This window comes from Rhamphochromis longiceps, linkage group LG1, assembly GCF_057381845.1.
Source record: "Rhamphochromis longiceps isolate RC_006_pf linkage group LG1, R_longiceps_female_GT1.1, whole genome shotgun sequence".
Classification (NCBI taxonomy): domain Eukaryota; kingdom Metazoa; phylum Chordata; class Actinopteri; order Cichliformes; family Cichlidae; genus Rhamphochromis; species Rhamphochromis longiceps.
The window spans coordinates 774,481-918,659 of record NC_140557.1 but is presented as its reverse complement, the minus strand read 5'-3'; the positions used below and the strand labels follow the sequence as shown (position 1 = coordinate 918,659).

Here is a 144,179-nt window from a genome sequence, read left to right as displayed (position 1 = left end):
GTTTAGGTCTTGACAAACTTCACTGATGGTTCAAATGTTTAGCAACTTTCAGTGTGTTGATTCAGCAGTCTGTATTTAAACTTCTAGTTTATTATATTTGTGTATGTTTTATTTCCAGGTGAATGCAGAGTTCCTGCAGATCACTACAAAACCCCTGCAGGCGAAGTTCTTGGCTCAGCTGGACAATTTAACAGACAAGCTGATGCAAATTTTTCAGGGGAGCAAAGGAGCAAAGGGCCAAAAGATCAAGGATATCATGGCGATCAGTAGTTTGGTCAGTACTAATGATAAACCCATCAATTAAATGCAATCAATCAATTCCATTTTTTTCACCCTTTTTTTTCCACCCTTGCATTAGTATGATGACATCGACATAAAGAGGGAGCATACTCTTAAAAGCCTGGTGATCTACTTTAATGAAGATCCAGACCTACTGTTCAAGGAGTATCTGGTACGCTTATCACACCTTCTTTTCTAGATTCAATTTGAGTTAGGTTCATCGCACACAAAATCCTCATATATTCAAAAGAGACAATATAATTGTGAAATATGTATTATTCTTAATAGTCATTGTTGAAACTTGCACTGGAGAGCACTTTTTAAGGGGACGGTTTCAGCAAAAATTCAATTGTTCATTCTTTTGGTGCTGCCATGTAGGTATCTACTGCCTCTATAAACACAGTAAATGTGGACAAAACATTCATCCATTTTCTGTCAGTGTTTCAATTCAGTTTATTTATATAGCGGTATATCACAACAACAGTCATCTCAAGGCACTTCAGAAAGTAAACACTCCAATGGAGTTCAGTTTATTATGCCAATTAGTAAAAAGTCTTCATTATAAGGAACACAGCAGATTGCATCAAGACACTAACTAGTGTCACTGCCATTACAGCAATCTCCTGGTTTCAGGAATAATGTGCATAAAACAAGCTGTTTCAAAAGGTTCCCAATTGTGATGAAATAAGGGAAATTGACCCAGCCCACACACACACACTGATAGACACTGGAGGAGCTCCTGCTCTATATCAAGCCCCTCCCAAAGGTAGGTACATAATACCTGAACCCAAACTATTGATAGGAAACAGATTGACGGGTTTTATTTATGTTTGGAGTGTTTATAGAGGCGGTAGAGACCTATGTTTCAGCACAAAATGATACAAAAGCTGAGTTTTGCATAATATGTCCCCTTCCAAGTGACAGAGCCCTTCAACCTGAAACAACCTGTTTTTCAGACCTCCTCCACTGAGGATGAACGGTTGAGGTCCACTGCAGCAACTGTCATGGGTATTTACACCATCAGAAGAGAAGGGATTCAGGAGCCAGAGGATGTTGGAGTTGTCATTGAAGGTACTACAGTTATGAACAACCTCGGTAGTGTCATCATGGCATTCATCGTCCTCTTTGGACTGATTTATGCACTTGATCTGAGCTATCCAAATGACCACAAGTATACGTTTGAGTTCTGTCAGAAGATTTTGATGAATCTGGATGGACAAAGGCTCAGTACAAAGATGCAGCAAATGAAAATGAAGATGTTTGCTTAGGCAAACAAGACCCAGCACAAAAGTTGATTTTGGCCTTTTTATATCTTTTGTTCAAACTGTGACCTTTTTTTCTTTCTTTTTTTTGGCCAAATGGAAGTTGTCTATTTTTGTCTGCTGTTCTGTTGTGAGTGATGTGACCTTTAATCTGTACTACTATAGATGGATGAAAGGACTGGGGATTTAGCTCAGAAAAAGTTTCATGGTTGTAACCACCATTTTCTTTTTGATTGCTTTTGGGATTTGCAAAGGTAATAGAAAAATGTTGACAAGTTTTGTGTCTTCCAGTGTTTTAAAGTTGGTCTTCCCGTTCTTATAAGCTTGTAAATGTTTACATGTAATTGGTTTTGGAGAAGTATAGTTGAAAGATTTTTTTTTATTAAAATACCTCCCCCCTTGGTAACAGAAAAATGTTCTTCATGAAAACACACACACACACACACACATATATATGTCTACATACATATATGTATATATATATATATATATATATATATATATATATATATATATATGTGTGTGTGTATATATATATATATATATATATATATATGTGTATATATATGTATATGTGTGTATATATATATATATGTGTATTGTAGAATAAGGAGGGGATGTTTTTTTCATTATCATTTAATATTTTAATATGTCTTTATTAGTTCATTAGAAGTATATAACCAGCTTTGCATTAAGCATGAATTGAAGTTTTTGATCTTACATTATTCTTTGCATTACAGTGATGGTGATAACTTTAATTTGATCTTTCTTACAGGTACCAGAATAATAACATGATTTTCCATTGCAGATGTAACCATGATCATTCCATACACATTGCAGTTTGTTGCTCATTCTAGAGTTGTGCTCAAGGTAATTAAAGGTTAAAAGCTACAGCCAGCGCGAGTCTGGCTGATCTATGGAGGGCAAAGGCTTTGAGCTTGGAAGGCCGCACGCGCTTACACAGCACTTATAAGATGTCATTCTTGGTGATTTTGTGCTTAGTCATGTTTTAATATGTTTTAAGTAGAAGTAGCTGATCCAGCAATATTCATTTAATATTATATACTTGATTTAGAGCAATACACACTGATGGTCTTAATAAATGAAAGAGTCCTTGTAGTTGCCATGTTGTGTCTCAGCAGGGTACAGACGGTTCCAGGAGAAGGGGGGCAGTTAGCGTCTGCCCTCGGGAAGGAGACAATGTTATTCTTTGTGTTAAATAAAATTGTCAACATTGATTGTATTACACCTGTCACTACGCATGAGGGGGCGTTCTAATACCCTGATTTCATAAAACTATGGAGATGTGTTTTTTGAGATGAGATCTGAGACTGTCTGCATACAGTGTCCATCTCCCACGTGTGTGTGATCATTAAATCATCGTTTGACTCAACCCGACCGGACCAGTGTTGTTATTGTGGGTTTTTCCTCTGGTGTCCATCTCCAATATTTTTGAACCATAACAGTATATATATGTGTATATGTATATATATGTGTATATATATATATATGTGTATATATATGTATATATGTGTATATATATGTATATATGTGTATATATATGTATATGTGTATATATATGTATATGTGTATATATATGTATATATGTATATATATATATATATGTGCATATATATGTGCATATATATACACACACATATATATATATATATATCAGAATCAGAATACTTTATTGATCCCTGGGGGAAATTATTTTTTGTTACAGTGCTCCATTTTAAACCAACATTAAGACAAGACAGACAATACACTAACTAAGAATAGTACAATATATACATATATATACATACATACATACATAAGTCACTTATAAATAAATATTTGGAAAAGAAACATGTGTAGCTGTAGCAGCAAACATATATATACAGTGGGGCAAAAAAGTATTTAGTCAGCCACCGATTGTGCAAGTTCCCCCACTTAAAATGATGACAGAGGTCAGTAATTTGCACCAGAGGTACACTTCAACTGTGAGAGACAGAATGTGAAAAAAAAATCCATGAATCCACATGGTAGGATTTGTAAAGAATTTATTCGTAAATCAGGGTGGAAAATAAGTATTTGGTCAATAACAAAAATACAACTCAATACTTTGTAACATAACCTTTGTTGGCAATAACAGAGGTCAAACGTTTACTATAGGTCTTTACCAGGTTTGCACACACAGTAGCTGGTATTTTGGCCCATTCCTCCATGCAGATCTTCTCGAGAGCAGTGATGTTTTGGGGCTGTCGCCGAGCAACACGGACTTTCAACTCCCGCCACAGATTTTCTATGGGATTGAGGTCTGGAGACTGGCTAGGCCACTCCAGGACTTTCAAATGCTTCTTACGGAGCCACTCCTTTGTTTCCCGGGCGGTGTGTTTTGGATCATTGTCATGTTGGAAGACCCAGCCTCGTTTCATCTTCAAAGTTCTCACTGATGGAAGGAGGTTTTGGCTCAAAATCTCACGATACATGGCCCCATTCATTCTGTCCTTAACACGGATCAGTCGTCCTGTCCCCTTGGCAGAAAAACAGCCCCATAGCATGATGTTTCCACCCCCATGCTTCACAGTAGGTATGGTGTTCTTGGGATGCAACTCAGTATTCTTCTTCCTCCAAACACGACGAGTTGAGTTTATACCAAAAGGTTCTACTTTGGTTTCATCTGACCACATGACATTCTCCCAATCCTCTGCTGTATCATCCATGTGCTCTCTGGCAAACTTCAGACGGGCCTGGACATGCACTGGCTTCAGCAGCGGAACACGTCTGGCACTGCGGGATTTGATTCCCTGCCGTTGTAGTGTGTTACTGATGGTGACCTTTGTTACTTTGGTCCCAGCTCTCTGCAGGTCATTCACCAGGTCCCCCCGTGTGGTTCTGGGATCTTTGCTCACCGTTCTCATGATCATTTTGACCCCACGGGATGAGATCTTGCGTGGAGCCCCAGATCGAGGGAGATTATCAGTGGTCTTGTATGTCTTCCATTTTCTGATGATTGCTCCCACAGTTGATTTTTTCACACCAAGCTGCTTGCCTATTGTAGATTCACTCTTCCCAGTCTGGTGCAGGTCTACAATACTTTTCCTGGTGTCCTTCGAAAGCTCTTTGGTCTTGGCCATGGCGGAGTTTGGAGTCTGACTGTTTGAGGCTGTGGACAGGTGTCTTTTATACAGATGATGAGTTCAAACAGGTGCCATTCATACAGGTAACGAGTGGGGGACAGAAAAGCTTCTTACAGAAGACGTTACAGGTCTGTGAGACCCAGAGATTTTCCATGTTTGAGGTGACCAAATACTTATTTTCCACCCTGATTTACGAATAAATTCTTTACAAATCCTACCATGTGGATTCATGGATTTTTTTTTCACATTCTGTCTCTCACAGTTGAAGTGTACCTCTGGTGCAAATTACTGACCTCTGTCATCATTTTAAGTGGGGGAACTTGCACAATCAGTGGCTGACTAAATACTTTTTTGCCCCACTGTATATATATATACAAATATATATATATATATATATATATATATGCATATATATATATATATATGCATATATATATATATGCATATATATATATATATGCATATATATATATATGCGTATATATATGCATATATATATATATGCATATATATATATATATATGCATATATATGCATATATATATATATATGTATATATATATATATATATATATATATATATGTGTATATATGTATATATATATATATATATATATATATATATATATATATATATATATATATATATATATATATATATATCAGGACATTAGGCAGGGCATTAGTGGTGCCTGCCTAATAACTCTAAAACTGGAAGCAGTGCTTTCCTTGCCTCCTTTTGAGTGTTAGTCAATGTAAATTTATTAGTGAGAAGGGAATGCTTCACTTGTGTTGTGAAACTTGTCTTTGACTTGACACTTGACACGTCTTTTTACCCCCCAACTTGATCTTTGCTTTAGTTTTGATTCGCTGACTTAGCTAAAGTACACAAAGAGCCACAGTTTGAATAGCTGAACAGGACTGATAGCACTGAATAAGGCTAAAATCCACAAATTTGGTAACTGTAGCTAATAATTAAAGTCTGTATGAGTGTGGAGCACAATATTTTTACTGCTGTGTTTGGGGTGGGGGTTGGTTGGTCGTCCTCAAAATGTGTTTATTTTGTACATGTGTGGTTATGTTGAGGAAAACACTGTAGTTTAATTTAAACACCGTCCCTTAACAACAGGAACCTGGTTGCTGATGGCAGATCCGTCTCCCAGATGCTGATAAAAGGACAGCGGTCGAGTAGCTTTAACCAAATGACCTTTATTGATGCCCTGATAAGGAGAACAGGATCCAAGCACTGACAAATTAACAGGATATTTTGATGGAAAAATGATTCATCTGAGCAAATGCACACTGACTTGTAGCTTGGTGTTTAGCGCAATGCGGCGTCTCTGATAAAGTTCGAGATGTTGTTTCTCTCCATTTGCTGATTCTGTGATTCTGGCTGCATGTTTGATTTCTGCAAAGACATCAGGGACACAATGTAATTTATGGTTTCCATCTAGCTGCAGATGAAAAATAATCAAACCAAATAAAATGCAAAGAGGAGGAAGTGATTATCTAAATGATGGCTGCCGGGTTTGGGGAGTTTCATCTGACAGCTGAGTGCACTGTCTTTATGGACAACTGGAGGATAGAGGGAGGAGGAGGAGGAACGCCGGCACAAAGGGGCGGTTTGGGGTAAAATGGTGAGGGGAGCAGGGGTGGGGCGCACTCACATTTGGGCACTTTACAAGAGGAAATGATCAATTCCACACACACACATACATACAGCGTTCTGACAGCTCAAGACAGAGCATGACATTTAAAAGGAAAAAGCTGACATTGACTCCATCACTGTCACCCCGACTGCCATAAAGCAGCTGCAAATATTAAAACATTTTTCATCTGTGCCGCTCGGGGTTATTGGCACCAGAAATTGTTTTGCTCTCCGTCTGTTGCTGGCCTGCTCTGCCGCAGCCCTCCCCTGAGACCCTGCCTGTTACCGCCGCCTCACAACATATTGGCAGTTGATGTGAAGCTATCCATGTACACTTGCCACTCACAGAGTCTTTATCGCCTTCCACTCTCCCTCTGCGGCAAAACCCTCCTCCCACACACACACACACACACACACACACACACACACACACACACACACACACACACACACACACACACACACACACACACACACAGCTGCACGCAGCTGCACGCCCTGGAATAACAAGTCAGACAATGAAAGTGTCATTAAATCACTCACACAGGAAGCCATCTTTGTGTGTGTGTTGTTACATGTATGTTTGCCACTTTTTCTACCACGTTCTGAACAATCTGCCTGATTACTTTTGCTCCCAGCAAACATATTTCCTTCATTTTCTGTTCACTGGTTTTCAGACTGGATGTGGTCTGACCAGCATCAGCTTTCAATTGAATATGTTTGCAAATTTTTGTTGCTCTTATTTGTTTTTTCCTGACACCTAAAATAGCCTTTGATAAAGGCTTATTGGTTGTCAGATGAGGTGAGTATTCTCTATTATTCCAAATCTATTCAAATGGCTTGGATTGCTCTGTAAATAAAAGAGCATTGTGTGTGTTTCCTTGGGAATCTATTTTCCTTCTTCACAGGATATCTCACGTGACCATGTCTCATCTGTTTCTGTGACAGGTTTGTATTGTGGTGGTCAGCCTAACGGCGTTATGTCGTCCTGCATGTATGTATTTTACTTACAGGTTTTTGTCCAGATACCAACATTTGTACCATACCTCTGAGACCAGCTTAGCCAATCAGAGCTGCTGTTTATGCCAGATTTAAAAACATAGATATATTAGTTTACTGTCTGCTATAGCAGCTCTATCAGTGATTTTCCTCTTTGGAAATGGGATACAAGCATGAGTTAGGCTGTTGCCAAGTATCGTCCAACTAACCTGAAGTTCCTCTACTATCCAGCAGGGGTACAAGCAGTGCGTCAGTCCCCATGTTAAAAATGTAGCAGAAACATGTTTACAGCCTGATACAGACACTGTTCTGATTTCTATGGATCATTTACTTCTTCATAACACCTGTACAGGGGGACAACGTTCTTGTAAGTCACCTGTTTAAATTGTATTAAGGCTTAAAGTTTGCATTATTAGGGGCATGGCCTATTTGACGGACAGGTGGATGGTGACACAGGTGACTGTAGCTGCTAGCTGTCTGCTAGCTTCACCTCAGCTAACTGGAACTGGACCTCGGGACTGTTCTTTTTTTGTTTTTTAATGACATCATGTGACCAAAATTGTGGCTGCAGTGAGGTTACAGTAACAGACCGTCCTATTGAAATCTGAAAGCAACGTGAACGATAAATACAGTAGGTATTCATATATGTAAGCTGCCTAACACCCTGTCTTTTTTCCTAAAACAAGCTCAACTGTAGTTTGCCTATAACTGCTGTAATTGTCACGATGAGAGGTCACTGAGCTCAGAGATCACGTGAGCAGGGGGCTCATAGACTTCTATAAACTGAGGAGTCCTTCCCTGCTGGACATTTGAAAGAATGTAGGTTTAAAGAGCTTCAGCACTGGCTTCACTTTCCAGGCTCTGGAGCCTCATTCATCAAAAAGCAGCATGTCATGGGAAAATTTAAAATAGTTCATTAGCCAAGTTTTTCATTGCAATCAGCACAAAATCCTAAATGTTTCTGACTGAAGGAACCAGGGTGATGCTAACTTCTAGATTGGATGGATGGATGGATGGATGGATGGATGGATGGATGGATGGATGGACGGACAGACAGACAGATGGATGGACAGACAAATGGATGGATGGATGGATGGATGGACGGACAGACGGACGGACGGATGGATGGATGGATGGACAGATAGACGGATGGATGGATGGATGGATGGAAGGACGGACGGACGGACGGACGGACGGATGGATGGATGGACAGACAGACGGACGGACGGACGGACGGACGGATGGATGGACGGACGGACGGACGGATGGATGGATGGATGGACGGACGGACGGACGGACGGACGGACGGATGGATGGATGGATGGACGGACGGATGGACAGACGGATGGATGGATGGATGGATGGATGGATGGATGGATGGACGGACGGACGGATGGATGGATGGATGGATGGACAGACGGATGGATGGATGGATGGACAGACGGATGGATGGACGGACGGATGGACAGACGGATGGATGGATGGATGGACAGACGGATGGATGGATGGATGGACAGACGGATGGATGGATGGACAGACAAATGGATGGATGGATGGACAGACGGATGGATGGACGGACGGATGGACAGACGGATGGATGGATGGATGGATGGACGGATGGATGGATGGACAGACGGATGGATGGATGGATGGACAGACGGATGGATGGATGGATGAACAGACAGACGGATGGATGGACAGACAAATGGATGGATGGATGGACAGACGGATGGATGGATGGATGGATGGATGGATGGATGGATGGACAGACGGATGGATGGATGGATGGATGGATGGACAGATGGATGGATGGACGGACGGATGGAGGGATGGGCGGATGGATGGATGGATGGATGGATGAACGGACAGACAGATGGATGGACAGACAAATGGATGGACGGATGGATGGACGGATGGACGGATGGATGGATGGACAGACGGACAGACGGATGGACGGACGGATAGATGGATGGACGGACGGATGGACAGACGGATGGATGGACGGATAGATGGATGGACGGACGGATGGACAGATGGATGGATGGATGGACGAACAGATGGACAGACGGATGGACGGACGGATAGATGGATGGACGGATGGACAGACGGATGGATGGACGGATAGATGGATGGACGGACGGATGGACAGACGGATGGATGGATGGATGGATGGACGGACAGATGGACAGACGGATGGACGGACGGATAGATGGATGGACGGACGGATGGACAGACGGATGGATGGATGGATGGATGGACGGACGGATGGATGGGCAGACAGTCCTGTTGTTGCCACAGCTGACTTTGTTTCTCTTGTTCAGGATCTCTAACATCACCGATTGGCCGAGGTAGTGAAAATTTGGATCACTCACCTTCGTAGTTCTTGGTAAAAGTTTGTGTTATGTGACAACTGAGAATCTTTGTATTAATTTAATGGGCTGTGACATGCAGTATATAACAATGCATTGTTAAACTAGTACAGACTATTTTTATAACAAAGAAAATCCAGTTGCATGATGCGTAAATATTAATGGATGCTTTGAAGCTGGCCTATCACAGCTCAGCTCAGCCTAGACCAAACGAGTAGCTCAGCTAACACGGCTCATTGTTCAGCCCCGCAGGCTGTCTTTAGGCCTGTAGAAGATATTTGCTACTAATGCTCACCAATGAGAGGCCCAAATGGTCTTATTACAGCAGCTCCCAGCGCTCACGCTATACATCAGGTAGAAACACACGGCAAAATGGTGACCCTGATTGTTCTGGGAGCAACAGCGCTCATTACTCAACACGCCTCGCCCTCCCTCTCTACATGCAGGGCTCTCTGCTTTTCACCCCCCCCCCCCCCCCCCCCTTTCTGTGTCTCTTTTCTTTACCTTCCCTACATATTTAATTTATAGAAAGATGAGACCTACTGAGCAGCAGACATGCACAGACGTTGTGTTCAGGTTTTAAGTCTTTAAAAAATATATCTTTTTTATCTAAATTTGGTCTCTTGCGGCTGTTAAGGCAACTTAAATTCAGCCTTATTGCAGACATCACTTCCTGTTTCACTGATGAACAGTTTCCTGTTGATTAGATCTTATTTTACTATATTGCTTTATTGATCAAGTTTATAGTATAACATTCTGTTTTTACGCATTTTATTAGATTTTACTTAATGACTGTATTTTACTGTCGTCTTTTCTATTTAAATGAGCTCATTTTATTTTGACTGATTTTTACCAGTTTTGTTGTTTTGTCATATTTCATAGTATTGAGCTCCTATATTGTTATTGGTCATTAATACATATCGACAGGTTTAAATATCGTTTTTCTTATTTTGAATCAGTCAAGAGTTATTTTTTACAAATATGTCTTTAATGCATCTACATTTGTCCTGGGTTAATGTGTGTGTGTGTGTGTGTGTGTGTGTGTTGGTCTTTAGCCTGCTGAACTCTGGTTGACCTGTGAGCAGGGAACAGCTGGGCCAGTTGTCTATTGGTCAAGACAGATAGCAGCCAGCACCAATCACATTACAGGCATCCCTTGCAGCCAGGAGCCTCGTTAGTGCAGTAATCAGTCATTGTTAGAGACCTTGGGCCCAACTCAATCTCCCCTTTAACACTGTCTGTCCATCCACCCATCAGTCTCTCCATCCATCCGTTCCTTTTGTTAAACATGGCGCACAGTCGCATTTACATGTTCACACAAATGCTCGTGCTGTCAGCCATATCTTGGGTTACATGACTGTGCAAGGCTGTAAATGAGTCAGCCAATAGGAACGAGGCTTAGAGAGAATCCAGACATGCACATAACTCATCAGCGTGAGGAAAGACACATGCAGGAGGTCACATGACATGATGGATAGCATTTAAACTTTAAACTTAAAACAAAGGAAAACACAGGAAATGTGAGATATGAGAGCAAAACACACACACACACACAAACAAATGTCTGAAACTCAATCACCAGAGGTCGTATTAGTGAGTTGGGGAACAGATTCGATTAGCATGCTGTACTAGATATGGGAAATGATTTCTGTCAAAGCCATCTTTACTGCAATTATGATATGATAATTACGTATTTCATTATTTATGTGGGAAAGACATGAAATCAGCGCTGGATACACAACAGTGAGAACATGAAGGTAGTTTTCATTTATGTTTGTCGCAGTGCAGAGTCAGAGTTAGTGTGATGTTACAGCAAAAATCAAGGCATCTGCAGAAAGTCTGAGAACTACTTCACAGCTTTCTTCATCACAGGCGCCGAGCAGGAGAAGCTGTCAACAGCATGACACTGTGCTTTCTTCTCACTCATCTGACTTTACCTGTTAACCTGTTCAATCAATTTGATCCAAATCCATAAAAATCCTTTTTGATTGTTAGAGGAAATGAGCCCTTTCTGATATATTTTTCATGCATTTTTCTATCATCTCACCCACCAACTGACCAGGCCCCATTTAGAAAGAACTGACTTCTCTCATGATGAAATAGACTCAAAAGACTGTGTATTTCAAAATCTGTCATTTCTGTGTTATTATCTGCACCTTCCAATAAGTAAGTAGATATCAGACGTTAAACAGAGGAATGTTTGAGGGAAGCTCTGGCTTCAGGTAAGGAACCAACCCAGGTTCCTTACCTGGTCACTGACAGATCTCGCTGAACATCATCCATCCAAGCATCCATCCATTTTGCCCAGACGTCTCCTTCAGCTCATTCAGGAGGACACTGAGGCATTCCCAAATCAGCCAAGAGCTGTAATCTATCCAGCATGTCTTGGATCTGCCCCAGGGACTCCACCTGCTAGGATACGTTTTAGGACACCTCACCTTGGAGGCACCCATGAAATGGGTCCTAGTCAGATGCCCAAGCCAACGCAAGTGCCTGTGAAGGAGTATTGGCTGAGTTGGTCACAAAGTGCAGCCCTGGGACTGGATGGCCATTTTGCCAGTGCCCAGAAACACCCCAACAGGAACCCACAGGGAACACAGTCAAATATCCAAGTCCATAAAACACTGGCTGGGCACTCTGGCTGAGAAACCCCCCAACCAGTCTGCATGAAAGAAATTATTTTAACCTGCGTCGAGACAGAAAGTTCACCGTTTATTTTAATTCTCATAAATCCACCATGGATAACGTGTCTGAACTGGAAAAACAAACTCAAACTGTTCTGACCACGGGTTTTTCTCACAGTAACGCTAAAACACAAGCACTGCCTAGTAGCTCAGCACTGCTGCTGCTATTGCTAATGGCCAGTTAAGGGTTTAGGACAGAATATGAAATCATAGCAGATGCTAGCACTGTAGTTAAACTTCATGTGTGTAGTAGAAGCGGATGTTGTGGAGGTGGAAGGTGATGCTATCAGAAGGCTGCAGCTCACTTTACATCCCAAAACAATCCCAAAAAGCTGTTGGAGGTCGACAACGTATGCTACTACAGACACCTGGAAACATCTAAATGCATCACCATTCCTATTTTCTTGAGTGTTTACCTCGAACTTTATCATTTCCTCTTCTGCTTCACGTTATATTAGAAGTCCTCTGGTTGTGTGCCTGTATGTGGGGCCTGCAAATGGGGAACACTGCAATATATTTCCTCAAATATCGGCGTATCCGGTATATCATCGCTCTAATCATCCTCTAATTCAAGCCTCAGCTTGAACCTTATCGTATGAGATCCTTAGCTAAACCTGTGGTGTTCTGACAGCCAGGCTCTCTGTGGAGTTCAGCGTCAGTTTAGGGAGCTGTATATTCCAATTAGCTGGCAGGATCCCCAAGCTATGGATAGTATACAGAGGAGTCACATTCAATTACAGCCCGTGTCCACAGTGGGCCCGTGTGTTTTTTACCTGTCCTCATGCATAAAGCAAATACTGATGTTCCCATGTGCACCGGTGTCACAGTGTGGATAATGTGTGCGCGCTCTTTTTTATGTACATGCTTTAACGGTGACATCATTTACATTAAAAACAACGCCAGTTATGTACGTGAGATCGCTGCCTGACAGACGATGTGCAGAAACACCAGCAGCTTGTGAATGATGGCCAGCAAGCTGTCCTACATAACTCCAGTTTCAGGCCATTAAAAACACGGGAAATATGCTAATGTATTCAAGTAGAGAAAAAATACAATAAGTGCCATATTTGCACCCATATATCATTATATGACTTCCCTTTTGATTTGCTCATTTTCTCTGACTTATTATCATATTAAAATAAAAAGGAATTTCTATTTAAGCGGCTGCATATTCTTTACATATCAAAAATCGTTTGATGTCCTTTTTAAAATGCATTCCTTGAAGAAAACAAAGGCGTGCATAAATTAGCAGCTAGCGCTGCAATTAGACAGTCACAGTGATTGGAAAGGAATAATTATCCAGAGGCTGGCCTGCTTTGGGCCTCTTCCACCGCTCATCCCTCCGTACAAATAAGGAGAAACAGAGAAATACAGATCAAACTGAACCTAAAAAAGCACATTATTCTGACCAGCAGGGATAGAAATGAAAATCATTACAAGTTATAAACATCACATTGTTTCACAGCTTATTAAAGAAGCAGATCGAGTTGATGATCCGTATCTGCAGCCTTGTTCAGATTCTTTCTGTTTTTGTTCCAGTTCCATAAACAAACGTTCTGATTTTGCTTTGAATGTTCTGGTTCTGTGACTTTACTGGAAAACAAACACGAGTCCAGTCTGCAAGAACCTGCAAACACTTCTTTGCTGGCGAGCCTCATTTGCTCATTTTATTCCAGGATTGTACCAGACCAGCTTTGCATGATTCAAGTTCAAAATAATCCTTCTTTGTCCCATCCTGGGTCCTGGTGCAGCCATATTGTAGCTCCTCTCCTTGTTCTGTTTAGCTGCCCCTCACAAACAGAAAGTGGGCTCCAAACTCCATTTAGAGGTTGGAGAGGTGGTGGTGGAAATTTGCTGTGGTTTGCATCCTGTTTGGGAGCTTGGTGTCTTACTTTGACTTCACTCAGGATTTTAGGAAAAGGACGTGGCCAGTGTTAAAATACTGTGTCTCTTAACCACATCCACCACGCATGTTCAAAAAAAGCTTACATTGTGCATTTAACTGTGATATCGAGGCACATTTCACTAGCATCCGTATGTGATTAGTAGTGGATCTGAACCCTGGTCCTCACGACCGAACAACCTGCAACATGAGAGGAAGCAGAAGAAGAGTGTGTTTTCATGGTGACTCTGCTCGGGGTCTGTGTGTCTGTGAAGGTTCTCAGTCATCCAGGTCATCGTAGTCAAAGGAGCTTGCTCCTCGAAAGAGTGACCTTTATCCTTGAGATGCAAATGGACTCCTGAGTCTTGTCCCATGGAGGAGCCACCTCCACACTCTTTCGAGAATGCCAATGTTCACATTTTGGACAGAGAGGACAGATGGTTTGAAAGAGGAGTGAAAGAAGCATCTATGTCCACTGTGAGCGACCATCTTTGAACAGAGGCGGGGTTTACGACACCAACTCTCTGCCATCTATAATCCAGTTTTGAGATCCTTCCCAGACGCCTTAACGCCCACTCACATCCTGGGCCATCTGACCTCAGGAAATCACATGATAGGGTGGGGCCAGGTTTCACGATGAGCTCACCCGAAACTCTGGCTGATTGTGACCCACACCCGCTTTCACACCTTGGCTCAGGCGATTAGAGGTTCATCAGGGGGTCCTTTTGTCCCTCTGTGGGGAGTTACACCCACTAGGTTTATATCTGGGACTCTCCACCATTTGACCTTAGAACTGAAGAAGCTTCTCGGATGAGAGGTGAAACGTCTTCAAGTAACTTAAAGAAGTCCAGACGCTTTTCTTTGCAAGCTCCTTTGACCTCAGGGTCTGTGCTAGTGTTAATGCCTGCACAGCTGTTGGCCTCCATGTTGAGCTGAAGTTATTACACAAGATATCTTCAGCAGCACAGTCTTTTTCAGACTGGATCTATTTTGATGAGCTTTCAGAATGTGTCTCAATATGTTTTCAGTTTCCATGGACTGCTTTTGACTGCTTCATCGTTGCTGAATAAAATGCCTGCTGGAAAAAGGAGGATAACAAGGATAACATTTTATTAAGCACTGAAAGCATGGACTCACTCACCGCAGCTGAGCCATGTTCAGTTTTTAACCAATCCCACGACTTCTGTGACGTTCATCCATCAAACCAGAAGAAAAACCTGGTCTGTCCTCGAGGTTACCGTCCGTCTTTTTCGTTTGCTTTAAATGTGGCCATTCCTCTTAGCCCGCTGCTGAACTCACAGCAAAAACAGTCTGATTCACAGGCCAAACTTTCCCTTCTCCGATATGTTGATTTGATATACTCCAATAGAGCCTTTCTCCCAGACACCATCAATTGTCTATAGATTTTTCTGAGCTCTCCTTGGAAGAGAAACAAAAGCAGACCCTGAGAAGCCTCGAGCCTACGAGGCTTTATTGATATCGATGTTGGGAGAATATCGCCCATTTTCAACAGGGGATCAATCACCCCGTCACTGCCGCTTTACGAGTTGCTGTGCTCGTGGGCTCTCAGTGTGTGCGTGTTCATGACATACAGATATACATGAGAATAAACAGATTCAATGTTAACGCAGTGAACAGACGGTTAATCAGCTCGTCACACAGCGCTGCTCCGTACTGAAACACGGGGATAATAGGATCTCTTTCAGTTCGGCACATTTCATAATTCAGAGCAAACCTGAGCAAATCATTTTTTCATTTGGTTAGCTGCCTCTTATCTGAGGATGGTTTCAATTAAAAATAGAATCTATTACAACAGGCTAAGTCAGGTTAAGCACTGAAGACGAACGGCTCGGACTCATAGGAATAAATTCAGAGTGAAATCACTCCTTCCTGTCAGGCAGCATGGTGGGCATTAGGGGCTGAACTGGAAGAGGAAAATCCCTCAGGTGCTGTGGCAAAGCTTTCACTGTTCACAGACACATTTCAGCCTGCATCCTCACCGAACGAGCAAAGAGATTTACCAAAGGTGGAAGAGCCTCAGCGCAGACATGTGTGGGAAGCATGAATTAAGTTCAGCTGTACGGATCCTTTTAAGGTCTGGAAGAATTTATGTTTTGCCGCAATCCTCAGAACAGAAAAAGCAGGAAAATGGAGGGGGTGGGTTGCAAAGCAGTTTGCAGAGGAAACAACCATTATCGATGAGGTGTGCTGATTGCAGCTCTCTTTCTGCTCATTTTCTTTTCTTCCTATTATTTCTACTTCTTTCTTTCTTTGTTGCTGCATTGAAAAACCAGACAAAGAAACAAACTTCTCCAAAATTATTTTGTACCATTTTAGATCAGTGAAATCAAAGACTCACATATTTCTAGTTAATATGAATTTTCTATTTATCTAACTTTTTCCATGGGTTTAAAAAAACAGAAATCAACGAACAAACATTCGAGAAAAAATTAAATCAAACACGAATAATCTCTGCTGATGCTTCACCTCACCTTTAAACCTTGGCCACACCCACTAACATGACATCAAAGACTCATGTTAGTAAAATTAAAGTTTTCTTCTGCAAAATCATTTAAGAAAATGGAAAGTAATCATTTTAAATAAGTTAACTCAGGTAAGTTAACAGGTGCCTTTGATGGGCTTGATTTTGCTACTGAGGAATAACATTTTGACCCAGCAGGGTGTCCACAACCTGATTTATATAATGGTGGTCATCAGATGTTCTCATCTGAGCTTCACTTTTCATTTTATTTTTCAGCTTTCATCAGTCCAGTGGAATCTCTTTGGAAACCTTTTCTGGTTTCCTCTTTGCACACACTTTTTTTCTGTCTGTGCATCATCACCATCAATTCTTTCTTCACCTGGAGGTAAATGTACTTCCTTATGTAGGGAAATGGGGGCGTGTCTGTATGCAGACCGCACAATGATTCTGATTCACTAACTTATGCACGATGTTGCACGGTAAATGGATTTCCACGCACGTATAAGTGAATGAGGGCCATTCGCTGTGAGGGGCCATTTTTTACACTGGATCCATAAAGTGAATTAGCATCGTGGTTGCTTGGTGTTCTGGTGGGAGGAGCCAGAGAAATGAATGGTGTCAGCAGTCTGGCAGATTGAGTCAGGAGTGAAGCTGTAGTGTTGTGTAACTTAACCTGCAAGGAAAAAAATGTTTGACTTTTTTTTCCTTTTCAGGTTAAACTTACGAACTTCATAATAACCCAAAGTTTGTTCCATGATGTCACTGTGAGCCTGGCTCCTGGAGGTGGTCAGGGTGGCGGCACAAACACTCCTGACTGCAGGTCTGGAGGTCTGGGTCAGAAAAGATGAAAGATAAACACAAATTTAAAAACAAAAGCTTTTATCTGTATTGCCAAGTTTTAAGGAAAAGATCATCACCAAATGTGCAGCTGGCATAGCTAGATAACTTCCAGTTAGCAAACATTTGATTCAAGCAGGAGAGGGAAGCTGATGCACATACATGTACTGCAACACACAAACACGTAGATATGAAGTCAAGCGTGTGCATTTCCACATGCATGCAATCCATGCAGTACCAGTTAGAGCAACAATGACTGTCTGCTGTCATTCCTGACAGCTGCGGGGTGTGTGTGTGTGCGTACGTGTGTGTGTGTGTGTGTGTGTGTGTGCGTACGTGTGTGTGTGTGTGTGCGTACGTGTGTGTGTGTGTGTACGTGTGTGTGTGTGTGTGTGTGTGTGTGTGTGTGTGTGTGTGTGTGTGTGTGTGTGTGTTGGGGAAGGTCATCATGAAGGAGCCGAGGAGGGAATAGGGAGAGGAGAGCTACACACCTGGCACCTGCCACAGTTCAGCACAATCATCTCCACCCCCCTCCACACACATGATGACCTTCCCCAACACACACACACACACACACACACACACACACACACACACACACACACACACACACACACACACACACACACACACACACAGTTGGCTGGTCTAAATTGGTCCAGCTGACAAAAGCATGGTGAGAAAGTCTCATGTTACATTTGCTTGTGATCCAAATCAGATTTATTATCATCATCAAAGATAAAAGTGTTGTTTGTGTTTGTGTCACCATTTAATCCCAGGATACCTGCATGCTAACTTAGGGGGATTTGTTACACTGAATTTAAAAACTCTGATGTAAAGGGTAAAATGGTTTACACTTAGATTACAGTTTTTACCGAATGCCTAAACCCTAACTGTGATTCCTGTAGCACAATTTCTAAAACTAGTCAGACTTATAGCAAAACCACTCACTGAGTGTGCAAAACTAAAAGCACAAAAACTGCTTTGCACTCAGTTTGCAATTTTGTAACACACACTTTGCAAGACTGTAGGCACAATTCACTGCACAACACTCAATTTCCAAATTTCCAACACACTCCTAGCAAAAGTATACACATGTATGGCTATCATTAACACTAATTTGCCAACTGTCTGGCACACTTTCACATGTGAAAACTTTCTTAGATAATTCGTTCACTTTGCAATCAGCCTAAGCACTATAATACAGGTAAGCTGTGTGTGCGGAGTACAATGGTGGGAGCAGAAAGAGTGAGAAGTAGAGGAGGCCGAGGAAGAGGACGTGGAGGTGAAGAAGTAGGATGAAGAGGACGACAAGGACAAGGAGGAGCAAGAGGAAGACGAGGAGGGGGCAGAGGAAGCATGTTCACTGCAGACCACGTAACCCATATAGTCATTATGGCGATTGCAAATAATCCTATACTTGGAAATAAACACTTGTGTTTGTTTTGATGTGTTTGACTAAACAGCAGTACTTGAAGTTTGGATCCCTCTATGCTTATGGATCTATGACAGAAGTATGAGCTCAAACTGACATAGCCTACCTTGTGCACAGAGAAAGCAAAAGCCAGATGTGTTTTGTATTCATACCATCAGTGTGCAGTTGGCGCATTGTGTGCTTAGTAGATGATGGCTTGTGTGTACTGTTTGATACGGAAACACCATTTTTACGAAGGTGTGAAGAGTTAATCTAGCTGTGTTTGCTTTTGCAAGAGAACTACAATGTTTTGATTATTGGGTGACAGGTTTTCTTATTTGTGTGAAGAGTTTTGCAAAATTAGCCAATAGTTACAAAAAATGTGCTTAAGCAATCAGAAAAAACTGTAATATAACATTCGTGTGAAGGCATCTGTGTGTGCGCTACTTTAAACTGTGTTAAAAATAAATGGGCCTGAAAGTGCTGGATTTGGGCTGGATTTATGAAAAAGAAAGCTCACCCTCGTTCAGTTCTAAAATTGTACACATCATGACCTACTACAAAAGTAATCTGGTCCTTAGCAGGTTATAAAATTGTTTAGCTCCTGTTAGCTCCTCTGTTAGCTCCTAGCTAAGTCCTCACCTTGGATAAATGACACCAGTCGCTGCTTAAAGCGTTCTTGTCAAAAATCTGATTATTTTCAGAAGAAATCTGGTTTATATGTTCATCTTCTTCATTTAAAAGATCAGTTAGAGATGCAACGGCTCCCTGTTTCCCACACCTGGTTACAAAGAGCACAGGTAATCCTAATGTCCCAAAAAGTTGATTCTTTTCTTCTGTGGGAAGAAGTGGGTCTCACCAGGTGACTTCTTCAGTCTCAGCTTACTGCAGGTTTCCCCAGCCTTATAAACAGTGCATTTACATAATGGCTGAAACTGAATGAACAATGGGCTGGAAGGTCAGTTTATGATCATTAATATGCAATCGTCATGACCATTGACCACTGATCAATGGCCATGAGTCCCATTCACAGAGAGTTGGGGAATGGCTGCAATCACAGCATTGTAAGATGGTGACAGATGTACCCTTAGGCCCCCTCCTCGATTCAGAGATGGTCTTTCCCTTTTTACGTAAATGGCCTCCTTGACTCCGCCCTCAAACCAGCGTTCCTCCCTGTCCAGGATGTTACATCCTCATCACTGAAAGAGTGTCCACTGGCCTGTAGGTAAATAGACTGCAGAGTCCTGGCCTGACGAGGTGGCTCTTCTGCGTTGTAGCCAGAGGTTGTTTGGTTTCCCCGATGTATAAATCCTGCCAATCCTCCTGCACTTAACAGCGTACACTATGTTACTCTGTTTATGTCGGGGACCCGATCCTTGGGGTGGACCAGTTTTTGGCGCAGTGTGTTTTGGGGTTTAAAAGCCACAGAGACTGTGTTTAGAAAAAATGCGTCTCAGCTGCTGTGATACTCCTGACACGTACGGGATCACTACAGGTTTTCGCTTGGGCAGCGGTTGTCCTCCTCTCCTGGATTGGCTGGAGCTTTCTTTAGGAGCCTTCCCAGCTTTGACAAAAGTCCAGCTGGGATAACCACATTTACTCAGGGCCTTCTTGATGTTCCTCTGCCTCCCTGTCCGCTGTGTCAGTGGGGATGGTGTTCGCTCTGTGTTGTAGCGTCCTGATGACGCCCAGTTTGTGCTCCAGTGGATGATGAGAGTCAAACCTTAGATACTGATCTGTATGTGTAGGTTTACGGTACACATCAGCTTTTAGATGTCCCCCATTACTGATGGAAATCTCAGTCTAAGAAGGCTAACCTGCCACTTTTCATATCCTCCCTGGTGAATTTGATGTGTTGGTCCACCGAGTTAATGTAATCCGTGAAATGTGGAACGTCCTGAGATTTGATTTTCACCCAGGTGTCATCCACATAGCTGAACCAATGGCTTGGTGGTGTTCCAGGGTAGGATAGCAAAGCCCTCTTTTCCACTTCTTCCATGTACAAATTGGCCACGATGGGTGAAACTGGGGAGCCCATGGCACACCCATGTTTCTGCCTGTAGAACTGACCCTTGGGTGTGAAATAGATGGAATTCACACACAGTTTGAACGCACTTGGTGGATGCTGAGAGCGGTCCTGTTGCTGAGGTTGGGGTCATCCTGTAATCTCTTACGAACTGCCTCCAACGCTTCCGTGACTGGGATGCAAGTGAAGAGAGATGTAACGTCGTACAAGACCATGGTTTCATCTGCCTCCATAGTGACATCTCTCACCTTCTCAACAAAATCCAGGGTGTTCAGGATTGAAGCCAGAAACTTGGAGATGTTATAGGTGACTGAGTTGATCATACAGACAATCGGTCTTAAAGGTGCACCCTGTTTATATATACGATAGCCTTTTCTAATGATAACCTTTCTGGTTTAGCAACACTGTGCACCTACTCTTGTCTGCTGAAATGATGATGATGTTGTTGTCATTGCTAAGTGATGTGAGTGCCTTCCTCTCCTCCATGCTGATGTTGGATGCATCCTTACTTGGATGATTGAGCATGTATCAAGATGCAATCCTAAAGTGTTATTTGACATCATTAGTAATATATATATATATATATATATATATATATATATATATATATATATATATATTCCCCCCCCCCCCTTTTTTTTGTGTCCCGTTTGGATCTTTAGCCATCAGAATTGTTGTCTTAAGGCCAAGAAAGATGCCAATCGGATTTATTTTACCAAGTGGATCATCATGGCCTTGCCATATTGGTCCATTTGATTGACCTTTATTATAATTATGAATTTATTTTATTTTCGGTTGCTACAAACGCGACAGAAGTAATCATTAGTAATATTGTTACTCCTGCTCCACCTGCCGTTCCAATCTCCTCAAATGAAGATGTGAAAATCGTCACTCTTTCTTGATAGAAAAAATCTGTAATTTGAGAAGTAATATTTCTCCATCAGCATCTGTCTGTTCATGCTCCAGCTCTGTTTCTTTACCCGAGCTGTTTAAATAAGTTGACTCAATGAAAGCATCCTCCCGTTCGCTCTACATTTTACCTGCATCTTTGCTAACAAATGTCTTTTGATCTATTGGTCCCTGTGTGCTCGCCATAATCAACACCTCGCTGCTCTCTGGTCACGTCCTTGCTTACTAAGAATGCTGTCATCCACCCACTGTTACAAAAACTCAAGCTTCTTCTTAGCAATTACAGACCAAGATATTAGAAAAGGTTTTGGCTACGCAGCTTACAGCCGTCTTTGACAAATACAGTCTACTTCACAAATTTTAATCAGGTTTTCGTAGAGCTCATTCTACTGAAATTACCTGTTAGAGAGTCCAACAACATCGTGATGCAGGCGAGCGTTCTGCTGATGGTGGGCCAGACCTCTGCTTTTGATACTGTTTCACATTTTTCCTTATAGGCTGAAATATTGAAATATTGAAATAAATTGAAATAAATACATCTGGCTGAGGATCTTACTTGGTCAGTACACACAAACAAAACAGTGAAGAAGGTGCAGCAGCGCCTCTTCTTTCTCAGGAGACTGAAAAGATTCGGCATGAGCCCCCGCATCCTCAGGACCTTCTATCACTGTGCCATTGAGAGCATCCTCACTGGATGCATCACCACCTGGTATGGCAACAGCACCACCTAAAAACCGCAAAGCTCTCCAGCGAGTAGTGCGGGGAGGATCATCAAGGACTCCAGTCACCCCAGCCATAAACTGTTCAGACTGCTTCCATCAGGAAGGAGGTTCTGCAGCATCCGGTCCCGTACCAGCAGACTGAGAGACAGCTTCTTCCACCAGGCCATCAGACTGCTGAACACGTCATAGACACCTCAGCTTCACTACTGGAACTTCAACATTATGCACTCCATACTGTACAGTAATGCCACTGTTTTGCACATGTCTCACTCTGTATATTTTTATATATTTTATTTATTGTTGACTCTATTTAATTTGTAAAATATGTGTACACACACACACACACACACACACACACACACACACACACACACACACACACACACACGTAGAAAAATATTTAGTATACACATCCAGAAATGCATACACTATTATATATTGTACATATATTTATTAGTTTCAGATGTAGCCATTCTTGTATTTTGCTTGTTTACATTATTGTATTTTGCACAACTCTGTTGCTTGTGAAGCTCGCACACAAGAATTTCACTCACATGTGCTGTACCAATGTACCTGCACATGTGATGTGACAATAAAAGTGATTTGATTTGATATTGGGTGAATGTATTTGGATCTGCTTTGCAGTGGTTCACATCATCATCTGAACGACATTTTTGTGTGGCTGTTTCTCGTCTCTCAGCTATGCTGTGCTACAAGGTTCTGTATTGGGGCCCTTATTGTTTCTGTTATACCTGCTCCTACTGCAGCACATTTTGAATACATTTAAGGGCATTTGCTTTGACTACAAGCCAGTGCAGATGATAATCAGTTATTATCATCTGAAAACTCCAAGATGCTTCTAAGTAGCATATCCTGAATAAGTGCTGCGGCTCCATTCAGAGTTGGATGGCTGACAACTTTCTCCAACTTAATGAAGAAACAATGGGCGTCCTTGTCTGTGCCCCAGACAGATTTGTGCCCACTGTGAACTCTTTTGGTACCCCTTTCGTCATTTGTTAAATTATCTGTCAGGAGTTTTGGGGGTTACTCTCAACTCTGCACTCACTTTGGATTCTCATGTCAGATCTCCGGTTTACGCTTGTTTTTAATCATTGAAGAAATATTGCTAAGTTAAGGACCATTGTGTCACATCTGGATTATTGTAATTCAGTGTTCACCTGTGTAAGCAAAAACTCCCTGGGACATCTACAGGTCGTTCAGAAGGTCGCTGTGAGGCTTCTGATAAAGACTCTTGGCCTTACTCTTCATGAACAAGCACCAGCTTACATCATTGAAGCCCAGGGCCCTGTGCTTCGTACGTCGCTTACTACATCCAAGATCAAATGAAACATCCAAGACCAAACCATCGCGCTAACCGTGAGCGCGCTAATCCGGTTCCCCGAACACACCTGCTGTTGACGATTAGTACAGCTGGACGCAGTAATGTGAGATCACTGGGTGTCGTAAAAGGGGCTACGCATCGATAGTAGAAACATTGATCGGCAACCCTTTGATTGGTCGGCGAAAATGTCGACGGAGCGCGCTCGGCTCGGTATTTTTCGGCAGCAGAGCAAGAACTCTTGAGTGAGGGATTTCAGGAGTTTCAGAGTTTAATCAGAACGCAAGGGAACACTGCAAAGGCTGCAAAAGCAAGGAGAGAGGGCTGGCAGGAAGTTGCTGACAAATTAAACTCGTAAGTAATTTAATAATAACAATAATAATGGAGTGGATTGATATAGCGCTTTTCAAGGCACCCAAAGCGCTTTACAATGCCACTATTCATTCACTCTCACATTCACACACTGGTGGAGGCAGCTACAGTTGTAGCCACAGCTGCCCTGGGGCAGACTGACAGAAGCCAGGCTGCCATATCGCGCCATCGGCCCCTCTGGCCAACACCAGTAGGCGGTAGGGTAGATTTATTATATTACACTATATTATCCAATATTATATTACATTATATTATAATATGTTATATTTTATCCTCTTTCACATTAGAGCCACGACAGGACCCACTAGAACATGGGAACAAGTAAAAGTGAAATATAAGAATGTTCTACAGAATGGTAATATTTATCACTTATATTGCTTTTCGTCTCTTGGAAAGAGACCCTGGAATGATCTGTTTGTTTATAACAGCAACCAAGAAAAGGGCAGAGCAAAAAAAGACAGGTGGTGGTCCTGCACCCCCTCGTCAACAAGTTGGTTAAGTAAATAATACCCTCACGGGAATATCGACATCTCTCTATGAGCACACTGTCGCGCTGAGCTAAAGGATCCTGTCTGTCCCGCAATATACGCTGAATTCTGAGGACTCTCCTTATCAATCTTGCACCTTCCGCAATGGGTGGCTCGCGTATACGGACAGGACATGGCTGCGACAGACTTCCCAAATCCACCTTCGCTTTTATAGCCGTGGTCTCTCATCTTGATTACACGAAGTAATTTACAATTACTACTCTGAAATATGAATTAAATCTGTAATAATCACATACATGTAATAGAATGTTAATAGTACATTTCCCTTTTTTAGGAAATGACCTGTGTGAAATCAATAAATGGATCAGGTGCTGCATTGTCTTTAGTTACATTGATGTTATTTATTTATGGTGAAACAGTGGTGGAATATCGCTGTTGCTTTCGTATGAATGACGCGGGCATACCTGCGTGGCCGCGATCTAATCCTGTTTACATAAAGTAAACCTGCTCCCCAGCAGGTTTACGCTTACGGCTCTGTTGCTATGACAGCAAGTCCCGGATGGGCTTCAGGGAACCGAACGATCCAGGATCACGTGAAATCGTCAACAATCTCATCCAGCTAACTCACTTAGCGCGGTACGAAGAACAGGCCCCAGAGGTCATGTGATCAGGACCTGCTTACTGTACATCATCCAAGGCTGAAAACTACAGGAGACGGAGCTTCTGCCATAGTGACCCCCCCCCCTGAGTTTGAGAAACAACATAAAACTTATCTTTTAAACTTGCATTTAGTTAACCTTTCTTCTTATCCTCTGTTATTTTGTTGTGAAGCACTTTGGGTCCCCTGTCTGGAAAGTTGCTATACAAATAAAAATTTACTTACTATTTTTCTTTATCTTCATTTCCTTGTGGTCATGGTTTACAGTTTTCCAAAGCACAGAAAAAGCTCAGAATTACAGTTAATTCTGTTTTGCACTAAGTACCGCAGCAATTTTGTAATGTTGTAAACCTGCTCAACATTTGGCAATAAAACCCTTTTTGATTCTGATTCTGATTCTGAAAAATTCAACTGAATGAAATTTAAAAAAATAAAAATAAAACTGCAGCAGGCTTTAATATTTTATTTTAAAACATTACAAACTGCAGCAACACCTGGCTACAAAAAGAGAGAAGGAAGTGTTGGAAAAAGCTGATTAATTTATTCATCCAAAGGAAGAAAACTGGAGAGGAAATCTGGCAGGCTCCTGTTCCCCCTCACCTCGTCCACTCGCAAGAGGCAACCGGACATTTCCAGGCAACAAAAGCGGGACACGGCCTGCAGGCTTTGATGTTTATTTTGTTTTAGCACCCTCCCCCCCACCCACTGCCTGTCCTGCTTTTGTGTCCTTCCAGGTACAACAAGCGCCCCACCAGCCCGCCCAAAAACAACCTCTCAGGGTGCCGTCTGAGTGTGACCCAGGTCAGGGGATGTCCTGTACTTAAACCCTGAACCCACCAACACCCCTGACCCCTCTGTCCTCATCCTCACAGTCTGCTATCACCTCACACACACACAGTGCCTGGTTCTCTGAGCAGTTAGCTCACTGGCTAACTCCTGACTGTTACTGTACATGCATGTGCGTGTTAGTCATACAGCTTTGTATCACTCACTGATGGATAAAATCCAGTGATGGGAATAACAGCATTAAAAGTAACGGTGTTACTTTATTCAGTAACGAGTAGGGATGGGTATCGTTTAGGTTTTATCTGATACCAGTACCAAACTGGTACTTTTGAAACAGTGCCGGTGCTTAAACGGTGCTTGAACCGGTGCTTAAAGAATGGAGAACACAAACTTGGTCCAAAAACCTCTCATGTTCAGCTGTTTTTTTGTAAAAAGATAACAATGTTAGCCTTTTCTGCAGCTATAGGGGATTTATGGCATCACTCTTGGCTGGAAGCAGTGCTTAAACAATGGAAAAATCAAACTTTGTCCAAAAACCTCTCATGTTTAGCTGTTTTCCACTTTTTCTTTGGTCACGAAGACAGCCGCATGTAGCTATGATGATGTTTGCTAGTTCACCTTACTACATTAATGTAATAACGTGGTTAGCCTACTCAACGTAAATTACACACGAACAACATTAAGCTACTCACGCAGAGAAGAACGGCTGCTGCCATCATCACCCGTCATCATTCCTGCTACACTGGCAGGGCTAGGGGCCAGGACTCTCCTCTTCGGGTTTTTGGGGGATGTTGCTAACTCCGGGTCAGATAACAGGCAACCCACGCGCAGTAGATGTGCTCGGTGTGAGGTCTCGCAGCAAGCTATCAAATACGGTGCATTTCTGGGCTTTTAAAAAAAACGCTATGCGTCGCCAGGTGTTTCATCAGATTCGAGGTGTTACCTCCTTTGACAGTATCACAGTATCACCTTAAAGCACTTGTTGCAGGCTGCTGAGTTTGCATTTTTTGCTGTGAAGTACAACCAGACTTTTGACTGCTTCACTTTGGGCATTTTTAATCTGTAGCTCTGCTCTAAAAGAACATACGTACCTGGGCCCGCCTACTATCTTTGAAAAGGTAAAATGATTGGCTAGAATCCAAAGTGTATGACATCACAGGAAAAAAAAAGCACCGAAATTAAGCACTGAAATGTGCGCTGCTTTTTGGTCTTGTTACTACCGTTTATGTCAGAACCGGTGCAATAATGGCACCGGATACTGGTACCCATCCCTAGTAATGAGTAATCTAACTAATTACAATTTCTATCGTTACAACGCCGTTACCATTACTAAGAAGAAAATGCGGTGCGGTCGCGTTACTATTTTTAAACAAACAGACGGTTGAAGCTGTGTTCAGGTTACCGCAGCTTATATCAGTTGCACGGAAGTAGCTGTAAGTAATCTGGATGCTACAGCTTTAAGCAGCTGCACACGCTCCTGCGGGCGGCAATCACTTTCTGGCACAACACCTGGATCTCAGGGGGCAAAACAATCACATGAGTGCTGCTGTTTGACTGAGGAAGAATAAAGCAGTTGTGGTAAACAATCACATGGCCACTTCAAAATGTCAAAGCAACAAGGTGATATATACCAGTTTTTAAACTGTGGTGATTTTCCACGTAAAACCAGAGTCGTGATAAACTACATATACGTGTGTTTTATCCTCAATAGTTTCGCTAAGGACAGTGCTAGCAAGCACTCTCTGCTTATGAGCAAAAAATAAAAAACCCTGCCCTTTCGTGTTGGTGGAAAAATGCACCGTGTCGACCAATCAAAAAATGATATGGAAACATGACATTTGGTTGTTTAGGAAGACGGGGAAATTTTAGGAGTGACGGCCAGAGAGAGAGACAATTTATATTTGCATTTAAAGTTATGAAATATGATTCATTAAACATGTTTGTGGTTGTTACAGTAAAAAATTATTTTATGTTTTTTTGTCTGATTTTAGATCAGTTGTGTTAATACAGTTTGTCAAAATGGAAACATAACTGTAAATTCAGACACGTGAGGCTGTGCTGAAAAGGATGATACCAAACAAGGCAAAGTAAAGAGTTTTTAAAGGTGAAATGTAGAGGAAACAAAAGTAGTTAAAAATGGCCAATTATACCCTGGACCCCAGAGGGTTAAACATTTTTTTAAGTAATGCAATAGTTACTTTTCAAGTAATTAATTACTTTTAGAATCTTGTAATTCAGTTACTAACTCAGTTACTTTTTTAAAGAAGTAACTAGTAAGTATAATTAATTACTTTTTCAAAGTAACTTGCACAACACTGGTAAAATTACTGCTGCCTTGTACACAAGTTATCATGGATCATGTTGGCTGCACAGGGAATTTTTCCACCTAGCCTGCTAGCATTTCCACTCAGGTGTGATTTATTAGCAGTAACATTACCAACCAGCTAGCTGTAGGTTAGCTACATGATTCTTGTGTGTCATTAAGGTGAGCCCAGGAGTCTGGATCAGTTAGACGACCTCATCGACTCATTTTATTACATGAGATGGTTGAAAGGTTTAAATCTGAATCAAACCGTTAGCTTGTGTGGCTCGTGGTTGCACTTGGAGCATAAACGTCATATTCTTTGGATTTTAGGGGAAAATTTATTGTTCACATCCAAATCAGTTCACAGAGAAGCATTCAGAACTGGGAGCATTTCTTTTTTTTTAAACAATTATTTCTTTTTTGTGATTTTACTCCCACATTTGTGATGGTGGTCCATCGCAGAGTAAAAACCTCCACTGTGCTCGTGGTGGCAGGCAGAGAAGGCGTAGGGAGCTGGATGGGTTTGGAGGGGGTCTGGTGGTGGTTGTGTTTAAGGAGGGGGTTATGTTTCCTTTCACTGACTGCCAATCCATCAAGCCTCAGTGTACCACTGCGCAATCCGACAGGCAGCATAGAAAAGAACAAGGCCCGGCAACAGAGCCCCCTCTCCACGGCCATCACTCATTCCCCGGCAGGCTGTGAACTCTGCCTGACCTTTTCCAGAGCCTCCAACTTCCACTCCTCAGCACCTTCGACAGTCTTAAAGGCGCAGACACAAACTGCTATCTACATTTCTGAGTGAGTTTTATTGGATGATGAAGCAGAGGAGGAGGTTTAATGTCTGCGTGTGTGTGGTGACCACCAAGGAGGAAACAAACACAGCGCTGAGCGAGGATCTGCACAAACACTCTGCAGAGGCTGGTTGGGCGCTCGTTGACATCATTAGGCCCGACACATTTTTGTCACGCTTCCAGATCTGACGCGTCTGCATTTTGCTGAATGTCGACTCGCTGGTTCTCTCCCTACCTCCCTCCCTCCCTCTCTTCCTCCGCCTCTTTGTCCTGCTTACATGTTTAATAGTGGAGACGGCTGGCTCATCGCAGCTGTCCAGACAACACTTTGTGCTGCTGTGGGAACAAATAAAGACAGAAAAAAGTGACAGAGTAAGGATGTAAAAATAAGACTGTGCCCTTGATATCCCGTCCTGCATGTCTCCACCACTACAGGCTTCATCAGCAGCATCTCTGACTACAGCAGAAACCACCAGCCCCTTTTTCACAAGTTAAATTTACACGAGTTTCTGCTCTTTCCATAACAGATGACTTCCTGTCCGGTCAGTCCGGACTCGTCAGCAGTGCAGCAACATGAGAGTAGAACCAAGAGGGGAACTCCTGTACAGTGAATCTGAGAGACTCAACCACATCTTAAACCAACCAGCAAACAAACCCTCAAACATGAAGATCCAAAACCTGCAGTTCCTCTGCCATCCAGCAGAGGCTCCAGCAGTGAGTAAGTCCCCATAGACTCCCATGTTAAAACTTTACAGCAGACATAAACATGCTCACATTGTAGACTGGGACTTCTAATCAATTTTAATGTTTTTAAACATGTTTGTTTTAAACATATGTGAGACCAGCACAATGTGTGTGTGTTGATGAGTGCCTCCCTTTTATGAAGGGTGTATTATGAGGGGGGTTATCTTCTCTAATCTCTGTGAGAGAGCTTTGCAGATTATTTTAAAGTCAACATTGATAAGGGATATTGGACAATAGCTGGTTTCAGGGTCTAAGTACAGGGTCTTTGCCTGGTTTTAGCAGGAGGCTAATGTTGGCAGAATTCATGTTTGGTGGTAGTCACCATTTTGTTTGATTTCCTGAAACATTTTGTGGAATACTGCTGGAAAGCCGTCTGGACCTGGAGCCTTATTATCGGGCATACTTTTCAGGGCTGCCTGGAGTTCACCTGATGTATCCAGTGCTATTACCTGACTGGTCATTTCAAAAGCTTACATTGTCAAGAAACTGATTAATCTCCTCTTTAGATGGGTTTATCAGTGGTGCGTAGAAAGTTTTGTAAAAGTCCCTAAAAGTGTTGTTTATTCTTTCAGGGTCATATACTTTGTTTCCAGATAAGTCTTTAACAGCACATATAGTTGTTTTTATTTATTTAATTTTAACTGGTTGACTAGACATCGACTGGATTTGTTACCATGTTAAAAATTTTGTACCAAGAATTTTGTTTTTTTATTAATAATTTCATTTAACTCTAATTTTGTTCTGCATATTTTGTTCAGTATTTCCTGTTCCTGGAGGGACTCGTAGGCTTCTTCTAAGGATTTGATTCCTGAATATGTTTGTTTTCTCGTTTCTTTTAAAAACAGAGTACTGTACATGGGACACCAGAGCTCTTCAAAATAAAACAGGAAACATGTGACACAGACATGAAACACATGAAGGGTGCTTCACACACACAAAGCTGTTAGAGAACGACAACTGCAGGTGAATAGTTAAGTTAAACAGTTGGTGTCCAAAAACATCCTCTGATGGACATCAAGCCTGTAAACATGTCGACTTAAATACACTCAGAGGCCTGACATGACCTTTCCCTGATTATGACCTCTGACCTGGTGACCACCACTGTGATACCAAAATCAAAGAGGAGACTGAACGCAGTCAAAGAGCAGCCCCAGTGTGTTCACCCAGGGGTCTGAAGTCAAACTGGAGTTTTTCACACAGTGCTGCTGTCTGTCTGAATACAGCGTTGGGGAAAGGTCATGGAGGAAGGATCAAAAAATATGAGAGTAGGAGACAGGAGAGCACTGTTTGTTTTATGTTCCCCTCCTTCGGAAAAGATCATTCATGTAGACTGTCAGAACGGAGACTTTAGGAGTCCAACACAAGACGTGAAACAATGCAATTAGCAGAAGAAACGAGTTTACAAGAATCAAAAAGACTTCTGACGAGATTTCAGAAACCAGGCAGGCAGACAAAACGAAGGGAGGGGAAGGTCAGGTGACTGACGGCGAGAAGGTTTTGGATTTTCACTTTGTAAAAAGTGCAAACTTCCCATTTGGGAACTCGACCGACTAATAAACCTGAGACCACCACCTCCATTTGACATCCTCACAGAGTCTGCAGCGTTGGTGTTGAGGTTGTTCAGGGTAAAATGTCCATTGAGGGGTTTAAGTTGTTCTGTCACAGTCACTGGCATCCCAGGCTGTTGAGATTATAGTATTTATAAGCCGACACCAAACCAAAATGAAACACTGACCTAACCCATGGAACCCAGGTCCACTTCCTGTAAGGGTCAGGGGTCAGGTTCATTGCTAATTTGTGTGTTCATGTTACATTTCTGAAAGACTGAACATTTCAACATTTCTGCTTTTTGTCTATGAGTAAAAGTGGAAAACAATTACATTTTCACAGAAACATCCAGAGTATCCAGGCGCTACATTAAAGCGTAATGAGCCTCAGGTTGTGATTTTCTGTGTGTAGTTAAGGAAACAGGTCTGACTTAAAACAACTTTTTATGTGTATTTGAGCCAGTAAATGGATGCAGCAGCCTCTGGGGTGATGGAGAGATGGATAACTCACTAACATCTGGGCAAGTGACAGTAAAGAGGGATTTAGTGTTAGCCCCAGGAAGGCAGGGAGAAGCTGTGTGTCCATTAAACGCTTTATTACAGAGCCAGCAGCCCCATGCTAACTCACTTAGCCCAGTGTGCAGGAGGCTCTGCTCAGCGCCTGTCAGGCTATCAGCCAGGAAACACTGAGCTGCATGCAGAGGTCCCCCCACATGCTCTGGTTAGCTTAGCCTCTCAGATTGCTCGCTTATTTGTCAATCAAAAAATGACCTGTAGAATTTAAATGCAGTGTTTGTGCCATCAGAGAAATCCCTGTATGTGTGCAGCTGTCTCCACAGCTGTTCAGCTAAAGGTTAGCTGCTGTGTCTTTGAGACGTTAGCTTGTTTTCCTCTTTGAGGGAGTGTTGCCTGCTCCTCTCTGTGTGTAGGAGGATAGTTACTGATATTCAGGCATTTCGAAGCCCTGATCACAGTATAATTCAGTTTTTTTTATATCGGGCCAAATCACAGCAGCAGTTGCCTCAAGGTGCTTTAGTGTTGCAAGGTAAAGACTACAATAATAAAGACAAAACGCCAACAGTCAGACGACCATCACCTCTAAAGTCCAAACCCTCCAATAAGAGGAGGACCTTTATCAAACATCCACATCTCAAGTCTAAGACAGTCTCACAACGATGCCGGATGTGTTAAAGTTAGAGCTGGGCGATATGAGATTTTTTCATATCACGATATGTTTTTTTCATTTCAGGCGATAACGATATCTATCACGATATAAGCCAAATAACTATATTTGTAAGATTTAAATGTGCCGTTGCTCACAAGTAAAATGTGAAATAATCAGCAGCTTGTTTTTATTTAAATATTTATTTCCCATAATAAGTTCAACAGGGTAGATGTACTTAAGGAACATGAGACTTTTTCAGATAGATAAAGGCAAATATTGCAAACTACACAAAAGGCAGCCGCTAAAGCGTTTAAGTTTCAAAACAGAACAAACAAAACAGACTAAATTGTCAATTCCACTTAGAAACAAAATATTAATTCTAAAAATAAATCTTAGTTTGTTTTACAGAAGAACAGACAAAACTGACTAACTTTTGTCAATATCAAATAAACTGAGAACTAAAAGGAAATTCTCAATCTCTCCTTGTTGTATAGCTGAGCTTTTCAAACAGTTACTTTAGTCTGACAAAAGCCGAATGACGAATTAGCGCTTCCAGTCAGAGACTGAGGCTACGTCCACACGTACACGGGTATTTTTGAAAACGGAGATTTTCCGTTTTCGTTTTAAAAATAATCCCGTCCACACATAAAGGCAGAAATGAAGGAAAACGCTGCTATGAACATGCCAAAGCAGCAGGTGGCGCTAGATTCCTAACCGTGCAGAAATGTTGGCCAATCAGAAGTCTAGAAGCCTCGGTGGGAAAAAGTAAACAAAGCTGGGGCACAGAAGCAGAACCGAGTCGTATGTGTGGACGGACAGTAACTGTGTGTATATGTAAGCATTTAAACACTGCAGAGAGTAGAATTAACAGTATTGTAGAAATTCATTTCACCGAAACAATAACGTGGCGCACAGTGTGACGCATGCACCAGTTTATTGTATTTCCAGACTTGCTTTCGGCACAATTTACAGTGCACGCTACTCTGTTTTTGTCAGACTTGAAATAGCCGAAATACCTTCACACTACGGAACTTCTATGGCTCTTCTGTTCGACAATCTCTCCGGCGTTGGAACCATCATCTGTTTTCTCTTCGGTCACGCTCGGTTGATTTTTCTAGTCGGCACACTCATTTCCTCCATTACGCGCTGGCTCCATTACCCGCTGGCTGCTTCCCAAACAAACACACGTGCGGCTTGTCACTTGTGCTGTACGTAACAAGTCACGCGACGTGACGCTGCGGCTGTGATTGGTTCGGCTCTGCGCTACTTAATTTGGATTGGCTGACCTTTTTTTTTTTTAAATTTTTTTAAAGAGGACAAGAGCGGCGAGGTCTATCGCGATAGCTTAATTTCTCTATCGAGTAAAAGTTATATCGCGATACATATCGTTATCGTTCTATCGCCCAGCTCTAGTTAAAGTGCATTATTTTTGTCTTACTTAAATCTAAGACCGATGTGATCGTGTAGTTCAGTGGATTTCTTTCAGGTTGGTCCTTTTTTATGCTCTGTAACCAGTGTTGGAGAGTAATGGAGTACATGTACCGGCGTTACATATTTAAAATACAAATATGAGTAACTGGATTCCGTTACAGTTACCGTTTAAAAAGGTGGTATTTAGAATACAGTTACTTTGTTGAAATAAAGGGATTACACGGCAGCATTTTCCTGTTTCATATGTTCGGCTATGGTCTCTCTATTTTTGGTAATTCCACGCCGGTGGAAACCCAAACAAAACACGCATTAAGAGGCTCTAATGCCTATGTCTCAATCTCGCGACCCATGTCACCTATACTTCACCCATAATGACGTGAAGAAATATTTTTTAAAATTATTGTTCAAAAAATTATTTAATATGAAAACAATAGGCTCAGTGTTACAGGCATAGCCCTAAAGAATGTAGCCTCGTGGGCAGTGTAGCCCAGCTGTAAGTAAGCTATCAAGACTCGACTGTACACTGTGTTCGTGTTTTCCTCCGAAACAATAAGTTCCGTTGCAGCAGCCTTTCAACGCCTCTCTCTGTCTCTCGCTAGCAAAGTTGACCCAGACAACAAAGTACAGCTAGTTTTCAGCTACGAGCCGACACGAACCCGACGTATTAGCCAGAGGTCACTTTACTACGGTTCGGAGCCGCGGACCTGTTTTATATACACGCGAATAGTTTTCTATACGAGACCGCTGCAAAAAGTGCAGCCTTACCTAATGTCCACCTGCTGTTACTCATTTATATTAAGATTTAAACATCTAGTTGGTGTTGGTGTGGAGAGTAACCTTCAGTAATAGTAATAAATCACATTCATGTAGTTGTAAAAAGCACGATAATATATTAAGTAATCCAAAGTATTCAGAATACCTTACTCTCATTGAGTAATGTAATGGAATACGTTACAAAATACATTTTGGGTCATGTAATCTGTAATCTGTAATCTGTAGTGGAATCCATTTTAAAAGTAACCTTCCCAACACTGCCTGTCCCTGAAGGCTTTTCCACTGGTCTTTAGAAGTTAAAGAAGGCTCATGCTCTTGCTCTGTGGAGTACCAGACCCCCGCCTACTTGTGCTGTCGGGGTACTCGCTGTCTTTGGAAGAGTTTTACCCTCTGCAGGTTGGAACTGCTCTTGTTTTCAGGGATGGAGACACTGAAGTGTACAGCCTGGCTGCTGTTGTGGTCTTTTACACTCGATGAGCTCCTGCACACCACAGGTATGACGAATGGAACATACATGTAATCCAGTCCTTCTTCCAGCATCTCTTTGTTCTTTGTCCTTCAGGAAGAGCATCACTGACTGTTTGCTATCCACAGTGGATTCAGCCCCTAAAGGCTCATCATGTCGGCCTCTTTTTAGCCTCCCTCTACCTCAGCCTGTAAGTAGTCATCAGTGATGATCAGGATTAATATTAATGTTGTCTGATCTTTAAAGCAGCAGTCAGAGAGACTTTTGGCTCTGAGGGTTAACCCTAACCCTTCCAGCCAACACAGAGCTGGTTCCTCTTCTTTTGGAGGCTGATCACCTCCACTGTCGGTCAGTGAGTCACTAACTAGCAGGTTGTAGATTTTTTATAACCTTTTCCCCAAAAGCAGTTTCCTGTTGCCCAAAGAGTGAGATGACAACTCTGCGCTCTGTCATGACAAGTGTCCGTTTTCCCTTCACACAGTGCTCCTGTGTGTAATGAAATGAACTGCTCACCGATGTACAGACAGCAGCTTTGACCGGCCCTGCTTTGTTTGTCAGTCTTATTAAACTCTGATTTACTAAGGGGAGGGGCCCATTTCATTCCAACTTCCTCTAAGTCCACCGCATTTTAAGAAGTGATGGCGCTGTTTGCTGAGGGCCTTTCAGGGCCACGATTCATATTAGTGGAGTGGCGGTAACAGATCACAGATCACACCACGACCCTCCAAAGGAGGGTCAAACCCCAGCTTCCTGTCTGAGTTTGTGCGTGGACACACGTGCAGCCTGTAAACTGTAACCTCCCTGTGCACATGTGTGCATACATCGCGTGCACGGAGAGCTCCTGCAGAAAGAAGAATGAGCCGATGTCGTGTGTTTGGCTAATGAAGACAGCAGTCGACAGAGAGCCGGGAGAGCGCCGAGCGATTACGGAGAGGTGCTAATTCATAATTGAAGTAATGGATGAAATGTGTCTCAGAGCTTTTTAAGACACTCTCTGTGATTTCAGTCTGATGAGGTGTCGCACACCTTTGTGTTGCACCAAACACACACTCGTGAACATACACATCACGGCAGGAAAGTTCTGATCATACACACCGCTTCAGTCCCGACAGATTACAGCTGTCCACCACGGCGCTCCTGGAAATGTGAAGGCCTCAGCTGGGTCTGAAGCTAGGATCAGGTCTCCGTTTGATACTGCATGAATTTACAGCGTCGTGCAGGAGACGCCGTGTTCTGCAACTCTGAGGACCGTGTCACTCAGTCAGCAGTGTAGAAACCAGAGCGTGGAGGTATTCAGATTCCTGGATTTCTAAAAACATTTATGCATTGCTAATTTATTTGCATGTTTACCTCCTGACTCCAGTGTACACACACCAAACTGTTAACATATGAAAGAGGGGGTAGCACCAAAATCCAGCAGCGGGAACCACACCAACAGAGAATATCTGACAAAATCCCATCTTTAACAGCAGGTCTTCAGACTCGGGGTGAAATGACAAGTGTTAGCACGGCCACCAGCTAACATCCAATCAGTGTTTCTTCTTTTGGCCCGGCACATGGATGAATGGTGTCTTTCAGAGCGTGTTGTGTGATTGTAGGCCATCACATACTGCCAGAGCTCGCTGACGTGTTAGATACACTGAATGCAGAATCTGCTCGTCTGCAGTGTGCTCAGGCTGGCTTTGACAGTGCAGCGCTGTCTGTGTCACACTCTAACAGACAGCCAAATAACCCCTTGGCAGTGTAAACAAAGAGAGATTACACCCTGGTGAGTGGAAGGAGTCAGCCTGTGAGCTCCCAGCACTGAGCTGGATGCAGCAGAAAGACAGAGGGAGGATGGTAGGTACACACTGAGATGCTAAACATGGAGGATAACAGTTAGAATACCTATAATGCACACGAGCCTCAGTGTGAGTCGTCTTACTGAGGAATCTTCAGGCTTCAGTGGGTTTGATATATTTTTTAATTAAGTGCTAGAGGAAGTGAAGTGAAAGGCTAAAGCCTGTTGTTTTTAAAAGGGAATCTGCAGCACTGACTTTTGGCTGATGGTGGCACAACCACAGATTCACAGAAAAAGCGGTTTCATCTCCAACAATGTGTTTGATGCTTTTAAGAACAGAAAAAATGGATAGGCGTGGTAGTCGGGCTGCAAACACGGTCCAGAGGTCCAGTTCTGAGACCCCACTTAGCTTAGGTGAAGCCTAGCAGACAGCTAGCAGCTACGGCCGCCTGTGTCACCATCCACCTGTCAGTCAGAGAGGCCACGCCCTAACAATGCAAACTTTAATCCAGGTAAGTTATTAAAAAACATTCTCTCCTGGTGCAGATGTTATGAAGGAGGTAGACCAAACAGTTTGTTTATTAGGCTGTGGTTCTGTGTAACACTCATGCAGAGCTGCAATCTGTGTGACAGAGAACGACAAAAGTGTCAGAGGTGACAACCCTGGGAATGGGCTCCTTTGGTCCTAGTACACCAGTACAGCGGTCCCTCGCTATAACACAGTTCACCTTTCGCGACCTCGCTGTTTCGCAGATATTTTTTGGTGCAATTTTGCATGCTTTAACAGCGCATTGTGTTCTCCATCCTGATTGGCTGTAGACCATTGCCAATCAATCTCCTCCGTGCTGTGTCTCCTGTACAGCAGAGAATGTGTTCAGCTTGTCAAATTTACATAAATCTTCAATCAGTGTGACTATGAAGTGCTGTATGTGTGTATGTTTTCTCCCCAACAAACACAATAATGTCGACGAAACAGTCAAAGGCTCCTGCGGTAGCACCCAAAAGGCAGAGGAAGATGCTAACCATCACACAGAAAGTTCTGGACATGCTAAAGGAAGGTAGAAGTTACTGTATTTTTCATATTATGTGCACATTAAGCGAAACAAAACAGTCAGATAAGTCAAACTTTACTCAACTCAACTTTACTTCTTGCTTCCTCCACTTCCATACCATTGATTCATTAATGTTGAATTCTCTGGCAGCTGCTCTGTTCCCATGTTCTGGACCCGAAGGTTTGAACTTTTAGAGAGTTTAAACAAGAGAGAAAAGTGTGAAAATGTTCATGCCTGTCTGAGAAAAGTGTATAAAGTGTGTAGTGAGGGGTTTTACAGCCTTAAAACATCTATAATAATTGTAAAAAATAAAGCTGACTACTTTGCAAATTTCACCTATTGCTGGTTATATTTAGAACGTAACTCCCGCAATGAGTGAGGGACCACAGTAACAAGAGTTTGTTATCAGCAATCAGGTGAACGCATTGATAACAAACTTTTTCGTTTGCAAAGCCACAGGCTGCAGTAACATGACTGTCCTGATGGTGGTTCATGCTCTTATCTGAGGAGACTCCCCCTGCACAGTGACACATGTGGAAAGCTGTTTTCTACATAGTTCATCATCAGGTCAGGATGTTACTTTTCCACTGGGACATGCAGCTCTTAGTATACGGCTATAGTAACCGTGCATCCACAGGCTCCTGTGGATGCAAGTGGCTCGTGTGCTTGTATAAGTGGCCACAGACCTCAGACTATAGCTACAGTGTGTAAAGTGGATCACCTTTGATGCTGGATGGTACCTGAATGCACATCTGCAGGTGTCAGTGTCGAGCGAAACAGCTTATTGCTGTGTTCCTGTTGGCCGCTTTGCAAACGCAGGTCTTTGCAGCTCTCACACTGTGAGATGATTTGTTTTGTCCCATGCTCTTTGGTGGCAGTACAGGTCCAACCGCCATCTCTGACTGTGGGACCACTGTGGGGGTTTTAGACACAACTCAATACATCATCACGATTCTTCTACGTTGGTCATCTTTGGTCGAGACACTATCTCTACTTTAAGATTCAAACTTTCCTTTTTGCTAAAGCATAGGACTGGATCAGGTGACCCCGAATCCTCCCTTAGGCTGCTGGGAGATTCCCATGATGCACTGGGTGTTTCTTCTTCACTCACTATGTGTCAACAGACCTGTCTGCACTGAATCATCCTTGTTATTATTAATCTCTGTTAAAAGGGAGTTTTTGGCTTCGTCACCAAAGTGCTTGCTCAAAGAGGGTCAAGTGATTGTTGGGGTTTCTTTGTGTTATTGTAGGGTCTTTACTATAAACACCTTTGAGGCAACTGTTGTGATTTGGGGCTGTGTGAATAACTGTTCACGACACAGAGCGGTACTATGTCGTCATCACTGCAGATGCTGTTTTATTTGAATTTTATCTATTGCCTTTCTCTCTCCTGTTTAAACTGACCCATTTACCTTTAATTTATTCTGCCACCACGTGGAAGATCGCTGTCCTGTTAGGTGTCTTTCCTGTTTTGTATCTCTCTGTCTGTTTAGTGTTGTCACTGCTATGGATACTTTATATACTTAAAAGCAGCTAGGGTTGCCTTCTTCTGTATAAATCAGTGACTGGACTGTTGCAAGAAGCCGTTCCAGCCACGTTTGGATCTGTTTCAGGTGTTTAAGCTTGAAGGTTCAGACTCGAGCTATGCGTCGTCTTACTTAGAAAAGGTAAACTTCTGAAGCTGAATGCAAACTTACTGCTTCTCTTACGCCTTTTGCATTCTGTTCCGATCAGAGCGTCAACACCCCCGGTCCCCTTCACGTCTCCCCCTGTCAGGGGCTATCTGTGTCAGACCCCCACCCCGGCTAATAGGCCTGTCAGCTCGCCACCATCATAGGGTCGATCTGTGTGATGACACTGGATGTCACAGCCGCTGCCCATTAGCAAGCGTGACTCGCCTCCAGTGTCAGTGAGTGTGACGTGCCCGATTCACTAGCTTACACACAGACCATGATATCATGTTAGCACAGAGGTCAGCAGGTGACCCCAGCCAAGGGTCCCGCACATGGAGCACAGCAGGTTCCAGAAACCTGAAACTCGGGTAGGTCAAGATGAACTTTAACGAACGAGAGAGGAGTCAGCAACAGGATGATTAATTAGTTAACAATTTATATTAATGTTCACTGAAAGACCTCCACTTAGAGTGCAATTAATTCTAATTAAAAGAGCGGCTCCAGTTATGTCGGCGGGAAAAAAGCCTAACAATATAATCAAGCTAATTAAAAGGGGGTGGTGTGGAACCCCGTAGTTATCAGGACGCGATGATGCCTGAAAATCAACTTGATCCGTGTGTTTATGCACAAACACATGAAGCAGCTTGTTTTACAAACGCACCACAACGGCATCTCAATTAATTACACTCAATGCACGAGGTTACACGGGAAGTATTACCACATGTTTAGTTATCCAAGAGGAAAGCTCTCCCTGAGACTCGGAAACATCTTCTTACAGAGCGAGCCACCAAACAGGGCACATGAACACGCAGATCCGTGAAACCGATATTAGAGCCATGCAAGTTAAAATGTTGACTCCTCCTCCTGTAACTGTAACTTCCAGTTTGAAAATTTCAGTTATTTTTTAAATTTATAATCTTAATAAACATGAATCTGATGTTTATTAACGCACACACACACGCACACACGCACACACACACAAACACACGCACACACGCACACACGCACACACACGCACACACACGCACACACAAACACACACACGCACACACACACACACAAACACACACACACGCACACACACACACACAAACACACACACACACGCACGCACACACACACACGCACACATACGCACACACACATACATACAGACACACAAACGCACACACACACATGCACACACGCACACACACAGACACACAAACGCACACACACAGACACACAAACGCACACACGCACACACACACATAAACAGACACACAAACGCACACACACACGCACACACACAGACACACAAACGCGCACACACACAGACACACAAACGCGCACACACACACACACAGACACACAAACGCACACACGCAGACACACAAACGCACACACACACGCACACACACAGACACACAAACGCACACACACACACACACACGCACACACACACAAACACACGCACACACACAGACACACAAACACACACACACACAAACACACGCACACACACACGCACACACGCGCACACACGCACACACACAAACACACACACAAACACACGCACACACGCACACACACACACGCACACACGCACACACACAAACGCACACACACACACACACACACGCACACACGCACACACACAGACACACAAACACACACAAACACACACAAACACACGCACACACACAAACACACGCACACACAAACACACACACGCACACACAAACATACGCACACACGCACACACACGCACACACGCACACACAAAACACACACACACTCACACAAACACACACACACACGCACACACACAGACACACAAACGCACACACGCTCACACACACAAACACACGCACACACAAACACACGCACACACGCTCACACGCACAAACACACACACGCACACACTCACACAAACACACACACACTCACACAAACACACACACACGCACACACACAGACACACAAACGCACACACGCTCACACACACAAACACACACACGCACACACACACTCACACAAACACACACACACTCACACAAACACACACACACACACACGCACACACACAGACACACAAACGCACACACACACACGCACACATACAGACACACAAACGCACACACGCACACACACACACAGACACACAAACGCACACACGCACACACACACATAAACAGACACACAAACGCACACACACACGCACACACACAGACACACAAACGCACACACACACACGCACACATACAGACACACAAACGCACACACGCACACACACACATAAACAGACACACAAACGCACACACACACACACAGACACACAAATGCACACACGCTCACACACACACACACACACACACTAATGTTAAAACAGGAAACCTCTGATAAGACTCCCTTGCCAATCAGCCTTCACTGGTTTTACTCGCAGTGACAACCTTCTGTCCGTCACACGGCACAGTCGCCGTGCTGCTGCTGCCTGATGTCTGACAGTGTTCGGTGTCACACACCAGCTTTGGCTCGTCACTCTCCATCTGGATGTCAGTCTGTTGCTCCTCTACAGCCCGCTTTCAATCAAACCTGTCACTCAGCCGCTCCCGAGCTGTCTTTTGCTCTCCTCGTCCATCAGCCGCCAACTTGATTTGTTCATCATTTCCTTGTCCTTTTGTCGTGTTTCTCCCAGCATCGGGGGGGCAGCGTGGAGACAACCGAACAGGCCACTGAGTTAGCAGGTAGCTCAGCGGTGCTGACTGACAGCCGGCGATTGAACCGTTCAGCGCGGCACTGAACCGCTCAGACACGTCCCAGTTTACCTTCATCCCATGGACGCTTTGGGAGGTAGAAAAGACTCGGTTTCATTCTCTCGCTCTCTCTCTGTGCCTCTTTTTTAATCTAACTTTGCGTGTCAAAACGTCAATTCCACGACAACGGGATGTGACAAGCAGGGCCTGGGGGGAGGGGGGGGCTGGCTCTGAATCGAGGCCCTGGTGCAAATTGATTTTGATTTTCCTCCAAATCAGTCAAAGTGTTCAGCTTTAATGCGAGCTGATCAGAGAGCCACTTGGAGCACGAAGGACGAGGAGAGCAAGACAGTAACTGGAGAGATTAGCTGGGCTGTCAGTTCGGAGATCAGTGCCCATCACTGTCAGCGAAACGCACACACACAAGCCCGTTCAGCTATCTTAGTGAGGACCTTCATTGACATAATGGTTTCCCTAGCCCCTTACCTGAACCCTAACCATTAAAAATGAGTGCCTAACCCATACCATAAACCTAACCATAACCTAATTGTAACCCTGATACTACAACCACATTTTGAGACTAAAAAGGCCTTCAGATTTGTGAGGACCGGTGTGTGTGTCCTCACAACTAACTGTTCTCACAAGTATAGTAGAATGCAGATTTCGGTCCTCACAAAGATAGCTAGACAGGAACACACGCACACACTTGCTTCTCTTCACTGTTTCAGAGTGTACAAACCCTACATAATGGTTTTTACGTAACGTCCTGCAGACTGCAGAGACTCAAACTTCCCTGTAACATGTTTAATGTTTATTACACAGGGTTGGCTGTAATCTAGGCAAAATAACTCTTTAACAATATCACATTTCAATTTTTTTCTGACCCATCTATCAATTTTCTTGGCCTTATCCAGGGCCAGGTTGAGGGGGCAGCAGCCCAGTCCTCCCTCTCCCCAGCACCTCCTCCAGCTTATCGAGGGGAACTCTGAGATGTTTCCAGGCCAGTCGTGAGCTCGAATCACTCCTGTCCTGTGCGTCTGGGGTCTACTCCTCCTGGTAGGACATGCCTCACTCAGAAGGTGCCCGGGAGGCATTCTAGTCAGATGCCTGCCTCCTGTTGATGTGTAGGAGCAGCGGCTCTACTCTGAGCCCGTCTGCAATTACTGATCTACAGGGTGGACCATTTATATGGATGCACCGTAATAACATGGGAATGGTTGGTGATATTAAAGTCCTGTTTGTGGCACATTAGTATATGTGAGGGGGCAAACTCCTCATGATGGGCAGTGACCATGGTGGCCATTTAGAAGTCGGCCATCTTGGATACAACTTTTGTTTTTTCAATAGGAAGAGGGCCATGTGACACATCAAACTTATTGTAATGTCACAAGAACAACAATGGTGTGCTTGGTTTCAATGTAACTTTATTCTTTCATGAGTTATTTACAAGTTTCTGACCACTTATAAAATGTGTTCAATGTGCTGCCCATTGTGTTGGATTGTCAATGCAACCCTCTTCACCCACTCTTCACACACTGATAGCAACACCACAGGAGAAATGCCAGCACAGGCATCCAGTATCCGTAGTTTCAGGTGCTGCACATCTCGTATCTTCACACCATAGACAATTGCCTTCAGATGACCCCAAAGATAAAAGTCTAAGGGGGTCAGATCGGGAGACCTTGGGGGCCATTCAACTGGCCCATGACGACCAATCCACTTTCCAGGAAACTGTTCATCTAGGAATGCTCGGACCTGCACCCATAATGTGGTGGTGCACCATCTTGCTGGAAAAACTCAGGGAACGTGCCAGCTTCAGTGCATAAAGAGGGAAACACATCATGTAGCAATTTCAAATATCCAGTGGCCTCAAGGTTTCCATTGATGAAGAATGGACCCACTATCGTTGTACCCCATAAACCACACCAAACCATCACTTTTGTTGTTCCAACCGTCTTGGAGGGATCCATCCGATGTGGGTTAGTGTCAGACCAATAGCGGTGGTTTTGTTTGTTAACTTCACCGTTCACATAAAAGTTTGCCTCATCACTGAACAAAATCTTCTGCGTGAACTGAGGGTCCTCAGTGTTTGTTTTGCCCATTCTGCAAATTCTGTGCTGATCTGGGTCATCCTCGTTGAGATGCTGCAGTAGCTGGAGTTTGTAAGGGTGCCATTTGTGAGTAGCTAATATCCGCCAAAGGGATGTTGGACTAATGCCACTCTCCAGTGACATGCGGCGAGTGCTACACTGTGGGCTCTTTCTGAATGAAGCTAGGACAGCCACTGGTGTTTCTTTATTAGTGACAGTTTTCTTGCGTCCACATTTTGGCAAATCCAACACTGAACCAGTTTCACGAAACTTAGCAAGCTCCCAACTTACTCTCAGCTCCCAGTGTAATGTAATAGACACACCTACCCACTTCTGCAAGTGTGAAATGGACATGCACATGTGTCACACGGACACGGTGTGTATTACATGCTTTGTCATGATATCGTGTTGGCCGCTGTGTAACCAGGAGGCCACCAGCTGATGGAGCCAACAGAACCACATCATCTGCATCGAGCAATAATGTAACCATACTAAACCCAGTAATCAAATTACAGTTACTAATCACACCACTATGTTATTACTGAGTTCTTCAGCTGTCTGCACAGTGAGCAGACAAATCTAAATGGAATGGGGCCCTGTGGAGAAACTTGTGCTGATTTCACTTCATACAGAAGGAGGAAAATAATGGATTAGTCTGCAATGTTTGAGGAGTTCATTCATAAACGCTGCTTTTATTTTGTTTGCAGTAGAGTGCCAACAAAGACTGTAACTGACACGCAGCAGCTGCAGACGGCATGCTAGAACAAAGGTGGTGAAGAAGAGTGGTAAATGCAGCAATGAACAGTCAGTAGGATCCATGTGGCCACAGTGTTTTTCTGCTAAATGCTCTCTGGACAGCTTAAACTGACCGACCTCGAATCAACAATCCAAGATGACGCCAGTGAAGGTAAAAATCTTAGTCTGTAATGCTGGTGATGCACGAATGGTTCTAGCTTACTAAGATCAAAACAGAACTTTCCTATGGGGACACACTAACTCTGGAGTGATGTCACTGAGTGTTCAAGTGCAGCTGAAGCACCATGTAACGCAGGACGCTTCCTGTCAGCAGGACACCTCAGTCCCTCTGACACAATCTTACTGCTGTTTTCAGCACCCCGATTTCATATGTACTTTCCAATACCCTAGAAGACAAATCCCCTTACAGTGTATTATACTGCAGTTCATACGCCAGTGTGTGTGAATGTGGCTCAGCTGCAGGGGCGGGCGAAGCAGAGGGTTCAGCTGGTCGGCACAGCTGTTGGCCATCACCTAATTGTGAGTGTCTGTCTTACACAGTGGTGTGATGGGCGTGTGTGTGTGGAGAATCCTATTTTGGAACTGTGTGATGCTAATATGCATTGAATCGGGTAAATAAACTAAAATCACCTCATGTGTGCCCGTCTGTGTGTTGGGAATGACCGGTGACAACGTATTTCCAAGGTGAATATTAGCCTGTAATGTTGTGTGTGTATGGGTACCACATTCATCATGTTAAACTTTTAGGCTTGGCTGAACTGTGTCTGCTGAATCTGAATTGTCACACGGTAAGAAATGATCTCCCGTAACGACCGTCTGACTGATTGCGGTCCACCTTACCCTGTGGTGGGGAAACTGGATGTCTGTTCATTTGAAAGAGTTTGATGGCCTTAAACTCTGAGTGGATGGGAAGTGACAGCATCAAAGCAGGAGATAGACCACTCTAACGTCATGGTCTCTCCTGTCGCCAAGAAAGTGCCTCTGGAAAGGAGGGGGAGGAGACGTTAGGAGGCATCACTGCAATGCAAAACTAAGCCTTCCCCATTACCACGGGCATTCGTCAGAGACTAAAGACTACAAAACCTCTTGCGTGGCAGTAATACAGCTCTTTGGATCTATGCATGCATTTCCATGCAGATGCACAGCCATATATTTCTTACTCCTAGCCCTGATCTCACTCTCCTTTCAATGTAAGTCCTGTTGTGTTTTTATGGGCTTTGAAAGGCCAGAGAGGATCACAAGCCTGTTTCCCATGAGGTCAGCACTTTCCTCCAGCGCAGGGATGGTCTTTAAGGTAGCTTGTAATGTGCAAGGAGATGGGACCTAATAGATTGATACACAGGTTTTGACATGCTATTTGAGCGTGCGGGCTTGCTGTAATTGGCCACGTCATCATGCATTAAATTAACGATATATAGAGGAGTGCCCTGAGACGAGTGTCTTGGCCCGATCCGTCAGCCATCAGCGCAAAGTGCATGTGACAGGCCTCTCTGAGAGGAGGAAGAGGAGAGGGGGCGGAGAGGAGGAGGGCGCTTTTTAAAGTATTACTCTGATAGACGTTTCACTGCAAACTGTCTTTTTCTCCAACTACAGCTTTTATTCTAGGCATGTAGAAGCCACCCAGCCATCGCACTCGTTCAACTAGCTGCACTGAGCAGAGGAAGTCCACTTTGGCCCAAAACCACGGCTTTGCTCACATGTCTCCCTGCATCACGAACAAAGCTGTGTGTTAACTAGAAAACAAGAGCCTCTTAATGGACAATTCTCTGAAAATGGTTATACACAGTATTTATTTCAATGTTATCCCCATAGCACCAATTCACCACAACAGTGACCTCAAGGTGACCTTTATATATTACCCTACACCACCAGAAAGAAACCCCAACAATCAGACAGCCAACCACTTAGTGACAGTGGGGAGGAAAACCCCCTTTTAACAGGAAGAAACTTGTTGCAGAGCCAGGCTCATGTGAGGGGAAAGAGAAGAGAGCAGACGGACCCAGAGATGAATAATAATCACAACGGGACACGCTCCTGGTCAGGACCATCTTCTGGACTTTATTTGTGGTTCTGACTTTAGATTTTTGAAGGTTTTGATTGGAGTAAAATAAAGCAACAATTACTTTAGCGTTCAATTCTCCTCTGTTCACTGAGCTCAGCATTTATTAGTACAAAGGAGATCAGTAGGAAGTGGAATGGCTCTCAGTTTCAAGCTTAGTTTCTTTTCATGTTCATACGCAGAACCATCAACGCCTGTGAGTTTAGACATTTACCAGAACAAACTGGGAATTTCAAGCCAGTGAAAGAGGTCATTTTTAATGACTAACATGTTTGCTTACAGTTCAGAGGTGAAGAAAAACATCTCAGAATCACTTCCTCACTCACTCCCAGCGTGCGGCTGCACGGCTGCAAATCATTTAAAATTCCACGTTGTCTGAGAAAATCTGCATAAATACAAGTTAGTGACAGCAGCTGTGCAGCCAGCCACGTCCGTATTTAAGATGAGTGATTACAGAAGATTGTCTTGTTAGGACCACACAGACATCTCAGGCGCCAACATGAAATATTCAGCCTTAAATGCAGAGGCTGCAGTGTCCTGCTACAGGCCACCTGCTGTTAGCTGGAGCTAGCTCAGCATCACGAAAACCAGCCGGTTCGAAGAATATCCAGGAAGAACGGGACCTGCGGCTCTACACTGACTCTAGTGATCGACCTTTATCCCTGTCCAAATCTCCATTTACAAAAGAGTTATTTTCATTTTTTCACACGCCTCCAGTTTTTTGGAGAAGAGACCAGGTGAGTATTTCGCCTGTTTTCTCAGAGTGTATTCTTGCCTCGCTCATCATTTAAAGGTAACAAATAGAACTAATCCAGAGGTTACTGTATATATTCAACCTTTGTTTAAAGTGAAAACACTGACACCTAAGACGACCTGTTCTTTTTTTCTTCTCTTAGACATAAACAAAGGACGTGAGCACTGTTTGTTCACGTTTACAGACAGGGCTGTTTAATGGTAGTACTACAGGATCCTCTCTCTGTGCCAAATTTCCATCCCCACCACATCAAACCTTCACCATTTCATCTGAAACATAGCTCAACGTTTAAGTCGTCTCTTGAATTATCACCTGCGTTCTTTAACAGCCTACAACAACTGTATAAAACACAACAAAAGCATTCAAAGAAATAATGTGCATATTAAGATAATGTTATATAAGAACAGAGAGCCAGCTGCACAACCAAATCACTGTGGAGCTCATAACCATCAATAGCACTGCCCGAGCACCGCCACCTCCATCCACCACAGGTATGCCAGTCAAACCTGCAAATATTTGCTGTGGATTATGACAGGACGTCTGTAGCCCTGCCTCAGCGAATCATGCTGCTGTCTCATAGCGTGAAGATGCTGTAGAACAAAAGGGTTCAGGATTCCTCTGAGGCCAGCGGGCGATCAAAAACGCTCTCCAAATTATCGGAAAGAAATAATCCAACTGAAAAATCATCTAATGCTCGTTTTGGCAGCACCTTCAGTTTTACTTACACAGTGACTAATTACATCAGCAGTCACCTCGAGGCCCTGTAAGCTAAAGACCTACAATAACACAGAAAAAACTAAACTGTGACCAAGTGCTTGGCAACAGTGGAAAGGAAAAAATCCCTTTTAACTGGAAGAAACCTCCTGCAGAAAGATGCTCTGGGAGAGGCAGCCATGTGCAATTTTAATCAATGTATCTTTTATAATGTATCAGTAGTTTTAAGATAAGTACTGCATAACATGAAGTATTTGACAGAAAAGTACTTAAGCAGTACCTGAGTTTAATTACAGTATAATTATTTGTGTAATTATTAGTTATTACTGACTTGTTTCAGTACACCTGCCTTTAAGTCTTTGTAGTTCAAATAAAGTCAGTGTAATTACAGGTGAATTAGTCATGGCTGCATTTTAAGTCACTTTGTGCCAAACTCGCTGGGTTTGCTCGAAAACATTCAGTCAGAGGATTCGCTGGTCCTGCCGGGTGTTACAGCAAACTCTTAACCTTCATTATGTCACAGTTTCCACCACGTTAGCTCCTGATGTTAGTTAGGAACCCTCTCTGTGATCACTTACAACATCTGAAGCTTCTCAGCACGGCCAGCTTTTAATGACATGCTAATCTATCAAACAAGGCCTCGGTTCAGACAAAGGAATTAGAGCCGAGCTTTGTGCAAAGGGTTCCCAGATTAGTTTGCAATCTTGAAGAAATTATTAAAAAGTCTCACCTTGGCCTGACTGTCTAATGTAAATGGCACGTGTGTGAAAGGCTGCGTGTCCATACATGTTCATGCATATATTCATTTTATCTGTGTGTGTGTGTGTGGGTGTGATGGAAACACTGACTCCTCTAATCTTTAAATTAGCTCTGAAAAAGAGAGCGCTGACCTTTACACAGAAGTTATATAAAGTTCAATTTAACAAGCTTCTCCTCTCTGTGATTTATGAACCTGGAGGCTGAAGTGGAGCCCACTCCTTCACTGCAGGAGGAGCAGAGAGAAAAGTCTCACCTGTGGAGGAGTTGGCCTCTCTTTCCAACTTTTTATTGGTGTGCGTTTCGCACTCTCTTTGTGTTCATCTCTGCTTTTCCCCGGACGCACATTAGCGCTTAGCTCAGATAGCAGGACAAAAATGACTCAGGCACTGAAAAGCAATCATGAATGTTGCTTCATGTGTCAGTTCATTTTCCCACTGTGGCTGCTGCTTTCCTTCCATCCCTTCACCTCCTTTCCCGTGGTTCCAGGTCCTCCTCCTTGCCCTGAGCTCACGTTAGCTCTCAGCCTGTGTTTCCAGGGGTTAAATCACGTCAGAGCAAACCTGCTGTGGACTGGGCAGTGATCACATGAACCTGCTGACCAATTAGTTGTCTGGAAAACATGCTCATCAAGATCCCATGGACCACCATCTCAAGCTTTAGTTTTAACCTCACTAGCACTGAGACATTCTTGGAAAACCATTTGCTGTCTTAGCTTTATACATGCAGACATTGTAGCTCCAGCCTGGTTACAGGTTTAACTCTTTTCCCCCAAAAGCCGACTGGCACTAACCTCTGAAGCTCTTTTCTAAACTGAGAAGCTGGTTATAGAACAACATGACTGGGGTTACATCACACGTTTCTTTAAGGAGAACGAGTAAAGGCGGCACGCTACGACTTCCTCTATGGAAACGGCTAAAATGATCGAATAGCTTCATCTAAGCTTCGTGATCATTTCACAAAACTGTAGCTGGAAGTCTGCTAGCTTGCGTAGTCGGCATTCTATCCACATATGTATACATGTTTTTAATATACAAGGATGTCAGCTTGTCACAGACTCACACATCTGTTTAATTTTAATCAGACTGTGATTTCTCTTCCTTCGTACACCTGTCCACGTTGACTGTGTAGCCTGATGTTCAGCTCAGGGATGCCTGATCAGGAAAACATGTCCTGGATCTGTTGAGTTGACTGAGACTGCAGGCCTGTGGAGCTCAAAGCAGAAAGGTGGGGCGTTAGTAGAACTCAGCGGGGGTGAGACAGATCGAAGGGGCAGAGGTAAATAATGAAGACGAGGGTGAATGACAGCGACGAAGAAAAGGCCGGATGGGAGGAGGGAGAGCCGGGAGCAGCCAGGTGGCGTTTGAAGCAGGAAGCTGGCGAGACAACAGAGGCGGCTTTACTCCAGAGACACAGCAATCGGACACCACAATGGGAGTCACGCAGGCCAAACTGCGTCTGTGTGATGGAGACGTTCGGCCTTTCATTGTGTCTGCAGAGCACCTTTGTGCCATCCTGAGACACAATCCAACAGCAGAGTGTAAAGAAGGAGCAGGGGACAAGTGGGCGAGCAAACACGGTTAAACAAACCTCCTGTGTAAATGCTCCGTTTGTGATCCGGTGCCCATTTTTATTTATCTCCTGCTCCTCCTCTCCTCCCTCGGCACACCTGGGCCTCGGAGCCTCGCCGGCTTTGTGTGTCGAACGCCGTCAGGACATATTTGCATAGAAAAGCCGTTTGCATATCAAACAGCTGGGACAGCGAGTGCACATCATCTCTCACTGATTTACAGCGAGATGCATGTTGCGCTGACACGCTGGAGTGCGTGTCCCCTTTACCTCCATTTGCCCTTTGTGGGCATATCTTAAACGATCGCAGCGGCGGTTAGTGTGTGAATTTACTCTGACATGCTCAGTTTGCTGTGTATGTTCTCTCTCTCTCGCTCTCTCTTTCTCTCACACACACTCACAAACACACACAGAGGATCCACTGTGGTTGCTAATAAGGGTATTCGTCACGCCGACAGCTCTCAATGACAGTGCTTTTCCACTGGCCACCACGATTCTCTGTCAATTATGAACTTATCTTTTGATTCTGCCTGTGTGTGCTTGTGTGTGTGTGTGTGTGTGTGTGTGTGTGTGCTACCTGATGTCATGATGGACGTTAGTTAAGAGCTAGGGTCGACCTTCATCATCATCTGAGCTTCCAATGCAAACCGCCCTCATATCTGACTCCTCCCCTTCTTTTCCATCAGCACCTGATGTCATTGTTGATGTGTTAACAGACCTCTCTGCATTGGATTGTACTTGTTGTTAATCTCTGTCTCTCTTCCACAGCATGTCTTTATCCTGTGCACTTGGTGGACTCGCTCTGCGGTAGAGTATCACTTCCTGTTCCTGCTCAAACACAGTGGTGTTTCTGAGTAGCTTATCTGCTTAGCAATTTAAAATACTTTAAAATACATTCTTCATCCGAAGCACACTTTCTGTGTACTCACTACCTAATTTATAGACAAAGTATTCACTCACTGTCTCTGTACTGTTTCGCTAGCTTAGCTTGTAGCCGACTCGTTAGCACCATGGCTACTTCACCTGTCCCTCCTGCACTTTCTTGCTCATTGTGTCAGATGTTTAGTTACTCCTCGGCCTCCTTTAGCAGTAATGATATCTGTAACAAATGTAGCATATTTGCAGCTCTGGAGGCCAGGATTACTGAATTGGAGACTCGGCTTCGCACCCTTCATTCACCCGTAGCTAGCCAGGCCCCTGTAGCTGGTGCAGCCGAAGATAGCGTAGGCCCTGCCAGCTGTTCCCCAGCAGACCCCAAGCAGCTGGGGAAAGAGGGCGGCTGGGTGATGGTGAGGAGGAAGCATAGTCTTAAACAGAAGCCCCAGGTACACCACCAATCTGTTCATGTGTCTAACCGTTTTTCCCCACTCGGCGACACACCCGCCGGGGGTCAAACTCTGGTAATTGGTGATTCTGTTCTCAGACATGTGAAGCTAGAGACACCGGCAACCGTAGTCAATTGTCTTCCAGGGGCCAGAGCAGGCGACATTGAAGGAAATTTAAAACTGCTGGGTAAGGGTAAACGTAAATACAATAAAATTATAATTCACGTCGGCACTAATGACACCCGGTTACGCCAGTCGGAGGTCACTAAAATCAATATTGAATCGGTGTGTAACTTTGCCAAAACAATGTCGGACTCTGTAGTTTTCTCTGGTCCCCTCCCCAATCAGACCAGGAGTGACATGTTTAGCTGCATGTTCTCCTTAAACTGCTGGCTGTCTGAGTGGTGTCCCAGAAACGATGTGGGCTTCAAAGATAATTGGCAAACCTTCTGGAGGAAACCTGGTCTTGTTAGAGAGACGGCATCCATCCCACTTTGGATGGAGCAGCTCTCATTTCTAGAAATATGAACAAATTTATTAAACCCTCCAAAATATGACTATCCAGATTTGGGACCAGGAAGCAGAGTTGTGGTCTTACACGCCTCTCTGCAGCTTCTCTCCTCCTGCTACCCCCCCAAAAACCCATCTCCATAGAGACTGTGTCAGCTCCCAAACAGACAGAAAACAAACTAAAAACCAGCAACAAACAACTTAAACATAAACACAAAGAAAGAACAATACAGTATCCACATCTGAACCAAAGAGTAAAACAGTGAAATGTGGATTATTAAATATTAGGTCTCTCTCCTCCAAGTCTCTGTTAGTACATGACTTAATAATTGATCAACAAATTGATTTACTCTGCCTTACAGAAACCTGGTTGCAGCAGGATGATTATGTTAGTTTAAATGAATCAACACCCCAGAGTCATTCTAACTACCAGAAATCTCGAAGCACAGGCTGAGGGGGAGGTGTGGCAGCAATTTTTCACACCAGCCTATTAATCAACCAAAGACCCAGACAGACTTTTAATTCATTTGAAAGCCTGATGCTTAACATTGTCCACCCCAGCTGTAAAACTCTGAAACCAGTCTTACTTGTTATCATCTATCGTCCACCTGGGCCTTACACAGAGTTTCTGTCTGATTTCTCAGACTTTTTATCTGATTTAGTTCTGAGCTCAGATAAAATAATTATTGTGGGTGATTTTAACATCCATGTAGATGCTAAGAATGACAGCCTGAACATGGCATTTAATCTGTTATTAGACTTAATTGGTTTCTCTCAAAATGTAAAAGGACCCACCCACCACTTTAATCACACTCTAGATCTTGTTTTAACATATGGCATAGAAACTGAACATTTAACAGTGTTTCCTGAAAACCCTCTCCTGTCTGATCATTTCCTGATAACATTTACATTTACAATAATCGATTACACAGCGGTGGAGAGTAGACTTTATCAAAGTAGATGTCTTTCTGAAAGCGCTGTAACTAAGTTTAAGAATATAATCCACCCACTGTTATCATCTTCAATGCCCTGTACCAACATAGAGCAGAGCAGCTATCTGAACGCTACTCCAACAGAGGTCGATCATCTTGTTAATAATTTCACCTCCTCACTACGTACGACTCTGGATACTGTAGCTCCTGTGAAAACTAAGGTCTCTAATCAGAAGTACCTGACTCCGTGGTATAATTCTCAAACACGTAGCCTAAAGCAGATGACTCGTAAGCTGGAGAGGAAATGGCGTGTCACAAATCTAGAGGATCATCATTTAGCCTGGAGAAATAGTTTGCTGCTTTATAAGAAAGCCCTCTGCAAAGCCAGAACATCTTACTATTCATCACTGATTGAAGTAAATAAGAACAACCCCAGGTTTCTCTTCAGCTCTGTAGCCAGGCTGACAAAAAGTCAGAGCTCTTGTGAGCCAACAATCCCTTTAACGCTAACTAGTAATGACTTCATGAACTTCTTCACAAATAAAATTTTAATCATTAGAGAAAAAATGACCAATAATCATCCCACAGATGTAATATTATCTACAGCTACTCTTAGTACCATTGATGTTAAGTTAGACTCTTTTTCTCCAATTGATCTTTCTGAGTTAACTTCAATAATTACTTCCTCCAAACCATCAGGCTGGACAGCTGCAATTCATTATTATTAGGATGTCCAAAAAACACCCTGAAAAAGCCTTCAGTTAATCCAAAATGCTGCAGCAAGAGTCCTGACATGCACTGGAAAGAGAGAGCAGATTTCTCCTGTTTTGGCTTCCCTTCATTGGCTCCCTGTTAAATCCAGAATTCAAAATCCTGCTCCTCACATACAAGGTCTTAAATAATCAGGCCCCATCTTATCTTAATGACCTTGTAGTACCATATCACCCTATTAGAGCACTTCGCTCTGACACTGCAAGCTTACTTGTTGTTCCTAGAGTATTTAAAAGTAGAATGGGAAGCAGAGCTTCCAGTTTGGATTCAGGAGACAGACACTATCTCTACTTTTAAGATTAGGCTTCAAACTTTCCTTTTTGCTAAAGCATATAGTTAGGGCTGGACCAGGTGACCCTGAATCCTCCCTTAGTTATGCTGCAATAGACGTAGGCTGCTGGGGATTCCCATGATGCATTGAGTTTTTCCTTTCCAGTCACCTTTCTCACTCACTATGTGTTAACAGACCTCTCTGCATTGAATCATATCTGTTATTAACCTCTGTCTCTCTTCCACAGCATGTCTTTATCCTGTCTTCCTTCTCTCACCCCACCCGGTCGCAGCAGATGCCCCACCCCTCCCTGAGCCTGGTTCTGCCGGAGGTTTCTTCCTGTTAAAAGGGAGTTTTTCCTTCCCACTGTCGCCAAAGTGCTTGCTCATAGGGGGTCATATGATTGTTGGGTTTTTCTCTGTATCTATTATTGTAGGGTCTACTTTACAATATAAAGCACCTTGAGGCGACTGTTGTTGTGATTTGGCGCTGTATAAATAAAATTGAATGAACCATTTCTTCATAAACTCCTTCAGTTCCTAAAGTCTGAGGCACACCTGAGAGTTAAAACTTCCAAACTGAGCTCCCGTGAAACTTTTGTGAAGCATTCAGAAATTTGCCGTCCGTGAGCTTTAAAACACTCGACCAGAGCTGATGAAGAGCTCGCAACCACCAAAGGCTTTTATTAAAACATAAAGGATGAGTGGCGCAGAGACACGGTCAATATATAAGCAGGTGACAAGTGTTTAACCCTCCCCTCGTGCAACCGTGTGCCGCCGCCATCCGTTGTTCCGTCTGTGAATGCAGGGCCATGCGGTCTGGCCGTGGCCAGGTTTCTGCTGTTTTGCATGCTGAAATCTCATTCCTCCTCCTGCCCTAAATTAGTCCAGAGTCTGAGGTAATGAAATCACTCACAGCATTAGGAAGTAACTTGGCATTCCTTTTTGTTCCTGTGCACTGCTTAACGGTCCTCCTGAGGGAACCGGGCTCTTGCCAGTGAAAGTTCCACCCTGGCACAAACCGAGCCTTCGCAAATGAAGACATATGTCCCTAAGAGAGAAGAAAAAGGCCAGCACATACCTCTGAGTGAACAAAAAGGCCTCATAAATCCAACCTTTCCAGTAAGACACAAATGAAATTTGGAGCTGAAGTTTTAGAGTTTCTCTCTTAGATGATTGGAATGAATATGGGCTGGTTAAAGTTTAATATCCTATTATGCGCGTCTGTTTAACTTGCCTGGACTGTCAGGGACCCAAGCTTTTTTTCTTCTGTCACTCGCTCACTGAGAGTTTTCAATATTTTCCAGAGCTTATGGGCATCCGTAACAGCTCAGATCTGCTTTTTCATTTGACATGTTGAGCCTCCGGGGTACGATCTGTGTCACTTAGGAAGGCTGAGTCTGGAGCCTCTGATGTGTATTACAAGATATGTAAAACAGCTCCAGTGTGCAGCTACAGATAAGCTCTTAGCTGAGCGATGGAAAATATTACACAATAACTGACTGAATGTGTGAAAGTGACTTGAAATAATGAAGAGCGTTTGATGAGAAAGAGAACATTTCGGGATAATAGCGGCGTGAACGGTAACTTCTCTTTCTTTAAACCCTAAAACGAGGCGCTTCACTAAAAAAGAAAGCACACCAACTGCGACATTCACGCTGGAGCCATACGAGTCCTGAAAGTTTACATGCCGCCACTTTAGGTTTAAGTAACCACAGCTGGCCACATTTGGCTGATAACTTGGTTATCAGTCAGGAGACTGTACAGGAGCATCAATCAGACACAGATCAGGATCAGTAACATTCAGATAAAATCCTAAATAAATAAAAAGCCATCTTGTAGGTCACATGATGTCATTCAAACACAGTCCAGAGGTCCAGTTCAGGGACTCCAGTTAGCTCAGGTGAAGCATAGGAATCAGCTAGCAGCTACACCCCTCTGTGTCACCATCCACCTGTCAGTCACAGAGGTCACGCCCCTAACAGTGCAAAAGTCTTAATACAATTTAAACAGATGAGCTACAGAAACATCCTCCCCTGTACAGGTGTTATGAAGAACCAAATCTTTGTGTATCAGACTGTAAATGTGTTTATTTCTGCTGTGAAGCTTTAATATCGAAGTCTATGGAGACGGACTCACTGCTGCCTCTGCTGAACGTTAGAGGAACTGCAGGTTCACAGGTTACTGCTTAACACATAACAAATTTACTTGGATATTTTTAACAAATCAATCAATCAAGAATGACCGATTTATTAAGTGGAACTCTTTAATTCAATTCAATTCAATTCAATTTTATTTATATAGCGCCAAATCACAACAACAGTCGCCTCAAGGCACTTTATATTGTACAGTAGATCGTACAATAATAGATACAGAGAAAAACCCAACAATCATATGACCCCCTATGAGCAAGCACTTTGGCGACAGTGGGAAGGAAAAACTCCCTTTTAACAGGAAGAAACCTCCGGCAGAACCAGGCTCAGGGAGGGGCGGGGCCATCTGTCACCACCAGTTGGGGTGAGAGAAGGAAGACAGGATAAAGACATGCTGTGGAAGAGAGACAGAGATTAAATCAAATCAAATCACTTTTATTGTCACATCACATGTGCAGGTACATTGGTACAGCACATGTGAGTGAAATTCTTGTGTGCGAGCTTCACAAGCAACAGAGTTGTGCAAAATACAATAATGTAAACAGGCAAAATATACGAATGGCTAAATCTGAAACTAATAAATATATGTACAATATATAATAGTATATGCAAAAAAAAAATAAAAAATTTCTGGATGTGTATACTAAATGTTTTTCTACGTGTGTGTGTGTGTGTGTGTGTGTGTACACATATTTTACAGATTAAATAGAGTCAACAATAAATAAAATATATAAAAATATACAGAGTGAGACATGTGCAAAACAGTGGCATTACTGTACAGTATGGAGTGCATAATGTTGAAGTTCCAGTAGTGAAGCTGAGGTGTCTATGACGTGTTCAGCAGTCTGATGGCCTGGTGGAAGAAGCTGTCTCTCAGTCTGCTGGTACGGGACCGGATGCTGCAGAACCTCCTTCCTGATGGAAGCAGTCTGAACAGTTTATGGCTGGGGTGACTGGAGTCCTTGATGATCCTCCCCGCTTTCCTCAGGCAGCGCTTCCTGTAGATGTCTTGGAGGGAGGGAAACTCACCTCCAATTATCCGTTCAGAGCACCGCACTACTCGCTGGAGAGCTTTGCGGTTGTAGGCGGTGCTGTTGCCATACCAGGTGGTGATGCATCCAGTGAGGATGCTCTCAATGGCACAGCAATAGAACGTCCTGAGGATGCGGGGGCTCATGCCAAATCTTTTCAGTCTCCTGAGAAAGAAGAGGCGCTGCTGCGCCTTTTTCACTGTTTTGTTCATGTGTACTGACCACGTAAGATCCTCAGCCAGATGTACCCCAAGGAACCGGACTGTAGTGAACCGGAGGTTAATAAAAGATATGATTCAATGCAGAGAGGTCTATTAACACATAGTGAGTGAGAAAGGTGACTGGAAAGGAAAAACTCAATGCTTCTTCATTCAGATCAAACTGAGGTTATTGTACTCGGCCCCCGAAAATCTTAGAAATATGGTATCTAAGCAGATTCTTACTCTGGATGGCATTACCTTGTAGTGATGTTTGATTCGTGAATGAATCGTTCAAGACTCGAGAATCAACTGACTCACTGACTCATCCCTGTTTCTGTTAGCAAACTAATTCGCTTAGTAGAAATATATCTAGCTTATAATTAAAATTGTGGGGGGGAAAAAACAACAGCCAGTTTCTTAACAAAAGCATTTCTGCTCTGAACTGGAAGAAAAAACCCTGAGTAGAAGCTCACATCAAGAAAATAGCTCCTCGGTTCACAGTAGCATCGCTCTGCTAACATGCTAACAGCACATTTGAGCTACTCACCCCCTCCCTTCCTGTGTTGAATCGTAAGCGTAAGCGAATCACTCAGGACTCGCTCACCCCCTCCCTCCTGGCTCACAGCTTCTTCTTCTTCTTGGTTGGCAACCAATGTTAAGGCGCATTACCGCCCCCTGGCGCACAGCTCAATGGACATTTAGATGCGAAAATATATATTTAACACATTTAAGGAAAATACTAATAAAATAAAAATAAACAAAATAAATGTTTATTAAGCAATTTTGATAGGAAATTGCTTAATTTTAGAAATGTTTTTGCTCTATAAAATAGTTGTTTTTTTAGAATCACTCATCTTAGCAGTAGGATTTACATGAAAAGAGAAACAAATTAAGTTTGAGTGAAAATGTAAATTTTTTGCACTCTCTGGTCAACTGACTCAGTGAATCAAATGACTCAAAACACCCGATTCACTTTGGTGAGTGACTCATTAAAATCCGATTCAGTAAAAAGAATCAAATTTACCATCACTATTACCTTGGCCTCCAGTAACACTGTGCGGAACCTTGGAGTCATGTTTGACTTACATGCCCCTTCTTGAAGGTTTCAGTCCAGTGTAGTGTGTTACTAATGGCAGTCACTGTGGTCCTTCAGATCAATAACAAGCTACTCCTGTGTAGTTCTGGGCTGACCCGCCTCCTTTCTCATGATCATCCTGACCCCTTTTGCATGGAAGGCCTGTCTGAGGATGGTAGATGGTCATTTCCAAACAATCGCACAAAAAACGGTCACCTTCTCATCAAGCTTCATCGTCTTATAGCTTACCCTAGCCTCGTGCAGTTCTGCAGTCTTGTCCCTTACATCCTCTGACAGCTCTTTGGTTCTGAACATGGTGTGAAAAATTTATTCTGTGGACAAATTAAATGTTACATCTCAGGTACTGTTGTGGCAATAGTTTGAAATCAGTTATTTTCAGTTTCCTCTTAAAGATCTTAAAGTTTACCTGAATCCACCTCAGGTGTTTCTGGTGTGACCTCACCACGGTTGTTTCTTCGCTTTATAAACTCTTACAATTCTCTCCAATTGTATTTATTCGTCACCAAAATCACAACAGCCTCACGGTGCTTCATGCTGTAAGGCAGAGACTACAGTAATAAGAATCTTAATTTACAGTGAGGCGCTTCAAGGCCTTTTGTTATTTTATGTATGTTTAAGATATTTTAAGACTATTCGCGTAATCCAAGGAGTAAATTACTTAATTAACATGACACGAAAGAACGCGGTGTGACCTGATTTCTTCCTCAGTAGATTTTATAACGGCACTGGGAATAATCTGATCCCTGACCTGATGCGTGCACGTATGACACACACTGATTTAAATTTTTCCTGCACATAAATGTGCGCCTTCACTAAAAGCACTCTTTCAGACCTTCAGCAAAGCAGGCTCCGTCCTCACTTACCCCACCGCGAGGAGGACAGGAAGCAGCTGGGATGTGTTGGCGTGACAGCAGACCGACCAGAGGACCAGTTTTCATAGTTCTTTAATTAATTATGCCTCTTTTTTATTCCCCTCCCCCACCATTGCTGCGATAAACCCAGTAATTCGCTGAATGCGGCGTACACATTCCACATCGGCGTCACATCCTGATGTGACAAGCGTGGAGGAGTAATTGATTACATTAATAGCTAATTGCTGGCTCATAATTGGGTCTGACTCAATTAAAAAACCTCTGGGTGATAGTAATGAAACAGGGCGCTGCGGCTGAGCGAGCGGGGGTGAGACCGATCTCGCCACTTTCCACAGGCTTCGAGAAAGGGGGAGGGGGTTCTCGATACACCTGCAATGCTAAATCATGACTGCCTCAGTAGATAGAGGCCAGCCTGGGAATGCTTTGTGCTGTTTTTGCAATTCCTCAATGTGGATTTATATCTTTTGCTTTGGGAGAGGTTGTAATATTTCACCGGGTGTGCGGCGGTGGAAGTGCACACGTGGGGGTTGTGTGAGGGTTGGGGTTGCGGAAATACGGTATCAGCATATATTGTAATTTCATTTTGATAAGGCCGTGCTTATGGCCCGCTACGGCTCATTGTAGCAAAGGGAAGCAGCATTATTTTACATATTCTCCCAGCGCAGGGACACTGAAGCGCAGTTATTAGCGCGGCAGCGCTAAAAGGGGATAGCATCTGCAAATGAGGACAGGTGCTCGGCTAGCTAACACAACGCACTGGAGCGGCCTGATAACACAAACGTGCCGTGAAGTCGGTTTATTTCCTGAAATGCAGATGTGATGCGTGCTGATGTTTGTCTCTGTGTTTAGCTGAGTCTGTATGCAAAGAGGCACACATTAATATTCCTGCACGAGTGTGTATCGCGTGTCTTAATCTGTGTGTGTGCGTCAGTGAGTGTGTGTGCATCCCCTACCTCCGCCGCTGTCAAAATTTCCTTTCAAAGCTGCCTGATCGGGTCGGGCCTCGTCAGCCTGTCACCAAGGCCGGCGTTTCATTAGGGCTGCCGCTCTCCGTCCGTCCGCCCCGCCGAGCACAAGAGCTCAAACACATGCGCAAATTAAATCGACATCCAAACTCACTCCCATACACAAAGCAATTTAAATGATATTCATTAGAGCGATGACAAGTCCTGATGAGCCTCTCAGTACTGCAGAGAGGCTGAGAGACAGGGAGAGGGGATGGAGGGATCTTTTTCTCCCCATCAGCTTTTTGCCAACTCTGTTTCAGGGGCGCTCAGCCAAGGCGCCCGTCAGCGCACGTCCCCTCAGAAGAAAAATACACATCGTGTAAAGAGCTTCTACCTGTCCACGTGTGGTGTCGTCTTCCAGTGAGATAAGTATGTCTGAGTGTGGGCCGTGGGCCCATGCTGAAGATGTGAATGATCTGAAAGCTGCCGGTGGTGTGGGTAAAGTTTCCATCATAGGATGTGGAACACAAAGGCGTTTCCCAGCGATGGTGGTCAGCACCCCCGCTGGCACTTGTGACGTACATGAAAAATAAGTATGAATTGATCGGCCAGTCAATCAATAATTACAGATCTCAAGTTATTAGAAGACACAGTTTGTCCCAATGAGCTGTTAAAGGACTTCAAGGACAGGATGTACAGACCGTCAACAAGAAGCTCGATGAGAAGGCAACCGCTGTTGTCATGATTGTTCAGAAATGGAAGAAATAGAAAGTGACCATCAGTCTGGAGCTCCATGAAAGGCCCTGCATCTCAGGGTGAGGATGCACATCAGAAAGAGGGTGGATCAGCCCAAAACTACACGGGAGAAGCCACCCTAGCCCTAAACTGAAGGCTTCGCTGTACTAGACTGAGGTCTCGATGGTCTCTGATGCTGTCGGCATATCCATAACGCTGAGTCAGTGTGTAGTTCTAACCGTGCAGTGATTTGTTTGATTCTGTCGGGACGTTACTGCTCTCTCTTTCTTCTGCTCCTAACAGAACAATTCAATTCTCTCCTAAAAGCCTCTGAGGAACCTTCAGGCTTGACAAAGGTGAATGAAGCTCTCTTATATTAAATGTAAACATGCTGTCCGAGTGTTTGCGGTCATCGCTGCACTGAATGCATGCGGCGCTGTACATGTAGCGTGTTTCTACAGCTCCGCTCAGCCTTTTGTTCCTGCAGCCGCACGCACATCAGCTCAGATGTTGTAATCAATTTGTGCGGCCAGACGTGGTCTGGACATGTGTGTTAATTAACGCTCTTGTGGGAGGAAATAATTTAACCGTGATAATTAGCTTGAAGAGAAGCAGTGAGAGGGGTGTGATCTCTGGAATGTCTGCCATCCAAACTCTAACGAACACCACAACATCAGCATTTATAAGGCACGAAATCATCAATGTTACAGTCTCCACTGTTCAATTAAGGAAATGACAGAGTCGTCCGAACCTCCCAGCATCCTCCTTCAACTTCACCTGGAGCTCCGTGGTTTTAGCCTCCCTGTCAGCCTGTGAAGTTCACGTGTTGGGACTTGATGATTATGGCTCACTATCCTACTCATTATCCATTTTCTGTTTATCCATAGCTTGATCTGAGTTTCCTAGGACTGCTGTGTGTCAGTGACTATGTTCAGAACTTTCTGGACTGGCTTTTCAGCTGCGGCTAAGAGGTGGAGGGGTTCTCAGGTGGTCTCAGACTCATCTCTCTGCTTTTTGCAGGTGACGTCAGAGTCTCAGCGTCCCAAAGTGAAGTTTAAACAACTCCCTGCCTTCAGCGCCAGTTGGTTGCGGCAGATGGCCGCCCCTCCCTCAACCAGGAGGTTTCTTCTTGTTAAAAGGGAGTTTTTCCTTCCCGCTGTTGTGCTGTTGGAGTTTCACTGTACTATTGTAGGGTCTTTCTTTACAATATAAAGCACCTTAATAAATAAAACTGATCTGAACTGAAAAATGAAAACACACATAATACGAGGAACTCAATAGCAGGCAGTGATTTCAGTGAAGTCATACCAATTAATGCACAATTATCATTAATTAATTAATTATCCACTCAAAGGGTGACTATCTGGTATGTGTTTTAGTAAAATAAATAAGACCATGCTTTAACGGGTTAAACACATTTTTATTACAGTCCTGGTGAGTTTCCCTCCAGGGAGGCCGAAGTCTTTGGAGAGGCGTTGAGAATCTGACGATCTGATTAAAGACATTAATACTCCAAACAGACACAGGATTGTAAAATATGATCTGAGAGATTATTTAAGCAAAGATCAGAGATGGAGGTCTCCTGAGTGAGAATCCATTACCAAATATAATCTGTTCCCCTCTGAGGGGACGCTATCACGACCTGCAGAACAATACAGACGCTGTTTGATCTGCTGCTCTGCAGATAATACGACACCTGCATCCTTCCAACTGCACCAAAATAATGCTGGAGCCATCTGAAATCATTTACCAAATGTTCACAACTGATGCATGATTACATACAGTATTTATATTTATTAGGTGGGAAGTAACAAAGTATAAACGTTGTTACTGTGTTTAAGTAGAATTTTTAGGTATCTGTACTTCAGCAGTGATTTTTCTGTCCAATTTTTACTTTTACTCGCTACATTTTTAAACAAATATCTGTACTTTCTATTGCTTACATTTTCAGAACAAGCTTGTTACTTTTGGTTGAACACATTTGAGAGGAGTTTTTATTTCACATCACGGCGGGCCTTTAAATATAAAACCGATTTGAGCCTAAAGCGTAACACGCAGAAGGCATCCCAGTTACAGGGATGTAACATAAAAGGAGATGAAAGAGGCTAAACCGTAAGGCATAATCAGGGGTAAACATGGGTTGTTTTGGTTTTTTTTTGCACAACACTGGAAAGACTGCAGGTGTCCATAAGTTGGGGTCGCCGTGCTTCAGCATCTAGCTGGCGTTACAGAAGGGGAGTGAACATAAAGGGAGTAACTTCTTTTTCTAAGGTAATTTGAAATGCAGCTCAACAAACACACAAAGTGTCAGGGCGCGGATCTGTGACTGTTACGTCCCCTGGCTAGTCTAGGAGGTTGAAGGAACGAACATAAAGGTGGATAGAGAAGGAGGAGCCAAGATGGTAATGTTAGAAAGTTTATTTAATACTGGTGATGGAATCAGACTGAGGTATAACGTCAGGGAGAGCCAAGGCCAACATAACAAACAAAACATCCCTGATGTTGAAATAAAAGAAACTTACCTAACTCCAAAGAAACAAAATATACAACCTATAACCATAACCTACCCAACAACACATAAACAGGAGAAAACAGGGTGTCAAAACAAAAGGCAGCTCTCCCCTACAAGCAGTCTGAACATGAAAACAACAATGCTCATACAAGTTACAAAGGCATGCAAGCCTGCACAAGTATGGCAACCAAAATAGCCCGAGGGCACAGAAGTCCACAGGCCTTAAGTAGTGCTCTGCTGATTACCAATTAGCCGGACTCTGCGCAGCATCCAATCAGGACAGAGGAGGTGGAGCCTGGGCAAAACAAAGGGTTAGTAGGGAGAAGAGACATCCTCCTGGGGGATGTAACAGTGACCCAGCAGTTTATTTTGTATGTCTGATTTCTGATGACATATTAAAGTAATGGTAAGTTTTTATTAGTCTTAGTTAGGTTTTGTTTAGTTAAAGCTTCGTTCAATCTCCCTTGTTTATGTGTCGGTTTCTGTTTCCTGTGTAAGTCTGATTTTTAGTTACATCTGTGCCTCGCTCCTCTCCCCTGTTTCCATGTTCCTCTCCTGGTGTATCATTCTCCCCAGTCTGTTATGTGTTTCATGTCATATTGTCAAGCTCACGTTGTCGCAGTCTTCGTCTCATTATGTTTCCTGTTTTATTTTGACAGTCTCATGTTTCCATGTTCAGTGTGTTTAGTTTTGCTTCCCCTGTAGCGTCATGTTCCTTTGTGTCGCCTGTGTTTTCACTTTCCTCATTTCATTTTGTTAAATTATAGTTTAGCTAAAGGTCCAGCTGCTGTATTTGACAAGGAGAGCAAAGAAAGAGAGCTAACTTCACTCAGAGATGAAGAAAGATAAGAAAGACAGGGCAGGAGAGGAAGAAGAGAGCTTAGATTTAAAGGGAAGGGTGCTCATTTAAAGCCCACATGTAAGTCCTCATGTTTTTAAACCACATATTGGGTCTGTGCATGTGACATTATGTTTTTTATATCATGAAACCTAGGCTGCATCAAAATCCTCTGCAGGTTATTGCTGGATAAACTGGTTAGCTTGCTGCACAGTGGTGGATTTGCTGTGTGTGACTGGTGCACAGTGGCTGTGGTACTCATGGTAGGCGTTGGGTCACATCCAGTGTAGCAGAGATGAATTTGAAGTTAAGCTGATGATGCTGAGATCCATTCACTGAACTCCACCTTCATACTGTTTAGTATGAAACAGCATAAACACCGTACGGTCAGTGTGAAGGATGAAAATCAGCCATGAAACATCTCTGACATCAGGTTGAATTTAGAGTTCAGTTCAGTCCAGAGCAGCAGGTCAGATGATCACAGCCTGTACTGGAGCTCTTGTGACTCTTTCTCCCTCCGCCACTGCAGCGGATTTTAAGGTTCCCCACCTGTTGAATCCCACTTTAACCCTTGACTCCCCAGCGGTGCCTTGATTAATGAGTTGATGGAGCTTGTAACTCGAATTTCACGTATGTTAAATCCATTGAAATGATTTCAAATGCCATTAATCCGTTCTGGACTCCAAAGAACCACAATTTTTTATTTATTTACTTTTGTTACATGTTTTGAAATAAGAAAACTGTATTTAAAAATAATGGATATCGTATAAAAAGACAATACAATAGAATGGACTGCAATAAACTGGTTTCATTCAGTATAATGTACAGTGTTTACTTGGAGGAGGAGAAAGGCTGAACTGAACAAATGAATCTGCTGATTTTTCAGAGCCTGTACTTTTTCCCTTTTACTCGAGTAAAGAAGTTCGATCAGTACTTCATCTTTTACTAGAATATTTTCAGCATGACTATCTGTACTTCTACTTAAGTCTATACTTTTGCCACTTCTGATTATTATATAATCTGAGACTGAACACTAAATAAATCACAGTTAGCCTTCATACTGTTAAACTCTTTATATAAATGATAAAAGCAGCAGAGAAGAGGAGAGATGTATTCATTTGTTAAAACACATGAAAACTTAAATCAGTTTTTTAAAGTGCGTCTGATAAAGAAAATAAGAGAAACTCAGAGAAAATCAGCCTTTCTGACAAAATATGGAAAGTTATTTTGGATGCTGAGGAGTTCATTTTTGTCTTTTAAATTTTTCCTTTTTCACTAATTTTATAATTTTGCCTTTTTTTTGGTGAACTCTTAGTTTCCCTTTTTATTTTACAATGTAACAATGTACGATAAGTATATATGAATGAGTGTTGATGACATCAGGAGTCAATTACACACAAAGAACTGAATTTCTTAGTAAGAGATACAAGCCATAAAACTCTGTATGTTAAGTACAAGTAAGCACACACATAGAACATGTGAAGCACACGCTGTGAGATTAACAGAGGGCGCACATGCATAACCAGCAGAATAATGTGTGACGTTTTATCCCTTTAAAACAAAGAAAATGCTGCACACACACCTGCGAACTCACCCACCCACACTCAGCACGGTCCTGTGTGTGTGCGCGCGCGTGTGTGAAGTGGCTGAGCTGTGTTTGCAGCATTTAGAGGAAATTACCCTGCGAGCGATGCCTCGGCCGCAGCAGATAGCAGGTCGACTCTCCAGGCTGCACGCCATATTGATTTCTTGTTGTGAGCAGTGCTGTTCAAGCCCCATTTAAGATTTCCATCCAGCCTGCCGCCCAGAGTGCACCAGTCAGCCGTAAATTAGGGAAATTGCACATTCATCACCGCGTTATTTTAAGATACTTTGGAAATATGTGTGGAGGGGAGGGGGAGGAGATGTACCGCATTCAGGTAACAAACACAGCTGGACTAGCGTTCCGGCTAACGATGTCTCTGACAGACTGAGTCTATTCGACGGCTTCGTACAAATATTTCAGCTTTCAGCCGTAACACTTCTGTCCTGCCAAATCCATCTGAGGGATATCCCCATTCTCATCCACTGATTTCTCATTTTATCATTTGTGGGGTAACAAACAATCTAAACAGGAAATTAAAAAACTCAGACATCCTGACTACGAATTGTGGGGGGGGGGACCCCGAACACACAGACCATTCAGGTGCGACCTACCCCATGCACCTGCCAGCTCTCAGAGACAACAATGTACCAGACCTGACAGCTTCTTCCTGCTCACTGTTATGGCATCAAAAAACAGGCACAGAGGAGCGCGCTGTTTGTGGTTATGGACACGGACATTTTTATTTCAGTCAACATGAAACTGAAACTGACAAATTTCAACCTGAAAAATCTGCAGGTCAAGTTTGCAAGTCCTCTGAGGGGATGCGTCTACCGTCAACAAAGGATGGACAAGGACAAAAAATGGACAAGTGCTGCATTTTTCCTAAAGTAGTGCCCTGTGCCTGAACTCGGAGAGTAGATTTTATTGATGTATAAAGCAAAGGAATCCTTTACAGACCAATTTATCCTGCTTATTTGGATGTTTTCGCTTTTTAAATGTGAAAAACTTCCGATTATGTTCGTGGAGATGAAAAAGCGATGCTGCTGTGATGCAAACAGGAACAGACATCAGTGCATTCAGTTTTTCATGATGTGACTTTTGTTCTCCGGAGCAGTAAAAGTGCAAACCTCTTTTTTTTTCAAATCCCCGATCCCTGTAAGAGGTCACATCCAGTGTGTTGGTAGTAATAAATGAATGCAGACTGTTTAGTGTCCGTCTTCCTTCGGTATGCATAGAAAAGAAGGCAAGAATATGAACGCTAACCCTTGTAAGGACTTGTTAAATTTTTACTAAAAGGTAAATAAATGTCAGGGCTGCCTCTGATGTCTGACTTTGATGTGCAACTTCTCGGTCTTTCGGCACACTCGCTGTAGTCTTCTTAAGAAACTGAACCTGCTCAGGCTGAATTTCCATATGTCATAGCTCTGATCTGAGACATCAGCAGCTCTATGAATGAAGAACTTCCTCCAAATCAAGACATTAGCAAATCAAGGCCCTGCTAATGTTAGCATACTAAGAGGCTGCAGACAGAGATTCACAGAGCGATGCTTTGGTCTCTCACATGCTTCTTTGATCTTTTACAGCCAAATGAGTTCAGTTTGGTTTGTTACTGTCGTACCAATGCTCTGCTGTGCTCACTGGAAGTGAATGCTGTTGCTGCAGGTGAAGCATGTTGGCCCACATGGATGTTTTTCAATTTTACACCAACTTCAAACAGATTAGCTTCATTTTTCTAAAACTGAACTACCTGCAAGACCTGAAGGGTTATATTACTGGCATGCATCTGTCCATCCATCCATCCATCATCCATCCATCTAGCCATCATCTGTCCGTCTGTCCATCCATCATCCATCCATCTTTCCTTCCATCATCCATCCAGCCATCCATCATCCATCCATCCATCATCCATCTTTCCATCCATCCATCCATCCATCCATCCATCCATCCATCCATCCATCCATCCATCCATCCATCCATCCATCCATCCATCCATCCATCGGTTTAGAGAGGTCCTTTGCAGTTTGTCCTGAAGGATCTTGGGGTGTTCCTACGCTTGATGAGATTTGAATCTCTTCAGTGCGATCTGGTTCTGCCCCAGGGTCTCCTTCCAGTTTGGTGAGACTAAAGCTGTTTGACTGAAAAAGAACTGAAGCTCCTAAGAGTGGACCAGATGACAGCCCTGGAAACACTGAATAAATCTTCCACGGGGTCTCATACGGAAATATTGTGAATTTTACTTTCTCTATGTAGAGCTTGTTGACTCTGTTGACTCTGTTCCTGCGGGTATGCAACATGGGTGCAGATTAGCTTGTTTTCATAATTACTGGCAGCAAAAAAAAAAAAAAATCTGAAATGGGTCAGTCGTAAGATCTACGATTCATCCTCGTGAGAAACACCTCCACTGCTGAGAAGGTAAAGGATCTGTTTCAACTTTGCTGTTCAATATATTTTCTTTTCTTTTCAGAAAGGTCATCGTCTTCATCATTACCAAAGATGTGACACAAACATCAGCCAGCCCAGTGTGCTTGCACTCAATTGACATCTCACCTGAGAAACTGCAGTCTGAGGTAAGTTAAAGGTAATAAAACCCTCCCAGCAGGAGCTGTTATGTTTAGCAGGACAATAAATAATTGGATGTTCAGCAGCCTGCTGCTCTGTGTGCGAAGAATCGAATGGTGGGAGAACAAACAGAAGCAGAAAGAGAAAAGAGATGGACAGGCCGCCTGTACTTGTACTCCCGCTTTCTTTGCGTTATGCTGTGTGATTCCTTTGTGAGGACCATTTCCACTGAGCTTGTATTCCCACCCTCCCACCAGCCCAGATTCACATCAAGAAGTCTGGATGTGCAACACACCGCCTCATGTGCACGCAGCAGCTTACGGCGCTCCTCTGTGATCTGCACTGAGTGGCCTACAGATTTACAGTACATCCCAGGAAGACCACCTCCCAGTAAACCTTAGAGAGCATGCAGGTTTTTATGCACAAGCCTGTGGACATGTGCATTTATTTATTTATCATTAACTGTCAGTGTCTCACTGCTGGAGTTAAAATAATGGTTAGGGTTAAATTAACACATAAAAATTCACATTTATTTAACCTTTAACCTTCATCTGAAACCAGGACCACCTTCCTTCTGGCTCTAAATATGTTTTGATATTTAGAGCCAGAAGATGTGAGCTGTGAGGACACGGGATCCCAACCTTCGATTCGAGCTAACATCAGTCAAACATAACGTGGAAAACATGAACCTACAAACACTTAAATAAATGGCTCACATCGACAGGAAGCGGGGACGACCAGCAGACGGCAGACAGCAGAATCACTCCCGTGATTTTTCTTCTAAAACAGGGCTGTCAAACATGAGGCCCGGGGCCAGAATCGGCCTGCCGAAGACTCTAATCTGGCCGAGTTGACAGCTTTGGAAAACAAGAAAACATTTTAAATTTGTTTTTCCTACTGATAACAGTCAAATGATGAAAAGGTTCCTGCGTTTTTTCTACTGCTATATGAATATTTTTTAATTGGACTATAGTTAAATATAAATAATTAAAGGACATTTTCTGTGACTTAACAGAAACTTATGGTGTGTTCACACCGAACGCGATAGACACAACCAAAAACACGCCAGACGCCCCTAACTTGACGCGTGCAAATTCGCACCTCGACGCGTGTCCAATGCAAATTAATTGCATATTGCATATTTTGACGCGCGTGAACCGGAAATGTGGGAGGAAGTTGTGCCAGTTGATTAGCCTTTCCTCCATATTGAATGAAGTATGAAGGGCTTTGGCTGGATCTGCCCCTTTGACCTAGGTCAGAGCCACGTCACCAGGCTCCTGATTGGTTGTCGCGGCGTGAATTGACGCTGGAGTTCAGATTTTTCCAACTCGAGCGGTAGACGCGATACGCGTGTATGCACAAAATGCAACACAAAAACTGGCGAATAAAAATACGCGCGTCAAACGCGCCCGACGTTCTACTTTGACGCACGTTTTCTCATCGCGTCAAACGCTTCTGAATTTTGGCAGGACCCGCACTCGCGTCATCACGCTTTTCCATTGACTTTACATGTAAACCTGACGCTTTGGTCGCGTCTATTGCATTCGGTGTGAACACACCGTTAATGTTTTGTAATTACGGCACCGTCTGGCCAATGAGCTACCAGGACGGTTTGTTATTTTACACATTTATTTATCATAATTTAAGCCCGAAGAGTCATGCTGACAGATTTCTTTCTTTGCAGCATTTCTTTATCATGAGAGAAACTGAGATGTGCTGTTCTTTTCTTTTTCTTATAATCAGATATCTGAAGAATTAAATGTGCAGCTAAACACTGTTGTACAAGTAGAGTTTCATCACTTTGGCCCACAAATTGGCCCTTCATGTAAAAGTTCACGAGTCCCTTATAATGATGTTACAATAAAATATTCAGTTAATAAATGATTCAGTTATTCCATATTTACAGCAGCTGAAAAAGCAACAATAATAACAGGAATAATATTAACGGTAGCAGTAATAATAATAATTCGACACATAATGAGGTTGTGTTATTGTCACGTGACAGATGAAGGCCTCAGTGCAGAGGGAGGTCACTCCACCGCAGCGTCCAGCCAATCACAGAGCAGGCTTCTGATACACCTTCTCATACACCTTGATAAAGAAGGCAGAGCGTGTTCATGTAAACGTACAAATCCAGTAACTTTGTTCACATTTTTCAGAGTACTGAAGTGAAAGCTTTGTGTGTATGAGGATCTGTTAGCTAAATTCTTCCACTCAGTGTGGAGCTGATGGGCTTCAGTCCACATGATGTTTACACACAGTTATGTGGTTAGTGAGTGTGTGCGAGCACGCAGAGCCCAGTGGTGGTCTCCATCGTCTCCCGCACGCCGGGTTCGAACCTTAATAAGCTCCCGTGTTGGCAGAAAGACAGAAAATGGCTTCTCACACTTCAATTTCACGCATATTTTCTTTGAGGCTAATGAGAGCCTTAAACACAGCCAGACTTCAGGCTGACATTTGCACACACAGTGCCACCCTGTCACTGTGGATGAAATCCTACCTGCCTCTGTGTGTGTGTGCTCGGTGGGTCTATGAACACATTTAGATGCTGCTTGGGTCTTCAGCTGATATCTACCTGTGCTGAACCGGTTCTGCTCCTGTGTAGGGCTGCAGGTCTTTCACCTCTCAGCGTAATTTCACTGTGTTTTTCCCGTGTTCCTGCTGCACATCATCAGATTGATGGTGATACAGTTCCTATTTAATCACGCTCGATCCACAAAAAAATCTGCCTAAATAAACACTTGAAAGGAGCTGCACATCTTGTCAGCATTGTTGTCATCTCCCATGAAGCTTAAACAAATATACCTGCCAGGTTTCTTACCTCGCCAAGAGGTGTCACAAAATGGACGTCCGAGGTAATTATAGAGCCGCAGACGTGGAAGGGAAACTCTGTGGGAGTGAGTGTCGCTCTTTATACTTTCATATCCCATGAGGAGGAAGAGGATGGAGCACCGCTGCTCTCTGCTTTTTAATCTAACACTGAGTGGATGAAACAGATTTTCAGTTTGCCGCGTGACAGAACGCGCGCATCTCTGCGTTAACGGTCATCTGCAGAGCACTTGAAAGATTTTATTCATGCTATTAGTGACAGGTTTTTTCTTTCCAGCATGTTTTAAAAGAGACTGTCATCATCATCATCATTATCTGCTTTTTTGTTATTAGACCTTAAAGGGGACACAAAACACTGAACCTATAAAGGCTAATTTACCCCACTGAGCCTTGCTCTGATGGACTGACATGGATAAAAAAACATGCGTAGCACCATCTTCTGCCAGTACGTGACGTCATGTGGTTGGTTGGTTGCGGCTAATAGACCTGCATTAGTTTGTGTTCGCTAACTAGTGACAGGATCGATAACTCAGAGGAAAATAAGGACACTGAAACTAAACATCACTGTAGTGCTGCAACAATGAGTTTATGTTAAACCAGGATAAACTGTCCGCTTTACTGTCTGTCGCTTTAGCAGGAAGTAGCTGTTCGTTGTTTGGCTAGCTGCACTCATACAGGAAAATCCAGCTGTTAGCCGTAATGTTCGGGTATGTAAAGCACTTTATAAATGAGGACTGTGGAGGAGAGCCTTTGATTTTGTTTTGATTGGCTGGAGCTCACAAACAAGTGCTTTGAAAAGCAGGTGGGTGGGGCTTCCCCTCTCTATGATATCATCCAGATCCAAGAGTAGAAAAAACAGTCAAAGATCGAATGTTTAAAGCAGCCTTAGCTTTTAGCTCACTGCACGTACACTGGCCTCGTTATTAGAATCTCTGGTCATGTTTTACACGAATATTTGCCATTGAAAGAGGTGAGACATAGCAGACCACCGCCCAGTGTCAGGTTCATACCACAGCTGCTCTACATTAACAGTACTGGTTAATTATGTTTCTGTAATGGTTAATCCAGTCTGTGAGAGCTCTTCAGCCAAAATCATATTTTTAACTGTGATTACTGTCATTATCTGTGAATTTTCATATTTAATGTGTGACAAGAAGCAGAAAAAATAATCAAGTGCATTAATATTATTTAACCAAATTACATTTAATTACAGTTACCTACATTTCTGAACAGAAAAATCTGTTTTAGTGCTCAAATATTATGCTTGATTCATTTTATTACATTTTAGGACAAATTCCAGCGTGCCAGCTCAAATTTGGGTATAAAGACACAAATTCAGTTTATATGTGGTGAATATATTTTTCAGTCTTAAACCTGTTTTTGACAGATTTCTAAAATATGAGTGTTTTTATGACAGGCGGTCTAATAAATTGTATATGACAGGAAGTATGAACTTCAGCTTTGAGCTTTTTTCAGATAAACTTGACTTAGATGTCTTTTTAGTAGACTGTAGTGTAACAACTCATTTGAATGTGAAGGACTCGGGAATGAAATGTCTGAGTATGCCTTAAGTTTGGAGATGCTTCACTTTCGGCTCCATTGATTCCTCCTGTGCATTTCCAGCTACTTCTTTGATTTTATCAGTGAGAGAATAACAATCATCAATATAAGTAATAATAATAAGAAGAACATTAATATAAGAACTCGCAACTGTCAGCAGATTCCTCGATGGAGATTGCTTAGAATGGACATAAATGTACTAAGACGTGGAAAAACTACAGCGACAAATATGTTCATAAAGCACCACGACACGACCCTTAACTACATTTTTTACTAGTGCGGTAATGATGTAATGTTTTTCTGTACTAAATTCAGTAGGTTGGTACTCACATTACAAAGGTTCTTCTGTTATCTGACGCTGGGTGGATAGGAAGAACAAAAGAAATCAGATTTTTTTCTTTCTGCGCTCACGCTACAATCAGCTGATTTCAGTTTGGTCTTTTCAGGAGCGGTAACATGACCATGACTATTGTTTTAAATGCACAAAAGGACAAGAGCGTGATGTTATGTGGAAACAGAAACTGATATTTATACCGCTAACAACATCATAGACAGCATGCTAATGCTGTGCTAGCTAACGCTATGCTAGCCAAGAGCCCAGAGTGATGTTAAAGAACTTCAACAGGTAACAAACTGAAGAGCTGTACAGTACAGCCATACAGTAGAATCACCATGACGACCACATTAAAGTCTCTTTGCGCTGGTTTCCATCTTTGTTTTGTGGATCTACAAGCGTTCATACTAAGAGGAAGATCAGGTGTACAAAGTAGGATAGAGATTTGCGTTGGTGTGTGCGACTGTAGCCAGTAGGTCTATATTGTTCATTGGTAATTATGACACAATGCGTTTCAGCTTGTTTAACAGAGAAACCCGAAAGCAGCGTAACAAATGACTTTGTCTGGCAAGTAGTTAAGTAACATACTGCATTACTTTTAAGAAAACTACGACTAATGTAAAACAGATAATGACCCCAGCACTGATGGGTGGAGGGTATTTGTTGTCCATTTTGAGATGACTTTATGGCCTAACGTTACAGACTAATCATGGCCAGCGTTGCTAAGTCTGCGCTCGATGGCTAACCTTGCTTTCTTGGTAGCGTTGTCGATAGCAGATACAATCCGAAGTCAGGAGATCGCCGCGCCAGTTTCCTTCAGCGGCTTTGTGATCCATGAGACCGAGCTCCTTTAAGGCACCAGGATAACAGACGAGGCTACAGGGAAGCGCCACAACCATGGTTTCTGTTTGCATGTCTGAGACTGTGTGTGTGTGTGTTTGTCTCCCACACGCCCGCTGCTGCCACTCACTGTAAACTAGTCTGCAGTTCGTCACAGACAGACGCTGACACACTCCCGGTCTAATGTGCTCATTAGGGACTGCACAGCACACACATAATTGATAGCCACGACACACACAGTGCACACACACACGCGCATTATTGCAAAAAACAGTTTCCGTTTTTAATGCTGCAGTAGAAAACAAGGTTATATGAAGTCATATAATGGGGTTCATTGTCAAGAACAACAACAACAAAAAACAACAGAAGGAAGTGAAAAGACGACCGGCACAGAATGCATAACGGTGTCTGTGCTGTTTACATGCCCATATTTTACACATAAGTATTTTTTCTTCTTCTCTCTCCACTCTGGCAGCTGTCAGTTACTTCAGCAAATTAACTGCCAAAAATGCAGCCGAACCTGTCACTCAGGAGGTTAGCGTAGCCATGGTTACCTTTCATATCCCAAAAAGATAAAGCTGCAGAGGAATCATGGCCGACTAATTAGACAGAAAAAAAAGGAAAAAAGAAAAGGCATTCAGCGATATGAAACAACCCAGAGTGCTTATAAATAACAGTTTACATGTGAAACATCTTCATAAAGGAACATCTTTTTGTACAGCCTCAAATATCTTCTCACTGTTCGTTCACGTGTCGGATAAAAAGAGTCTTTAACCCTTTGAGCACGAGTCAGGAATAAAAAGATTCACCTGTTGTCCTTCGTTTGCTTTCTCCCTTTGTTTCTGTATCCTTTGATTAAATAACACATTTATAAAACTATTGTGCAAAACAATTTATTTATGTCTTCATATACTGTGCACCAGCAGATAGTCATAGTCCTTTAAATTAAAAATATAGAAACAATGCATAATTTAGACAGGATAAGTCATATGTCTTATGTACATATTTTACACAGACCTGAATTAATAGCGGCCCCTGATCAATGAAAGTAAATCTTTTTTTTTCCCTTTTATTCACAAAGCTGCGATATTTGTGTCACATCCTGTGAGACGAGGATCCCGCATCGGGCGGAGGATCTGCTTGACTCGACATTTTCTCTGCTTGGGACGTGACGCGTGTCTAATTTTCACGAGGGCCTCGATAAATTTCCAATCTCTAATCTCAAGTCGACAGTGTTTGGATGTCCGGTGCAGAAATGCTTTGACGTACTCAGAGGGTTAAATTTTAAATGCTGCCTCAGCACCAAAAACAATGAAACAGAAGACAGAGCAGTCAGGAGTGAAAAGAGAAAACAAACCATGAAAAGGGCACCAGGTTTAGCTCCAGAAGGTTCAACTAAACTTTGTTTTTTTATGCATGCAGCTTATCACACCTCAGTGATGCCAAAATATAAAAACAACAGAAATCCATTTACACAAATCTCAAAATACAAACACTTTGTTTTAGAGCTCTTTTTTTTTTACTTCATATACTGCCCCATCAGCCCCCACCCAATCCCCGCCCTTAAAAAAAATGAACGTCTGCGTGAAAAGTCAGTCTACATCATACATAATAAAATTAAAAATCTTCTACAACACAAAATGTAAAACCATGTGCCGAAACTCAGAGCAGTAGTTGCATGGCATCTTTGTGCAGTCCTAACGCTTAAGGCGTCCTTCGTCATCGTTTCTCATCTGTCAGAGACGGCGAGCAAGCCGGTGCTACTGTTTGTCCAGCTCGCACACATACATGAGGTGATCCTCTGGCGACTTCCCATGAGTCTTACTCAGGTGAAGCTTGACCGCGTGCTTGCTCGCAAATGTCCGATTACACAGTTTGCACTGATAAAGGGCGCCGCTGTCGTCGTCCTCGGGAGAGGGCAACGGCGATTCGGAGGAGGGCAGAGATGTGGTTAAGGATGAGGACAGGGAGATGGGTAAGGAGGACGGGATGGATGTGGGGAGTGAGGACGGCAAAGGGTGGCTGGACGGGTGGAGGTTGGAGAACAGTTTCTCAGACAGTCCTTTGGTATGGCGTTGGTGGTGGTGTTGCTGGGAGATCTGGCTGAGCAGCTGCTCCCCAGAAAGCTTCGCCAGGTCTCGCAGGCGAAAGCCCAGGTGGGATTCCAGGTGGCTGACGTAGGTGGACGGCGAGCGAATCTGAGAGGCGCAGTCACTGCAGAAAAACACAGGGTGACCAGAATCCAGGTTCTTCAAGAACTTTGTGCCACCGGTTCTCCTCAGCTGGTACTTGACATTTGCCAGCCAATGGGATATGGTTGTCATGGAGAGACCCGTAAAGCGGGAGATATGCATTCTTTCCTGTGGGCTCAGGTCCGACATCATGTACTTGCCGTCATTTGTTTGTCTGAGACTGGAAGCAAACTGGGCCTGTAGGATGAGGAGGTGCTGAGGGTTCCAGTTGGACTGGCGGCCTTTACGCTTCTGGGCAGGCGAAACATCTTCGGTCTCTTCCTGCGTGACGCCGTCGATATCAGAGCGCTCGGACTGGCTGGTGGGCGTGGAGGACTTGGACACAGCCTGGCTTTCTGTCAGGTTCCTCAACATGTCTGAGATATCTGAGAGGGCGTTTTCTCTCAGAGGTGATGTGGACATGAAGGAAGCTACTGCAGCTGAGGCTTTGGTCATGCTGATGGTGGAGGAGGGAGACACCGAGGATGGGGTGGAAGTGGGGGAGGAGAGAGATGTCGACCCCAAAGAGTTGCTGCTTTTGTCTGCATTTTTTCCTTTGGTAAGGTCTATGGGTTGGTCGTTGTTCAGATGCTGCTGGTAGAAATATCGCTCGAGGTGCTCGCTACCGGTCTTTTTGGTCTGTGCTGGTGGTGTAGAAGCGGCCACTGCTGCTTTCTCAGCCAAGCTGTTGCTCATCTTGAACAGCATGCTCATTGGGTCCAAGGAGGGCAGGGCCGGCTTGGCGGCCTTCCCCAGGTGCACGTTCATGACGGACTGCAGCGCACTCAGAGGGTTCACAAACGGCTGTTCTGGAGGCGGGTGATCAGTGATGATGGCTGTGCTGCCACACGCAGAGGTGGGTGGGGGTGAGGTCACGGCAGCAGACTCTACACCATTCTCTGCCGTCTCCTTTGTAGAGACATCCCCGTTTGCATCTCTGTGGTTGGGTCCATTTTCTTCTTCTGCACTTGCATTCTCAGGGGTCTTACTGCCTCCTGGTTGGCTTTCTTTGGGGGACTCTCCTCGGGCTGACTCCTCTGCCTCGCTGTTGCACGGTGAAGGGGTGGTGCGCCTCAGAGGAGAGCCCCTCACAACAGCAGCCGGCTCCCTCATTTTCTCCTCCACCTTGGCCACCTTCTCTGTCACTTTCTTGACGAGTTCCTCCATAGCATGGAAGTTGTTTTTAGGTAGTGGAGAGGTCTGGCAGCTAGGAGGCGAGATCAGCAGCTGGTTCTTGGCAGTGGGGGAGAGGATCTCCCCTCCGGGGAACATATATTTCAGTGGGGAGCTCTTTCCAGAGGTACCCAGTGAAAGCTTCATGATGTTTGGTAGCTGGTAGGCAGCGTGGATGCTGGGATATCCTCCCCAGCTGGGAGCTCCATTCTGGGCCTTGTTGATGGCTGAGGTCACTGTGTTCTCCAAGGACTTGAGGATATCAAGACCCCCCTTTGGACTTTCCTCCAGATCCTCCTCAGTCAGATAGCTATACTTTGAAGTGATATCAAACTTTTCCTCAACCTCCTCCTCACCTACGGCCTTCTTCTCCTTGCTCACATTGTTAACATTATTCAGAATGGACTCTGCAGTGCACTCCTCCTCCTTCGCCTCCTTCTTTATCTCCATAACCATAGGAGTGGGGGAGATGCTGGTCGGAGGAGGCACCGGGGCAGGTGGAGGGGAGAAGGTGGTAGCAGCCAGGGGGACCGACTGCACCTTCTCTTCAGCTGCTGAGTTTGACCTCGGTGCCTGGGCGGATGCCTCTATGATCGGTTTGCCTTTCTTAATCGCAGAGTTGGTGACTTTGATGAAATGTCCTGTCACCATCATGTGAGCCGTGAGCTCCTGCAGCGTGTCGTGAGAGCTGCCGCACTCCATGCATTTGAGGATCTGTGACTTCCTGGATTCAAACTGCCAGGCATAGCTGGCACCATTTTGGTGTCCATAGCGGTTGTTGGGCGTGATGTAAGGGTTGGTGACCTTTTGGAGTATATCGCCAGAGTCACTGAGGGAGGTGGGCTTTGGTGTGGCGCCTCCATTAGAGTCTGGCGAGCTGGGGATGTCCAGGTCAAGAGGGGCTCTCTTTCGAGCAGAAGAGATAATCTTAGCTGTCACAGGTGTGACAGGCTCTTTCAGAGGCACTTTCTGGTAGTGTTTCGTCTTAATCATGTGGACACTCAGGTCCTGAAGGGATTCAAAAGAGTGTCCACAGTACATGCACTTCAGAACCTTCTGCGCGTCCTCCTTCCCTTCCATCTCCAGCAAAGATCGTTTCCTAGGTTTGGACCACCGTTTAGCTCCCTCGCCATCCGTCTCGTGGTTATCATCACGGTAGTGGCCCGTCTCATTCATGTGCACCGTGAGCTCCACCAGCGTGTCGTATGCTGCGCTGCAGTCCTTACAGCGGAATTTGCTGGCACCAGTGAATATGGAGCCATAGAGCTTGGAGCTCTGCCGGTAGAGCTGGACGGTACTGAAGAGGTTGGGTTCTGTTGATGGGGTGCTCACGGCCACTGTAGGATGTTGGACCAGCGCCATCCTGTTGTGGTGGTTCTGGGAGACCTGCTGGAGGGTTTTAGCCATGGCTGTCTGGTGCCAGTCGTAGCCTCCGCTCCCACAGCTGCTGCTACTGCTGCTGCTGCTGCTGCTGCTGTGGCTGCGGGGGGGCTTCTCCGCTGGGGGCTGGCTCAGGTTCAGGTTTAGGGTGGACCAATAGGAATTGGTCAGAAAAGAGGTGTAAATGGCCTTCATCTTCTCCAGGCTGTCAGCAACAGAGCCTGTTGCTGCTAATATGGCCTCTTCGCCAGCGACAGTGGCGGCAGCGTTGGCGGCGGCCATCATGGTAGAGGAGGAGGACGGCGACAGGGCATTGGAGGGATCTTTAGAATGGAGGATCTCGTCCTCATTTTTAAGTGAGGAGCTATCAAAGTCAGACATTCTGTCACTGGTTTCGCTCAGATGGGACTCGCTGTCCAGCTCCTGACCAGAGAAGTCAGTGGCGTTGGGGGAGTCACGGAAGCCCGGCCGGTCCTTGAAGAGGAAGTCCTTGTCTGGACACAGGAGTTTGGCAGCGGGCTCTTCCCCGTCCTGGGCCGAGTCGTCTCCATCCAGGTCTTCATCCAACATAGCTGCTTCCTTCTCATCTTCAGGGACGTATGCTGCGAAATGAAGAACAAAGACAGAGAGAGATCGGTTAGACCTACCACAGGAGGAGGATTGTATTAGTCTCAGAGTTGATTCATCATGATGAAAACTCTTCTGACTAATGTGATTTTTGAAACATGTTGCTAATATTTCCCTGAACAGCTAAAGGATCAAACTCCAGTCCTCGGCGGCCGCTGTCCTGAATCTTTTCCATGTATCACTGCTGCAGCACACCTGAATAAAATTAGTACGTCATTAGCAAGACTCTAACGAACTTGACTGCATGCTGAGGTGGCAGTTCAGCCACTTGATTCATGTTACAGCAGCTCACGAGTGAATGAACATGGTGCAGTAAAAGTACTTTTAGAAGTACATTTTTCCAAACACATTTATTTAAATGAGCAGGTTGGGGGTTGCCACACCAGCATGCAGTCAGTTTTATTCAGGTGTGTTGCAGCAGGGATGCATGGAAACGTTGCAGGACAGCGGCCCTCGAGGACTGGAGTTTGACACCCCTGCTTTAGTGTGTGTGAGGGGCACATGCATCATGACGGGCGCGTGTTGCTTTGAATAAGGATAAATGAAATGTTTGCATCGTGTACATGGCCTGACTGCTTTCTCTGAAGCAGCAAACAAATAAATGCAGCGTATCTGTGAGTGAAACAGCCTCGATCTTCAGGACATCTTCTGAACCTGTTGAGAGGCAGCATGAGCCGACGGCACGGGCTTCACACTTTGTGCAATCGTTCACAGATGAAGGATTTACTCCCATAAACGGGACTCGTGCTCGCACTGACATTGTTTTCTCATTGGAACCGAGTCAGCACCCCGCCCCTCCTCCCTCAGGTCTTTGTTCTGCACAAAATCAGCGGGAGACAGGCGGAGAGAGAGACTGAGGATGGGAAGAGAAAGATGAAGTGAGGGAGAGGCGAAAAATGTCTCTTCAAACACAACTTGCCACCTTATTCTTCTCAAGGGGCAACAGCTTGAAATTAAAACTAAATTTGAAATTAATGAAGCACATTCTGGCGGTGGCATTCGTTTCTGAAGTAATAAATTACTTGTATCAACCTCGGAGACAGCGGTTCCTGTCTGTCAATTAATATGTCTTACGCTTCTTCTGCAGACTCTAATGCATTCCCTAACAGACACACTCGCCATTTAAATTAAGCATGCATGTTCACTCATTACACCGCTCAGCCCTCGCCTCCTCGTAAATAAAAAAAATGTATGTACGTTTCCCTGCGACAAATCTCTCCCCGCAAAACCCATTTGCTTCAATTACAGAAGATTAGAAAAAAGTTTAGAGTTATTATTTACAGTTTAGCTGCAGGGAGACGGCTCGAGGATCTCCATTTATATTCAAATCCCTCCAGTTTAAGAAGAATACAGTGGAAATCACACAGAGAAGAGATGCATCAAGACAAATCACACTGTCGCCTCTCCGTGCAACTACCAATGTTTTCTTTGGTTAATAAGTCCATCAGAGGGGAAGCAGATGAGCAACGCTCGCGCTGTGCACGTCGAGCTGAGCGTGCTCGCACGCGCACATGCAACAGATACAGAAGGAGAGGGTGTGTGTGTGTGTGTGTAACGGGCTGTCACTCGCCCATCTGACCTGGCGTGTAAGCACAGGAAATGCATCTGTAACCACAATCCACCGCTTTCACAGACACAAAGGCTACGTTCACACTGCAGGCGAAAGCGACTTTTTTGACCTTCTGCGACCCATCTATCCGATCATGGTGTGACAGTGTGAACGGCACAAATCCGATATTTTTAAATCCGATCTGGGTCACTTTCGTATGTGGTCCTGAATCCAATACATATCTGATGTTTTAGAAAGGGACTGCTGTTTGATGGTCATGTCGCATTAAATCCGTCTTTTATGTCACTGACACAATACAGACGCCAATTATCAGTGCCGGAGAAGACATCACGAACGCTTCCATCCAGTACAACTGTTGGGAAGACAACGTTGGAGAAACGTGAACATTTTATTTGTACTGTATAATCTGCAGATTCTGACAGAAATCTGCAGCTATCCTCTGAAGCACCGCTCCTCTAAAACAGCAGTAAGGATCATTATTAGGACAAATGTAGATAACACAATAACTTTATAACTTAAAGCAAAGTTGGGAAACGTAAAGTCCGAAGTCTTTATATTGAGGCCATCAGTCAAACATACTGTTTGCTCTGGGTGTAAACAGAGCGCGTTGTGTGTGACGTCTTCTTTTGCGCATGCGGCCACTTTGAGGGTTCACACTAGAACGCGTTGGCTGTCGCATTTTGTTTGTAGTGTGAACGAGCAGACAAAAAAATCGGATTTGATGAAAAAAATCGGAATGGAGCATTAAGACCTGCAGCGTGAATGTGGCCAAAGAAACGAGCTGCCGCAGACACCGTCAGAGGTCTGGTCCCACTGTCTCTGAGCTGATTATTCTAGCCAATAAGGTTACGTCCCCATGCTGTCTGTTCGGCAAAGACTGGACACAGTGGGGGAATGACGCTGAGAGGTCGGTCGTGCTTTAACCGAATCTTGCCATAGCTCAGATGGTTTTAACAGGTTTTTGTTGAGCAGGAAAAAAACCACTGAAACCGGAGCAAAGTGACACAAACAAAACTTCCTGCCTGGAATACCTGCACGACCTGCTGGCATCATGTGTGTGTATGTGTGTGTCTGTAATGTACGTGTGTGTACTGCATCAGCAGTGAAACGGAGAGAGGAGTCTTTGTCATTGTCAGGCTCCTGTTTGCCGTCGGCGATGATACGACACTGCCGTGGGATAAACAGATGTAGAGAGACACAGATATCCCCGAGCCATCACGCGCACACACACACTTCCTGTATGTACTGTATGCACTGCAGTGTAACAGCTCTGTGCCTCGAGGCGATCTCTGGAGTTTGTTTTCAGGGTCCACCTGAAAAGCTTTAAACGCGTCACGGCGAGCGCTTTAAACCCGTACGGTCATCTGACCTCTCACCGACACTACGTGCGGTAACGGCGCCCTTTGTTGCAATAAAGCAGCTGTGTATCTGAATGCGTTTCGTCTCTCAGCCTCCTTGGCTCTCCCTCCGTCTGTCTCGAGCCGCCACCCGTGCATACGAGCACTCACCATCTGCTGTGAATCAGCCCAAACGACAGCTGTGTAAGAGAACCGTGCAGAGCCACAGCAGCCCAGAGCGCTCATCGAGGCCAAACGTGAGCACGTGAAACCACATTACGGCGAGCCGCCTCTGAGAGAATCCACGTCTCTGTAAAGTACACAGCTTTTATTGGAAACCACGTTTTAGTGGTGAAAGTGTGGAACAAAGAGCAGAACTGCAACAAAGGCAATGAGATTTGAAGATCAGTGGTTCTTCCTCGTTTAAAGGCTTTGTGTTGCTAATGTTTGTGGTTCTTCCAACGGTTCCTCCTGGATTCTCCTGGAGTCTCTGAGCAGTCCCTCAGTCTGTCAGCCCGAGTTTTATCCTAACACGCAGCCTGCAGGAGGTCCAGATGTTCTCGTGCAGCACCTCTGATGAGTTAGCTGAGTCTGTGCTCTGATGAAAAGGCTGGAGACAGGCGAGCAGCTCTAAGATGATACATCATCTCAGTGGCAGGAAGTGAATTATGAACTTCTCTAAATTTCTCAGCAGGAGATGTTTAAAGACATGACGTCGATTCAGATTTGTACTATCCAAAGTCCTTCAGGCCTTCACCTTCACAAAGACCTTCACCTTTCTTAAGAAGACCAAAGTTTAAATGCAGCATCTGAAAACTTCCTCATGTATACTGAGAAAGACTTTTCCAGTCACTCTGCTTCTCTGTGACATCACACTGTAATATTTTCATCGTGTGTACGGCATGTGTGAGGGGTCAAAAATCCTGCAGCTCTGATTTTACTGCAGGTGAATTAGCCATGTACACCAGAGAGGAGGGAGGAGGAGGGAGGATGAGGGGGGAGGAGTGAAGTAAAAAATGAGGACACACACGCTGAGATGATCCCCAACGCTGCTGGCTCGGGCTCGATTGTGACCCAGGATACTGAGATCAGTACGCACGCGTACACACTTATACCACGCTGCAGTACGAGGAGGCAGGGTCAAACACACCAGGTATGCAGGTGCTCTTTTAATTAGTAGAGCAAGCTGCAGATGAAGGATCAGCAGGGTGGAGAAGCTGGTTTGATCTGAGAGGAGAAAAAATACAAATTTTTTTCCAGTTTTTCAGGACATTATACTGCTGCTGTTCTATCAAAATTTTAAACAAATATCCTCATATGTGGCTCTCATTTTTCTTAAAAACAAAAATAAGGTAAAAAAAAATCTGGTAATTCTTTGTTTTTACATTCATCGGGCCCCAATTAGCCAAAATATCAAAGAGAAATTAAAAATGCTGCCGTGGAAGAGTTCGGGTCTTAGGAGGTTAATGTGGTGAGGGTGGAACTTTAACCATCTTTTCCTGAAGCACGTCGAGCGGCTTTAATGCCTAAAACTGATCCAGCCGCACGTTTAGCCCCCTCTAGCCTCCTGACATGGAGTGTTGTCTCTCAGTGAACAATACCACCTAACGACACGGTAACGAGACACGGCTCGGGGAGCGCTGCTTCATGATGATCACGTCCTCTCCCTGCCTCACGTCTGTCCCTCCGCAGTCAGCAGAGCAGCCACGTTAATGAAGTTAATTGAATCCACGATCAATAACGCTTAATTATAGTGATTTGAAATGCACAGACAAATTGGTGGGATAGCCCTTCTGCACGTGCACTCAGGGTGCTGTAGTTCCTCTAGCTATGAGGCGTGTGGCCTCATAGCTGCTAGCAGTCTGGAGCAGCATTGGCGACAGCGTTCACCTGCATGGACGTCAGCTTGGGAGGTTTCACAGCTGACTATTGCCATGACGACAGCACAGCTGATAAAGCTGTGTAGCTAACGTGCTCTCGGTTCAGCGGTGATCTCAGAGCTTTTGCATTCTGAGTGGAAACGTGCACACAGCGAGTGTGGGAAGTTGCTTGGTATCTATTACCTGCCAGTCTGCTCTGATCTCTTTGGACAGCTCTGATCAAAAGATGTCATCCAGTCCACTCGACCCGGCTCGCCGGGGGAGCGTGCGTGCACGTGTGTGTGTGTTGCCGAGTAAATCACAGCGAGGCCTGGGTGTAAACAAAATGACAGGATCACTTTAAGGTTCTGTCAAGTAGGCAGGAGGCGATTATGATAACGCCCGCTCTGTTCCAATGCAAACGGACACACTTAAATTCAGCGGGCGTGGGATCGCACCCACGGCGGAGCTTGTTCTCCGCGTCCGCCGCTCTTCTTTAGTCCTCCTCGCCTCGCAGAAATAATGCCTTTCTCTGGTGCTCAGTAGAGCTCGACTTACAGGCTGGATGTAAACACACAGAATGACATCTTCCTGAATGTGGGCATGAAACAAAAGAAGTCCTTCGAATGAATCTGCGCGGCAAACGTGGATGTAAAGAGGCTGAAAGAAGTTCCACGGAGGCAATAAAAGGTGTAAAATGTGCCGAGTTTGGGAGAAAAGAAAAACGGTGCGCAATAAAACTGGAAAACAGCTCTGCTCCGAGGCAATTTAGACTGCAAAACACAAACCATTAAGTTTGTGCATTATCTTTTAATTTAATCTTGAATGATTTATAATCCATCACGCAAGGCTTCAACCATATCCAATTATTCTCTGCTGCTTGATTGACAACAAATGTGATTTATTAAGCTAATAAAAAGTGACGTGCTCTGAAAATAACCAGCGAGACGGACACGCAAACACCTGAGAGATCGATACTCTGCACGTATGTGTGTGACTTTAAAGCCGTGCGAGAAAACCCTTTGAACAATCACGTATGCATCTCTTTACTTAAAAGAGAAATCCGTCTCCATCCAACGCGCTCGCTCTGCAGAAACGTCGGAAATCAAAATGTCAGCCGTGTGACGACTGATGGCTTTTCCTCACGCAGGCCGACTGATTATATTAGACTTTAATTCCTCCGTCCGCGGCTTACGTGTCATCTTAGTCTGCGCTTTATCTGCTAATGTTACGCTCAATCACTTGATATTAATGAAAAACAGAGAGCCAAGCAACGTGTGTGTGTGTGTGTGTGTGTGTGTGTGTGTGAGGAGGAGGGGGTTAACGGTCTACAGTTTACATGCATATCAATGTAGGAGGGAGTGTGCCATTAAGAAATATTAGCATGTTTACAGCATCACGCCGTGTACGGGCTCATTTAGTGAAGCCGACACACACACACACACACACACACACACACACACACTGTGAAACAACAGAGATAATTTTAAATCTGACCAGGAAAGAAAATTACGCACATTACAGAATCGTACGTGTTCGTGACGTAGTGTGGAAAAAAAGGGGTTTGCTGGAGCTGACAGCCATCGACCTCCAGGGCTGACACATGAGCCTGCAGTTCCTCTAATTCTCTGCAGAGGCAGCAGTGAGCAGGTCCTCATGTTAAAGCAGAAACATTTAGAGCCTGTTACAGAGACAGTGTGGTCAGTTTGCATTATTAGGGGCGTGGCCTCTCTGACTGACAGGCAGATGGTGACACAGGTGGCTGTTGCTCCTAGTCAGAGCGTTTATGCTGTTGGAGCTTTTGTAGCATTTTTAATGACATCATGTGACCAATAACATGGCTGCTGTGAGGTCACTGGACTAACAGACCATCCAAGAAGACGGAGCTCTAGTTTTAGGATTTTATGGCTAAGCTAGCAAGCATCAGGGGAGAGCTAAGCTCTTCACCCCAAAAACAAACGGAGGCTTCGCTACTAGGAGGTGACACCATGGTGGAAGGTCCATCTTTGATATGACAGACACAGGGTCATGCATGTGAATGTGTGCATGAGCGACAGGGCAGCGCATGATTAAACGTCATCCTAACGTTGAATTTACAGCTGATTTTCCAGCAGTTTGGTTTGTGCAGATAATGTGGGAGACTGATCTGGTCCCAGCTCGTTTCCCTGATCGTGACGGGTTCTGATGTTCTTCTGTTCTCCTGAGTTTAACTCCTCCAGCTCTGCAGGTGTCTGCAGATACAGTTCAGGTTCACGCTGTGCTCCTCTCCGAGCTGCAGACATGTTGACACATCATTGCTATGACTCAAAGCAACAAACAGGCACCATGATTACGAACGCTGATTATGTTTCAGCTCCAACATGTTTCCTTTAGAAAAGTCTGTGCTACACATTGTTCTACACATGAGTTCCTGACGCCATCGATACGGACTAAACAACATCTCCATCACTCACATCAGCTGTGCAACTCATTTTACTCTCACACGTCTGTCACACACGTGTCCCTGTGATTCAAAGGAAACTAAAGCCACCATGAGTCACCAGAAAGTGAGCTTCCTGTTCTCAGGCAGAAACCGAAGCATGGCTGCTGTATGTTTATGATCAGCTGAAATCAGACATCATCTTATTCTGAACTGTAAGTCATGCAAAGCTACCCCAGCAGAGAGCAGCTGGGGCCACGTTACAGTTGGTGGTGAGTCTCAGAGGAGGACGAACTGCTGAATCCGCTCGGATTTCTCAAGTTTCTCTCTGAATCTGCAGCTTTCCTCTGCAGGATGGAAACACATGGAGGCCGTCAAACTGAAACGATTTCACCTGCTGATCAGAACATCAACAGATCTGTTCACTGACACCTTCATCGTATGCAGCAATTAAAAAGAAACCTGAGCTGCGGCTTTAAAAACACGTTAGCATGTTGTTAACATCCCATGTGATGGATCTCCGGTCCACGCTGCCCCTCTTCATCAGTGTGTGTGTGTGAGGTTTCAGTTTCAAAGCGCTGTGTGTGTGCGTGTGTGTGTGTGTGTAGTTTCCAGCGTGGTGGTAAATACACAGACAGCCATGAATGATGTCAGGAAGCAGAGCGCCATTTTTAATCATGTAATGAGACCCCGAAGACCAGAAAACACCAGACCGAGTGCTTTAATGTCACACAGATGATGTCAGAGTGGGACCAGAGTGTGTGTGTGTGTGTGAGAGAGAGAGAGAGAGAGACCAGGCTGCAGGTGAAGCAGTAACACACAGCTGTGAGAAATGGTGAGCTGGGCTTGACGTCCTCGTCTCTCCGTGACCACAAGTCTTCAGAAAACCATCTTTGGCTCACCTTCAGAGAGCTGACAGGAAGTTAGACTTCTGAACTGCGGAGCCTCTGTCTCTGAGTTAGCCCCATGTTAGCAACACAAGCTTTAACATTCAGAGTTACTGTTTCTATGGCTCGTGTTAAACAAAGACCTGACTTCAGAAATCTAGGTGAGGGACAGGGGAGCTGCCTAAGGTGTTCGGACCTGTTCCTGCAGAGCTCCATACGAATTAAACCGAGCACCATGTGAAAACAAAACGCCGTCTACGATGAACACATCCGCTCACGTGGAGGCCTCGGTCCAACGTTCCACTGTCAGGACGATGATCGCTCCTGCAGTCAGGTGATAATGTGACTGCAGGCTTCTCTGTCTGAACGTTGCTACCGTGGGATTACTTAATATCTGAAAAACAACTGACCTGCCACAGCCACGCCGATGTGTTTGTGATATATCGGCGCCAGCATTAATGCTTCCCCTCCCTTGAAATCCCTTCTCTTTCACCAAACCCTGCTGCTGTGGTGTCCTAAAAAGGAGAAAAGAGCTTTCACAGGCTCGTCCACATCGAACTGCACCTCGGGACACTGGGTCACATTTGTCCAGAGGATGCAGAGATTTTTAAATTTGCACCATCAGGAGACGATCTGTGCTCAAACTGAAGAAACGGCATCATTAATTTGGTGTCTGTGATGCTGATGAATGAGACGTTTCACTGAAAAGCTGGACTTCATTTACAGGAAAAAGACTGCTGTAAGTAGTTTTAATTTTATGCTTTGTGCTCTACCAAACAAAACCATCTCCTCCACGATGCTCATTAATTTTTATATACAAATATTTACATCCAGTGTGAAGTTATGAGGCCTTAAAGCCTCCAGATGCTCCGTAACTCCAATGTTTCTCCCGCTGGATGTCAGAGTAGACGATCGATCAGATTACTGCTGACAGATGTCACACAGAAGGAAAACAAGCGCCGTACCTGCCCTCTCATGTGGGTGGGTTTTAACCACCTTCAGCACCAGGTGGTCACATGTTGGTCATATGCTCCACCAAAACCTCTAAAGTTTGTGTATCTGTCAAACCAAATCAGTTTAACCCAAAATATGCTGTTGGTTTGGTCTGAATCATCAGGGCTTGCTCGCCTTTAAGTCGCTGTAACCCCACAGCTTTAAGAGAAACCCCAACAACCCTTTGAGCACTCAGCAAGAGAAGGAAGCAAAAACTCTCTTTTAACAGGAAGAAAGAAACAGACGAGCAGGAAAACACAGAGACGCCAAAACAAATGTGTGTGATTGGAGCTTAGTGTGGGAGTTTTTCTTGCGCACCTCCTCACCATAACAGATGATCTGATATCCTCGTGTCGGTGTTGTTCCCACATCATCATAATAAATGTTGTTCCAGGTTCAACATTGCAAGTGACCAATCACATTGTTGTGATGTACTTTTGCAAGCCAAGCCATTCATTCATTTATGAAATTCCAGTGTTGCAAGGACAATATGCATAATGCTTACCGTTTATTAAAGAACAGCATCCTGAAATGCAAAGAATTCAAATTGCTGGATCGGCGGACAGAGGTGGTTTCTCGCAAGTTAAGTAGATTTTTTTTTTTACGGCGCTTTTTTCCGAAGTCGCAAAAGTATGACGTCACAACAATGCGATTGGTCACTTGCAATGTTGAACCTGGAACAACATTTATTATGATGATGTGGGAACAACACCGACACGAGGATATCAGATCGTGCTCACCATAACACCAATCCACACGTTAGTGAAACGAGCCCACGCGGGAAGCATCGTCGGTGGCGAGTCCACACACTCTGACCACAGTTTGTGATTCAAACAAGAAAACCTGACAGTGCCCAAGCGTGAAAAACCAAGTAACGCTTAGCTTCATCCATGCCGTGGACTGAGGACTGGACCGACACCAGCTCACCGCATACCCCCGGTTCAAGATGTGACAGGACCAGCGGTAATTTGAACTATATGATAAGAATTGTTCAGTAATTCCTGAGAAACATTCCTGGTTTGGGTTCAGTCCAGATTAGATTTTTTCAGTGTTCAGACAGAACCAGCCGCATGTGGAGACACCCAACGATTGATCAATAACTCAATGGCTGCTCGTTAATCAATCAAGTGTCCTTTGACTGGGTTGTGCTCATCTAAGTAAAGCAGAGCAGACTGTCATTTCTGTGTGTGTGGCGTTCACTGACACCGAGTAGCACCCAGGGCGAAGCTCGAGGCGAAATCATTCCTGGTGGAGTTACAGAAAGGCAGGAAGCAAAACGTTAAACACTGACTGAAGCTCGGCAACTGACATCCACCTCTGCCACTCGCTGCATTTCTACACGTGCTCTCTGGGCTTCCTGTGTGAGCGTGTGCCGCTCGGCTCTAACCCCGCCTCCCGGCCTCTGTCTGCAAGGTCACAGGAACCTCCCACAAACGTTCCAAACACGGGCGTTTTGCCTGAAGCCGATAAGATTTTATTGCACAAAGACAGGTTTGTGATTGCATATGAAGAAAATCTGCTGTAGGATTTTTACTGACACGTGTTCGCTGCTGAGCTAACATGAACCACGTCTGCCTGACTCGTGGCAGCAGGCTGGCGGGATCAGAAGGAAGGACTGACTGCAAGCAGAAAATCACACGCTGCTGTGCAGAGGGTTCACCTCGAGGCCACAAAGTCCCACCCATGACACAGCAGTACCTTCTCAGAGAGGTCACCTGCTGATGTGACCACTTCTTATAGAGCATTCACCTCTAGCTCAAACACAGTTCAAAATGTAATAAAACTGAAATACCTTTAAAAAAACTACGTGGCAGGACGCAGGCTTGTGCTTGAGTCAGAGTAGTGGGTGCGTCTGCGGTGGACGACCCTGTTGTTAAGGCGGCAGCTCGTTCCCGTCTCAGTGACGAGCCTCAGGCTCACTTACACAAAACCTCCCGATCTTCTACATCCACCTTTCTGAATGAAGGCCATCTTAGTTTGAGCTTCTACGGATGAAGATACAACAAATCATAACTTTAATTCTGAGTTATTGTCCAGCCCACTGTGAACATCTATTCACCCACTTTGTTACAGTCTGTTGACTTTACTCCACGAAACACTTTCAGTCAACCCAAAATCTCTTTCAGACACGAACACACCCCGGGGGTTCCCGTCACACTGTGGAAACGCCGATCACAGACCTGACACGGACACGTCAGCTCCGACGGAAACAACACAAAGACCAGCAATTAGGGCTGAACGATATATCGCATTTCCGATAATATCGCGACATGATCAAGTGCAATTTTCTAACCGCAAAGGCTGCGATTATACTCTGGACATGTCCAAATTCATGGGCTGCATCCTCCTGAGGCCGCATTTGTAGACCGATTACATCACAGCGACGCGCCGAAGGCTGTCCAAATTACTACCATATCCCAGAATTCATAGCGCGGCCCAGCCAAACTCCAGTTTCCAACAATGGCGGCCGCTACTAAGTTTTAAAATTACTCATACTAATCTTTCTGGGTCACAAAATAAACTTTTAACATATTTTCAGGCGAGAAAGTAGTTGTGTAAACATCAAATATCTGCTCGGTTTATCAAGATATCCCATATTTGCAAAAGTGCTTCGACGTTTTCAGAGGCGTCTGCTACCCACCAGCTCGACAGCTAGCCGGGAGCTCGAGGATTACTGATGCGGCCGAGAACGGCACAACTCCCGGCACATCATTTTCAGATCACCGCGGAGTTTCGCTGCTCGGGTTAAACGTAATATATAAGTCACTTAGACAACCTAAAAATGTTATTGTTGGGCTTTTTTCAGTGTTTTGTTTGTTCGTGAGTAAATCGGTTTGGCTGAGATTAAAGTTATTAGATTAGATAAAATAAAACTTTATTAATCCCCCGGGTGGGTTCCTCCTTGGTTTTCACACAGCTGACTAAACGTCAAACAGAAAACTTATTAAACAGAAGTATGAGACAGTCGAGAATTTACACCAGTGTCTGGTTATATTTTAGATAGCAAGAAGCAGACGGCCGAGTTTATTAAACTCCACCGAGACAGCGGTGACGCTAATCAGAACTAGACCGTCCAATTTCACGCCTTTAAATTTTAAAGGCGTGTTTGTGTGTGTGTTTATACAATTGCTATTATGTTTGCACTTTATGTGTAATGTTACTGACTGCAGAGATCAGTAAGATGTGTGTATTTTTTATTTATTAGTTTTATTTATTTAATATTATTTTTTAATTGAATGACTGTCTAGTAGTTCACAGATGTCGAAAAACTGAGTGTGGTAAAGCCACTGATTTTGTTTATGTATATTTCTGCAATCTGCACATTGTACTGACTTTCATTTTAATGTTTACACCAGGGTTCCTTGTCAGCACTTTATGCTCAGATGTTTGTAAGCTAAAAATAAACTATTGTGTATGTTCAAATATACTGTTGTGATTGAAGAAGTTAAATAAAAATGTCAGTCATCAATTCATGCATCACCTCATGTCATCATAACAGAGGTCTGTCTTCCAGGAAAGAACAGTTTAAAATTAATGTAATATAGTATTGGCCATACTATATGATGTATTGCTTGTCTTTGTTTAATAATACAGAAGACAAAGACCTTAAAAAATAATCGCATATCGCATCGCAATCGCAATATTGGGGCAAAAAATCGCAATTAGATTATTTTCCATAATCGTTCAGCCCTAGCCTAAAATCAGACTAATGTTTTCCTCTCAGGTCACACTGAGGGAAACGTTCACATTCAAACATTGAATGATTCGATTCATTTTCATTGTTACTGGTTTTCATGTGTACGGTGACGGAGTGACGTTTCCAGATGAGTGAGCCCACACGCTCAGGGAAAGGCTTCATGTCTGTCCCTAAACGTGCACGAAACACAAATCCGGACCTTCGATGTGACCTGCAGAGCCTGAACCATGAAATAACGGAAATAATCATTTTAGTTTGCATCATACTTGCTATGGTGGCAGGAACTGTTGCTTAAAGCTGTGAGTTGTTACTGAAACTGCACATCCACTGACTTTACTTCCTGTTAAACTTATTTTTATATTATTTTGTGCTTTTTGAATTTCCAGGGGGAATAAAAGCTAGTGAGGCTACTTCTGCGCTCACATTTGATGCGTGCTGAGTCAGGACTGCTGCACGGAGGATCCTCATTTCAGCAGATTCAAATTAGGAAGCGTCATCAGTGACAGCAGCTTGGCGGAGAGAGGGAAGCAAACCGCCATCTTTTACTTACACAGCTCTGATTTTAAGGCTGTATCACCCCTACACTGGTACAACAAGGTACACATAGTACTTACAGTAGCTTCCTCTAGCTTTAAAGTTCAGTATCAGAAAATAAATACAAATAGAAATGAGGTTGAATATTAACTGAATAGAAAAGCCTGCTATTGTACATGTACAACAAAACTGTGGGCGCTCCACGCCGTGTGTGTTGGAATAAATAACAGATCAGGTAAATGAAGCTAAAACTTTGAACACATTTGACAAATTCAAGTCTCTCAGGTTCAGGTGAGTTTCCTCCCACAGCCCGCAGGTGTGCATGTTTGGAAGCTTTTTGGCTGTTAAACAGTTAAAGAATAATTTGCACAGAAACGTCTGAAAGTGGACGCAAAGCGCCGTTTCTGCACGGGTCCTCTGAGTATGGCGGAGGTTGACGCTGAAAAGCGAAGGTTCTTGATTTTCTGGAAACCTAGCAGACTCAGAACCAAACGGCTCGTCTTCGGACGGCAGATGTGCTTCCAGATGTTCCGAGGTGATCTCGCTTCACGGTGGACGTTTCTGCTCTGCTGCCTGCAGATACAAACGGGCTCTGAGGATTTAACGAAGAACAAAACGAGCAGCAGACAGAAGACCTGCAGACGCAGACACCTTCACAGCGAATCCACATAAATCAACTGGGTCACGTGACTCCATCTTTAAATGCAAACATCATGTTTTTCTGAGCAGAGCGACTAACTCTCAGTTGGCTCTCTGAACCGGAGGTGACGGATGGATCTTCAGCACTCTGAGAGCACTCTCCATCCCTCCGTGAAGCCTTTTTAAACCCTTTCTCTGGTTTTTCCAGCCCATCTCCTCCTAATTAATAAGAGCAGGAGAGCCTGTTTTATCAGCATTCACTCACTCCACTCGTCTGAGGGAGGAGGAGGGGGGGTCACGCGAGAGCAGGAGGAATCTTAAAGAACTACTGAGCGATAGCAGTGATGAGGAGTCCTCCTCTTCCTCTCACCTTTTCTTTTTTACTCCTCTTTCCTGGACAAACCTGGGACCAAGCGGCAGCAGCAAGGGTCATATCTTTTTAATTATCTTTGCCGCCTTTGATTAATTATTCGCCGTGACAACAGCACGTCGGTAATGCTTTTCACCTGCCGCCGCTGACTGACGGCCCCTCTGTTGAACTCTAAAGCAAACAGCTGCTGCCATGATCGCCTAGCAACGGCCCGTGATGGATGAGGAGCAGAGACGGATGGCCACAATAAATCAGCACGTCTGCCTCGGTGCTATAGAAACCTGGGAGGAGAGGGAGCGACGGAGGGCAGGGGAGGAGGCGGCGCTCCAAAAAACACTGGAAGGAGCAGCGAGGAGGATCCACGGAGGCTACGTGCTGACTTCCTCTCTCACCGAAAACTCTCGCGGGGTTAGCGGTGAATCTACAGAAGCGGCCAGGAGGTGGCCGAGCCCACAGCCTGAACCCGGGGACCAATCAGAGCCTACAGAGACAGGACGCAAACAATACAGCCAGGCATCCAGGATTGGAAACACACACACTCAAATGGGCCTGCTGGTGCTTCTGTCCTCCCGCTCCAGAGTAGCTCAAGTCTGCAGTATCCATGTGACCGTGGCGATATACCCCAGTAACAAGTGAATCACCCACCAGTCAAAGCACTTTAGACTGACATTCACTTCAAGCTCTTTATCTAGCTCTCGTCCATTAGCAGCTTCACAGTCTCCAGCTAACCCACCCAGCTCGTGTTTGGACTGGAAGTCGGAGAACCCAGAGAACCGCCACGTGGAGAACATGCAGCCTTGCATTAGGTCGCAGTGTCCAATCACAATCGTGACTGCTGTGGTTGCTCACACCTTTAATCTCGCTCTTCCTGTAGTTCATATACACCCCCCCACCCCCGCGTGTCGGGTTACAGCTCTGCAGGCATCCAGTCTAAATAATGTAACAGTGATGAATGAGGGGCCAGATTCATATCCATCAACAGGCTCTTTTTAAGGAGCATCCATCTTCTTCCTGTAAGGCCTCCCTTTGAATCAGAGGACAGGCTCTGTGTGTGTGTGTTGGACACACACACACACACACACACACACACACACACACACACACACACACACACACACACACACACACAGAGGTTTACGTAGCTACAAGCTGTAATTATTCATGATGTTCAATAAGAACACAAGCACGTAAAACAGCGTTTAACGTTTCTGTTTCCTCTCTGATCACCACAAGAGGAATCAAACCCTCCTCCTCCTCTCCTGGAGGAGATCTCCGCCCTACTCTAACACACACACACACGAGGCCTGGCAAGGCCGTGTTTGATAAATGACACACGTCACTGTGTCAGGAGAGAAGGGCGGGTCTGTGATGTATGGAGCGGACGACGAGAGGGGGAAATCGACTGTTTGGCAGCGACACACCACTCGGCTCTCAGAGGCCTCCGAATACATGCAACACACACACACACACACACACACACACACACACACACACACACACACACACACACATACCTGTACACGGTCTCTGCAGGAAAATCACACTTTTGTGTTTTAAGCTGAAATCTAAGTTTGCATCATTTCAGAACCAGAGAAACACTTTGGACCCGACTGAATTTTACCCATGATGCACCCTGATTATTCACATGCAGATTTATGTGTGTCTGAAAGTAGCTGCTGATGCCACAGACCACGCTACCTTTAGTCAGCACCATCCAGTGCTGGCAGTCCAGGACGCAACTGTTCAGGTGTAATCCGGATAAAAATGATGCTTCCATGGAAAACGTCAAATGGCCTGTATTTGTATAGTGCTTTACTTAGTCCCAATGGACCCCAAAGCACTTTACACTACATTCAGTCATTCACCCATTCACACACAGGTGATGGCAGCTACATTGTAGCCACAGCCACCCTGGGGCGCACTGACAGAGGCGAGGCTGCTGGACACTGGCGCCACCGGGCCCTCTGACCACCACCAGTAGGCAACGGGTGAAGTGTCTTGCCCAAGGACACAACAACCGAGACTGTCGGAGCCGGGGCTCGAACCGGCAACCTTCCAATTACAAGGCGAACTCCCAACTCTTGAGCCACGATTGCTCAAAGAGTCAATCTGCCCCAGGTACAGACTTTAAGGATTCAAGAAATCTGGATCATCTGTACTTTCAATGCCAGTGGCACCAAAACTAACAAAATGAATTATAAATTATAAAACCAAGCACACCATTGTTTTTCTTGTGACATTACCAATAAGTGTGATGTGTCACATGGCCCTCTTCCTATTGGAAAAACGAAAGTTGTATCCAAGATGGCCGACTTCTAAATGGCCACCATGGTCACCACCCATCTTGAGGAGTTTGCCTCCTCACATATACTAATGTGCCACAAACAGGACTTTAATATCACCAACCATTCCCATGTTATTACGGTGTATCCATATAAATGGCCCACCCTGTACAGTCATTATGTCTGCTATGTGGGTATCAAACTCAACTGCTGTGATCACATTTAAACTCTTACTTCATAACCTTGATTTTACCATACAGCTCACAGTTTGTGGTATCTTACATTTATCTATGAACTGTAAGTACAGAGCATCATAAATAAACTGACAAATGTATGAAAACAGTTATCATGTACAAAGTCGTTTGATACACTTCCAGTTTTTATTTCATTTTTCCTGTTACGTAGTCTGGATCCAGTCCTCTGCTGGGATCAGGACTGATATTAATCCTGATCCTGCTGAAACGCAGAGAACAACTCCGACTGGATCCAGTTTGATCTTCTACGATCACATAATCCTGGTCTTCCTGTGAACGACCAGATTTCTGGATTTGGTTTCACTGGATTTGAACACTGGGCGCTGGATTTAGGGTTAGTGAATCCAAGGGTGACGAAAATATTCAAGACTAAAAGTCACATTTGACTTCTACAAACCGAGCATGGCCAACACGTCTGCAGTTTTTGTGAAGCTGGTTTTCCAGCATTCAGTTGAAGCCCAGCATCACGTGTGTGTGGGGTGGGGGGCTGCTGGTTGTATCAGGTGTTTATCTATGCAGCTGACTTTTTTTTCATTGACACAGAAGAAGAAGAAGAAGAAGAAGAAGAAGAAGAAGAGTTCATTGAGAATTAAAGGTGGAGAAGCTGCTGGTGGATGTGGGCAGGCAGGCGGGGTAGGGGGGTATCAATCGCAGGCGGGGAGGGGGTGGGGGTATCAATCACAGTCCTGTTTGGCAACAGAGATGCTAGTATTTCAAATAAAACAGGCAAACGCAGACAAATGGCCTGAACACGGGGCTGTAACCTGAACCCAAACTCTGGCTTTGTCTCGCTTTTTTCCTGGCTCGCCGTCTTCCCCCTGCCTCTTTTCTCTCTGGCAGCCGAGGTGGCTGACATCTGCAGAGTGCATTTAAAGAGAAAAAAATGTGTCAGAGGAGTGTGATGCACTCTTTTGCACCCCCCCACACACACACACGGCCCCCCTTGCTCGGTTTCATTAGCTCACTGGCAGGGTGGCACTTCTCAAGCTCATTACTGAGGAAGGATTTATGGCGCGGCAGCCAGTGGCGGAGAAAAGGCATCTGTCAATAATTGCAGGGAGCAGCAACTCCCATCTCCACCAGCTTTGAAATCTCATTAGGTATGCAGTTATCAGGCATAAAGATCAAAAACATTACTCAGCTCCGACAGAAACCGACCAAGAAACATTAATTAGCAACAGGCCCTCACAGTAGAAAATAAAACAGCCTTCCTCCTCCTCGCCCCCTCCCTGCGTTCAGCATGGACGACTCTCTCTCTCTCACCTGCCTCCACTCACACACACACACACACACACACACACACACACACACACACACACACACACACACACACACAGACACACACACGCACACACACACGCACGAACGCACACGCACGCACACACACAAACACACACACACACACACACACACACACACACACACACACACACACACGCACACGCACACGCACACACACAAACACACACACAAACACACACACACGCACACGCACACACACACACTCATCTGCTCCATGCAGATCGTTGTGTGTGGCGCTCTGAGCGTACAGTGGGGTTTTCTGGGATGTTGAATGGTTAAAAACTAAAAAAAAAAAAGAAGCAGAGCCCGAAGACAAACCCGCAAACAGGAAGTGATCAGCTACTCTGGACCAAAACTGGCCGTCTGTGAACGACCCAAGCTTCATCCTCAGAGAGGATGCGAAACACTGCGTGGTGGAGACACTGTCGGACAAAGAAACTGTATCCACAGCCTGGAATCACTCTTAAAGGGACGAAACTGGAATAACAATGATCGGACGTCCTCCACAGCTGCTGATCTGTTCTGGGACGAAATCTGAAAGAGTACAGATTTCTGTTTGATGGAGGATCAAAGCCCTCCAACAAGGTAAGAAAGTAAAACTCGCAGCAGGTTCACCTTTGCCCTCTGACCTGATTGCAGGTTAAAGCTCAATAAATTTGATATATTAATAAGTTTAAAGTTAAATAAAGTTCTGCTGCACTTTTCCTGCCTGCTTTCAGCTCAGTGCTGGCTCACAAACACGGCACTCAGATCAAAACTTTCAGAGGCTCTGATCTGTGTGTGTCTGTGGACTGAAGAGGAAGGCCCTGTCAGCCTGAGGAGGATGTCAGCTTAGGCTGGCCCTGATTACCAGACCTTCAGACGGGTCCTCGCTGCCGGCTCTCCTGCCTTTCATCACACTCACGCACGCACGCACACACAGACTGATGGCTGCCAGTCTCGTCTGGGTTAGGCCAAAGCCTCCGTGGGAAAGCGAAGGACACACACATTTCGCAGACATAAAGGGAACCCCCACTGAGGGTAAGAAGAAACCAGACCTGGAGCTGAGCCCAGATGACACTCAAAACAGACACACACACACACACACACACACACACACACACACACACACACACACACACACACACACACACACACCTTGTCTCAACACTAACTCATCCTCCAACTGGGCCTCTCGTCTCTCGATGTGTCTCCTGAGCATGACAGGAAGTCTAACGGGCCGTAAAAATAAAGGCAGCAGTTGGAGAGGAACGGCCGAGCTTCTTAAAGAGACTCAAAGCATCATTCAGAGTTTGAGGGAAATGATGACGATGATTAGGAACCCTCTGTGATGAAGAGCGTGGGAGCAAAGAAAATCTCAAAGCAGGCTGTGTAGCTGTCTCAGTAATAATCTGTGAGACCAGTGTGTGTGTGTGTGTGTCACAGAAACCTTGTTTATCCTGAACACACACACACACACCTGCCATTCTTCCCTCCGTCACGTCTTCTCTGTGTCGCTTCAAGAATGAAAACGATTTCCCTTTAAACACACACTGCTGATGTTTTAGCTGCTGTTGTTCTGACTCCCCCCCCCCCCCCCCCCCCCCACACACACACACACACACACACACCAGGGTGTTTGGAGAGGAAGAGGAGGTGAGCAGGGAGCAGACAGACAGAGGAGAGGGGGGAGAAGAAATGAGGAGGAGCGGATGCAGCCTTGTGAGCCAATTTAAGAAATAACTGCTGATGCATCAGCTATCGACTGTTTGAGCGCTCGTGATAACGCTCAAGGCGAAACTGGGAGCGAATGACAGCATCAACTGCCGGCAATAAAGTGCAGAGCGCCAGACCAAGGGAGGCTAATTGACAGCTGTCAACCTAATGGGAGCCGTGACGGAGGATTGTGAGAGAGAAGGAGAAGAAACACTGTTTAGAAACCATCAGCCACTTATCCTGGAGGAATGGGGGGGACCCCCCGTGACTGTCGTTTGTCTGCTCGCCGGCTTCTTCGTTCCTTTCTGCTTCCTCCCGCCTGTGCGCATAATCTGCTTTACAGTGTCAATGGCTTCCTGTCCGTCCTTGTGATCCAATATTTAACTACGGTACAATCACAGCATCCGCCAGCTTCAAACGCTTCATTAAGGGGCCGAGTTTAACCGCAGCGGGTCACAGACGACGGCCTTGGTGTTCCAGCCTCACGCTGAACGAGCTTCAGAGACCGTGGCGTATTCCCGTACACGTCTCTGACCTCACAGCTCATCTGACCTCATATATTTACTCCAGATAAAGATCAAATTTTAGGGCTACGTCTCTGAGTCTGAGAACCACAAAAACACCAAACCTGCTTTGCTTTGGGTCCTTCTCTTTGTGCACAACACATCATTTCCTTATTTTTCCGGAAATGTGCTTTTTATTTTTCAGGTAAACTTCTAAGTTCTCCGCCTGAAACTGATGGTGTCACGATGGTGACACTTCCTGTTTGGTTTCAGATGTGTCCTCTCAGCTGAGATCCACTCACATTCACCATAAGACAGACACTATCTCTGCCTTTAAGATTGAAACTTTCCTTTTTGCTAAAGCATATAGTTAGGGCTGGACCAGGTGACCCTGAATCCTCCCTTAGTTATGCTGCAATAGACGTAGGCTGCCGGGGGATTCCCATGATCCTTGTTCTGATGGATGTCTCTTTGCTTCCCATTTCTGATTGCCAGGTCTTTACTTTATAAACACCTTCAGGTGACTGTTGTTGAGATTTGAATCGAACGGTTTGTAGACGAGGTTACGTACGAGTGAGCGCCCTGCAGGCTGGGGAACCAATAATATCACAGCTTTAAGGAACCAATCACAGTGTGCGAGTCAAACAAATAATGACGTGGAAACATCGTAACGACTGTGAAACAGCGATCAAATGTCCATATGTAGCAGTTTGTAGCATTGTTACCGTGGTTACCGCCTGATTAGGGCAGGCCGGACGTGAAAAAGACCCTCAGATATCGAGTCACCAGAATAACGCTGGTTCGTGATCAGATCGTGTTTTCTTAAAAATCCTTTTACGGCCTTTTTTGAAGCTGCTGCAGATCGGCCATGTTGGAGCAGGCGGTGGAAGCCACTCCCACTTTAACTCTGTGACATCAGGAAAGTGCCGCTCGGCTGGAGACAGGCTTCCTTCCTCACATTGTTTTCTAAGACCTGCAAAAAACCAGCTCAACAGTTTGTGTTTGAGAACGCAACACTTTATTATTCTAACTGCTGCAGTCGTCCGCCGAGCCGTCGAGGACGCCGAACATCCGAGTCGTGGTATACGTCTGGCATTTTCAATTTTTTTGCTTAAAATCTAATTTTAACAAAGTCAAAAGAAGAAAACAGTCATCAGCGGTTCCAGAGATGAAGAGACCCGGAGCAGCTTCGTTTGAAGGGAAAACGTGCGTGTGGCCCGTGTTGGTTCACCGGCGACCGAACATGCAGCAGCTGAGCGCATGGGCACGAAAACGGCGCGGGGTTCTTCGTGAACATCGCCTTAACCCGAGGAAAAAGGCCGACCTCTGATACCTGAGCGTCTTCAGCAGCCATGTGTGTGTGTCTGTGTGTGCGTCTGTGTGCGTGTGTGTGCTGTTCACTAACAGGTGAAATAAATCAGAGACGAGTGGCATGTTTCTACGACTAACCAGAGCTCAAAGATCATCTGACAAACCTTGACGTGACTTTTGGAGCTCAAAAAGTCTCTGAATCGTTTCTACTGAAAGACGTCGCACACCGAGGAAAGCGCCAACCTTCCCTCCGTTTGAGCCTCACAGTGATCAGCTCACCCATAACATCACAAGTCACATGATCTTCAGCCTCATCGTCACCTGATTTTACCGAATTATGATGAAAAGCTGCAGTTTGGAAGATAATCATTAAAACTTTAAACAAACTCAACCAGCTGAACTTTAACGATGGATCTCGTTACATCACGGAGACAATGACACACTCACGCACACACACTCCTATGAACTAAGACTTGTTGTCCTCACACGAGTGTGTGTGTGTGTGTGTGAGGACTTGTAATTCAAATGTAAGACGTGTAGGCGCCTCACTGATGATGGCGTTTTTTTGTTTGGGGATAAATAACGGCGCTGTGCTGCTTGATGGTGGAACTTCCTGTGTGAGAACAATGAAGTGTGACTTTGAAGCTTGGGGACAAAAGCCCGCTGATGTCACGAGCTCTGAAAAAATAAAGCCTCCTGCTCAGGACGGTCACCTCGAATGAACCCTCACCGGCGGCGGGGTGGACGGGAGGCAAACGAGGACGGCGTACGATCATGTTGATTAAATCCAGCGATGGTGGAGAGCTAATTGGCGAGCGTGACAATGTGCGGAGCTTGTCATCTCCAATCATTAGGCCTGTCACAGATCCATCAGCTGCTCGGCTAATTAGCACAACGCTAATGAAGCTGGCAAAACAACTCCTCTTAAGACAGCTGAGCGCGCTCCGTCACCACGGCAGGAAGCGTGTGTGTGTGTGTGTCGGGTGGTGAAGGGGAGAAGAAACGGGTCTAATGTTCAGAAGAGCTCAGCAGAGACTCAAAAATGTAAACGCCAAGAAAACGGCAAGGTTTGGTTACAAAGAGAAAATGTGAGTGAGAGAAGGAGCATCAGATTCACCTCCTCACTGTGAGGCCACGCCGCTAACTGCTGCGCCACCGCGCCGCCCTGGCCTGCAGGAACAATCCTCTGAACATCCTCACACTGACACAGAAACACACAAATGTGCTTTTAGATGAGAAACATGGCGTCCAGTAAAAACAGTCTGCGCATGTGGAGCGCGTGCTGTGAGCTTGCTGTGGCGTGCACGACCAAACTTTCACCTCAGACAAGCGTGTCCTGAGCACACGTGCTGCTCAGGGAACAGATCAGCGTCACGGCGGAACACGCCGAAGGAAAAGCAGGCTCCTCGGCCCAAAACTCCGAATCATCCTCCCAGAACTCTGTCACCACACGGCAACCAGTTTGACATCACCCTCTCAAACTCAATCTTCCAAAACCGCTCAGCTCGCAGCTGCAGGACGAGGAGAGGAGGAGAGGAGAGGAGGAGAAAAAATAGGACGTGGCTGCTAGTTTGAAATGAAGCTCCTCCTTCAGCAGGCACGTTTATTCTCAAGAAAGAAATCCATCGTTTAGCTTCTGCATCCATCCGCGGCTTTAACCCCTCCCGGCATGTCCATTACCCCCCCACCCCCCAGCACTGATTGACCATAAGAGCCTCTGATGAATGTGGCTGTCAGCGTTCAGACGATTGAATCAAATATGAAGCAAAGCCTCACATCTGTAACACCACAGTGTGTGTCCGCGCTCAGCAATCCTCCAGTTAAAGCCAAACACCAAAGGTTAAAGGTCATCGTAAAATGATCTGTGATTCAGCAAGATGTTAAGCTGAGCGCTAACAACAGAACGAGGTGAGCGCTGAAGTTTGTGAGGTCGACGTGACTTCAGCCTGTCTGGGGGGAGGAGGAGGAGGAGGAGATTATTGGGAATGAACAGATCAAAAGCCCGGTCGGGTGACGGGTGATCAATCAGGCGTCAAATCAAAGATGGCGACTGTCCATTAAGCTCTTTTCCAGCATCACTCCCTCCTCGCTCTGCAGCCCGTGAACTAATCTTTACTTGGGGAGAGAAGTCTTTCCCAGAAACTGAAAGAGGAGGGAAAGAAAACAGAGGTGGAAAAATCTGAGGGCCGGGAATGACCGGCCCCCGATTATCGAGGATAAATCGACGGCCGGAGGAACAACGAGAAACTCAGAAATATGACGACACTAAAAATGAGAAAAATGTTTTAAAAATCCATCAACTAAAAAAGAACAAGATAAATCTGACTTTGTTTTCTGTCGGTTATTTGGTAATCCTCAAAAAACCCATTGGAGTCGGCAGACCCAAGGTGCTGGGTCCACACTGAGCCCGACCAAACCTTTTCCTAGAGCTCATACTGACCTTTGACCTCTGCTGGAAGCTGATGGTCACATGTGTGAAGAGCTGAAGGTTTATTCTGAAAATTCACTTCATCGAACATGCAGCCTACAGGTGTGTGTGTGTGTGTGTGTGTGTGTGTGTGTGTGTGTCAAAATAAAAATATTTTACTCAAAATAAACTCTCACACACTCCAAACACACGTTGGGTTAAAACGGTAAAAATCTGAAAAATAAATCCAGCTGTCTGTTTTTAACTAGAGATGCTGTGTGTGCGTGAGAGCGCGTGTGTGTGAGAGTGTGTGTGTATGACAGTGTGTGTGTTTGTGTTTGGAGTGTGTGTGTGAGAGAACGAGTGTGTGTGAGAGAGTGGGGAAATATTAATGAAAAGTAGCTGCTTAGCGGAGGGGGGCAAACAGCGGGGCTTACCTGCGGCGCGCCGCGGCGCTTGCTGCTTCCTCCGCGGCATGTCGGCTCAGGAGTCCGGCGGAGAGTCGCTCTGAGTCGGCGCTGATCCGAGGCAGCCCGGGGGCTCCGCGGAGCTCCGGCAATGTGCCCCCCCGCTGCTCTCAGGACTCCCGCATAGAGCGGGGAGGGTGCGTGGGGAGCGGGGGGGGGGGGGGGGGGGGGGGGGGAGGGGGGCAAAAACTGCAGAAAGGAGATTTAAAGAGGTGACGGAAGACCGGCGGGAGTCCCGGTCCGTGGCCGAGCCTCGGCGCGCCGCTCCGGCAGCAGCAGGAGGAGCAGCTCCGCCTCTTGAGTCGCCGATGAGTCCGAGCTGCAACAGGCGAGCTGCGGGGACAAAACCGGAGGACAGACCGGAGGACTGCGTCAGTCAAAGTCCGCAAACCTGCCGCGCGCGCACTGAGCGGCGCTTCGTCTCCGGTTCAAGCTCCGCGCTGAGCGGCGTCACGTAGCTCCCTCCTCCCGACCTCCTCTCTCCCTCTCTCTCCCTCTCTCCCTCTCTCTCTCTCTCTCTCTCTCTCTCACACACACACACACAAACACACACACACACTTACTTTGCGGGCTGGGACTTCGCCGCGTGCCTCCCGGTGATCACGCGCACTTCTTCAGAGCGGGAACAAACATCCAGAGAAAACTGCTTCTGCACCGGGAGCGGTGGAGCGGAGGACCGGAGGAGGTGTTTGTCCGCTTTGAAAAATCCGCTGAAGACAAGTCCCTCACTCACCGTGTGCGCGTGAATCGATGAGATGCGTGCTTGATTGGATCTCCCTGCTTGCAATAATGTGCATGAGGAGGAGGAGGCTCGGGCTGCCGTTGAGACTTGCTCCTTCTGCCCAGGAGCGCCTCCCTCTGCGCTCCTGCTAGAACAAGGAGCCGTGTCCGCGCGCAGGTGAGCTCCCTCAGGTGAGGCCACGGTGAGGAGGCGCGGAGCCGCTCGCGGACGAGAGCAAAGTTTGGAGGAGGAGGTTTTCCGGCGCTCGGATCTTCGCGCAGACCCGGTGAGTGTCCCGTGTGTGCCCGCGCGCTCTCCGCGGCTCGCGCTCCGAGTGTGTGTCGGACTGAGCGCGAGCTGCTGCTGCTCCGTTAGATCCGCCCCAGCATCTGTCCGTCTCTCCATTGGCGCATCCATCAGTGTCACACACACACACACACACACACACACACACACACACACACACACACACACCACTCCCACTACGCGCACGCGCTGACTGACACGGTCCACTTTGGGAAATCAAAGCTGCGTTTCTTCTTCTGTGAATCAGAGAAACACGGAGCCACGCGGAGAGGACACACACACACACACGCACACACTCACTAAACACGCGCGTGTTTATGAGGGAAACAAAGTTTAACCCTCACGTGACCAAACTGAAAGCGAACAAACACATTTTTAGATTTTATTCAAAGATATTTCACATGTTTGAGAGTAATCTGATTACTCCGATCAGCTGTGTGTTTGTAGAAAGCGTAGCCTTAACACTTTTAAAGGTACTTTTAGTCTGCAAGTCAAACTGCGGCAGATGTGCACACAGATGTTAGCTGATTCTGTGCACTGTGTGTGTGTGTGAGATGTTGAAATCAAAGTAATTTTTTCAGATTGTTTTTCTTCTGATTTTAAAGTTTCTCAGCAGCTTCATTTAAATTTGGACTTTTATTTATTTTTAATTTGCTTTAAACTTTTTGTTTCACGTGAAAACATCAGCGCGCGCCGCACAGCCGCCTGCCTGCTCCTCTCTCTACAACAACAAAAAAAAAAGAATAATATTAATTACATATTACAATAATACAAACAATCACAATAATTATTGTTATACTAAAATTATTCATAATATTAGTAATAATGTCAGTATAAAATAATTATAATTATTGATATAATAATAATTATTATTAGAATAATAGTTATTATTAAATATATTAATGATAATAATTATAACTATAATAATAATAATGATAATAATCATTACTATTGTTGTTGTGGAGGGGGGGTGAGGACATGTATCGCGGCGGGTTCATCTGTGAGGAAACGTCAGATGTCCGCAGCCTTTTCTGCTGCGCGTGCACGTGACAGATTTATTCTGAAAAAATGCGGCATAAATGTGCGGAACATCCGCAGTTATTTGGAAAACAGGAAATGATTTTCAAAGTTAGAGACAGAAAAGTTTTTTAATGGTTTTTTAAGCATGCGGGGAAAACCGACACACACGCCTTACTGCGTGCGCGTGTGTGTACGGGTCGGATTTTACGCAGTTTTTGCGCAGATTCCAGTTTGTTCTTTTTTTAAAACAACGCAAAAACTCAGAAACCTGTCCGGGGTCACTGATGGAGGTGACGTTTTTATGGGTTTGTTTTGTTAATTCGCGCGCGCGCGCGCGCGCGCACACACACACACACACACACACAGATTTGTGAGCTGGGTGAAAATGATACATGAATAAAAACAACGGACGAAAGTGTTCACGGAGCTCTGAGCTCACTTAAACTGACATCCAAAATCAAAACTCTCAGCAGTTTTTTAGTATTCACAGTTTAAAATGACTCAAACACAGTTTGTTGATATTTTTAAAGACTGAAAATAATTTTAATGTTCACACAGAAATCAAATTGATCAGTTTATTAATGATCTTCTAGTAAACTGATCAGTTTCTGGTAGATCCATTTGCAAACATTTTTCCAGTAAAATGGTTAAAAATCAGGAAACTTAAATTCAGCACAGATGGAATTTCTCTCGTTATCTGTTCCTAAAAATGAGACCAATAATCTCTGCAGGCCCCTCGCAGTCTGAGACCAGCTGCTTCATCCCACCGTCTCGGCCGCCGCCTCCAAAATAAAAGACAAAAAAAAGAAACCTGGCAAGCTTGTGCTTTTATTTTACAGAGAAGAGAAAAAAATCACATTTGCATGAAACCAAAACAGGACAGGCTCTCCACCTGAGAGCTCCCTAACTCCCACAGAAGGAGCTGAAGGGGCAGGTAGCCCCCCCCCCCCACACACACACACACACAGACACCCCCACCCACACTGTCCTCACTCCTCCTCTTCCTCTGTGGGTGAGTTGCGGAGCTAGCAGGGTTGAGGGGGCAAGTGCTGACCAGCCCTCTTTCTTTCTCTGTCTGCTGTTATTAGGTCACCACACACACACGCACACACCCCTCTGCTCTCCTCTGGTCAGTGCTGCCACCAGGGAGTGGGGTAATTTAAGCCCTCCTTGATGCAGCCTATTCATCACTGTCCCGCGCTGCGCCTTCAAAATTAAAGTCTGATCTCCAACATTCAACTGGAACCAGATAAAACCCGGCAGAGGTCACAGACGGAGGGCCGGGTAGGTCGCAAACCGAGCCGAGGCTCAGCGGGAACACAAAGTCGCCGCTCGAAGTTTTATCGTTGTCTTCATCGTCTTCATCGTCTTCATCATCTTTATGTTGGTTTGTTGGGGGGAGGGTGCAGGTCAGGCTGAAGCCTTCAGATGATTCCCCACAAATCCAAACTGTGAACTCGGCATTGAGAACAGAAAAAATGCTCCCCACGATCGGGGGAAGCATGCTCGAGCGGCGCTCAGAGAGGCTTTTTCTAACAGACCTGATCAGAAACAAACTGGGAACCTGTTAAACCCCTCGGCAGCTTTTAAAAGCTCCTCGCCGTTCCACATCTCAGCTTCACAACTGCTGCTGGGCGGAGGGTTCCTCCCCCAGGAACATAAATTTTTATGAATGCAAAGAAAAGTGATAAAAATGAGGCAGCAGGTCTTGAGGATGAAGCTGGGTGTCCCTCTCAGTCGTGGACAGGGGTCAGAGGTTACTGCTCGTGTCATATGGATCTGTGTTCCCGGGATTCTCTCCCTGCTCTAACTGGAAACCAGTCAGAAAAATACACCACCAGTCTCAGCCTCCTGCTTGCCAGACATATGAGAGAAAAACTGTATTTTCATATTAACAAATATTTAAAAGTGATATTGTTCGTTGTTTGTCTCTGGTTTATTGGTGGCAGAGGTGCATTTGTTTTTTTTTTCAAATTTTGACTTGTTTTTAAAAAAATCAAACTGGATAAACTGGACTCGATTGAAACTCAGAGAGGACGGGACGCGTTCATTCAGATTTCCTGTCGGCCGAGCAGAGACGCGTCCTTGCTTCAGAGCACATTTCAGTCAGCTGTGCTGGGTTTTTTCTGGCAGGACGGAGAATTAAAAATTTAGTGAAATGAGAATCTGCTCACTGCACGAGGATCGTTAGAGGAGGAAAATCATCTGAAGCGTTTCTTTGTGTCCTTGCAGCCGCCGAGCCGTCACTCTGACTCCTCTAACGCTCACGCTAAAAGGTAAAAAAATGAAGCGACGTTAAAACATTTAACACACAAACACACACAATGGAGAACAGGCAGGAAAATGTGTGTTTTTACGGCAGTGCGGTGAGGATATTTTTGGCTGCAGGTATTTCTCAGGAAGTGTTTGTGTGTCTGATGACTTTGTTTTTATCAGCGTACAGTAAGACGGCGCACCGCTGAGTGACTCACTGCTTCCTCCTCACTGCGAGTGTGTGTTTTCTGTGGAAGTGTGTGTGTGTGCAGAAACCAGGCTGACAGCTGCAGCTCATTACAGGCACTATTACTGATGGGGACTGCTGGGGGAAATTCCTTCTTCCACAGAGCAAGCCACCCTGTTTACCACACACACACACACACACACACACACACACACACACACACACACACACACACACACACACACACACACACACATATTCATAAAGTGGAGCTTCAACATCTGTAAGCAAAACAAAAGGAAACAGAAACATTTCTGTTTCCTTTCACTGTGGAGTGGAACACTGAGAAAAACATTAAAACATGAATGGAGCTCCTGCAGGAGACGCGATCGCTGTCTCCGGGTACGAGCGGCCTCCTCGACACAGCGTCCGCACCAGTGCCGTGAGTGGGTGCGCACGTAAATACAGACACATCCACAGCCACGGGCGGAGCACTCTGAGAGGAGATGAGATCATCCACACACAGTCAGAGTATACAGTGTCCAGTGACGTTAATGAGAGGGCTGAGAGCCAGACGCACATGTGTTACAGTCATTAGGACAGACTTCAGGCCACTGCGCTCCATTACTGAGCCGCTTGCAAACATGGGGGGTTTCTCAAAGCCATGCTCAGGGACCACCGGGGCTCCATCACAGGCCTAAATGAACCCCCTGAGGTCTCAGTCGCCGTTAGACACAACACGACCAAAATCCGAAGACTAACCCGGATAATTCATTTTTATTATTAAATATATTCATTTTGCAAAACAGGAAATATTCACTCTGTCTCACATGCGTCAAAAAAAGCTCAGATGTTTGCTAAAACAGTTCAGGTCTTTCTCTAATTCTAATATATCAGGGTGATTTAGGCCACAGCACAAAAAAATCTGCCCAAAACCCTGGCTTTTGGTAATTTAATTACATGTAAAAGTACTGAGAAAAAATTTCCTTTGAATGAATCGTGGTAAAATAAATTTCCTTGACTCGTGTGCAGTCAGTTTATATCAAATAAACTTTAATGATTAATTACTGGAATAAATAAACTTTGATATTATATATTTCAGTTGCATTTTACTCACGTGTTTACTGAGGGGTAAAAATATATAATAATTTTTTGAGTGAGTGTAACACAATAACTTACTCCAGCTTTCAGTAACCATTTGGTTTGGCTGGTTTTGTCCGCTCACTAAACAAGCAGATTATTTAAAAACCATTTACTGTTTCTCGTACACCTGTACACAGTCTTTCCATTTGCTGACCAGGTGGATGTTAGGAGTTCAATGCAGAGAGATTATTTTTCATACATGCGATGAAGAGATGTTCAGATACTGCAGCGTCCCTCCCTGATTAAACTTTTCCAGCTGAATGTTTCAATTTTCAATTTAATGAAAAACTCAAATACCCAGTGTGGCTGACAGGTGAAAGGAAATCTCTTCCTCCCAAACGCCTCCCATCAAACACTGTCTGCCTCTTAGATCTGATGTGGGTTAGCCATGTCTACGTCAAAATTTTTCTCGTTTCATTTTAAGTGTTTGAAAATGAAATGAGAAGAAGCATTCTTCCCTAAAACGTTCAGTGTCTGGGCAAACCACGAGACCAGGTTTAAGGTTTTAAAAACTGCGCTGAAAGATGTACATACATACATCGACCATCCATTGACTGTCCATCAACCATCCATCACTCGTCCATCGACCATCCATCAACCATCCATTGACCGTCCATCAACCATCTATTGAACATACATCGCCCATCCATTGACCATCCATCGAGCATCCATCAACCATCCATTGAACATCCATCAACCATCCATTGACCGTCCATCTACCATCTATTGAACATACATCATCCATCAACCATCCATCACTCGTCCATCTATCTACCATCAACCGTCCATCTACCATTCATCAACTGTCCATCATCCATCAACCATCCATTGACCGTCCATCAACCATCTATTGAACATACATCGACCATCCATCGACTGTCCATCTACCATCTATCGACCATCCATTGACCAACTATCGAACATCCATTGACCAACTATCAAACATCCATTGACCATCCGCACACACTTAGATTTGATTCATTTTAAGGGCTTTAAAGGCAGACGTAAGATACTTATTTATTTTGAGTTTACATTCCTCAGTGCGTACAGGTTCAGTGTGGCTCAACCTACTCTGCTTGTTTCCTGCCCCTTGGACACTATTCCTCCCAGAGCTCTTCATGAGTTTCTACTGGTCATCTCCCCTGACTTCTCCGTTATCAGTCAGTCACGATCATCTGGGTGATCCGCTGGTTTAGATCATTACTAATTGCAGGTCCTTTTGCAAACTTCAACTCGTTTCTTAAATCCCAGAGAAAACTGTGGCCCATCAACTGCTTACAGCTGGTGCAGCCTTCGACAACACTGAGTGCACTATTCCCACTGTCATACTTAATATTCACCAGCCATCTCTAGGGATGGGTATTGTTTAGGTTTTATCTGATACCAGTGCCAAACCGGTACTTTTGAAATGGTGCCGGTGCTTAAATGGTGCTCGAACCGGTGCTTAAAGAATGGAGAACACAAACTTTGTCCAAAAACCTCTCATGTGTAGCTGTTTTTTTGTAAAAAGATAATAATGTTAGCCTTTTCTGCAGCTATAGGGGTTATATAGTATCACTCTTGGCTGGAAGCAGTGCTTAATCAATGGAAAAAACACAAACTTTGTCCAAAAACCTCTCATATTTAGCTTTTTTCCACTTTTTCTTTGGTCATTTTAGCCTTTTTGGCCAGGGTGAAGGGAGTATCTGCCATCAAACAAGAAGACAGCCGCATGTAGCTATGATGATGTTTGCTAGTTCACCTTACATGCATTAATGTAATAACGTGGTTAGCCTACTCAACGTAAATTACACACAAACAACATTAAGCTACTCACGCAGAGAGGAACGGCTGCTGCTGCATCATCATCCTCATCATTTCTGCTACACTGGCAGGGCTAGGGGCCAGGACTCTCCTCTTTGGGTTCTTGGGAGATGTTGCTAACTCCGGGTCCAATAACAGGCACCACAAGCGCAGTAGATGTGCACGGTGTGAGGTCTCGCAGCAAGCTATCACATACGGTGTATTTCTTGGCTTTTAAAAAAACGCTATGCGTCGCCAGGTGTTTCATCATATTCAAGGAGTTACCTCCTTTGCACAGTATCACCTTAAAGCACTTGTTGCAGGCTGCTGAGTTTGCATCTTTTGCCGTGAAGTACAGCCAGACTTTGACCGCTTCGCTTTGGGCATTTTTAATCTGTAGCTCTGCTCTAAAAGAACGTACGTACCTGGGCCCGCCTACTATCCTTGAAAAGGTAAAATGATTGGCTAGAATCCAAAGTGTATGACATCACTGGAAAAAAAAAGCACCGAAATAAAGCACCGAAATGTGCGCTGCTTTTCGGTCTGGTTACTACCGTTTATGTCAGAACCGGTGCCATAATGGCAACGGATACCGGTACCCATCCCTAGCCATCGCTAATATTAAGTATGATATAACGATCATCTCTGCACATATTGGGTGATACAAACAGATACAGAAGACCTAAGATACCACAGATTGCTTCATAAAGCATCTAACGACATAATGATGTCATCCAAACGTCATCTCTTTTTGTCCGGCACGTTTGGAAGCAGAATCATGGTCCGCATGCTTTGTTGTGCCAAGCACATCAGCTTTGACAGTATGAGCACTGTATTTATTTATTTGTTTATTCACATTATTACCTGCATTATGCAAAAAAGCAGAGGAATAGAAAAAGAAAAGGGGAGAAAAGACGAGGGTGGTTGAAGAGTTGAGGGTGAAGCCAACAGTCATGCTGGCCTCCACCAGCATGATGGGCAGCATCATGCTGGTGGAGGCCAGCATGACGGATAGCTCCGTAGGAAGCGTGGTGGCCCCATGATCGGAAGGTCGGGGGTTCGACTCCACTGAATGGCTACCCTGAGGTGCCCCTGAGCAGGGTACCGTCCCTACACACTGCTCCCCGGGCGCTGCATTGATGGCTGCCCACTGCTTCACTGGGTGAATGGGTTAAATGCAGAGGAACTATTTCCCTATGGGGACTAACACATACACACATTAGGGCTGCTCAATTAATCGAATTTTAATCACGGTTACAATCTGGGCTTTCAACGATCATTAAAAATGACTGAGCCGATTATTAGCCCCTCCCTCATGCTTTACTCTCGCGCTGCTTCGTGTGGCAAATCGAGCGCACCTCTCTGCATTTCGAACACGTGTCACAACAATTAAGAGCAGCGGTCCCCAATCCCCGGGCCTTGGACCGGTACCAGTCCGTGAGTCGTTTGGTATCGGGCCGCGAGAGTTGAGGCTCAGGTATGAAATGTCTGGTTTTCAGGGTTTTTATCGGTTTTCAGCGTTATTTTGTTATCGTTTTGATTGTTAAGTCGGTTTTCCTGGGTCTTTTCACCTGTGTTATGAATAAATCTTCTTTTTTACGGTACCGGTACTAGTTTTATTTTGTTGTATTTATCCGCGACACCTTAAAGGCCGGTCCGTGAAAATATTGTCGGGCATAAACCGGTCCGTGGCACAAAAAAGGTTGGAGACCGCTGATTAAGAGGACCCAAGGGAAGCTCGGAAAGCTAAGCAGAAGTTATTTGGAGAGGAGAGTGACTGCCGTTGGTTGAAAAGAGAGGTAAAAAAAAACTTCAGTGGTGTTGCACACTATTTTATATTATTTTTAAAAGTCATTATTCAATACATTGTTATTATTAACCCTTTAAAGCCGGTCAGAGCAGCACGCTCCGTTTTGTGTAACTATTTTTAAATCCCTGTAGAACCTGAACCGCGTAAGCTAGCGCAATATTTTTTTTGCATATGAAACTGGAGGAGTTGTACTTACATCTGATGCCATCAGCTTGTCCTAGGTCATGGTTTCCTTCCACATATAGCTTTGCAAAAATTGCATAAAAAGCGCTTGCATGAACAAAAACATAATATTCCAGAAACACGTTTTGCCGATCCGATCAGCTGTTCGTAACACTTCGCACATGTCCGCCATTTCCTGCCCGAAACCGGAAGTGACGTCATTTTCGCGGAAAATGTAGTTTTTTACTTGTAGGCCTTAAAAGCCTATACTGGTGCTTTTATAAGTCATGTTTGACTTTTCTCAATAGTTTCTGGGATGCTTAGAACTCAAATTGCACTGCTGGAAATAGTTTATTTTGATGCACCTACTGTTTTCTTTGCAAATTTGCATCATAGGATTGTTTTTTTGTTTTTCCTGCAGTATATAAAAATTGCTGTATCTCCAAAATAAAACTATGAAGACACTCAAAATAAATTTCCTGTTGTTGTAAACTATTTTTTGCAACTTTTTTGTATTTAAAGTTTTGAGGGATAAACCTCTTAAATTTCTCCAAGTAGAGATATATGTAAAAAAAAACAAAAACAATTTTTAATTTTTTTGTAGTTTATTGCACTTTTTTGCAATTAATTTAGTTACTATGGACTTAATGCATACATATTATTAAAATATGGGCTATAAAAGTTGTATTGATGTATAGCAACTTGAAATGCTCCCACAAATGGCACTACAACATGTAAAAAAATAATATAAGCTCTGGCGGACTTGTTTGTATAGTAGGTCTTAAAGGGTTAAATAAATATCGTCAAATAATCGAGATCTCAATTTCAGTGAAAATAATCATGATTATCATTTTTGCCATAATCGAGCAGATGATGGATTATGTAGAAAAAGTAGAATTGGGCTGAAAGATCTATCGCTTTATCACCTATTCAGGTTGTAAATCGTGTTTTTAAAAAGTAACTAAGTAATTAATTACTTTTGAAAATAAGTAATCATTAAAGTAACGGGATTACTTTTTGGGGAAGTAATCAGTAATTAGTTACTGATTACTTTTTTTCAAGTAACTTGACCAACACTGCACAAGACACAATAAACAACAATGGGAACTTTAACACACGGGAACACCACTGACGCACATGAACCTAATGACAGGGCAGGGGAAGGGAAACTAAATACAATGAACAAAGAACATACTGGATTCTTTCAAAGTAAAACAGGAAACATGGAGACGTAGACATGACACACAGGGGAACCTGATAAACCATGAACTAAACTGCAAACTAAACATGGCTGAATAACTAGATAACTGAAAAGAAACTGGAATACAGATGAAATAACAACACAACATGAAACTCAGAAACACTGGGTCGCATGACCCAGGAACATGACACCTGGCTACTCTTTGGGTCTCCGAAAGGACTGTGACAGTGACCTCTGACCTCTGTGCCGGTGGTCCGGGTCTGCCTGGAGATTTCCTCCATCTCAGTCCTGGTAAGCTGAAGTTCTTGTACTCAGCCCTCAGAGCTTCTCCAAGGAGGTCAGTCAGGACTGATCATCTGCGCAGAACCTCAGCATTATTTCTGACCAGCGTCTGAAATCTCACATCTCAAAGCTCATCCAGTCTTTTTTTCATATCATTCAAGAAACATCACAGAATTCTGGCCTTCATGGCATCGCCCCTCCTCTTTCTTCACCTCCCTGCACGATCGTGTCACACTGTTATTAATGACATAACAAGCTCTTCATGGACTTTGTATGTCATTAAACACCAGCGGGCCTCTCCGATCTTCTGATCAGGTCTCCTGACTGTCTCGCACTGTGGTTTTAAATCCAGAGGTGATCACACTTTCAGTCTGTAGCTCCTGATCCTTAGAGCAGCCTTCCTCACCCCATTCAGGTCGAATCTTTTAAACGACCTCTGAAAACCTATTCTTACATTAGCTTCTTAGCTTTTTGGCTCTTCTAATGTTTGTGTGTGTGTGTGCATGAGAATGTGTATTAGACCATGTGTGTTGTATGTTTGATTGTGTACGCTTAATTTTAATGTGTAATTTTTGTCAAACTGTGAAACACTTTGTAACAGTGCTGTACAAATACAGTTATTCTTATTATTACATTATGGCAGTTAAGGCACATACTGTGTGTGCACTCTGTGCTGTCGTGTAACTGTGGCATTAATCAGCCTCTTAAACTGGAACAGGCTGCTTTTATTAATTATGTTCAATGAGACGGTGGTGGTGCCACTCTCAGCCAGCCCCCCCTCCTCGTTTAGAGGCACCAGTCACTTCCTGAAGGGAAGACAGCATCATTACAGCATAATGAAAATGGAGTCCAGTGAAGTGCAGTACAGAGTTCAGAAGGGACTCGTGCTTTAAATCCAGAGGTGACTTTTCTTGTGTTTACAACTTGTGTAAATGGAGGAAAAATCACTGCTGTAAGCTGGGACTGTGTTCCCGCAGATCTGAGGCATATTAATGGCTTCGTTTTGACACAAATGTCAATATTATGAAGGAAACACTGATGATCTTTCAATATATGAATTTTGTAGAAATGTGTCTGAAAACCTGAAACACTGCAGAGCGCTCCGCTCCTAACACATCGGCGCTCCTCCCTCCACCTGACGGTGTTAGGTTCTGCTCTGTCTCTGAAGACAGCTGAGTGTGTTTAAGGTTTTTAAACCTTTTTTGTTCTGTATTTTTTACATGATCAGAATAAATTGGGGAAAAAAACCAGTTCTGGTTAAATTACCACTGGTTGCAATATAGCTCCCACAAAAGTTTTTTTTAAATTCAGTTTAATGCCACAAATTTGAAAAAGTCAAGATTGAAATCTACGACTGGAATACTGGAAACTATGAATACTGCTGAGCACAGCTGTGAGACACGGACTCATCACGGTGCCTCTGATAAATATCGACAGGTTTAAAGAGACCGAGTGAATCCAGCCTCACATTTATCAACAGCGTTTCTCAGCCAGTGAGAAAATCTTCTGCTGCACGTCAGCCTGCTGCCCCCCCCCCCCCCCCCCCACACACACACACACACTCTGAAGTGATACCCTGTCTCTGTGTTAAATGCAGGCACCCCGGGGTGCACCGGCCACACTTTCTCCTCAGTGACGGGCAGCTGGGGCCCTCGGGCCTCTGCGCTTTCTATCTGCTTTGACATCTACGTCGGTGTCACGGCTGCTCCACGCCTGCCTGAATTAGTGCTTTGGCGCTGGGGCTGAAACGGCCAGCGGTGTGCCCTGCCCCGGGGCCAGAAGACGAGAGGTCAATCTGCTCAAATGATTTTCCACTTCAGCACAGAGCAAGGACTCGTAGCTCTGGCACGTTCAGGAACGCGGAGGCTTCCGTACGCCGCCTGCTCCTCAAACGCTCAGAGGTTGAGTTTGATCTGCGCGGACAGACGGCGACGAAGCGCGGAGACGGCAGACATGTGCTGACCAGCAGATCGCCATCATCATGCCTCTGACCACGCTCAGTGATGTGCTGTGTGTGAGTGTGTGTGAGTGTGTGTGAGTGTGTGTGTGTCAGTGTGTGTGTGTGTGAGTGTGTGTAGTCCAGAGGAGTTTGTAAAGGCTTTCTGTCTGAGGTGTCAGCCTCCCAGAGAGAGGATCAAGTGCTAAGCTGAGGACTCAGGAGCTCAGTGCCAGCTCTGTGCACGTGTCCGTCCAGTAGCGCGCGCACACACACACACATGGAGGCAGTGACACATCCCTTTATCTGTAACTCCGGTGACCACAAGTCTGACTGCAGTCACCCCGCAAAGCTAAATCCACTCACTCAAAGGCCAGATCAGTGTGTGTGTGTGTGTGTGTGTTGGGATGTTCAGAGCTTCTGCAGAGAGCAGAGCTTTTCTCCTGAGGGGGAAGGGCAAAGTTGAAAGGCCAAACACACTTGTGGGGGGTCAGCGAGCAGCCTGGCAAGCGGAACAGAAACCTCACAGTGTGTGTGTTTATATTTGCCACACACACACACACACACACACACACACACACACACACACACACACACACACACACACACACACACACACACACACACACACACACACACACAGCGTGGTATTACTGTTATATTACCATTAGAAAACATGATTTCTCTGTAAGGATGACACATCAGCTTGTGTGTTATAAATCAAACATCAGTGACGAGCTGATGTCTCCTTGGATCTAAAACTTTATTTTTCAGATACAAACTGGTTTTACGTATATGCTCACGGGAAATGTTGCAGAAAATTCTTCACTGTGACAAAACTGAAGCAATAATGAGCTGGTCCTGACGTTTCTGAACAACAAAAGGAACAAAGAGATTCTGGATCATCAGGTTTTCAGGAGGCAGTGGCACGCCGGTTCGGTCAAAGCTCAAGACGTCAGTTTGAGCTGTTCTACGTTTATTTGATACAAATACATGTTTGGGTGATAAAGGGGGCGTCTGCCTTTGAACACACGTTCTGCTTCCTTGTGTATGAAACACACCTTGCAGCAGCAACATGAATTTCATTCACACTCTGTAGGAACACAGCTGCTGCCCTGTTACACCTCGCTTTATGGCGCTGTAAAGGGAGGCGGTGCATGTCGAGGCGTCCGGCAAGCTACACGCCAGCGCGGAGAAACGCGTTAAAAGCTGAAGCGTGTTTGTCTTTCTCGCAGTTCAACTACAGCACGAGGACCGCCCTGGCTTCTTCTTCTGTGGTGTGCACAGATTTGGGAGACCTCAGCTGGAGGTATGAGGGCACACACACGTGCAAACCTGTAAGGCCAGCGGACACGCTGCTGCTTGCTGAGTAGAATTTTCGCGCATCACGCACTACTCCACTTTCACATCAGACTCACACACACATCGTTAAATCTCTCAGTCTGAGTGAGTGTGTGTGTGTTTGGGTGGAGATGACAGCAGAGAGGAGGAAGTACACAGGAAGTACATTAGTTATCACTCCCCCGTCTTCTCCACCTTTTCACTTCTTATCACCAGCAGACGTTTCAGAGCCGACCGAGCCGCCGCTCTTCCCGCTCTCGCAGTTCTCTGCTCCACTTTCATGTCGTCGCTGCGATCCAGATGACACTTGGCAAGCCGCAGAAGCCGCAAGACAACTAGATGAAATATTTAAATGAAATATGGCAGGGGTATGAGAGGTGAAGAAAGGATGAGGAGTAAGTGATAGAAGAAAAAACGAGCCGAGGAACAATACTCCAAGTGTCAGGGATTTCTTTTCTTGGCTCGGAGAAGTGATGGGAAGTGCAGATGAATTGGCTTTGACCCGGGTGTAGCCTGAAGACACAGGTATAACTGTATGAGCTCACACTAATGTGTCCTGGAATGATCAGAGGATAGTCTGAACCCTTCAGCTTCAGGCAGCAGCACTGCAGTCCAGATGGACCGGATAACGGCTCTGACCCCGGGCTCGGTGCTTGTACGGAAGCTGGCGTGGCACCAAAGATGGGCGGGGCCTAAGTGCAGTTCTGTCATTGTGTCAACCTTAGTTTTATGAAACCAGACAAGTGAGGTGGAGATCTGCCAATCACAGGTAGCACCGCCCGAGGCCCGCCCCTGCTTGCTGCTCCTTTGTGACGCTACTTTGACACTTCCTGTTACGCCCCTCCCCCACTCCCCCTGAGACTGTAAATAGTATCATTTGTCTATAAAGTTGTTATTACACGTGCATCTCTGCATAACATTGTGTCCTTATTAACATTAAAGAAAACAAAAAACAAAGAATAACTTTATTAAGATTGTTTTTTAGTCTGTAACAGATTTAAAGTGCATGTAGTAGTACTGCAACTCTCTAAAATACTACTACTACACTTAAAGAGCATCAGTTTGTCTGAAATCAAAAAAATAAATTCTTATTCACACTATAAACATTTTTTTGACCGACTTGATTCAGAAAAATAAAATTAAACAAAATTGACATTGATCAGCAACATTAACTACTCAGCAGACGGCCTGGCCTCGTCTCCCGTTGCAGTCACAGTGAAGCCGAGCGCCACATACGCCTGGGTGGAGGTGCTACAGGAGAACCAAGGGGAGCGTTAAAAATCTGCTTGTTCCTCTGTAGCACACACGGGTCAAACAGCCTGACCTGAACCGTCACCGACCCCTTGTCGTCTCGAGGTGAGCGACTGCAGGCCGCAGCCCTCCTCTGCAGCCGTGTGTCTGTAGGCTGATTCAAACAGTCATACAGGAGGTCAGTTTTATTTTTCATATTAGTTATGTTTTTATGTCAAGTTGCACATTTACTCAGAGGACAGGGTCAGGACCTGTGAGGGGTAACGTGATGATCTCACAATAAAAGTCCTTATTCTCTGAGCTGCAGTTTACATTCATCTGTTTCCCGCTGCTCTTCAACCGAGGCTGAAGGAGATCAGAAAAACAGTAATCTGATAATAATTCATAGTTTTTTATTAATCAGGAAGTGAAGCTGGACTGTGTTAGTGAGCGTGCCCTGAGCGCAGGAATAGTAAAAATCAAAAACAATAAAATGAAACCTCTTTACTGAAAACTGTGTGTGTGTTTTACACAGTTAAATATCTTCTTATTTTCTTAAAGCTGTGAAAATATTATAAACCAGGATCAAAGACAAAGCAGGAAAATCCCACCGTAAGTCAGCAGTGTGCCGCAGTCATGTGACCTCAGCTGCAGGTCTTCGTTACTGAGCTGATTTTGTCTCTCTGTGAGCAGGTGAGCGATAGAATGAAGCGTAATATCCAACAACGTGAAACAGATTCTTATCTGACTGCAGATCGAAGCTCATTCAACTTTATTCAACTTCACATGCAAATCAGAACAGCAGTCGCCTCAAGGTGCTTCATGTTGTAAGGTAAAGACAACAATAGAGAGAAACAAACAGACAGCCCCCTGTGAGCAAGCAACAGTGGGGAACGAAGAACTCCCTATTTAACATGAAGAACCCGCTGACAGAGGGAGGGGAGGGAGGGAGACGGAACAAAAAAAAGGTTCAGTTACTGCAGAACAGCTGAAGCCACCTGACAGACACCACACCTGATCTCAGGTAACTTCAGCAGGAGGTACCAGAATAATCTGTGATGGATGGATCCAGACAGGTGTGCTGTGACTGAGGTGTCCGCCTTCAAATATTCAAGTTCATTATTCAGGAACCTTTAATCTGACTTCCACTCACTGTCCCAGTCTTCGTGGATGTTCTCAATGTCTGCGTACACAGTGACATCATCAAAGACAAACCAGCTGTTCTTCTTCTACTCGCTGATGTTCTGGAGTCCCTGCGTCTCAGAGTGACGTTTTCATAAATGTGCATGGGTGTAGTCATGAGAGCAGGAGAAGAAACCCTGCATGCAGTAGTCGCAGTTAAGTATTACTTCAAATAAACAGTGTGTTTCCCGGCGCTCGGCTCTGTGGACAAATGAAAGGAAGAAGGAACGCAGGGCTCTGATTGGCTGCAGATGTGAGCTCAACTCTGGCTTTCGTTAGCATCCCGCTGCCAGGAATATTTGCTTCAATTCAATAAATAGAGCTGTTAGGAGCAAAGCATTTCCTCGTCACCATGTCGGGGTTTCAGAGCGGATGTTTCACGTCGGGTGTTTTCCCCTCAGCTGCACGCTTGCAGAAAACACTGGAGAACAGCTGCAGACTCACAGCTGCACATGTGGGTCCGACGAGGACTCGAGGCACAAATACTTTAGATTATTGTGAAGAGTCAGGTATTAAAGAAGGGCATAAAATGAAAAAGAAAAAGGCTCTTAACTATTTTAAATATTACTTTTACTCTGTATTAAAACATCTCAAAAGAGAAACAGTTTCCACCTCTGCAGGTACACCAGATAAAAAATGAGCTGCTTAATTTAAAAACAGACAAACATCCAGCTGTTCGTGCCAGTTTTGTAAACTAATTCTTTATTGAAAGGTAAAAAAAATTAGGATTGTTAGAGGAAAGCACCCCAGAGGGTCATTAACACCACCCAGAGGGTCACTGGCTGCCCTCTCCCCACGCTGTCTCAAAAGACACCGCACACCCAGCCACTCCCTGTTTGTACAGAGCAATCAGTGAAAGGACAAATACACTCAAACACAGCTTTTACTCAACTGCAAAAACACGTCTGAGTGCTGCTACAAAATACTGATCACTACGCCGCTCTTGAAATGATCTATGCACTGACCAAGGTTTGTGAATGTTTGTTTGTGCATGGGGCTCAGGCCGTTGTCTAGGTATAGTATTCTTATTAGTACAGTATTTTATTTTGATTTTATTTAAATTTCATATTTTTATGCATGATGCACTGATCGGAGAACACTTTCAGTTTCGTTGTACCTGTGACAATGACAATAAAGACTAAAGTCTATTAATTAATTAATTTAACCTGAGTGTGCATCAGCTCTGCGTAAAAATCACATTTCCTGTCCTGTATTTATATATCAGGTCTTTAAGGAGCTGGATGTTTGGTGAACAGGTGGAGTAACTGTCCTCCATCAGATCAGCGCTGCTCCTCCTTCTCCTCCTCCTCTGTGCCCTATCAAATCATTGCATGGAGATATCCCGGTGATCCAAGAGGGCCCGGTAGAAAGGTCATGGAGAGAGTCCGTAAAATGGATGAAGCCTAATGATTAGCTCAACCTTTACCTAATCAATAATCATTTATCCAACAATATCACCGGCAGCCATAGCCCCATTTGCCATTAACCTCGGCGCTGAGGAGAGGAGCAGTATTGTTTCCCGTGGCAGCTTTATGGTGCTCAGATGAGTGGTAGGCTCCTGTGCTATTAAAGGACTGCAGGTATTTTAGCGCAGCGCTGTCGTATAATCAGCCTTTGAATGATCCGAATGATTCAGCGCGTCGCCGCCGGGCACTTTTCACTCCAAACATTATGAGAAAGAAATATTAAAATACTTCTGTCAGTCTTTAAAGCTTTAAAAATGCATTTTGTTTCTTTGCTTCCAGAGAGAGAAACAATCACTTCTGTTCAGCTTTATTTGATCTTTTCACATTAAAATACTGTAGCATGAACACACACACACACAGTCTCCTCTGTGTCTCTCCATGATGCCATCTTCATCATAACCTCTCCCTCTTTATTGCCTTTAATGACTCCCTCTGTCTTTTCATTAATCGATTCTCGCTGACATGGTCTGAATTATTTTCCAATTACAGCAAATAAAAGAAACAGAGAATCCGCTGCGAACACATGCCTGCATGTATGTTTGCATCTGACTGGAGCTGCACACACACACACACACACACACACACACACACACACACACACACACACACACACACACACACACACACACACACACACACACACACACAGCAGGGGAAGCTATAAAGGTCAGAGGAAGCCAACAGCTCTCCTGAGTTGACACTCCTGGACGGTGTGTGCGTTACAGAGGTGCGGCAGTTACACATGAGCAGAACGCACCGACACACTCAACACGCATCCAGAACACAAGTCAAACACACACTGATGCAGAAAGTCTGCAGCAGTAGAAACGAGGAGTCTGTCTGCCGGTCCGAGCGACCTCCCGCAGGTCATTGATTTAATAGGTTTCAGCAACCAGGCGAGAGTGAACCGCCTCCTATTCTGTTCTTTAATCACATGACTCGAGCACACCATTCACACTTTTGCTTGAAAATGTGCACAAACTCGTAGTCTCAAAAAAAAATTTACCATGTGAAATGAAAAGAGAAAATGTTCCCAAAGAAGCCGATCTGAGCACTCGGCAACCGTCGCAGTAAAAACTCTGCTGACGAACATAAATCCCACCGGAGCAAAGGTCCTTAAGGTTAGACCGCACCTTTTACAACCTCTGTTTAGCAGAAGTGATGTAATGGTAGGATGGCCAAGATTTTATTTAATTAATAGTATTTACAGCTTTACAGAGCTCAGTTTGTTGGCGTGCCCCATACACTATACTGGTACACTAACACAGTACAAACTAAGTAATTTCAATTTAAGAGATGTGACCTTGCTTATTTTCAGACACATATGTGCATATATATGATAAAGATGGCAGAATACAGAAATACTGTAAACCATCAAAGTCTGCCAGAGCTTATTTTTTTGGAGCATTTCAATTTGCTATGCATCAATACAACCTTTATGTCCCAGATTTTATTAATATATATATGTAAGTCCATTAGTAACTACATAAATGACTAAAAGTGCAATAAACCACAAAGGCACTGAAAATCTTATTTGTTTTGTTAACACATATTTTTTCTAGATACAGGAAATACTGAAGTGTATGAAAAAAGGTTGCACGAGATAGCATTAAATCAGAGGAGATTTATTTTGAGCTTTTTTATATTTTCATTTTTTTGAGAAATACTCATTTTTATAAACTGTAGCAAAAATTAAAATTGGTATAACTGTGTACAATTTGAAAAAAAACAACAACTACATCAAAACTTGATGTAGTTGAGAGAGACTTGAGAGACTTCCAACTGCCCTCCAAGGTGCTCAGGAACTTTTACTCGTGCACCATAGAGAGCATCCTGGCGGGAAACATCTTAACCTGGTTCGGGAACAGCACCATGCAGGACAGACGAGCTCTACAGAGGGTTGTGCGGTCAGCTGAGCGCACCATCCGCTCCGAGCTCCCTGACCTGCACTCAATCTACAGCAGGCGGTGCTGGACCAAGGCCAGGAAGATGGTGAAGGACCTCAGCCATCCCAACAACAGACTGTTCTCTCTGCTGAGGTCAGGAAAGCGATTCCGCTCCCTGAAGACCAACACAGAGAGACTGAGGAGGAGCTTCTTCCCGCAGGTGATACGGTCTCTCAATCACACCACCACACAGTACTGACCCACACATATGGTTCTTACACACACACTGGACTTTCTGGACTTTGGTTTTGCACAACACTGGTCACTATATTCTTCATTTCCGGTTAATACTTGTACAGCTGCTGTTATTGTGTATATATTTATTTATATTTAGATTTCTTCATACATTCTTATATAGTTCTATATTGTGTATTTTGTTGTACAGTTATTTTATTTTCAACTTTAATTTATATATTTTATCTTTATCTTATTCTTCCCAGTTAAATTTACCCTTCATTCTAATTTGTGTTGTACAGTTATTTCATTTTTAACCTTAATTTATATTTTATTCCTTCCTAGTTAAATTTACCCTTTTTAATTTTTCATATTTATTTCCTATCTTATTCATAGCCTTTTCCTTTTTTGTTCTCTTTAGGTCACGAGCAGTTGTCCAAGCATTTCACTACATATCGTACTGTGTATGACTGTGTACGTGACAAATAAAAATTTGAATTTGAATTTGAATTTGAAAACAAACAATTTCCAACAATACAATCTAAATTCTCAGTGTCCCAAAAACTGCTTCACAGAAAGTCAAAGGTGATTTTTCAACAGCACCAGTGGAGGTGTGACAGGCTTTGGAGGTCAATGAACGCAAACTCATTAGTGGAAGGAAACAGTGACTTGGGATTTATTGAACGGGTGATATGTAAGTGCGGCTCCTCCCATTTTGTGTGCAAAAAGGAATTATTATTCTAATGTATTTGGTTGCAATTCTACTGAAATTTAAAAATAGTTACACAGACGGGCGCTCCCATTGGCTATAAAGGCTTAAAACAACTAATACAAGAAATTCACAAAATGTCCCAATGTTCAGTGAGTCCGAGATCTCGGTTTGTGTCCTGTACATCACACAGCTACAATAATGTCAAAATCAACCCATTTAAGTTAAAAGAGGAAAGTATTTGTCTTCCCGACAGATGTGAAGCTTTTCAGTCAAATTTCATGACAGGGAGAAAAAATGAAACTCACAGTGTGAGCGCTGTCTGCCGGCCTCTTGGGCTAAAAGAGAAATATACACAAACAAGGCAGAGGGTAATTCAGTGCACATGATCATTAAAAAAAGGAGCAAAAAGAAGCCACATAAACACATTAACAAATGACCAAATATAATTTCATTACCAAATTACAAAATACAAAAATAACAGCACATAAGTAATTTTCCAGTTGGACGTAAATATTAGAATATGAATAGAATTTATACTATAATATAATATAATAATATATATAATATATAATATAATATTTATATATTATAGGCTTTTATCTCAGCTGCTGCTTCATGCCGTTCACTGTCTGGTATGGCACCGTCGTTAATAATCGTATTGATTCTTTTAGAAAGCTAAACATAAGAATCATTTATTCCTATTGCTATTTATAAATCATTCAACATTTAGCTGTCTTTTTCAGCCTGAATCTACTCGTTTCTCCGACTCATAGAGCAAAACTGGTGAACCTCTCTCATCAAACAACTGTAACTGGGATGGAGCAAATAATCCCAGATGTGTAGCTTCAGTTAGCACACAGCCCTTGCCTGTTTTCAACTGCCCTTAAAAGAAAACAAATTTTTTATGGTGTGTGTGTTGGGAGGGATGGGTGGCACGGGGTGCAATGCTCAGAGAAAGAAAGTTTGAATTTTTCAGATTACAATTTTTTTTACTTCAAAAATTCTTAGGTTTGAATATTTTTGTGCAAATTCATCGTTTTTTCTCTGTCGTTTTTAAACATTCTTCTTATTTTGTTTTGTTTTGTTTTACCTTCAACAGCCCAACATTGTAGTTTTGCACCTCTGAGAGTAAAGAAGCCACTTGGATGAGTGACAAAACATTTCCCCCACTGAATTTCCTTATCTGGATGATTGAGCGTGCATCAAGACGTCATGTGTCTGGCGTGTGTGTGCTTGGACGTCCTCCACTGTCACTGAGTGTGTTTTTATAAACCTGTCAAAGAGGGGGTGTGTATCTGTGTGTGACTGTGTGTATATATGTGTGTGTGTGTGTCCTGAGCCGTCCTGGCCTCTCCCCCGTCCCTCCTCGGAGGGAGGGGGTGATATACGGAGCTTTAATTGTCAGGTCTGGCCCCCACATTCCTCGTCTCCTCCATCCTCCAACACTGTGTCACTTTAACAACCACAAATTATCACTGCGATGGAGATCTCCGCCTCGCCGCGGCTCTGCGAGGATACAGAAACACTTCCTTCAATAAATTACACACACACACACACACGGTCATTACCTGCCTGCAGCCCTCTCCCGCTGCACTCGGCGCTCTGACTGACATTTTTATTGTGTCGCCTGAAGATGGGAGCAGATCTGACTAAAAGGGGCTGAAATGACTCCTCGCCATCATGCGACCGAGGTTATTGATCCTCACAGAGCTGAGGGGGAACGCTGATTGGCGGAAAGCGACCTAGGATCATTCCTCCAACAACATCTGACTTCATCTGATCAGAAGGAAGAGTTCTGTGAGGCTCTCTCAGTCGTTCTCCCTAAAACCAGAGACAATCAACTTTCTCTCTCCGCGTTCATGTGGTTCATTCTTATATCGGCACTAAACAGAAATAATTCCAGCCAGCCAATCGGATGCAGCCTAAGTGCTTCAGCATGGTGAGCAGAGCCGGGCTGATGCTCTCCAGCCGACGGGATGCCACGTAAGTGTTTCAGTCTGTCTTCAGAGAAGAGCCGTCCAGGTCCGGGCTGCTGCCTAATCAAACGCAGACCAGAAACAGCTCGGACTGATTTCCTACATCTTGACATGATATCCTGAATTAATTACCAGAACTTGAATAATATATAAAGGAAAAATAAATGTCCAACACTCAGGGCGAACACAGAGAGGCTTCAGAGCACACATTCTCCCCTGTGTGTGTGTGTGCGTGGCTGCATAACCTTCGCAGTGTGTTTCCACATTGTTCTCGTGTGTGTTCAGGATTCACACCGAAGGCAGCTTCACACACAAACTGTGACAGAGTTTATTCAGGATGTATCCAGTCGGAATAATTAACCCCAGTCTGATTTCTATGGAAGTTTATCAGCTTGGAGGCGCCCCCTGTCCCACAGCTGGGGGAGGGGGAGTAAATGCTGTCTCTGTTTCAGACAATAAACTTCATAAAGTGTACTGTAATGGAGGCAGAACAAGCACTCCTTTGTGTTTTAGCCTCACAGAGGATCAGTGTTACACATTTTGTTCATGTTGCTCATTGGTTTATGGCTGTCTCCTCTATGAGGGTTTCTGTTTTCATAAATTTATAAAAAAAAATAGATATTTTTTAAAAAAACTGTTGTCAAACAAAAACAAACAAAAACTTTTTATCACCTTTGTCAGCAAAGGCCTGGATTTTAATCATTTAGCAGTATTTAGTTTCACAGAGCTCAGTTTGTTGGCGTGCTCCATACACCACACAGGCACACTAACACTAACGGTTTAAATTACAAATCAAATAAATTCAACTTAAGAAGGGTTCACTGACCTCTTTAGTTTGCTTTACTCATTCTCATTAGACAGACTTATGGTGAAAGAGAAAATATATGCAAACACGGCAGATGGTCATTCAGTACACCTGGAATACATCAGCAGGAGATGTTTCAAATCTTTTTTGACCTCCACAATCACTAAACACAACATAGCACACATCCTTTGAAACCCTGCTTGTCGGTTACAAAGAAACTGCTTCGTAAAAACAAAAATCTCTTTGTTTTTAGGAGAATATATTCTCCTCTTATTCAGATAAGACAGCAAAGATAAATGAGCTGACTCAATTCCGTTGGTTGCGATTTTAGCCCATTTTTGGGAGTGCTTCAGCAGCTTAGATTCATTTTCAGCACCCCCAAAATGAATCTATGCACCCCCAAAGATTTCCTACGTTTTTTTGACAATATTTGCTGTTTGTGTGACACACTACTAAAGATATAAAAAGCATACAGTACTGTACTTGTTTGAGACGTAACATTTTAACAACAAAAGTATAGATAACCCCCCTCCCAAAATGGTTTGTTCCAGCTCTCCTCTCCCCTGCTCTGGCTCTAGCACCGTTGCTGCCATGGTGGCTGAGACGCAGCAGAGCGGAGGTGTAAGTGCCTGGCTTAAAACAGGACATATTAGCTGCATTTAACCTTCAGTTACTCTTTATATAGTTAGGTAGGAGTCAGAACATGTTTCTTTTTAGCTGAAAAACATTACACTAGGTAACCTGCAGTGTTGAAAATGTGTTTTCCAACATTGTTTGCTACCCTACAATCCGTCCTGCTCTGTGGTAAATTCAGCGACATTTGACTGTCCTGTTGCTCCCATTGAAATGTATACAGCCTGTTTAAAATCTAAAACTTTAAATTGTCCGCAGCCTGCTGTTGTTACTACTGTCCTGTTTGAAATGAATACTAACTGACTGAATGCCCATTAACCTTATAACTCCTGTTGTGTGTGTGTGTGTGTGTGTGTGTGTGTGTGTGTGTGTGTGTGTGTGTGTGTGTGTGTGTGTGTGTGTACAGAGAGACAGCCAGGTTCATAATGGATATAAGGGCGTTTTTTCAAAGAAGGAGCCACATTCAGGTAAGAGTGTAAAATCAAATGATCCGTCAATCAAGAATAATGTTGGATCAGTGTTTCAATATTTATATCTTTTATTAGATGTTCATGTGGTTTGGTTATTTTCCTTTTGACTGAAAGTACACTGAGAGAGGATTTTTTGTTATTGATCTTAATAGTATTTTTTCATATTAATGTAATTTTTCATCTAATTGAATCTATTTGTGTATGATTGTCAGTCCAAAGGGGGAGAGAGGAAAGAGGGAACGTGAGGAGAAAGTACAAGGTCAGGAAGAACCAGGTAAGCAAACAGACAGGGAGCAGTGACAGGCACAACAGAAACTGTTAAACTGACAAAGAGAAAAACCTGATTTTACTCACAGTCTGGAAGTTGTGTCCTCCCTATATTAAAGCTGCTAAACAGAATCTGCTAAACAAACTGGGTTGAAACCTTTTTGACCCTCTTTAACAACATTCCAACATAACATTATCATTGATCGGGGAGATTAAAATTAATGATATATTTTAATGGGGTTCAGCCACAGCTCTACTAAAACCTCAGCCAGTAATAGGTCGGCCAACTTTTGGACCGTCCAGTTGTCTGTATGACTGCCGCAGTACGTGCATCACATGTGCTCACTATCAGAAAGAGCCAAACAGCCCTGGTGGAGCGAGCAGCTGTAAAGAGAAGCAGGTGCTCTGTTTCTAAAAATTTTTAAGCTTGTTTCAAAGATTCTGTACAGCAGCTTTAAATGTTTTCCAAAAGCACACACACACTTATCAGTGTTTCTCAAACTTTTTACAGTGTGGACCAGCTGAGAAAAATGTCAAGCTCTCCTAAGGACCACCATGAAAGCATGAAACTCATAAATCTTACAACACAAAATTAGTTTCTGCAGTAAAGATGTTTTCATGCATGGTATACATTCTACCACAGGCAAAGTTGCCTCCATTTTTACATTTTTTAAAAAATATTTTGTAATAATTTATTTGTAATAATTTATTCTGTTTTGGAGTGTTTTTTATGCATCTGTATTATATTAAACACACACATTCAAAGTGAATCTCTGTCCAAAAAATGCACTCAGTTTACTTTTTACTCACTATGAGCATCATTCATTATTAGTAATTCAGGTTAGGATATGTATTTTTTTATTCCAATCCATTCTTCTTTTGCAGCATTTAAATAAACTTTATCAGATTTGATGGTTTTGTTACAGACTTTTCAAAAAAGTGTTTTTCTTTTCTTTCACAAATGTGGGATTAAATGGTGTTAAAATGTACAAAAGAGTGATGTCATGTTTTGTGACAAGGACCCAGGCACAGAGAGACTTGATGAATTTAAGAATCTTTTGATTTAATAAAGAAATTTGCAGACTTGCACAGAGATGGTAAAATTATAATGACTGATAACGGAGACGAAGAGGACAGGGAGGAACAGGGGTTTAAATGCACCAAAGTGACAGTCAGAGAGAACTCGGGACATTGCCACCCTGGGGTGCACTGACAGAGGCGAGGCTGCCGGACACTGGCGCCACCGGGCCCTCTGACCACCACCAGCAGGCAACAGGTGAAGTGTCTTGCCCAAGGACACAACGACTGAGACTGTCCGAGCCGGGGCTCAAACCAGCAACCTTCCGATTACAAGACGAACTCCCAACTCTTGAGCCACGATCGCCCCCAATGCTCAGGGAAACTGAATGGAATGGGAGACAGACGGGTTGGGAAAAACATACATGAAAGTAGACAACGGACACAAGGAGGGGAACATATAAACAGGGAAGGGAGATGAGACACAACAACAGCAGTTCGGAGGTCAGTGGTACAGGGGAGACTGGTCTGTAGGCTGACTGCGAGGCCAGCGGTGGTGAGGTGTGGTTGATGGTCAAACGTGTGGCCAACGGTATCTCACAGGGGCCCAACAGTGGTGATGAACCCCCCTCAGGAGGCTTGGCAGTGTGGAGGATGCAGGTGGCAGAACTTACTTCGCTGAGCCTCCAGGTGCTGAGGAAGGATGCTGATTCCGAGAGAATCTGAGAAATAAAATTCAGCCCTGATGTTCCCAAAATCTGACTTCAGTCTTTTATTTACAGATTGTGGATCTGTCAACATGAAGGTAAGTAACATAGTCTCTCTACTAGCTGACTTGGAAACAAAACCTCAGCACAGAAACAGCTTTAGTGAAGGTTACAAATGATCTTCTTATGGCCTCTGACAGTGGACTCATCTCTGTGCTTGTCCTGCTAGACCTCAGTGCAGCGTTCGATACTGTCGACCATAATATCCTATTAGAGCGATTAGAACATGCTGTAGGTATTACAGGTACTGTGCTGCAGTGGTTGGTATCATATCTATCTAATAGACTCCAGTTTGTTCATGTAAATGGAGAGTCCTCTTCACACACTGAGGTTAATTATGGAGTTCCACAGGGTTCAGTGCTAGGACCAATTCTGTTTACATTATACATGCTTCCCTTAGGCAGCATCATTAGAAGACATAGCATACATTTACACTGCTATGCAGATGACACCCAGCTCTATCTGTCCATGAAGCCAGATAACACACACCAGTTAGTTAAACTGCAGGAATGTCTTAAAGACAGTAGCGGTTTTTGATACGGGCGACATGGGCGGTTGCCCGGGGCGGCATCACGGGCATCAGCAAAAAAAAAAAAAAAAAAAAAAAATTGCTCGTTCTCATGCTGCCCCGACATCAGCCAGCGCATATTGGGAATGTCACAGTCACCGATCGGTTTTCTATCGCCCATTTGCTGGTAGTAAGGGCGCCCTCCGTTTGCGAGGTGCGCCTGCTGCTTGCGGCACAGGGAGGAGAGGGCGGGGCGGCGGGGGTTCTCTGGCTGGCTGGAGCAGCATCTAATAACCAACTCGCAAAATAAAACAAAATAAAAACAAACCAACAAACATGAAAACACCCGACATCATGATACAGACTTATAATTTGCACCGATGTTTTTTTTCGAAATTCTATACGTGAAAAGTGAACGCGAGAGCCCTCGGTGCGCCTGCGCGCTGCTGAAGTCAAAGTAAACTTTATTGTCATCTCCGCTACATACAGTCCAGCATATAGAGAGACGAGGCGACGAGGCTGCAGTTACAGCGGTGCAAGTAAACAAACAATAAATATAAGAAGAGTAAGAAAATAAATCTACACTTTAGGACTTGGGGTAAAGGATCAATAACAATTGAAAATTTATAATTTACAGTTTGATGATTTAAAGTCTCACACACAACCCGTCGAAAGGGGAGGGGCCGGCTGCTTCCAAATAGAGCGCATTTCATTCATAATGATGTAAATCCAAGTCCATTATGTATTCATGATTTGAGTCCTGGGTTGTGTGAAATCCCAGAAATAAACCTTAGACAAAGGGAGTCTGTGAACTAAGGTGTAGGTCTGTTAGGTTATGTTGTGGTGATCCTCGAGTTGGGGGATTTGTGTTCATACTGGAGTGCATAATTAAAACCAATGGAAGATGGACAAGAAAAGTTCAAAGTCATCAGTTGCTCAGTTTAGAAAAAAGAGAAAAGAAGAGGAGGAGAAACGGGCAACAGATGCAGGTAAGCAGATGCGTGATTGGATGATGGCAGGTCATCCTGAAACAATCAGAATCAGAATACTTTATTAATCCCTGAGGAAATTATGTGGGTTACAGTTGCTCCAAGAAGAAATAGTAAAAATAGTAACAGTAACAGACTAAACTCCAAACATTATGCTACAGATTTTAATATTAATTAGTCATTGTCAGTTGTTGATTTGTCCTGTTCTCATTGTATGACGAATTATGATGGCTGTTTGGTAGCCGTTTGCATACAATGTATACTCTCTCTCTCTTTATATGTGTGTGTGTGTGTTTCTCTGGCGAAATTCAGTATGGTTCCAACAACAGTTTTATGTTAATGTATAATCCTTAATATGTTTTATGTGTGTGTGTGTGTGTGTGTGGGGAGGGGGGGGGGGGTGCCAGAGGGAGTGTTCGCCCGGGGCGCCAAACAGGCTAGGACCGCCACTGCTTAAAGACATAAAGACCTGAATGATATTTTATTTGATATTTCGATAATTATGGAAAAGGGTGCAGTGCCCACTCCGGGTCGGGGATGAGTTCCTGCCCCAAGTGGAGGAGTTCAAGTATCTCGGGGTCTTGTTCGCGAGTGATGGGAGAAGGGAGCAATGGCGTGTCCAGCGGGGTGGCCTGGGGGGGCACAGGCCACCCCCCCAACCAGACTGGCCACCCCAGGTGCCACCCCAAAGGTAAAACAATAAAATTCAATCAAATATCAAATGTACGATTATGTTTTCACGGTGAAGCTCAGATATCCGAGTGTAAGTGAATGCAGCATCGGCTTCTGCGCTATGTGCATCACGTTAGCAAAGGTAGGAGAGCCAAGCAGAAAGACGGCACTGCAGGAAACAATTTTTCGGTGAAAGAAAATGAGGACAGAATAAATGTCCCGGTAAGTAATATTAAGTTTGTTGAGTTTAGTAAACTTCGGTGAAATTAGAATACCAAAGAAAAAATAACACTTAAAGAATTATTGCAGCTGTGGAATATTTCAGACAGTATGCTACTGAGGGCAGCTAACATAAGAGTTATGAGTTATAAGATATAATCCAAGTCGTAACATTACTGTATGGAGCTGCAGATTTGGTTGCAGGTTAACATCGCTGGACTGGCCATCGGGCATACCGGGTATATGCCCGGTGACTTATTTTTTTTATTTTTTTTTTGTAATGGCATGAACAATGAGAGGTGGTGGATTGGCCAGATGCAGGTCGATGTGTAAAAATTACTCAGTTGTTTGATGGTGGCTATGGGGGAGCTTCCACAGAGGCCAGAAGGTGGATGAGGGAAGGGGAGGCAGGAGGAGAGCCCCGAGGCGGCCACCAGTCCGCGTGTCAGGTGAACTGAACTTCAGGTAAGAAGTTATGACCTGCAGTCTATCTGGGTCAGATATAAACTAAGTTTAGGTGGAGTTTATTTCGTTGTGCTGACTTTTTACCGTCAGTTACAATAACTCGTACTGCGTTCTAGCCAGCTTGATGGAGTTTTTAGGTGGGTGGGTGCTATGATGTTACTGATAGTGAACTTTATTTTATTCATAAGGTTAGTTAGTAGAGTTGCCAACGGCTCCTTAAAAAAATGGAATGGTCCGTCATTCAGAGAAAATATTACACGTTTTGTATTGAGCTGAGAAGAGACGTAGTTTGTCCCGGACTTTAGCTAGAATGGAAAAAGGCACAAAGCTGGAGTTATTCTGTCTTTATGCTGCACAGCTGCCTCTTCTCTCATTCTCTCCCCCTCCCTCTCCTGTTGCTACTTCAATCATGAAACTCATCAATGATCAGCTGATCGTCTCTCTTGTTTATTTATCGCCCACTTTGCGCCAGAAAGAGGAAACCAGCAGATGTCGCGCTAAACAACAGCAGCACGTTTAAGCTTGATCAGCTGTTGTCAGAATTTATTTAATATTAATTTCTAGTATCAGCTGATGTTTGCTGGAGCCACAGCTGTAAACCTGCTGGTCATGATGTCGGTTTGGATATGTGGTGAGAGGGAAACATGAAGATGAAACCAGGAGATGTCCTTACTGAATCATCAGAGCTGAACAGGTGATGGAGGAACAGGTTTACCTTTTAGGTGACAGGAATGAGTTGAAGGGAAGTTATGAACTGTTTCTGAGAGACAAATAACACCAGGATCCTTTTCTAAGTAGCTGACAGCTGGTAACTGTGCAGGGGCGGGTCTAGGAAATTTTTGCCAGGGGGCCAGGTAGGGCATTAACAGGGAGAGGGGGGCACAAAGAAATACTTTTCTTTCTTATTCTCATTTAAAATATCTAGCTTTTATTAAATAATTATCTACATCTTACAACTAAAGTTTTTATCTGACGTAAAATGTATAGAAATCATACATATACCAACAAGACTGTACATCACTGTCACAACAGCATTTGTTTTCATTCAAAGGCTTTATGGCTTTAATACCTGGTGGGCCGGTCTGTAGTCAAAATGCCCGATTTTCTGTCCCAGTCCAGCCCTGCAGGTTAATACTGGCAGTGTCACCATGCCAGCTGACTGTATTTCATCATCAGCCAGTGTTGTTCTTTATCAATATTACCAAAGTTTACCATAAGGCAGCATAGAAAGTATTTACTTGCTTTCAGGTTTTATTCAAATGTTAGTCTTTTCAGTTGTTTCCCCACTTTTTTCCTGTTTCACAATCAAACACCAGTTTGTGAGAAGATTATCTTCTTTTTTTAACAGGCACATAAAGTTTTACATTGGCATTGGCTAATTTGTCAATTGTTTGTTACAAATGTTCGTATTTTAATATAAAAAAAATGTTTTTGCCCAAAACATATGTGCACTATATGTCAGTAAAAATACTATGCAAATATTGTGTCACGGCGACGGATGGCCGGTACTGAATAGGACCCAGGTGCAGGAACCCAGAGCGGAGACGGTAGATGATTTAATAGTTTATTACGGTTAAGTGCAAGGGGAACAAAAAAAAGGGAAACGTGGCAAAGACAGAAAATGACGAGACGTGGAGCCTTGGTGTGGCGTGCCCAGGGGAACGTGGCTAGGGCGAGGGAACGAGGCCTGAGAAGTGGAACGGAGCTGAGTGGGGAACAGTCACACTGAGGGGAGAGGATATAGAAGTTAGGCAGGTAGTGAAGGCAGCTCAGAAGTGGCCAGTATAAGAGCAGCAATTCTTACTTTGCAGTTAGGGACCTGGAGTGTTTGAGAGGGGGATGATGAAGATCCAGGGGAGGCTGAGTGGCGTGGAAAGGCTGACCTGAGATCCGGGGCTCCAGATGGAGTGTGATGGCAGGAGGGCAGGCAGGTGAGGCACAGAGGGATTTCCAAAATGATCACTAGGTATTCCGAGTCCGGAGGTGGAGTGAGCCAGGGTGGGTACAGCGACTGTAGCACAAAAGAGTCTTAGTTAGTAAGATGAATCACAGCGAGAACTTGAAACACAAGACCTGTTACCAACATGGGTTGATGACGAACTGGCAGTGAGTGAACATCGATGTGTGGTTTAAATCCCTCTGGCTTGATAGCCTGCAATAGGCTCCAGGTGTGCAGGAGCTGGAGTTGGCCCTGCCCAGGGGCGGATCCCAGGTCAGTTCAGGAGCCTAATGGAAACTCCAGCCACCCACCGTAGACCATGACAGTACCCCCCCCTCAAGGGACGCCACCCGGCGGCCGACCGGTCCCCAGCCCGCGACGTGACCTGAAAAAAAAAAAATCAGAGACAAGAGCAGGATCAAGGATAAACGAGCGAGGAACCCAGGCACGTTCCTCAGGCCCATACCCCTCCCAGTCCACCAAAAACTGGCGACCCCGACCACGGCGACGGACGTCAACGATCCGCTGAACCGTATAGGCCGGATGACCATCGATGAGCCGGGCGGGCGGAGGGGGGTCGGAAGGCGGGCACAGCACGCTGGACAGCACAGGCCTGACTTGGGAAACATGAAAAACCGGGTGAATCCGCAGACTGGGAGGAAGCTCGAGCTTCACAGCAGAGGGCGAGATGACCGAGTGGATGACATACGGCCCAATAAACCGAGGAGCCAGCTTGCGGGAGGAAACTTTAAGGGGAACATCCTTAGCCGACAGCCACACCTTCTGCCCTGGAGCGTACCGAGGAGCTGGCGACCGTAGACGATCTGCATAGCGGCAGTGGCGGGCAGCAGCTTTCTTCAGTGCCTCCTGGGTCCGAGTCCAGACGCGGCGGCAGCGCTGGAGATGGTGCTGGACGGAAGGCACAGCCAAATCAGCCTCTTCCTCAGGGAAGAGGGGAGGCTGATAGCCCAGGGACGCTTCAAATGGAGAGAGACCAGTGGATGCGGAAACATGAGAATTGTGCGCATACTCCACCCATGGGAGATGTGCTGACCAGGTAGCCGGGTTATGGGAAACCATGCAGCGGAGCATGGACTCCAGCTCTTGGTTGAGCCTCTCAGTCTGCCCGTTGGTTTGAGGGTGGTAACCAGAACTGAGGTTGGCTCGAGCACCCAGGGCAGAGCAGAAAGATTTCCAAACCTGGGATGTAAACTGAGGTCCCCTGTCAGAAGTGACCTCGGCAGGAATCCCGTGGAGTTTGAAGACGTGGTCAACCATCAGTCTTGCAGTTTCCGTGGCAGTGGGTAGTTTCTCCAGGGCAACGAAGTGAGCTGCTTTTGAAAACCTGTCGATCACGGAGAGTATCACTGTTTTACCTGCTGACCTAGGCAGTCCAGTGACAAAGTCCAGGGAAATGTGGGACCAAGGACGAGAAGGTACGGCTAGAGGTTGCAGAAGACCGGATGGTCGCTGATTTCGGGTCTTGTTCCTGGCGCACACGTCACAGGCAGAGACGTAGTCCCGCACATCATGTTCCAGAGTTGCCCACCAGAAGTGACGACGTAGTAGTGCGATGGTGCGGCCGATTCCAGGATGGCAGGAAAACCGGGAGGTATGAGCCCACTTAATTACAGCCGAACGGGTTGCTGTGGGAACGAAGCGGCGGCCCGGAGGACCTGTGCCAGGGTCTGGTTCATCCAGTAAAGCACGCTGGATGGATTCCTCTATGTCCCAGGATAAAAACGCTACGCGGCAGGAGGCAGGAAGCACAGGAGCTGGTTCGGTGGGTTCAGCGTCTGGGTCGTAAAGACGAGACAGGGCATCAGCCTTGGCGTTCTTGGAACCTGGACGGAAAGAGATGGCAAACTTGAAGCGATCAAAGAACAGAGACCAACGGGCCTGGCGGGCGTTTAGACGCTTAGCTGTTTTGAGGTAAGTAAGGTTTTTATGATCTGTGAAGATGGTGAATGGGTGTTCAGCTCCTTCCAATAGGTGACGCCACTCTTCCAGGGCTAACTTAATAGCCAGCAACTCTCTGTCTCCTACATCATAGTTGCGTTCAGCTGACGAGAGTCGACGTGAAAAAAAGGCACATGGGTGTAACTTGGCCTTGGAACCTGAATGCTGTGAAAGGACTGCTCCGACGCCGACGTCGGACGCGTCTACCTCTAGAACAAATGGCTTGGAGTGATCTGGGTGACACAATACTGGAGCTGAAGTAAATAGGCGCTTGAGCCTACTGAATGCTACCCCAGCTTCAGGTGTCCAGATGAACTGTCTTTTGGTGGATGTGAGTGTAGTGAGAGGAGTGGCTACCTGGCTGTAGTTGCGAATAAACCTCCGGTAGAAATTGGCAAAGCCGAGGAAACGTTGTAAGTGCTTACGTGACGTGGGCGTGGGCCACTCTAGGATCGTGCGGATCTTGGCTGGATCAGTCTTCACCTGCCCTCCTGCGAGTATATAGCCAAGAAAAGTGACAGATTGTGCATGAAACTCACATTTCTCGGCTTTGACGTAAAGTCGGTTTTCCAGGAGGCGTTGGAGGACTGCTCGGACGTGGACATGGTGTTCCTGGGGGGTCTTGGAGAAAATGAGTATGTCATCAAGATAAACAAAGACAAACTGGTTCAGGAAATCACGGAGCACGTCGTTGACCAGGTTCTGAAAGACAGCGGGGGCATTGGTTAACCCAAACGGCATGACCAAATACTCAAAATGACCTAGGGGCGTATTAAAAGCCGTTTTCCATTCGTCCCCCTCCCTGATGCGGACAAGGTGGTAGGCATTGCGGAGATCCAGTTTGGTGAATACGGTGACTTCATGGAGGGGTTCGAAGGCTGAGCTGATAAGGGGTAAAGGATATTTGTTTTTAATGGTGATGTCGTTTAACCCTCTGTAGTCTATGCATGGACGGAGTGATTTATCCTTCTTTTCCACAAAAAAGAAGCCGGCGGCCACTGGAGAGGAGGATGGGCGGATGATACCTGCAGCTAATGACTCGTGGATGTACTTTTCCATGGACTCTCTTTCTGGTCTGGAGATGTTGAATAGCCGGCTAGAGGGAAGCGGAGCACCAGGTAGAAGGTCGATAGCGCAGTCATAAGGCCTGTGGGGTGGTAAGGACGACGCTCTGTCTTTACTGAAAACTTCCTGGAGGTCATGGTACTCAGGTGGGACGAGTGTGAGGTCAACCGGATCAACGCCCGAGGTGTTAGTGTCAGGGGCCCCCAGCGGTAGGGCAGACTTGAGGCAGTGGGCTAGACAAAAGGGGCTCCAACTAGCGATTTTACTTCCAGACCAGTCTATATGAGGGTTATGTTTCTGTAGCCAGGGGTAGCCTAGGATGAGTGGTGAATCAGGAGAAGAGAAGGTGAATAAGGTAATGGCTTCATGGTGGTTTCCAGAGGTGACGAGGGTTACGGGGCCAGCCTGATGGGTTATCTGAGAGAATATTTGATCGTTTAATGCGGTAACAGGGATGGGAGGATCGAGAGTCTTGAGTGGCAAATGAAGGCGTCTAGCGAGAGCTAAATCTATTAAATTTTGCTCTGCTCCGGAATCAACGAGAGCATGGAGGGGGTGAGAAACCTTATTTAGACACAGGGTGACTGGTAGAATTAACCGGGGTTTGGAACTGAAAGAGGATCCGCCCGCCTGTATCCCCGAAATTACCGGCGGGCGTAGCCTTTTGGCCGAACCGAACACTGCGCTAACCTATGCTCCACTGAGCCACAGTAAAAACACGCGCCCGACCGAAGCCGTCGTTCTCGCTCCTCTGGTGTGAGACGAGAGCGGCCGATTAACATAGGCTCCGGAGCGGCGTCCGTTTCCACGGAAACGGGAGCGGATGTTGACACCGGACGTGACGGTGGAGGAAGTGAAAACGTACGAGGCGCAGGTTTACGATGTTTCTGGTTCTTTTCTGCCTCCCTTTCCCTCAGGCGATTATCTATCCGAAGGGAAAGGGAGACCAAGTCTTCAAAGGATTTGGGCTCATCGCGGGAAGCGAGCTGGTCTTTGAGCTCGTCGTTTAAGGCGCGACGGAACACTCCCCGAAGGGCATGATCGGGCCAATTGGCCTCGGCGGCTGCAGTACGGAAGTCGATAATGAACTCCGCGACACTCCGGCTCCCCTGTTGCAACCCGAGCAACCTTTCATCCGAACTACCCTCCGATACTGGGTGAGTAAAGGTCTTTTTAAACTCGCACAGAAAATCATCAAACGAGCAGGTTGGGAGCGGGTGAGCCGACAGGTACGCCTCGGCCCATAACAGCGCCTTGCCCTGTAGCTTAGCCACCAGATATGCTACCCGAGCTGATTCGCTAGTAAATGAACGGGGTGAATGCGTGAACGCGAGAGAACATTTCAGTAGAAAGGCCGTACAGCGGCCCCGCTCCCCAGAGTACGGCTCGGGTTCTGGGAATGCAGCATCGCGAAACACGGAGCCCGAAGGGGTCGGAGCTGGGGAGGACTGGGGAGGTTCTGCCACGGGCGCAGGGGACGCGGAGGATGGGCCTGGAGGAGGGGAAAGAGCCGACTGAATCTCCTGCAGGGAAGCTAAGATCCTAGCCTGGGTCTCGCCTATGGCTTGACACCGGGTGTCGAGAACCTGCAACGCTTGCTCATGAGCCCCTAAAATGGCTCCCTGCTTGGAGACTGCTGCACGTACTGGGTCTGCTGAGTCCATTTGTTGGCCAGTTCGTACTGTCACGGCGACGGATGGCCGGTACTGAATAGGACCCAGGTGCAGGAACCCAGAGCGGAGACGGTAGATGATTTAATAGTTTATTACGGTTAAGTGCAAGGGGAACAAAAAAAAGGGAAACGTGGCAAAGACAGAAAATGACGAGACGTGGAGCCTTGGTGTGGCGTGCCCAGGGGAACGTGGCTAGGGCGAGGGAACGAGGCCTGAGAAGTGGAACGGAGCTGAGTGGGGAACAGTCACACTGAGGGGAGAGGATATAGAAGTTAGGCAGGTAGTGAAGGCAGCTCAGAAGTGGCCAGTATAAGAGCAGCAATTCTTACTTTGCAGTTAGGGACCTGGAGTGTTTGAGAGGGGGATGATGAAGATCCAGGGGAGGCTGAGTGGCGTGGAAAGGCTGACCTGAGATCCGGGGCTCCAGATGGAGTGTGATGGCAGGAGGGCAGGCAGGTGAGGCACAGAGGGATTTCCAAAATGATCACTAGGTATTCCGAGTCCGGAGGTGGAGTGAGCCAGGGTGGGTACAGCGACTGTAGCACAAAAGAGTCTTAGTTAGTAAGATGAATCACAGCGAGAACTTGAAACACAAGACCTGTTACCAACATGGGTTGATGACGAACTGGCAGTGAGTGAACATCGATGTGTGGTTTAAATCCCTCTGGCTTGATAGCCTGCAATAGGCTCCAGGTGTGCAGGAGCTGGAGTTGGCCCTGCCCAGGGGCGGATCCCAGGTCAGTTCAGGAGCCTAATGGAAACTCCAGCCACCCACCGTAGACCATGACATATTGATGTCCTTGAATGCTGAGTAAACACTGACAAAGCACTGATTGTATCTCTTGTACTTTATCAACGCAGTATCTAAAAACTTTGCACCGTAGTGGTTAAAATCTCATTCTAATAAGAGTTAAAAGCGCATTCGGTTATTAGGTTTATGGGGTTATTGAATTATGGTGAACGGTTGGTAGAATTGTTTTTAAACATTATCTGCCAATTACATCTGCCACCCTTCTCCAAATCTGTGCCCCTACCTGGCCCCCCCAACAAAAATTTTCTAGACACGCCACTGGAAGGGAGCCGGAGATCGACAGACGGATTGGGGCTGCAGCTGCAGCAATGCGGATGCTGCACCGGTCCGTCGTGGTGAAGAGGGAGCTGAGTGTAAAAGCGAAGCTCTCAATTTACCGGTCGATCTACGTCCCTACCCTCACCTATGGCCACGAGCTGTGGGTAGTGACCGAAAGAACGAGATCGCGGATACAAGCGGCAGAAATGAGCTTCCTCCGAAGGGTGGCTGGCCTCTCCCTTAGAGATAGGGTGAGAAGTTCGGCCATCCGGGAGGGGCTCAGAGTAGAGCAGCTGCTGCTCCACATCGAAAGGAGCCAGCTGAGGTGGTTCGGGCATCTGACAAGGATGCCCCCTGGGCGCCTCCTGGGTGAGGTGTTCCAGGCATGTCCCACCGGGAGGAGGCCCCGGGGCAGACCCAGGACACGCTGGAGAGATTATATCTCTCAGCTGGCCTGGGAATGCCTTGGTATTCCCCCGGATAAGCTGGAGGAGGTGGATGGGGAGAGGGAGGTCTGGGCCTCTTTGCTTAGGCTGCTGCCCCCGCGACCTGGCCCCGGATAAAGCGGATGAAGATGGATGGATGGATGGATGGATGGATGGATGGATAATTATGGAGTTCCACTTCTGACCAAATTATTCCTTCGGTGCACATATTAAACAAATATGTAAGACTGCTTTCTTCCATTTGTGCAACATCTCTAAAATTAGAAACATCCTGTCTCAGAGTGACGCTGAAAAACTAGTTCATGCATTTATTTATTTACTGCCTCCCATTCTACTTTTAAATACTCTAGGAACAACAAGTAGGCCTGCAGTGTGAGAGCGAAGTGCTCTAATAGGGTGATATGGTACTACAAGGTCATTAAGATAAGATGGGGCCTGATTATTTAAGACCTTGTATGTGAGGAGCAGGATTTTGAATTCTGGATTTAACAGGAAGACAAAACAGGAGAAATCTGCTCTCTCTTTCTAGTCCCTGTCAGGACTCTTGCTGCAGCATTTTGGATTAGCTGAAGGCTTTTCAGGGAGTTTTTTGGACTTCCTGATAATAATGAATTACAGTCGTCCAGCCTGGAAGTAATAAATGCATGAACTACTTTTTCAGCGTCACTCTGAGACAGGATATTTCTAACTTTAGAGATGTTGCACAAATGGAAGAAAGGGTTAAGGTTAGGGTTATGTGGAACCAACTCCCAGTTTGCACTTGGGCCCTAATACATCCCTTAGTCACAGGGCGGATTATTAAACATTACCCATGAGCCAAAAACAGCAAATAAACAAATAAACCAGTAAAGGAGACTAACTCATGAGGAGGATGGTCAAAACTTTTATTTAGCAGAAGTATTCAGTAGATTAGAAGTGGAACATGAAGAGGAGGACCCAAATGCAGGGCACGAACAAAAGCAACACATTTATTTGTTGCTTCAAAATCCAAAAATTAAACAAAGTCATTAAAACCAGAATCAAACAGAAATCAGAGAAGTGTGAGGAGCACAGATAAATGTTCTGTCAACAAAGGGACAGTGAGCAAAGATGGAGACTGGGAATTACT

The 144,179-nt window shown here is 44.6% G+C and overlaps 2 protein-coding genes and 3 long non-coding RNA genes across 9 annotated transcripts in view; 2 read left to right on the top strand and 3 right to left on the bottom strand.

Moving 5' to 3' along the window:
• The window catches only part of LOC146678030 (uncharacterized), a 3,090-nt gene extending 1,157 nt beyond the window's left edge, over window positions 1–1,933 (top strand). Inside the window, exons 2-4 of one of the 2 annotated variants that reach the window (XM_085410551.1) lie at window positions 119–274; window positions 359–451; window positions 1,236–1,933. In XM_085410551.1, the coding sequence (XP_085266677.1) occupies window positions 203–274; window positions 359–451; window positions 1,236–1,547 (477 nt within the window). In that variant the 5' untranslated portion in view covers window positions 119–202 and the 3' untranslated portion in view covers window positions 1,548–1,933. Of the gene's footprint in view, window positions 275–358; window positions 452–1,235 lie in introns of both variants that reach the window. The other variant, XM_085410542.1, reaches the window with a different exon arrangement.
• Window positions 1,934–75,622: 73,689 nt separating this feature from the next.
• tshz3b (teashirt zinc finger homeobox 3b) lies at window positions 75,623–106,395 on the bottom strand. 3 transcript variants are annotated; one of them, XM_085386242.1, is made up of 4 exons: window positions 105,842–106,394; window positions 105,249–105,611; window positions 83,831–83,969; window positions 75,623–80,727 (listed from the first exon to the last, which is right to left on the bottom strand). In XM_085386242.1, exon 4 carries the CDS (start codon window positions 80,693–80,695, stop codon window positions 77,102–77,104), a length of 3,594 nt encoding a protein of 1,197 aa, XP_085242368.1. In that variant the 5' UTR covers window positions 80,696–80,727; window positions 83,831–83,969; window positions 105,249–105,611; window positions 105,842–106,394; the 3' UTR covers window positions 75,623–77,101. The 3 variants fall into 3 exon arrangements, with proteins under 3 accessions (XP_085242368.1, XP_085235393.1, XP_085278532.1); XM_085379267.1 differs by lacking the exon at window positions 83,831–83,969 and having other exon boundaries at window positions 105,842–106,395; XM_085422406.1 differs by lacking the exons at window positions 83,831–83,969; window positions 105,249–105,611; window positions 105,842–106,394 and adding an exon at window positions 89,235–90,438.
• On the top strand, window positions 106,148–131,158 carry LOC146678028 (uncharacterized). Its single transcript, XR_014909479.1, has 4 exons — window positions 106,148–106,285; window positions 129,953–130,013; window positions 130,229–130,290; window positions 130,795–131,158. It is a non-coding gene; the product is annotated as an uncharacterized LOC146678028 (long non-coding RNA).
• A 5,353-nt stretch (window positions 131,159–136,511) lies between these two features.
• LOC146678027 (uncharacterized) lies at window positions 136,512–137,133 on the bottom strand. Its single transcript, XR_014912890.1, has 3 exons — window positions 137,005–137,133; window positions 136,725–136,931; window positions 136,512–136,645 (listed from the first exon to the last, which is right to left on the bottom strand). It is a non-coding gene; the product is annotated as an uncharacterized LOC146678027 (long non-coding RNA).
• Window positions 137,134–141,672: 4,539 nt separating this feature from the next.
• On the bottom strand, window positions 141,673–142,338 carry LOC146678026 (uncharacterized). Of its 2 annotated transcripts, none has more exons than XR_014912169.1 (3): window positions 142,166–142,338; window positions 141,886–142,092; window positions 141,673–141,806 (listed from the first exon to the last, which is right to left on the bottom strand). It is a non-coding gene; the product is annotated as an uncharacterized LOC146678026 (long non-coding RNA). The 2 variants fall into 2 exon arrangements; XR_014912171.1 differs by having other exon boundaries at window positions 142,183–142,338.
• Window positions 142,339–144,179: the final 1,841 nt, after the last annotated feature.

What these genes read in the sequence shown, in the direction of transcription:
- tshz3b (XM_085422406.1), bottom strand. Translation starts at nt 89,280, where the DNA reads ATGCTGGCGCCGATATATCACAAACACATCGGCGTGGCTGTGGCAG. An exon ending in CATCGGCGTGGCTGTGGCAG is followed by an intron (nt 80,728 to 89,234) that starts GTCAGTTGTTTT and finishes TTCATTTCGCAG; the next exon opens with CATACGTCCCTGAAGATGAG.